This window comes from Maylandia zebra, linkage group LG11, assembly GCF_041146795.1.
Source record: "Maylandia zebra isolate NMK-2024a linkage group LG11, Mzebra_GT3a, whole genome shotgun sequence".
Classification (NCBI taxonomy): Eukaryota; Metazoa; Chordata; class Actinopteri; order Cichliformes; family Cichlidae; genus Maylandia; species Maylandia zebra.
The window spans coordinates 18,662,456-18,806,634 of record NC_135177.1 but is presented as its reverse complement, the minus strand read 5'-3'; the positions used below and the strand labels follow the sequence as shown (position 1 = coordinate 18,806,634).

At 41.9% G+C, this 144,179-nt stretch overlaps 4 protein-coding genes across 10 annotated transcripts in view; 3 read left to right on the top strand and 1 right to left on the bottom strand.

Annotated features, from left to right (window-relative positions):
- The first annotated feature begins 41,672 nt into the window (after window positions 1–41,672).
- kirrel3l (kirre like nephrin family adhesion molecule 3, like) lies at window positions 41,673–74,103 on the top strand. 3 transcript variants are annotated; one of them, XM_076889918.1, is made up of 15 exons: window positions 41,673–42,306; window positions 63,196–63,348; window positions 63,977–64,126; window positions 66,063–66,220; window positions 67,664–67,814; window positions 67,955–68,060; window positions 68,305–68,453; window positions 68,582–68,709; window positions 69,913–70,039; window positions 70,486–70,586; window positions 71,289–71,487; window positions 72,312–72,431; window positions 72,624–72,733; window positions 72,887–72,976; window positions 73,093–74,103. In XM_076889918.1, the coding sequence occupies exons 1-15, from the start codon at window positions 42,267–42,269 to the stop codon at window positions 73,582–73,584; spliced, it is 2,274 nt and encodes a 757-aa protein (XP_076746033.1). In that variant the 5' UTR covers window positions 41,673–42,266; the 3' UTR covers window positions 73,585–74,103. The 3 variants fall into 3 exon arrangements, with proteins under 3 accessions (XP_076746033.1, XP_004541609.1, XP_004541608.1); XM_004541552.2 differs by having other exon boundaries at window positions 63,193–63,348; window positions 72,312–72,419; XM_004541551.2 differs by having other exon boundaries at window positions 63,193–63,348.
- Window positions 74,104–75,887: 1,784 nt separating this feature from the next.
- On the bottom strand, window positions 75,888–96,745 carry st14 (ST14 transmembrane serine protease matriptase). 3 transcript variants are annotated; one of them, XM_012916030.5, is made up of 19 exons: window positions 96,468–96,745; window positions 89,236–89,380; window positions 88,447–88,607; window positions 86,738–86,808; window positions 86,180–86,349; window positions 85,457–85,492; window positions 84,784–85,012; window positions 83,140–83,279; window positions 82,926–83,026; window positions 82,467–82,576; window positions 81,488–81,618; window positions 80,945–81,049; window positions 80,695–80,802; window positions 80,202–80,315; window positions 79,592–79,711; window positions 78,957–79,137; window positions 78,029–78,297; window positions 77,497–77,636; window positions 75,888–77,382 (listed from the first exon to the last, which is right to left on the bottom strand). In XM_012916030.5, the coding sequence occupies exons 1-19, from the start codon at window positions 96,492–96,494 to the stop codon at window positions 77,221–77,223; spliced, it is 2,520 nt and encodes an 839-aa protein (XP_012771484.1). In that variant the 5' UTR covers window positions 96,495–96,745; the 3' UTR covers window positions 75,888–77,220. The 3 variants fall into 3 exon arrangements, with proteins under 3 accessions (XP_012771484.1, XP_076746032.1, XP_076746031.1); XM_076889917.1 differs by lacking the exon at window positions 96,468–96,745 and adding an exon at window positions 93,954–94,088 and having other exon boundaries at window positions 77,497–77,633; XM_076889916.1 differs by lacking the exon at window positions 96,468–96,745 and adding an exon at window positions 93,954–94,086.
- A 2,171-nt stretch (window positions 96,746–98,916) lies between these two features.
- Window positions 98,917–133,958, top strand: aplp1 (amyloid beta (A4) precursor-like protein 1). Of its 3 annotated transcripts, none has more exons than XM_004541556.6 (17): window positions 98,917–99,189; window positions 120,246–120,425; window positions 121,572–121,701; window positions 123,223–123,335; window positions 123,716–123,909; window positions 124,001–124,311; window positions 125,665–125,792; window positions 126,533–126,607; window positions 126,696–126,854; window positions 127,023–127,151; window positions 127,710–127,809; window positions 127,930–128,097; window positions 128,195–128,218; window positions 128,334–128,386; window positions 128,503–128,565; window positions 128,667–128,810; window positions 131,043–133,958. In XM_004541556.6, exons 1-17 carry the CDS (start codon window positions 99,124–99,126, stop codon window positions 131,142–131,144), a joined length of 2,139 nt encoding a protein of 712 aa, XP_004541613.1. In that variant the 5' UTR covers window positions 98,917–99,123; the 3' UTR covers window positions 131,145–133,958. The 3 variants fall into 3 exon arrangements, with proteins under 3 accessions (XP_004541613.1, XP_012780811.1, XP_004541611.1); XM_012925357.5 differs by having other exon boundaries at window positions 128,334–128,392; window positions 131,046–133,958; XM_004541554.6 differs by having other exon boundaries at window positions 128,334–128,392.
- A 7,643-nt stretch (window positions 133,959–141,601) lies between these two features.
- zbtb32 (zinc finger and BTB domain containing 32) overlaps window positions 141,602–144,179 on the top strand; it is a 10,228-nt gene continuing 7,650 nt past the window's right edge. Inside the window, exon 1 of the mRNA XM_004541557.4 lies at window positions 141,602–141,688. The gene's annotated coding sequence lies outside the window, so the exon portion shown is untranslated. The remainder of the gene's footprint in view (window positions 141,689–144,179) is intronic.

Below are 144,179 nucleotides of genomic sequence, written 5' to 3'. Positions count from 1 at the left end.
TAAGTAAACCCTTTATCATCTTTTCATTGTCCATTCATCCCCAACTTCCATCCTTGGCTGCATTTTCCATCTCATTTCGATTTTGCCAGGAAGTCAGTAAGCCAACACGTTCCCATCCAAACCATATTTGCCATTGAATTCATGCAAGCCATCAATGCACGGACATGATAACAAGCAAGACTTCAGATCAGAAAAATACACACACAAACACATACGTATATTTGTCTGTCTCTTGATGGCCAAACCATCAAGAGACAGACTAGTGACAATGCCAACGAGCTTAGCAGTGAAAACTGAAAAACATGGCCAGAGATTGTGCACAGCTTTTGTTTTCCATTTCAGCACCAAGAAAAAAATTGCCCAGCAACATATCTTTTGAGCAGATTCTTTTAAATCGCTTATCTTAAAGTATGCACAAGTCCTTGTGCATCCATGTTACTGCACGCATGTGCGGTTTTAAGGGTTGCTCTGGACCTTGGATTCACCAATCAGTCAGCGTAGGAGATCTCCACCCTGATAAACCCTGTGAAAATTGAAAACCGTCAGAAAGTCAAAACCACTTTTCTGTTTTTGTTCAAAAGCTGTTCAAACACAATCTGATTCTGTATGAGGGGTGTCAACAGGCAGGCCTATCAGCAAATAAAAGAAAGGAAATAGAAGTAAGAAAGCAATGAATGGTGTTATGTGGGCGGAAAAAAGATAAGCATGAAAGCAACGTACTGTCAGATGTATTGTAAAGATGCAGTATTTTTTCCCCTATGGATTATTTAGCATATACAGCTCACAAAAGAGAAAGAAAGAAGAGACTTTAGATCACAATATGCCAATGTAAGTCATGCAACTTGATGATGTAAATGTCAGCATTGTATGAAATACGTATATGTTCCACTGCATAAAACTTCAAGAACACTATGCTAATGTGCACTGAAATACAAAAGGCTCCCAGTGTTCGCTAGTGAATGAGCTTTGTATTCCCTACGACCAGCGCTCTGATGGAAATATTCACTTTTAGCCTCAGTCTGATTCATTGGAATCTAATTAAAGGCAACTTCTGTGGGAATACCCTTTGTTACCATTACCCACATAAACATGGAGGCATACAGACACAGTTCTCATAACCTTGTCTCGTCCCATATTTGCACAGATCATGCCAGTGTAGTGTCCTCAGAGCTAGTTGTGGGTTTAGAGTACTGAAAGCATGAAGGAAATTTGAAAAACTCAACAGCAGCTTTTCCTTTGAGAAAAAAAAAAGCCACGTTTTTAGAGATGTCATTGTGAACAGTTTGAAAACTACTTTCTGCCAACTGTTTATCTCACTACAGATGGCAGAAATGTCAAAAACATCATCTGTGGGATATTTTTAAAAAAGAGGAACTGTGTCACTATATTCAAAAAGACACACGCCGAGAGTTCATTAAAAATTAAATACATAAAATACCCATAAAATCCTATTTTGTAGGTGGAAGTCCCACTTACAGTGGGGCAAAAAAGTATTTAGTCAGCCACCGATTGTGCAAGTTCCCCCACCTAAAATGATGACAGAGGTCAGTAATTTGCACCAGAGGTACACTTCAACTGTGAGAGACAGAATGTGAAAAAAAATCCATGAATCCACATGGTAGGATTTGTAAAGAATTTATTGGTAAATCAGGGTGGAAAATAAGTATTTGGTCAATAACAAAAATACAACTCAATACTTTGTAACATAACCTTTGTTGGCAATAACAGAGGTCAAACGTTTACTATAGGTCTTTACCAGGTTTGCACACACAGTAGCTGGTATTTTGGCCCATTCCTCCATGCAGATCTTCTCGAGAGCAGTGATGTTTTGGGGCTGTCGCCGAGCAACACGGACTTTCAACTCCCGCCACAGATTTTCTATGGGGTTGAGGTCTGGAGACTGGCTAGGCCACTCCAGGACTTTCAAATGCTTCTTACGGAGCCACTCCTTTGTTGCCCGGGTGGTGTGTTTTGGATCATTGTCATGTTGGAAGACCCAGCCTCGTTTCATCTTCAAAGTTCTCACTGATGGAATGAGGTTTTGGCTCAAAATCTCACGATACATGGCCCCATTCATTCTGTCCTTAACACGGATCAGTCGTCCTGTCCCCTTGGCAGAAAAACAGCCCCATAGCATGATGTTTCCACCCCCATGCTTCACAGTAGGTATGGTGTTCTTGGGATGCAACTCAGTATTCTTCTTCCTCCAAACACGACGAGTTGAGTTTATACCAAAAGGTTCTACTTTGGTTTCATCTGACCACATGACATTCTCCCAATCCTCTGCTGTATCATCCATGTGCTCTCTGGCAAACTTCAGACGGGCCTGGACATGCACTGGCTTCAGCAGCGGAACACGTCTGGCACTGCGGGATTTGATTCCCTGCCGTTGTAGTGTGTTACTGATGGTGACCTTTGTTACTTTGGTCCCAGCTCTCTGCAGGTCATTCACCAGGTCCCCCCGTGTGGTTCTGGGATCTTTGCTCACCGTTCTCATGATCATTTTGACCCCACGGGATGAGATCTTGCGTGGAGCCCCAGATCGAGGGAGATTATCAGTGGTCTTGTATGTCTTCCATTTTCTGATGATTGCTCCCACAGTTGATTTTTTCACACCAAGCTGCTTGCCTATTGTAGATTCACTCTTCCCAGTCTGGTGCAGGTCTACAATACTTTTCCTGGTGTCCTTCGAAAGCTCTTTGGTCTTGGCCATGGCGGAGTTTGGAGTCTGACTGTTTGAGGCTGTGGACAGGTGTCTTTTATACAGATGATGAGTTCAAACAGGTGCCATTCATACAGGTAACGAGTGGGGGACAGAAAAGCGTCTTACAGAAGACGTTACAGGTCTGTGAGAGCCAGAGATTTTCCTTGTTTGAGGTGACCAAATACTTATTTTCCACCCTGATTTACGAATAAATTCTTTACAAATCCTACCATGTGAATTCATGGATTTTTTTTTCACATTCTGTCTCTCACAGTTGAAGTGTACCTCTGGTGCAAATTACTGACCTCTGTCATCATTTTAAGTGGGGGAACTTGCACAATCGGTGGCTGACTAAATACTTTTTTGCCCCACTGTATGTATCTGGATCTGTTATTCAAAGCTGTTTTGGTGATTTTTTGACCCCTAGAAAATGAAAGAAGGTTTAAAAACACACTCAGAAGTGACTCCCAATTAATTAAATTCAGACCTTACGCACACTGTCTATTTAATGCAGTACAGCGATGATTATTAGTTTTTGCATGTGGCAAGAAAAATACTTAATCTGCCTGAGTTTAGATTATACAGATGTGATGATCAGTGAACAAGACAGAGATATCATACATATATATATATAATGATTAATGCTACTTAAAGCAGTAAACATGGTCATTTTCTAAGGCACAAAGAGAACAAATGGTTAACTTCAATAAAAGCCAAAGCGAGGCTATCTTGCATGAAGAGTTCTATGCTAGTCAGAGCAGTGTACTTACCATTATACATAATACAAACAGATTTTTCTGTGAACTCATGTTTTACAGAACAATGAGCCTCTATTGGGTGAAGCATATATAGATTATCATTGCACATACTATCCCAACTTAATAGCATTCCTTCCTTTCTTACTGCAATGAGCTTCTCCAGGTGCAAACAAACTTTGAGGCAGAGGCGTCTAATAAACTCCAAAACAAGCCAGGTCTCCTCACTATCCAAAATAGCACTGACTGTGGTTTTTAATAAAAAATATTTCAAGGTTTTCCTCTCAGACATCAAACAGCTTAGTATTCCCTTGTGGTGGTCGTGTATTCTTCTTCAGCCATTCAAAGAAATGAAAACAACGCCCCCTCTGGTCAGTCAAAATCCATTAGCATCCTCACTGAGGTCCATGAAAGTGAAAATGACATTTTTTAATAAGAGACTTAACTAGTACGGAAATATTTGCAGTCACTGTCATCCCCCATTGAAATGGAAATTGGCAGCGTTGTTTAAATGAAACAAGATGAGGGTTCGCTTGTGTACCTGGGCTTGCTGATGATGCTGCAAGTGGATTTTAGTGTATGAGTCATTTGCTAGCAGAAGCAGACAGGAGCTAATGGTGAGTACCAGCAACAAAATGTCCAAACAGGAAACAAAAGCAGTGTCATGACAAACTAATCTGGATAATCTATACTTGAAAGGAAAGGGAACTTCACCAAACATCACGTATCTTGATTTAATGTCTGCTTGCTGCTGCTGACCCTCTGCCTTCCCTTTGCTAATTTGTGTAATTAATTTCTTGCTGTCTTGCTAATTGTATGGAGATTACCACTTCGTGTTAGGTGCTGTTAGGTGTTGCAGCTGCTATGCATACCACCAATCAGCAGGGGCAGAGCAGTTTGTGCGCCAGAGCCTCAAGTGCTTCAAATCATTTGGTCACTCACCTATTGACACTAGTGTATAAGTGAGCCTGTGCAGGTGATGTTTGCTAACATTAACCCTTTCAATCTTATTTTGTTTTAAATTGAGCCGCAAGCTGAAGTAACAATCTTTAGCTGGCATCTATATACACTGTGAATAATTGAGAGGTGAACTGTGTAACTTTTATGATCGCATTTAAAGCCAGTGATCTGCTGGGAAACCCTGAGTCCAGGCATTTATGGGGATGTTATTTTGCTATGTAGCGCCCAGATAAACACTGCTGCACAACATGCACTCCCGGTTGAATATTGAAAATGGTTTCTACGGATAGATTTTGAAAACGTAGATAACGTAATGTTATCATTATTGCTGGGCAGAAAAATCTTCTTGGGGAGAATGACAATTGAAAATCAGAATCAGATGAACTTGAATTTGAGTAATCATGGGAGTCAGTGCAGTCTTTTACTTAACCTCAAAGACACAAATCGCAAATCTCTGATTAATATTAATAACATTGGAATAAGTTGCTATATATGTTGCATATTTGTTTTTAACTACACTTCATCACATAAAAAAGATTGCTGTTACTGTCAGGTCCTCATGTACAATCACAAAAAGAAGCATGCGTTCAGCTTCGATATGAAGTATTTCTAGGGCTCCTAGTTTGATGCTGCTTTGTTTTTCTCTTGATTCTCTGTTACCTGCTGACATAGTCAAAGCTTCATTTGTGTACTCAATGTGTGATCAGTGCATGTGGTCACTCCTACAGAGATATGGGGATAAAGACAGACCAAATGATGCTTTGTAATGGAGTTATCCCCTTTTTGCATATAATCTTATCACTTGCTGAAGGCACTTTGTTGCAAACCCAGAAGGGTTCTTGAACTTGTTCCTCTCTGCCACGTGTCCTATCTACTCCTCAGTCTCAGGGGGTCAGTCATTCTGCGGAGGCTGAACTCAGGGGGATAGAAGCAGCAGGAGTGAGATGAGCCTGGAGGGGATCTTCTCACCCTGAGACGAGTGATTACTTCACTGGGACTAAGTTATGCTAATGCATTCATCTCCAAAAGCAGCGTGATTATTTAGAGTTCCTCACCAACTGTTTTAGATTTCGCCTGCTTGCTATTTTATGCAAAGATGCTTTTTTTCTCTCCCAGTGCTCCATTGGCACAGTGCTTGCCAAGCTGAGTGAGATAAGAGGGGAGAAAAAAGTAGAAGATTGTTGAATTCTTTGCCCTTATTTTAATGTGCCCTTGATGTCTGAATGAATGCAAATCAAAATATGTCTGCTTTTCTCTCCAGAATGTATTGCATGTTGCAGTTCCACAAAATGACAGTGGAGTGGAATAGAGCAGATGATGATATTGCATACAGTATATCATTTTGGTTATTTCCCTGGCCCTCTAAATTGCCCTATGTTTTATTTAAAAGCTTCTAACACGTTCACTTTAATCCATAGGAACTTAGTGCATTTTTCCCCTTCCTCTGCCTCAGAACTAAAGCCCTTGTAGTCCTATTTAGCCAGTTTTGATGCCATATTCCACCTGGTGCTCTGCATGCTGTTCGGAATGAAGCTGTGTCCTGGCCTGGCTGTGGTGTTCCTGTGAAGTAGCGTCAAGGGATATTACCATAATACCAGACTGAATATGTCAGAGCACATTCCCTCTAATCCTGAGCACACTGTAATCAGAGGAGACTGGGCTTCCTACCACTGTGGCCGCGAAAACACGTGCCACTGGTCTGCTGAACTCTGCAAAGATGGTGAGGGTTGGGGGTGAGAGGGTGAGGGCTGAAGAATTGAAAGACCTCACCGGAGGTGAGGAGGTGGGTTAAATATATCCCCCCCAAAGAAAAGCAAAAACAAGAGGAGGAGATAAAGTGATGTGTCAAATGGAGAAGAAATAATGGTTTGGGACAAGCCACATGGTGCAGGAGTGATGCGGTGATGGTCCAGAAGGGAGGGGAAGTAGAGGAATGGCAGGGAGATTTTATAGGATTCTGAAGGACTGTAGGGATTTGGAGAGAATTGGAGATTTCTGAAAATGAGAGTGCTGCCCAGATGCAATGCAGAGAGCAGCATCTGCAGTATTAATTACAATAGCCCCCCCCCCCAATCCCGTCCCTCGCCCCTGCTGTACTCTGCCACCTGTTTCCTTTCAATGGCCCCACAATACGTGAGTGAAATCCAGGAATCCACATTCAGCACTGTGGCTGATGCAATCCCTTACAAGCTGCATCCCCGTGCCCACCCATCAGCCCCCACTCACACAGACACTTTGAAAAAATTCCCTGCGGGTATCTTGATGTCCTATCTATTAGGAAGTGAAAGTGAGAAACAGAGCAAATAAAAGCTCTCTGTCACCCAAGATGTCTTGTCCATGTGCTTCGTTTCTTCCTTGCTGCTGAATTGATTTGGTGAGCAAACCGCTTCGCTGATGGTGAGATTGTCGGACCCAGGAGGACCGAAGCGCACCGTGAAACGTTGCCGTGTCAGGGCTGTGGTTGTGCTCGTGTTGCAGTTACTGCGTACCGCTCCTATCCGAATCCCAAGATTACATCTGCTCGCTCTGGATTGTTTTTGCGCTGCCCTCGTGGACGGATGGTGAAATTGTATCATAGATTTAAGCCCGACACATTTCACAACATTTTGTCAGTGATGGGCTGAGTTATGGGCTGATCTTAACCTCCTAAAGGGTGAAAGCAGGGCAGTATCCGTAAAGTAACACAGATTAAAAGAAAGATCTGCATAGAGGATTTGTACGGGCAAAAAATAGCAAGAGATCAACTCTCTGCGCGCATTCCACTCATAAAACCAAGTGGTAAGGGCGTGGGCTTATCTGAATAAGGTGAAGGGTTGTTTGGGGGGAATGCAAACGGATTGCAAGCCTCTTATAATTGAAGATCTCTTCCAGAGAGAGAGCATGCTCACGTGACAGGCCACACCCCCCTGCTTAACCCACGGGGTTATCGGCTCCACTGCTTCTGAGCACCATTGGCCCAAATAGAATTGGACTTTTCTAGCAGATCATTAAAAAACTTTGCTTGCTAGATCCTTTGTGAGCTCTTTTTGCATTTGAACCCAGACGTCTCACTCTTCCGAACACACCCATGCTTCATATATGCATCCACGTACACAGGTGCATGCAGAGCTGAAGGGCTCAAGTGAGAGAAAGACATACAGAGTGAGGCAAACAACAGTGAAGAGAGTAAGCTCCAGTGAAAATAATATCAGCTGTTACAATACTAATGAACACCAACACAGAGTTAGGACAGAGACAAAAAAGTACATTTCCCTTTTTTTCTTTTTCTTTTTTTTAATGCTTGACCTCCTGCTGAGATTCAGGGGCTTTAATTCTCCTGGTGATGTTGGGATCCAAACAGCTACAGTGAATAAACAAGATTACTCATTTGGACATGCCAGTAAATCTTATCATATTGGAGCAGGGAGAGGGGCCGGGAAACAGCACCAAAGCAATAAGGTTGACAGAGGCCAAGACGCAGGCAGCCACGGTTCCTGAGCGCATTTCTACCCTCAAACAAATCTTCCCATTTTCTTTCTGTGATTTACTGTAGATTTTCCTTTTGTTTGTGGAGTTACTGGGATGTTTACGTTCTCGGGCCAAAAACCGTCACTCTTCATAGGCACGAAACGTGTACTGTATCAAATATTATTCCCTGTCAAATATTTAGTATTAGTGGATTTTTAGGAAGGCTTCATTATACAACCCGTCATTTTTCTGTCTTCCTCGCTGAAACTCAAAACATAATATCCCGGGAAAATAAAACTCTGCAAAGGTTGCTGCTAGAAAAAGAAAAAAAAAACGTTTCTTCCGAGAGCTGCTCTCATCAGGTTGAATCTGATGTGGTGAAGATAAAAGGGGGTAGTTTTATTGGGTCGCTGTATGCTCAGATCGTAGCCTAATTTCCTTTCTTAACATAAAGCCATACCGAGCAGAAGCCTCTTGTTACTAAGCGGCCTTGTGCCAGATTTGATTCTTAGCATGAGGCAAGCAGAAGCTGTGCAGCGTGCTGTAGGGTTGCGTATGATGAAGGTCGGGGGAAGTCAGACATGGCAGCATGCACCAGGCTCCACCAGACACAAAGGCAGCCAGAGGAGCTGTTCCAAAAACAGGTTAGTCAGGGAGTTTTTCCTGATTGCATCATGAACATCATGCCTCATCATAGTGAATTCTTGTGACTGAGATCATGAGAGGCGGTTTTTATGGGACCATAACCTGTAAATAAGATGATTACAACAGCAAACATAATGTGGGCGGGGGGTGGGGAGGTGGGCAAGAAACATCACTGCGCTAAGCATACATGACAACAACAGTGATAAAGGATTTAGGGCTTATGGGAGAAGAAAGATGTGGGACTTGTTACCACAATAAATTTGACATGAACATGCAAAAAAGATTATGAAAAGAAGTCTGCTGCTTCACACACACACACCCTCATCCCCTAAACACACGCATACCGAACTGAACTGCACTTGATATAAGGATGACAAAAAGAGGAAAAGAGAGATTTTTTTCTTCTTCTGAGCAGACGCTGATCTTCTCAAATCCCTGTTTATCTCATGTTAAATCCGTGTAATGTGGATTAAGACCTGTTGAAACATATATACACTTATATCACTGGAACAGATTGAGGTGGACTTCGTTGCCAAATCCTTAACTTGGTTGCCCTGGGAAAAAAAAGGCTTTACTGATACGGGTGATATCAGTTTGACATACTCTTATCTATTCCTTTTGACATCTGTGGATGTTTAGGGCACTATGGCTGGTGAAAGATAAGACGCTTTCATAGTACTAAAAATGTATACAAAGTAACTTTGACTGGTGACACTGATAGCCAACACATACCTTCTTTATTGATATTATTATCAATTAACAAACATTCCAAAACATTTTTGCAAGATTTTCACAGTTATACTAACCACAAATGGCACATTTAAACATTTACAGAGATAAACACTTACATATACAAAGATACATATATAATTTTTACATATAAAAAGTATAATGTATTAATTAAGTATAAAGTATTAATGATTCAAAACACTGGATTAACTTAGTAAAAGAGAGGCGAACACAGTGATTTAAAGGAGTGAGTGCAGTCTGACTGCTAGCTTTATTAGCATAAAATGGTTAGGAATAAACACAAAAGGTAGTACCTGTGCCATATTTTATGATGATATGATGATATATTTTGGAATGAAGCAGACTCAAAGTGAACCAGCAAGCACCTACCTCTTTCAGTATGATTTATTAAAATAGAAATGTTTTCACTGGTAATCCCAGCATAAGAACTGTTAAGGACTAAAGCATAGAGACCTCATATCCTGAGCACTACATTTCATAATTCACGTGATATATGAATATAGTATTTTCTTTTTTTGTTTAAGAGTGAAAGCTTCACATTTAGTTGCTGCTATTTTCAGATTGTGAAGCATCAAAGCTGTCTCTGGGTGCACTTAAATAAATATTAATTAAATATTAATAATATATCATTAGGTCTATAATGGACTGGAAACCTGTCCGGAGGGGGTACCGTACATTTCACCCTTTTGAGCGTTGGACAGTCCCAACGCCAGTCCGGTTATGTTTACTCCGAAATCTTTGAGCTTTAAACATAAAAGTTGGCAGAAACATCTAAATGCAACCAAGTTGGCCTACAGTGAAAATTGCTGTTTGCAAAGTTTACTTTTAGGCAATTCGTTGTAACAAAGCCACACTGACAGCTTCTTAGGATGTGGTGTTAATTAGTTTGGAGCTGAGTCAGAGTTAACGCAGTGCACATGTAAATGTTAGCAAGTTAGATTTAGCACTCTCCACGGGGTTGTGCAACATCAAAGCTGTAACGATATACTCCCCTTTTAAGCAGGTACGCTGTCCCCTCAGTGACAAAACTAATGGATTCATCCTGAAAAACTATTTATGACTTGCACTTTTCTCCTAATGAAACAAACACTGCAGATTGTTCAGCCAATGAGAATTTGCTCGACCAGCCTAATTACGGAAAAAATGTTTACTTATTAAAGTGTGACAAATCAAAACTTCTGTGTCTACAAAGGAGCAATACCCAAACTAATGCTTTGTTTCAGTATAAGAAAAAGTTTATATTACAATATAGCATTCATGCCTTTGTTTTGCATCTTTTCCCATGCATGCATGTCTTCTTTTGCCATATTTCAGGAGTACACAGGTCAGCAAAGCCATTAGGACAAATATTGGTGCAATGCCATCAAATGATAGTGCTTTACCAGGAGGTGCCTCTTTGTTTAGTTAATCTGCAATCTTTTACATTTCAAAAGTGACCTTCCCAACACAGCATGAAGGTATGCAAAATGTGTCTGCGCACACACACACACACACACACACACACACACACACACACACACACACACACAGACGCACACAAACATCTACAATGATACTTAATCTCTGCTCTGTGCAGCCTGCATCACCCACTGTCCTACTTTAATGGACAGCATTAGGACTTCACCCCACTCCCCCCTCCTCCTTTAGGTCACCACACTTACACCAAAAAAAGATGCATCTAATCCATTACTCCTTAATAACTCTTATCAAGGGACGCCGCTCACGCTCCCTAAAATAAAGTCTTGCAACACGTGATTTTTGAAACCTGTGTTCTTGCTGCTATTATCATATTAGCACTTCTACCACTGTTATGGCTACCTGCTGTAAAAATAGCAATAATAAAGAAAATCTACCTTGAATGACAAGTAGAGAAAAAAAATCCAGACAGCAACATACTCCTGCTGCAACACACAAGAAAACACAGCAGCAAAGACATGTAAATGTTTTCCTAGCTAGAGAAATTAATAAATAACTAGCTAGTCCTTCCTTACCAAGTGTGCTGAACACCTGCTAGATGCTGCAGTGTCCCAATCTGTGATGTTTTCATCCCACAAATAAATAGCAGCCAGGTTGAAAATAGTGATTTCTCCCAACTCCATCAGGAGACTTCAACATACCAAAAGAGCTCGCAGCTGCCGGTTACAAGTGAGCATAAGGGTGGAGAGCCAGGGATGTAATGAATATAACACATCAGAGTGACTTGTACTTTCTTAGAGTTTCTTGGGATATTTGTATGTATATCACAACCCACATATATACACACACAAACACACACGTTCATACACACACTCCTCACTGTGCCTGATACCTTTTGATCGCAGTAGTGGAAAAATGAGTGAAACTGACAGGGTGAGACAGACAAGTAGATGGAAAAAAGATAGAAAGACTGTGTATGAGAGAGATGGAGAAAAAATTGAGAGTATTTATGTGCAGCTAGGCACTGTGAATATCTCTATTTGATCGGGCACATGGTCCCATTTGCTTTCTGATCCATGTCACGCACAATCTTCACTACACGTTGGTGTAATGCACGTACATTAAGCGTAAGATATGTACGTGTGTGGGGTGGTGGTGAATGAACTGAGCTATTTTGATACAACTGCTGATCCAGTCTTGGCAGGGAGAATGACCGTGCTTATTGAATGGCTGCCTGAGTACTCTAATGAGGTAATATTACCACACCAAATGATGAAAAATTCATGTTACAAGTTGGTGTTGGTGCAGATGGCTCTCAGGAATTTCATTTGTTGTTTGATATTCTGACTTGCCAGCTCAGCAGGCACTATTGTATGATTGGAGCAGGGAAAAAAATACACACTTAAAGCTGAAAGCCCAAGCTATTACCGTGAATAGCCTGTAGACACTGCAACACAAGTGGAAAAGTGTGTTTGTGTACGCAGCTCTGTGCTTTGTGTGTGTGTGTGTGTGTGTGTGTGTGTGTGTGTGTGTGTGTGTGTGTGTGTGTGTGTGACTTGACTGTACTGTAAGCGTATGCTTGCATTTGTTTGTGCCTTTGTGTGTCTCTGGGCAAGAGTGTGTGAAACACAGGGGCAGTGAGGGTGAAGGCATGCATACTGAATGCTAAGTGATTATGCTGCCCATCTCATTGGCATTGGAGAGCTTGTACAGCTCTGATAAGTGCATTTATGGAAAAGTCAGCACAGCTTTATCTCGTCATTGCAGGTTAGATCACACAGATAAAAAAGGATTGGACTGCAAAAAGTAAATAAAAAAAATTCAAACCTGAGATAAGACTCCGGCTTCTAAGCTATAGCAGCCAGTTTCAGACTCACGCTGCTTTGTGACTGCTCATCAGTATAGTGCCTATCACTAACCTAGGGCTGTGTATGGGGCCTCACTAAGACCTCCGGGGATAGCTCAGATAACGTTCCCCTGAAGAAACTACTGATGTTAGATTGTGCTGCTTAAAGTTGTCTTGGGCTGATTTCTGGCGTCTCGTGCTGATGAGTTTTCCACCCAAGGCTACAGCAGAGCAATCATTCCGGGTAACTTTTGATGTATGTAAATTTAGACAGCTTTACCTTCAAAGCATTTAATCACAGCTGATTTTTATTCTTACTGTTTCCGTTCTCTCGGGTCTCTATTTACCATCCTCGCCAAGCTCTATATCTGCCTTCTTTATCTTTTTAATACTCTGCTTCTCATTCACCTAACACATCCCCCTGAAAACCTCATTTTTTCCCTAATATCACCATCCCTTTGTATGTCCTCAAACCTCTCCGTACCTTCTCTTCTCTATGTGTCGAAATAAGGCTCCAACAGTGAACCCTTAGGGTGATGGTGATGGAATGCATTTGGGGGGGCCAGCAGCTTTCTCTCTCCAACCTGCATGCAAAATCATCCCAATGGGGAATCACTGGCTCCTGTTTACAACACAGAGAGGGGTGCGAGTACCATGGTAACACCATTGCTCTCCCCAGAACCCTTGGCAGATAGGTCTGCACAATCACTCCCAGTTAAAATGTTTCACTGTTGGATAAAGAAAAAGAAAAAAAAAGCTGAGGAGAAGAAAATTGGCTGAAAGTATGCTGGCTCACATCCAGTCACAGTGGAAGTCTGTTTTTTTAATTCCTTTTTCATGTTTCTTGACTTAGAAATTAAATTTATGAGCATGACAGAATGAAAGATGCCTTTATAGTCGCGTAAACACGTACTGTATACATAAATCCTACTCAGAACAAGTCATGCACTGTAAACACAGGCAGCCCAAAAAGTCCAATCAGTACTGCAAAATGCACACCAACTTGCTCACAACAACAACAACAACAACAACAAAAATCAAGAATACACACATTCAACCATGCATAAAAAGAAAAGTCTCTCACACACACTCAGTGCTGGCAGAAATTGCTATTTTTTTCACTCTGGCAGAGTGCTCAAGAGATTAAGCTCAGGGTAATTTATAGTATTTTTGGTGAAAATAAATGCTTTAGCCAGGTTTCCATTTAAAAAACCAATTTATTGATTTCCACTGTGGATTTTTGCTAAGTGACCCTGGCAGTTAAATATTCATAAGCCATTAAAAATAAAAGATGCACATTTTGTACATTTGACCTGCTGTTATGTACAGCACAGCCTATAATCTGTTCAATCCGGTATACTGTCCCACTCAGAGGTGAAGCGAGCACTGTTTTGCAAACAGAAAAACACCATTAGTTTCCCACATGTTCAGCGTTGATTAGAACTGGATGAAAGAGACTGCAATCTCCTCATTTGGTAGACAGAGAGGCCCACAAATATCTCCATAACATTATTCTGTTGCTGTTGTTGTTCCAAAAAATGCTGCTTTTCTTTTTCTTAAGATTTTGAAAATTGCCCGCCGTTGCAGCATTTAGACTGAAAAACTGAAGGGAAACAATGAAAAGAAACTTGGAAAACCCATAAAACCTTTAATATGTTTGAGAAGAGAGTGCATTCATGTGAATCCCTTTTTGTAAAATGAGGGTGATGGTGAGGGGAGAAGGATGTACAACAAATAAGGGATAGAAAAGCCCCAGCTCTTTATCCAATAATACACAATAACTTAAAAACGTGTTCCATCTGAGTGTAAGAGGAAAAAGGTCAAATTTTTTTTCTTCTTCTTCTCATCTGCTCAATATTGTCTTATTTAGCTCTTCAATAAGCTTCTCACATGTCTGCCATTGCAGGATTGGGATTCACTTGCTCAGTGTGAGTCCCCCCATCTTGAGAAATTATGCATTGGCTGCGATGCTCCCTGCTGAATCCCTGCTGGGGCTGAGCGGTGTTCTGGGATGCAACCCAAGTCTAATCATCCGCTACAAGTTTAAAAGTAGCCATGGGTAGTTTTTCAGTGGCGGGGAGGAGGGACCACCGTGAGGGGACCCTGCAGAGATGCTCTGCAGAGGCCGCGGCTCTATCCAACTGTCCTCAGATGAAGCAGGCCAGGTAATGAAAAGCAGAGAGAGAGACAGACGAGGGAACTGAGTGAGGTATTTGTTTCCGCAGTTAATAAAAGCTCTCATTCCACATCACATTCATCGCATTTTCTCAGAATGTCCCTATCCTGTGTCCATTTAGAAACACTTTGTCCATGTCAAGTGTCTCCCACGCAGGATGTGACCACTTGTGCATCCTGTGTGACCATGCAAATGTGTACACGTTTGCATATCCAGGAAACTGCTTTGGATCTTCTTTGAATCAAGCCTCTCTCCACCATTTACAATGTCATTTGAAGTAGGGTTTGCATACTTATTCCCTTAAACATCCATTCGTCCATTTTCTTAACCACTTAGGTCTAATTCAGGGTTGCTGGGTTGGGGTAGGGGGTTTTGTGGGAGTGGTTGTTTTCCCAACTGTCACTGAGGGAGGAGGTGGGGTACAAGTCTTTCTTCTTGTTATTGTAGCTGTTTGCCATGTTTTGTACTATGTTGTTTTCCTAATGTTGCTTTGATGGCAGATTAATGAGCTTGAAATGTGTTGCTAAACCCTGAGAAAGGTTTGACACCAGGGTCAACTCTGATTGCTTTAAATGTTCGGAGCTCACCCAACTGCTACACTTCATACTGGTGATTCTGCCCCTATCCTCGGTCCAGTGTTTATACTAGCGGTTTCATGCATTCCTGTGCGCGAAGCTCAGGGTTTCACTCAGAGAAAATAAGTATTCTAAAATCTACGCCCTCAAGATCTTTCAAGGCTCTTTGCCATCAAAACATCCAACTAGCCCCTGCACTGCCTGCAGTAAAGCAAGACAAGAAGACAACACCCTTCCCCATTACTCCCCAATCTCCTATCCCTTTATCCTCTTGTCATTTACGCTTGATCCCTGATTTCTTCTGTAAGCCGACTTCAGCTGGATAACCCCGTAAATGCTTTGAAATTCAATGAGGTTATCACTTCAGAATATGCTTAATTACAGGAACAGTTGTGGCTAACATGTAGGTGTTTACATGAAATTGGCAGATGAAAAAACAGAAAGAAATAGAGGAAGAAGGAAGTTACAGAGCACGACTTGATGAGAGATCCCTCACACGTTTTTAGCGGATCTAATAAATGGAGAGAACTTTGCACAAAACCCTTTCTTGACCACGAATGCAAATGATTCTATACAACAGTGAAGTAATAACCTGATGGGAGGTTGTGTTTGTTGGGAAATACAGCCTGTGTTTTGGGGTTGCTGTGATTAGAAACTGGAGATGACTGCTTATTCCCTCCGAGCTGGAAATTCAGTTGTAATAAAGCAACACGCAGCACTGCTTCCTTCTGCTGTCCACTCACCTCTAAGCTGCAAACACAAGCTTTTAAGGCTGAAGAATGTTTTAGCATTGAGGTGTTGGGGTACCTACATCCTGTTGTGTGCACTTCCTCAGAAATGCAATTATAGCACACATCAGGGCGAGAGGAATATGTTTGTGGGGCCGAAAGACTTGTGACTGACCTTCGTGAACACTTTTCCTCTACAGGTTTGCAGTGCTGCTGGTATTAGTTGATAGGTTGGACAACACAAAGCAGGTGAAGGAAGGGTAAGTAATTTTCTCCTTTGCTGCAACGCTAGACAGATGCCTATTTTCTTATTTAGCTAAGCTATTTCGAGCTCTAACCTTCTTTGTGCTGCATTTGTCATTCTCCATCGAGTGAGTGAGTGACAGTAAACACGATTAGTTCAGGTGCATAAGAAGCAGGGAGATAATGCACAATATATCAACAATGTCGTGGTGGCACATTCGTAACTCTATGCCTCTGAATGCATACGTATTGCTTGGATATTTACACTGTGGCTATTACAACAGCACTGCATAACTTAGCCTTTAGTTTGTTCATGCTGGGGAGGCAGCTGCTCAGTAGAAGTGGGCATGTTAACCCCACAAGTTATTTTGCTGTTTTAGTGACTTTGGTTTCTTTTTCACAGCAGCAGCCCTGACATATGGAGCTTTACTAGGGAGAACTAACAGAAAGTTAATCTGCCCCTGATTCCCATGGCTTGGCCAAACTACCCCCCCCCCCCCTTTTTTTTTTCTTTTTTTTTATAAACTAGGTCACAACTAAGCACAGCCAATCTAGGAGAAGAAAAAGCCCTACCAACTAAAAATAAACAGCATGGTACAATGAGGAAAGGAAAAAAACAACAACAACATTAAGAAATCAAAATTGGATCTCTTTGTTCTGAATTTGGCTCATTCACATTTTTTTTTTCTTTTTTCCACTATGCTACAGAGAGGCGGAAGCTGCTCGCAAGCCAGCACAATTGTCTTTGGACTAGACAATAAAAAAAGAAGAAAGCCCAGCACAGCCTACAAGCACAAGCCAACCCAGAGCCTTACACGTGAACACCGAGCTGGTGTAATCCACTATAGACATAAGCTGCAGAATGTAATTGAAACAGTGCTGACAGCAGTGCAAAAGATGAAAAACAGGCACAACGGAGGGAGGGTGAAAATGGCAGACGGCACTTTTCCTGTGGCTTGTGATGCAGTGAGAAGCTTGTGTTTAGTTTAGGTAATCCTCTGAGCTGGAAATACAGCCTAACTAGTTCCCCTCTCATCTCTGATAACGCAATAGTTAGGCTAGAGCCTCTCAGACTGCTGACCACCTCTCTTCTCCACGTCTATCCTTTCCCTCTCCTCTCCCGGGTCCTTTCTGCACTTTGTCGTGGCAACCCTGCAGGCATGTTGTCTCCCCTCCTGAGCTCAAAGATTCTGCAGCACCTAGGATGTGCCTCTCGTGGGAGAGCAGACTAAAAGAGGCCCTAAGAGCAAGAGGAAAAACTGAGTGCAGGAGATGCAGAAGATGGGATAGATAAGGGGAGAATGAGTTATGTTTTCATGTTCACAGCCTGTCCTTTTGATGTGCGCACCAAAACAACCTGAGGCCCACAGCAACCAGTCCCAGTGGCTAACATGACAGTCAGCTTGGCAGCCAGTCCGCACGCTGGAGACTTTACTCCGCCTTTATTCCCGCCCTGTCCTGCCGAGCACACTGCCATCCGCTCCCCATCTTCATGGCGTCCCCCACTTCCCACTTCCCAACCCTCCATCTCACATGCCAACGCACATTTGGCACCCCATAACCAAGCCTCCCATTTCTGCCAACCAGTCTCGCTGTTATGCCAATGATTTTGGAAGCGACCGTGCACCATGAAAATAGCACACCATATGCAACAGGAAATGCTGCCCACTAACACTAAACTTTCTAAATAAAAACGATAGGCGGGCAGAAGCCTGTGTGTGTGTCTGTGTGTGTATGTGTGAGATATCACGATTGGACGGATCCCAAAATGAGAAAAGAGAGAATGAGGAACCACGCTGGTGCAGACCCACATTCAGTGTGCAGTGTTGCTTTAGCACCTCTGCACACAACACACACATATAACACACTTTAAGCATTATTCATTTTCATTACAATGATAAGGCCAGTGCCACATAAAAATAATTACAACAAAGGAAGGAATACTAATGAAGATATGGATAATCATTATATGCATACATGGCCAGCAGTGCTGTGATCATGACTGTTGTTGTTTTTTATTGTCTTTCATCTCGCTTAAGAGGCGATGAAAATCAATGGCAGGCTCTCCCTGCGGCTTGGCAACCATCTACAACCCACTGTAGAGGATGGAGATGACTCTCTGTTATAGCTCCCTTCTTTAACCCACACTCACAAAATGTGCGCACACACACACACATACACACAGAGTCAGGCGCATCCGCATGTGTACACATTATTGTACACACATACACATAGACACGCACAAACTCCCCTCACCATAGGCTGCAGAAGGAGATTGCTATCGGGGTGAGGCAGGGTTTTAATTGATCTTGGTCACAGTTTAATGTGAGGCAAGGATTAGCTGTTATCGGTGGAAGGGAAGAGGGAGAGGGAAGGGCTTGGGGAGGAGATATCACAGTCCCTGACGTTAAAACCCGCCGCCCTTGATGACAGGAATTCTGTGATGTGACCCACAAAGATGCGAGTGTGCTGCTGGGAAAGTGCTTGTGGAAAGCTGGGCAGAGGAGAGACAGGCGACATCAAGCTGAACTTAATCCAAATTTCCCTGTGACGTTTTGGGCCAGATCTCGGCTATTTCTAGCCCCGTGCGGAACGAGGGATAGAGACGGTGCCAGAGTTGGGCCTGTGCTATTTAGATCCACAACTTGTTCTTAAGCCTTATTGAAGCATACAAGACATGAAAGTGAGCCACGTTTGATTATTGGCAGATGAATCATCAGAGAGCTAAAGGGCATAAGAGAACGGGCCGGCAAGAGGTATGGGACTCCCTTTGCATCATACTCGCACAGTATTGGCATCCAGAGTCAGAGTTTCTGCAGTCCTTGCGATTCCCTATGGTTCAATAAAACAGGAGATAAATAAGGCAAAGGGCAGAAAGGGTCAACATTAATCACCAAATTACACAGGTTCAAAACATAGCGGTGTGTCTTGTGGCCACCACATATCAGCAGGGATGGATATAACTTTTTTTTTTAAGCCACAGATTTCAAAGTGTGCTTTCACTGCAGCTTAAATGCCAGGGCAACATGAAAAAAAGCAGTACAGTGTGCCAGTTGGTGAAGCTTCAAACTGAATGAGGGAGAAAAACATCACAGCTCAATGGCTGCTTCGTTGTTTCTCTGTACAGTTTTTTTTCCTACCAAAGAGAACATTGTAAAATTCCTAATCAGAAAGAAAAACCAGACAACTTAGGAACAGAGCACAAAAAACAGAGAGCATAAAAGCTGCATAAAGCAGCTTCAGCACTCCAATCTCATGACTCTGTGCATGGCAAGGAGCTATGATTGGTTTTGTTCAATTGTATTTCATTGATAGTGGAGGCTTGTGGCTTCGGGCGGTATAGACAAGCAAAACAAATCATCCTAGCCATGAATCTGTTGCTTCTTGTGCTTCTCTTTTCTTCTCTTTTGGACAGTTTTCTCATTCAGCGCTCTTCACTGACAGTATAGTTCAAGAGCCTCTTAACAGTCTCCCTCACCCCACTCCACCCCCAGCCGCCTGCTTTTCTCCGAGTTCCCAAGACAACACTTAACCCAAAGGATGGATGAAAAATCAGAGGCAGCAGAATGTCCAATTTCTCCACAGAGGATCCAGTAAATGAGACGAGGTTTGATTTGAGAGTGTTGTCTCGCATCAGAGCCATTTGTAACTTTGTTGTATAAATGGTAAATGCAGTGTATAGTATTGCCATCCTATGGAAAACAAACTGAGGAATGATATATCATCAGCAATCAACGCCTTTTCTTACACTGAGCTCCTGATTTATGGTGTATAGCATGCTGAACATGATTGACATAATGCTTATTTTTACGTTGTATAAACTAATTAAATTAGCAGTGTTTTATAACCTCAGGTTTAAAGCTTCATACTGTAAGGTCTAACAAACACACATACACCTTTATGAGCCCCAAACATCTCTGTGCCCCCACTCATTCAGGACCATAAAAACATATTTATGAGAGCATCAGGCCATTGAGCCACAGCAATGTTTGCCATTTTCTCTGCGCTCTATGATTCCATCCAAGCGTCAAGATTGATTCTTAGAGCTCCTACTGTGTCACCCTCCATAAGGAATATGTATAATTCAACAGCCTGTTTTTTTCCCCTTCTGTTTTTTTTTTCTTTTTTTATAAACATACACTCATACTATTACCAATCCTCAGCGACGAAGCCATCCAAGGAAAAAAGAGGATTGTCTGCTTGGGGGACAGAGCGGAGGGGTGGCGGAGGAGTTGCTGGTGGATTGGTGCTGCTTTTTATTCCCCTCAATGCCCAGAGATGCTGCTAACACAAGTCCCATGTTGTTCTTCGTGCAGAGACACTAACAGACTGTCACATGGTAGGACACTGCCAGCTGAACACTCACCAACACCAATCCTGCCTGGCAATTGTCAGCCTGTCTTTCTAATGGCCACAGTGGGCCAGGTGCTCGCAGACGAGGCAAGGCAGTCAAACACACGCAGCAGCCCGAGCTTTGTACCTGAGCCTAGAAGGGAAGTTACTGTTGTGTCTATGTGGCTCAGTGTGGAGGCACTGGTGTGTACTCTACTCTTTAGGGGAAACAACTAAGTGTGTACAGTACAAGTCGTGTTTCTTTGTCTCTTTTGTGTGTGCATGTGTGCATGCATGGATGTGCAAGGGCTCTGTGTGTGTGTTTGTGTGTGTGTTTGCATGACTTTGTGGACTCCAGTATGTGTGCATTTCTGTCAAGCATTTTTTCGCGGCGACGGAGGGCTCGCTGGGCTAGGCAGGACTACAGTCATTACATCCACACTCTCGCACAAGCAGATGGCAAAACAGATGATCCTCGCTCATCTCACTCATGACCATCCATATTTATTTCATGGTTGCTGGCCCACAGACTCCCCATGCCTATCACTTCTCCATGAGTGCCTTGGCAGGGAGAGGGTTGCCGACGCACACAAGTGTTTGGATAACAAAATAGGCATGAAAAAGTAAGCGAGTGAGAGCGAACGCAAGAAAAAGCTGTGAAAACCAGGAAGGAAAACAATGGTACTTGCCAGGGGTTGCCCATCAAAGCCGTTAAATAACTTCACATTGATCAAAGATAGCAGCAAATCCATGTGTTGTTGTGAGCTACTGTTCATGACTAAGACTCTGGTCGATGCTCGTTGACGTGATTTATACCGCTTCTTGGAGTGCCAATAAATGAAAGGTCTGATTGGCTCAGTGTAGAACTGGACAGAATAGCTCTTCACTCACAGCCTTTGATCTTCTGCTACTTACTGGGGAAATGGGGAACCTTGCCTAAGATGAACTCTCAGAAAGCTACATACATTACCATCCTATCCCCTGGAGCTAGGCCAGAGCTAAAAAGCCCAAATTGGTCCGCACCAACGTTGTTTAATGGAACCTAGTCTGATGAGAGGCCATTTTTAAATCCACTTGACCAGCTCAATACGGGCTCTGTGACATCAATGCAGTATAGCTTTTGCTGAGACAGTAAAGTTGGGCCTTTTACCAGGTATCCTAATTATCTCCATTCTCTCCTCTCTGTTTTATCTATAGACGCGAGTATTAATGGGTGGATTTATTCCTGCGTAATCGTCACATCTTACCTTAGCCTCCTCCTCACCCCTTTTCTTTCCCTCTCCTTGCTCATTTATTGTTGATGTCTCAGCGCATACTTCATGGCCTTACCAGATCTGGCAGCAGTCCTGGACGATAGTTGAAATGTAGGTTAATCATAGGAAGTGACACAGAGGTGTCCCCCAGGGCCAGTGGCTGAGTGAGCAACTCAATTAAGAGTAAACAGCCTCAGACAGGGCCACCCATGTAGGCTGGATCTCTGTGAGCTTAAGGGGAAAGGGAAGGGAGATCTCAGCGAAAGTCTTTTGCCTTCTCTTTGCTCTCCCTGGGCAGGCCATGGATTCTGCGCTGGCACTGGGAAGGCAGAGCCAAGGGGCACTGTGGCCGTGTGCTCCAGTTGCTCCGTCGCAGATTATTCACCATAACTGCGGGGGGGCTTCGAGCGGGACATGTGACACACACAGATGAGTGGAGAGCAGCTTTGTTCCATTATCAGTCAGGCATGGGATTCTGAGAATGACGGCTGTAAAGAAGGAAAGGGCAGCAAGAGTGGGAATCATAAACATCATCCAAACCACCGTTTTCCATTTTCCCTCCCCTCCCTTATCCTTGAGCCAGACTCAGAGATGGGGCCATGGTGGGGATAGTGATAAGGACAGATTGTGGCCATACTGTTAGCAGGGGTATAGAAAGAGCCAAGAGGCTCAGAATAGATACCTAGGTCTATCAAGGCTAAGGAAGGGCCCTTGAGTCTAAGTGCTGTCATTTCCAATAGCAACAAGCAGATAAAACAGCTGGTGCCCATGGAAAAGTTCTGCTGCTGATTTGTTTAACCTCAGGACAGGAGACAGGTGAAATACCAAAAAGTTGTGTTGCCAGAGTAACCAGAAATGTGTAAAATTTTCATCACTAAAGATGGATTTTTTTTATGCTTTGGTGTAATAATGTAGCAAATTTGAGCTTGTGTTAGAAAAAAAAATCACGTGTCTCATGAAGCTTTATAAAATCCTGCTCGTGGTTGTATTATTTAAAGTATAAGAATCAAGGAGTTGATTGAGCAGGTAAAGTCCAAGTTACAGGTAAAGTTAGCGACAGTCGTAATTAGTTTAGTTGGAGATGCTGGGCATGAGTTTTCTCATCATGACACATAGTATGCAGTGTTTCCAGCGGAGAGAATGAAGTCTGACTGCATTGCACAGGAGGCACGTGAACAAAGAGTGCAGGGTGCCCGGGATGAAGGAGCAGCAGGGGGTTTCTCCAGTAGAGGAGGTGCTGTGTTCGCCTGGGCTGATTGTGAAAGCCAGACCTGGAAAGTGCTTTGGCATGTATATTATAGTTTTTGCAGCCTCTTCATTGCATCCTTTTTCATCATCTGTGTGAGAATAATATTATATTCTCCAATGCAACACCCTCTGGAGCACAATCAGGCCTCTCACACCTATTACAGTAATAAACACACACAGAAGATCTCCAAATGAGCAAGAACTGTGAAGTAAGCTGGGTCCTGTTAGTCTTGGTTTGGGTCCTTTTATGTGCCTCTTGTAAGATATTTGTTTGGGTTCTTTCCTACATACCAAGAGCTTCGGTTATATGAGCTTAGGTTATTGCCCATGCTCCGCCCAGCCGCTAAGTTTCTGAAAGCTTTTGCTTAATCTTGCTGACAAGCAGATGAAACCAGCAAACAAACAGACAAATCATCACGTACATCCAGCTCACCTCGGAGGATGAAAAATAGTGTGACTCTCTGAAGCAATTTCTAATGGTATTTCAGGCATTCTTTGGACTGTCATCCACGTTAAAAATATGAGGAGCAAAAATCCTGGCTTTTGTTTTCCTTCGCATTAATTTCACTGTTGTTACAAAGGATTTTGAAGTCAATAACAATAACAAATCTGTGATACAATGAAAAGGAAATAAGTAAACAAACAATGATAGCAGGTTCCACTGTGGGCTCTTTCAAATAAAATGACTAAATATTGCCTGAGCCGGGCCTTTTATCAGCTCAGTTGTACCTGTCTCAGGCTGAGGCCCACCCAGCCACCTTAAACTTTGGAGTATTACTGAGTGTTTATAATTACAGACACACACAAATAAATTAAATTAATGTCAAATTGCAGTGGAATAAGTTTCCTGTGCTAGTCCTTGTAACCGGGACATTGAACCAAATCAGGACCAAGGGCAAAATCTTTAAAAACAGTAAGAGCGAAGGTGCGGATGACTTCATTACCACCATCAATCACCCACGCTCACAGTGACTGTCAGATGTCACCTATTCTCATCTCATTCTTGTCATCTCCTCCCTGCTTGTCGGCTGACTAGCAAATAAGATAACTGGGAGGAAAAAAAAGTAATGTGCCATCTAACGTCACCTTTGAGTTCTGTGGGACGTGTTTTTGTGGCAGTTGTAGAGGGCAGGTTGTGGCGCCCTGACCCATAGTCTCTCCAAAAGGATAATGAGCCCCATGGCTGCCCAAATGAATGGCGTGGGTGGCCAAGGTTCAGCCTGTTTCCCTATAATGAGCTTCCGTCCTTTCAACAATAAGCCACAAGCCTTTTTTTTCCTGCGCTTTTTAATTCCTTCCATAAGAAACATAGACAAAAAGCAGAGTTCAAATATGTAAATAGCCTTGAGCATGATCATGCACACCATTGCGTGGAAAAGTGAGAGTAAACAATAAGAAATGCAACACCAGCTGACATTTTGAGGTCAGCGTCATTCCTCTCTTCATCTCTGGCTCCTCGGCATTCCTGATTAGTTGTAGTGGCTTTGAGGGGGTACAGTCTCACTGCTTGTCCGTGGAGCTAATTAAGAGCGACGCACAAAGCAACAAACAAAACAACATATCAGCTACATTAAATCTCTTCTGAAGGCGCTGAGCAGTACAAACATGCCACTCGCTCAACCTCCCACCCCCCACTCTCAGGTCGTGGTGTGCTTGGCGCTGAGGAGACAGAGAAAGTAGACAGTGCAATGATTTTGGCCATCAAACACATGTCATCTTCCCCGAGTGGGCAGGGAACAGAGGTGGCCGAGGGAGACAGTTTGTCAGCACACTATTGTGTGATGGGTGAATAAACGTAGTGTGTTTGCGTGCACGTGTGCGCTTGTGTGTGTGGCGGGGGCTGAGGGGACCAGATAAGCAGTAGACAGGAGGGAGAGGACAGTCACTCACAGTGCAGGGACTTTTCAAGTGCAAGTCTGTCAAGCATGGATTCCTGTGACAGCCACACTGAACTCCTGGTGAGCTACTATTTCCCCTTCCATGGTCAAGATTACAATGATTGTCCTGACTGCAAAGGCCACCCATAAAGTCACCGAACACAGATGTTTGGCAGTCTGGCTCAAATATCTCTGTCTCTGATGGTATAACATAAATGTGACCTGAGATCAACACATAGAGCTGCGTGAAGCTCACCTGGCTGTCCTGTGGTAAATTATGCAAGCATGCATTTGTGAAGTAAGAAAGTAACAAATGCTGAATTGGTTAATAGTACAAAGACAGAGAGATATTTCACCTGGTGTATTCTATGTCAGTAAAAGCTACTTCTGTTACTCTACAAGTTTGCACTTCGAGATGCAGCCGCAAAGGGATTTGGGTCCTGCTTTAAATGAACAGCTGACCTTTCAACTTGCCAAGCAAATGTGCAAATCGCTACACTATAGAGCCTCACGCATTTTCCCCACGTGTCTTCCGTAAACGAACAACTAACAGATTTATTGGAAACGTAGACTTCACTTGAAAACGTTCACTTGTCTTATGTGAGAGAAAATCATTATCAACCACAGAGGAGAGGACATAAAAGTGCTGAAGGCAGTTCCATTTTTGGGACATGAAGACGCATGTAGAACAGTGATTTTCATACCCTCGTGAATTTAAAACACCTCCCGGTTTCACTTTATTGTTCATTAATTAGCAGCAGAAGCAGGTGTGAACTTTGTCCAGCGGAATGAATAGCGAGTGGCGTTTGCTGCTGATGCAGAGGCATCGGTTTCCACCAAGCACTGCGGGGTCGAGGGAAGGTTTGGAACTTGGCCCTGCAGAGTCTCAAACAGCCCTATAATGACAGCTCTCAGCAAGAGTCTAATTTCATTGAGTCTTTGATGCGACCGCTAATGGCTGCTGACAGAAGCCCCTTTCAGACCTGTACTCGTTTCTGTTAATCCGATGGCATCTCAGTGTGTTGGCTCTCTGAGCACCACGGTGACTTTTTTTCTGCAAAAGTTGCGATGGTGCTCTTAGTAGGTCGGCCTCGGTAACTTTTGCATAAAACTTTCAACACGATGGAAGTCTAAACTGACTGCACGAGACTGGCATGGCACACGTCATCTGTTTAACTGTTAACACTTTACAATACAGCCCGCAACTAAGGGCATAATACAGATACTTAAAGGTACTAGAATAAGGGGGTAAAAAGTTGGGTTTTTATAGGAAACAAAGAAATAATTATACTGTAAGTAAATTTAAGAAATACCTAAGTACTTCTGTTTGGTTTGATTGGTTTGATTTGATTTATTGATTAGCATTCAAATATCTCAGTGAAGACAGAACAAAGATCTACCACAAAGCAAGAAAGCATGAGACAAGGCTAATCAAAAGGTATTGGCTGAAGCATTTGCTTATTACGCCAACCCTTTTAACAAAAGATCTTTTTGCATGCAGCTCCTGTACACAGGGCTCGAAGCAAATAATAAAACAAAGCAAAAACAAAACAAACAAACAAACAAGAGAAAAAAAAAACTTTCCACCTTAGATAAGTAACTACATCAAAGCAAAAGAATCAAGAGGGTTTTTTTTTTTTTGCTCTTTTCATTCTTGATTTATATATTTTTCTAATACTTTTTAAACATATTTTTAAACAAGGAAAATGAACTACACCTTTTTAAATCACTGTCATAACTATTCCACAGGTTAACTCCTCTAACAGAAACACATCTCTGCTTTATATTTGTCCTCATCTTGTTTTTTTTTTAAAGAAATCTGTTCCCCTTAAGTCATATTGACTCTCTCTGACTTTGAACAGCTTCTGAATACTGGGGCAAAGCAAGTTATTTTGTGCTTTATACATTATCTGTGCCATTTTATATTCAACTAAATCATAAAATTTCAGGGTATTCAGATTAATAAACAAAATGTTAGTTGGTTCTATATAGTTTGATTGATTTATAATTCTTATAGCTCTTTTTTGTAACTTGAAAATAGGAAGAGTGTTCGTTTTATATGCATTACCCCATATCTCCAGACAGTAAGTCATATATGGAAGCAACAGAGTACAATAGAGTGTGTATAATGATTTTTTGTTCAGGACATGCTTTGTTTTATAGAGAATAGCAATGGTTTTTGACATTTTTGTTTTCACATGGTTTATATGAGACTTCCAACTCAGCTTATCATCAATTATCACTCCAAGAAATTGATTTTCGTACACTCTTTCAATTTCAATTCCATTAACCCTTATTTTAGATACATTTTCTGTAAGTAAGTTGTGCATAATTTCTCGGGAATTTAACAGAAAAACAAAAAATATTTCCCAATCTTAGATTTTAAGTACATTGTACTTTTCAGGGCACAAGCAGGCTGGAGTTGCCTATCCATCTCCAAGGAGAAATGCACGATACTGTAAGTAATTTTAAGTATAGTGTAAGTAAACAACTGCAGTTGAATAACAGAAAATCAATCATGCACATTAACAGAGTGTACTACCTTGAAATATTTGTAGGAAAAATATAATCAAATTGCAATTTGAAATGACGTAATTGTATTTTTCCACATTGAAATAGAAGTTATATTTAATTCCAGGGGAATTAAGTCTTTAGTTGCAGGCCATATTATAAAGTGTTACTTTGACCATTTCCGTCTGATGTATTTTGTTAATACTGTATTTTTGCTGTTACTAATCTAGGAGACAGAGCTCTCCGTTTGAGCTGCTACAGAGTGCTACAAACAGAGTGACATATACAAACACCCACAGACACTGCCCTTAGTGGCAATGGCACAGCAAACTAAATTTTCAAAATTGTTGCAATGCATTGGAGCTGGTGCAGACATAAATGCAGCATTAAAGGGAAGCCTGGACTAACATTAATATAATTGACCTGTGTCTGAATCAGAGGAAAAGAAAAGCTCACACCTGGCTTATGTCTTAATCTTTTTACAAACACAGGATATGTGGCTTCTAGGGGTGCAACGATACTCGTATCGATATTGAACCGTTTGATACAGTGCTTTCGGTTCGGTACGCATATGTATGAACAATACAAAATACATTTTTAATTTATTTTATCAACTTTCCTTCTGACGATGCTGTCTGTGTTGAGCGCTCAGTGGATCTGCGCTCGACAGTGCAGCCTAGGCGGAGTAGTCAAACGCAGATTCACTGAGCGCAGGGTAAGCTAGCGAGACAGAAGTTAAGCTCTCCTTGCAAACTTGGCAAATTGAAACTCCCCCACCCTCATTCAGATCTGGCGTTTGGAATTATTTTGGTTTTCATGTGACGTATGACCCTGAAGGTAAGCGTGTCATGGACTAAAGTAAAACAGTATGTTGGATGTGCCACGCAATGCTCAATTACATGGGTGGGAGCTAGTGTGTTAGCACAGTTAGCTGTTAACATGTTGGCCGTCCAGCCCCATGCACGGGTGATCTGCGGTAGCTCGTTAACGGAGATTTGCGTGTTGTGGCGTTAACTCATTTCAACGAGATTTACGCTGACAGCACTAGTGGGAACACAACAAATATGACTGCACATTTACACCGACATCATCCTAGTGCAAAGACAAGTGGAAGCAGACAAAAACAACAAACATGCATGCTACAAACTTTACCCGAGTCATTTAGTTAGACAGCCGTTAGCACATGATTCTCCTTATGGGGACCTGATATGTTTAATATGCTGCTGAGAATATAGCCCAGAAGAAGCGTATAGTATAGCTTTTATTTTGGAAAGAGACATTTCTCTGTAATAAACTCTCTTTTCCAAAGATGAGTGATTCCTCAATCAGATACAGGGCTCGCAAAATCGCCTGTCCAACATCCCGGGGCTAGCGATTTTTCCAGTCGGGCTACCAAAATCTATCTCTGCCCTGCCCGTTGGGCTATCATAGGAAGGAAAAATATATGTCAATGCTTTTGCATTCTTTCGGAAATGTAGCTGGGTAATTATGTCATTGGCATGGTGAGCCACTGTCAATATGTGACATATTGAAATCGCATTTGAATTTGCGCTTGTTTTTTGCTTTCACTTTGCAATGTGCAACTGTGTATAGAGAGCGACAGCACTGATTGGTGAGTCATGATAATTTGCGCACCAATTCCTCTGACATCGTCTTATCAATCGTTAGCTTACTATGCAAATATGACAAGTGAAGTCTCCCGCAGCAAGCTTAAACATGTGAGAGGTTGATCACGCAGAGAATCACTGAGCGTTATGTGAGTGCGTGTGTAAAAGCAGCAGGTTATATATTGTAGAGGGTCAGGGCTGTTCGGGGTTCTGTTTGTACAGTTATGTTTTGTTTATGTTGCCATAGTGACGCCCTCTCGCTGCGACGGTGTGTCCTTCCGGGGTCAGAGGGCGCCCTGTGTGTTGTTGTTGTTGCTGTGCTGTTGCCACGCTTAGCAGTTAGCTAGCGGCAGTGTTCTTCTGCAGATGTCAATAAACGGCTGTGCTCCCTGGCTAGCTCACGGGACGCAAGACCAAACGACACCTCCGTCTCCTCCTTGTCTGAGCTCGCCACAATATTTTAGTTCTGCTGAGCCAAATAAGACAGGTCAGGGTGAAGAAGTGACAGCCAAAGAAAAGCTTACCACAAAACGGAAAAGTTATGACAAATCAGACTATAAGGCAAAAAGAAAGTGCAGCTTTATGGTTTCATGGACAAAAGAATTTCTGTGGCTGCAATATGACAAGCGAAATAACCAGGGCTGCTCATAAGTGGTCCGCAGGTGCGCATTCGCTGTCAAAATAAAAAACGCGCACAAGATAAGAAGTTGCAAGGCGTGTTTGCATACATAAGATTTTCAGGAGGAGGACAGACATTTGTTTAGAACTCTTAAAGATGTCGAAGAAGCAAGCTCCTTTAAGCAATTACTGTGATGTTCCTCCACCTCCAAAGAAATGTCAGAAGGAGTCCAAACCACAAAAGAAGCACGTATTCTCGGAAAAGTAGTTGCAGGAGGTGAGCTGGCTTCAAACAAATGATGAACGCACAGAGATGTGGTGCGGAATGTGCCGTGAAAATTTAATAAATGACAAATTAAAAAGGCATGAACAATTTTTTTGTATCGAAAAAATATCAAACCGTGACACCAAAGTATCGAACCGAACCGTGAATTTTGTGTATTGTTGCACCCCTAGTGGCTTCATAAGTCTGTTTAAATAATGCTGTTATTTTATTCATTCATTTCATAGGTTAGTTGTTATTTAATGTTCCTCTCATCTTCATTGAGTTGGTTTGGAAAAAGCAACGTTTGCGTTATGAGATTGACCCTGTCGAGCGCACAAATTATAATGCAGGCAAACTTGAGTGCGTTCCAGGAAAAATTCTTGTTGCTGTTTAGGGCGTTCTCCAAAACAAGCTGACTTTGGTGAGTTGCAACTGAATACTTACGCAGTCTTGAAAGTGATAAGCAACTATCACTACTTCATAAGATGACCAGATTTCTCATCTGGACTTAAATCCAGTCAGATGTAGTCATAATCACAGGCAGGAGTATTTCCTCATACTCGGCTCTTTCTTTATTAAGAATAAATGTAATCTGACTTCTGATAATTTACTGAGTTCCCGTTAACGTGAATGAAGAAACGGAGCTTATTTGTCAGTGATCCAACAAAGATGACTCAAGCTAACAAAAGTTTTTATGTCACCATGTACTGTCATTGTTTCTTTGCCTTCAAGGTATCCAAAAGATACAGGGCTGTCTGACTTTGTGCTAGACATCTATGTTGTTTAAAAGTTGTGGCATCTGACACATCATGCTGCACGTCAGCCACAGAAAGCACAATCCATCACGGCATGCCTGGATCCATAAAAATGCAAACAGCCACGTGTTTGCATATTCAGACAAATATGGTAGTGGAGTGTTGCACACACCCTAATTCTCAGAGCAGGATGTTTGCTTATATCTTGCCTAGCCTACTTGAGCTGTGACCTGGTCAGCCAAACATAATATTTGCCATGTGGCAGTCAAAACAGGTTTGACTCTTCATTCGGGCTGTTCCATGCACATTGAGTTAACAGGTTTCAGGTGTAGTGAGGGCATGTCAACTGAAGAATGCAGTAATCAGTCATATTTCACTCCAGGCACTCTTGGGCTAAACCACAACCTACCGTCATCTTCCCTCTCCTCTACATTTCCTCTTTGCTTTGTCTGTGTCTCTTGAGCACATAGTGCGGGAAACGCTTAATGAATCAGACAAGCTGTTCACATGGACAATAATGAGCAGGTTTTGGTTGAGGGGAACCACAATTTCTGCTTTCCACTAAAGTGCTTGAGTTAGTGTTACAACAATAATGAATGGTACCATGGGGATCTCTGTTTAATATACTCTTATTAATAAGGCAGTACTGCACCAGACTTGCATACTGTACATTGGCAAATACAATCGCTATCTTGCTAAGATTTCCAGGAATACAAAGCTAAATCACTGTTTAGGAATTCCTCCTGACAGCCTAAATTAGATTATTCAGTGTAAACAATGAAAAAGAATATATGTAGCAATAAGCCACTTTAGAAGGCTTTGATGTATTCATGGATAATTTGCCATATCCCCCACCCCCCTGCAGTGGCCCTCAGGACAACGTTTAACTGATATAAATCAGCTTTACTGCAACTGGTCAAATTTTCCTTATTCACATCACAGAGCTTTCAAGTGATCATCTATCAGCAAAACTAATCTATTTTCCTCTCAAAAGGGGCCCTTTTTCATTTCAATTCATGGATCCACTTAATTTGAGCACGACCTTTTTTTAATACAACACATATTATGTGGAACAGTTGTACCCTTGAGCAATGTACTTTACCTGCATTTCACTGGTTCAAAGCTGCGCTTTGCAAATGGGTTCCAGAATTTGTGAGTCACTTGGGATGAAAGCCTCTGCCAAGCCATGAAATAATAACACTAATATTTACATAAGGTCTCAATTGCTGCTAATTCTTTTATTCCCCATCACGTGTGACAATATGTGATTGACAATTCCTCACACTATTCTTTAGCTTTTGACAGACAGTAGAGTACAACCTTCGCCTGTAACCCCCTGCCACCCACCCACCATTGTAAAGTATAGTGTAATTAAGTCGCATTGGTAATTGGGGTGTGTCTTGACTAAGGCCTGGGTGGCAAGGGCATGATAAACTTCCTCTAAGGCCCTTATTTTCTAAAAACAGCTCTAATCATGGTGAGGATGTGGCCTTACGCACAGACTAACAGTGAAAGTACAGAGCACACAAGAGCTGAGGATGTGTTTAAGACAAGGATGAAAAATGCAATCAGGAAATACTGGAAGGAAGGCAACTGCAGAGAGCAAGTGGCCAGCTAATAATAGAGCTGATAACAGAGCAGTGTAACCCAAACAGTATGCAGACTAACTCCTCTAAATCTGGTCTTGCAGGAAAATGAGTTAATGATTTGCACGACTCTGGCAATTCCCATGAGCTGAAAATGCAGACGCAATGAAATATAACCAATATTTCATACATCTTAGGGGCCGACACCACCACTGCCACCACCCCCACCCCTGCTTTTAAATATGTAGCTTACAACAAGATTAGACGATTCGAATAACAGCTAATTCAGTTTTATATTGTAAAATGATCAAACACATTAAAGTTGTGTGATTTCAATGTGCGCAAATACATTTAGCATTTTGCTGTTTTCTAACCCCAGCAGTCTTCCAATGCAGCCTCCACTGAAAATCATCATTTGTTATTTCCTGCGCTAGGCGAGATCAGGGGACTAACAGGAAGGCTTTGTGGTAAATCAAACCTCCTTTTTTTTGTATCAAAACAACCTTTTCTTCATTCTCAAAAACAATCTGCTAGGCTGCTCTATCTCCCAAGCTGTCCCCAGTAACAGATGCTTATTCTTAGCCTATCGAGAAGAAACGAGGGGATCAGGTGAAAGAAACCAGTTCTCCCAGATGTGTCAAATCAAAACAAGGGCCGTGTTTGTAATGGCAGGGGTCTGGTTCTCTTCTTATGTAGTCTTTTCTGAGCGATCCAGTCTCTTATTCAATCAGGAAACAAGCAAATTTGATGTGCAGCTATATAGTTAACGTTGCAGTAGACAATCTCACGGAGATGTAGCTGAAATGTGTTTATTTACATGCCATATTTCATCAAGTTGATTTGCAAGTACTGACCTGTCTGTTGAAAACAGTGGGGGTGGTAGGCTCCTTTAGTCGGATGGAAAAGATCTATCGACCCTCAAGGCAGCTGAGGTGCACTGGTAGATCTTTAGCTCCCTTTCTTGGCCAGTCTTTAGGCCTGAACACAAGGGACCTTTGTGTTTCTCTCTCCTTTCGCTGGCAGCTGTGGGCTAAGCACTCATCCATAGATCTACACATTTGCAATTTTGAAGAAGTAGAAGCAACACCCATCATTTTCCCTCTCTTCTTCCTTTTTTTCTTACCCTTAATTCTAGAAATGTTGGAACGGTGAGCATAAATGGGGGGGAAGTTAATTACTTTACTGTGTTTTTACTTCTGACACACTGCTTCTCCTTTCCAAGAACAAGGAAAAAGACAGAAGAATAGAAACAGTCAAGCAATGATGGACAGTGAGAGTTAATCAAATAATATGCTGAAATCCAATGGATTCACTTTACATTATATCTCCAACGGATGTGAGTGGTTTTTACAATCCAGGGAAACTAAGATACATATTTTTGCTTACAGTGAGCAGAATTTGGTATTGATTTAGAGCATGTGGGCATTAACTTAAAGGCTTTTTAGGCTTAAGTGGAGGATGTATGGATGCCGTGGTATACTTTGTTTATATCTTCCCCCATATTTATACCGGACCGTGAAAGTACTTTGAACAAGTATGCCAAACCATTCCAGATGTTGTATTTGAAATCCTGTCATCTCTACTTAGTGTAAAAGTTCAGGGACTCCATTTAGAGTAAAAGCCCCCTTAAACAAGGCGGTTTTGCAGAGCATTTGGTGGGATCAGCAGTCTTTGATCCGCTCTTCCTCCTCCCTAGCTGTTGGCTCCCCTGACCTTTTTGCAAACCTGATGTGACGTTCATCTTTTTGGAGCGAAGACAATTTGACAAATAAGTGATGACCATCCACATTTTTAATTTAGGAGTATGATGAAAAATTAACCGTGGCCAACTCAAGACCTTGATTTTTAAACAGGTCCACCTGTCTTTCCTGCATTACCTTTTCCTCCCTCTTCACGAGACCTTCACCAGTCAGACATTTTGGGCCTGATCTGTATTGGACTTATGGAGAATTCCTCTGAGTAGACCGAGGATGAATCAGCCCTAACTGCAACGCACTTGATCTAAACAGAGTGACAAGCTGCAGTGTCATCTGTTATTAATTAATTCAATCAATGAAATCAAATAGAATGCTGTTTTAAATGGAAGATACACACTAAGGTGCATATCACATGGCTTCAGGAAGTATTGTTACTTAAAGCCCAGGCATGCTGCAATAAAATGAGTCACTACCTGGCTTAAGACATTTTGGATCCAGTCTGACTCAAGCACTGCATTGAGTTTCTCAGTGGCAACAGGACCTCTAGTGAGCTCTATTCTCTGCCATCAATCTATTTCGCCTTGTCTCAGCTCTTCCTTTGCACCCCGCTTTTGCTCATCTTTTCCTCCAGTATCATTACCCCCACCCCGTCCCCTCCCCCTGCCCCATAACTAATCCTTAAAATGCCTCTCACATAAAATGTGGGTCTGGCATAAGGCTGCTAGGAACGGGGTGAGAGAGAGGAGATTGGAGGAAGATTCTCAAGTTGTAACAACCTCAGTGGCAAAAAGGATGCTCCGCAGACCCTGTTTCCTTTCCTCATTTGGGACTTATTCCATTATATTCCTTTGTCATCCCCTACTCAGCATAATAACTCCTGAAAGGTAGATAACTATTAATAGAGTTCGCACGGCACTGCAGTCATATGGATTGCCCCGCAGCGCTGTGACTAAGTAGAACTGATGTCTCCTGTGACAAGCGCTCATGTTGCTGTCATCCAGGACGTGCAGGCACTCTGCATACATTACTGACTGCTGGCTTCCCCCTCTCTGTCCCCCCTTTTTGGATGGCACCACAGCTGTCCCAAAGTGAATCCCAAATGAGAGGATCTGTCAGGGTTTGTTTGCTGCAGGCCTTGATTTGATGCTATTACTCTGCAGATGGAGAGGCTGGCTCGGTCTGCGGGAGCCGAGAGCTGCTGGTGGACACCGCTTGCCTCGGGCTTGGCCTGGTGGCACCGAAGCACATTTTGAACAAACAGAGCTGAAACTGATATGGAGAGTAAAACAGTTTTTAAGTCCCCCTAAAATAACAACCTCCTCTGATTCTACAACACACCCTCGTGTTTGTGTTCCATAGGCCAAATGACTAAATCTTTCTCTTATCTTTCTCTCATATTCCCCCTTCAGCCAGATGTTCCTCATTCATTTTTCTCAGACGCAGCTGCATGTGTAAATAATCCATGATTTCTCCTGTTGGACGAGTGGACTGGGGCGTATTGTGTGTCTGGTTAAGTAAGCAGTCTCTTCTTTTTGTACCCAGTGTGTGTGCTTGTTTTTTGACTTTAAAGCAACATTCTTAGCTTTTCATGGGTTCTGAGAGCAACAGACAGTCTGTGTCAAGACGATGAGGTCAATCTCAAGCCCTGACAGACCTTAAGCTGAAAGTGCTTTGCTACCTGTTCAAGGCAGATTTCCCACTGCCAGACCAGCGGAGGCTTGCCATATCACCCGTTTTTGTATAAGGCCCCCGGAGAATGTTTTTCTTCTCTGTGGCTACCATCAACTGCAACAACTGAGAGAAAGACTGACAGCCGACCCGCCGAGGAGGTGTGCAGGCAAGTCGACCAGAACAATAACAAAACTGGAGTCAGAGGCAGAAAGGGGGAGAGGACAGACCCTAATAATGGCCAGGCCGTGGCTTGACATGCTATGAAAAGTGACAGTGGACGAGTCATCCATTATTTATAGCAGTGCAGAGCTTGGTTATTTTTTTTTTTTCAGCAGCATGAGCAGCAAGGGATCATGGCACAAAACAAGCAGCCAGTCGTGGCCTATTGATGTGATTGTCAGCAGACAGCGAGGCAAGTCCAGTGATGAGGGAACTGTGACTGCAGCCGTGGCCTCGTATGGACGGTGCGTCCAGGACGGGATTCACCTTGACTAATGCCGACTCTGTTTCCATCCCTCACGTTGTCATAGATACGTGGAGTCAGTGTCAACAGTAGGCTGCTCAAAACAATCCGGCTGCTTATGTTAAACTTGACATTTTAATTGCATAACGCAATGTTAAGTGCAGCATTAGAACATAAATGTATATGTTAGATTTTTATTGAGCTAAGTGCATTAATGCTTTGACAGCTTACGATGTATTCACTCCTCCGACCTACTGCGCAGCAACTCATTGTGGAATGGTCTCCAAATCATCGTGGGCTGTTGATAGGGCCAACAATCAACTGACACATTTATCAGTGAATGGCAGAATTGCTGATGTCAGTGTGAGACCGGAGTGACTAAATCTATGTGTATGGATTAGCAGACGTGTTCAATAGTTCTGTCCGGGCGACTGAATCACTATCGTTGTCTCAGCTATTTATCGGAGCTGAGCGGAGAGGAGTGTGCCTGGACTTGGCTTACGGCAGTAGAAATGAGGAGAGATGCCACGGACACCATCAGGGCTTTTCTGGCACACAAGAACGCGCCATGACATCAGGAACAGATGTTGCACATGGTGAGGCCCATCAAGGGACAACAACTCTGCATCAGTCTATGAATATTTTAGACAGCTTACTGCTGTACTTATCAGCGAAAACACACTCATGCCGGGCAGGGACCCAGCCGGTCTGATCTTAAATTCGGGCGATGCTGCAACGACTTTAGTGAAGAAGTGGGGGAAAAATGCACGATAGGTTGACGAAGTGCTGGCTTGCGAAAAGAGGACGAAGAAATTGTTCAAGCACGCATGAGATGGAAACAAAGCCCTCTTCATCCCGGGTCAAACAATGGCGATTCTGTCAAAGCTTTGCTGCTTATTTATCTAGTGTAATATCAGACCGTAGATCTTTTCAATATATGTGTAGATACTGAGGTCAACATCCACATTCCTGTAATCCACACCCTTTTCTAAGCACAGCATGGGCCAGAAGCCTCAACCTCTCCTTGACCCCTGAGGAAAAGAATCCCTCAACCTTATCCCCGGAGAGACTTTCATTACAGACAAAAACAGAATCCATGGGTGGCCAGAGTCATATTCTGATATTAGGGCAGAGGACATGGATTTGATATGAGCCTGGAAATAGTCCTGTAGACTTCAGAGTGAGCCCCGGGTTACATGTTGAGCTTTAATGGACCTCCTCCTGCTCATCAATCACGCGGAAGGAAAATGCTTAATTGCAGATTTCAGACCGATGCAGTAGCCTGACATCATCCTAGCGGAATGGGAGAGAGGAGACAGGTTTTGAATTGCTTGTGAGCCGTGCAGATGGATACCACTTCCTAGTAAAGGTAAATGTCCTCATGAATTATGAGCTTGTAGCGGCATTTAGAGTTATGGTTGACACAGATCAGCTCAACATTCAATATCACAATTACAGTAAGAGCTGGTGTAATGTTTCTCATATGGATAGTAGCATAAACCTTAGACCAGGAACTGAATCACTGCAATATGGACATACACCACAGTATATAGAGCAAGATGTTAATCGCTCTGTATTTCATGACTCAGGTAGGGGAAAATGATTAGTTTGTGTTTGAACTTTTCATATTTTTATAGAAAACGTTTTTATAGCACCAGCGCAATATGTGTTTTCATTGAAAACCACGCAGAGTTTTTCCAGAAGAACAGAAGATTTTGAAGCAAAACACAACTCGCATTCCTCGGCTTTCAGCTCGAGCCGCTCAGAGTTCAGTTTTGATAGAGAAATGTCTTCTTTTCCTCTGGTAGCAATGATGAGGATGATTTTTATTCTCCTTAATATTCATTCGAGATAAACAAATGTTTTGTGTCAGTATGAATGCATTTTCCCCCCACTTGAGCGTTAGCCACTCTCCAGCCAGACAAAAGAGAACGCAAGGGATTGTAATTTTAAAGTGCAACTCCATTCGCCATGACTGACATCTCTCTCTCTCTTTTTTTTAATTGACCCCAGGTCAAATAGGGACTGGGATAATATTTTGTTAAATTATTCTCATTTCCCTGTGAATCACATTTCCATATATCTCCACTTCATGCCTTATTTATTACCTCCCTACAATTACCATGCAAACAATGTCTTAACTGTCACCCCTTTCTCCCTCTGAACAGTTTAGTAAATATCAAACCATATTTATTATTAATAAACCCACAGCTGAAAACCCCCTTTTTATTTATAAATTATTCACAGGCTCAAAAGCTCGGGGAGCAAGGGCGCCCTCCATTTGATGCCACGGAGGCCAATATAATTAAGACTATTGGCTCGAACTGATGCTGATGCAAGTATCATCTGTTTTGCCCTCATCTATCTGTCCATCTGTGCGAGCCATAGGAAATCATACATTTCAATCACAGCAGCATGCCTGGTGACAGACTTTGCACAATGGATGTCGATTTTATTATCACAGCACAACTGGTGGAGACACCCTGCTGTTTTACAGCTCACCCTAACCCTGCCTTCAGTCACTCCATGACGGTTTAACACATGCTCACTATGGCCCAGCAAACACACACTATGTGTTGTGTGTGTGTGTTATTGATGAATGATTTCCTTTGATTATCCTTCCTATACTCAACCTGATTTGCACACTGACACAAGTACAATAAGCAAGTGTGTGTGTGTGTGTGTGTGTGTGTGTGTGTGTGTGTGTGTGTGTGTGTGCTCATTTACCCATGTGCTCAGTCACTCTAACCTGGGTTGGCTTCCCAGCTGTGCAAGCTGTTTTTTCCATCAACATGTGTTTACTGGCAGGGGACCCTTATGTTTGCATTACAGGGAGGCAATAAACAGGAAGGCCAGCCCCAGGGTTTTAAAACTACTGTTTGGGGAGGGGGGCACCCTCATGAGGCGTGAGCCCTAATCACCGCGTGGTTCACTGTTTAATTAAATGCAATGCTAAATGTCAAAAAGAGAGATTCTTATTTTTGCTGTTGATGCTTTTTTATTTCATTATTTATTTTATTTGTTTATTTATTTAGGAACACATCAACACATGCTGAAGTCCTCTGTGTCCAAGTCTGCACACTTTGATGAATTTTTCACAGTGTTATGGTGCTTCAACCACCTGGATGTGCTAACAGGGCACATGTATTTATGTGTCTGTGTGTGTGCACACTCACACATGTGTGTGTCTCTAAAGGGTGGATGTGTTAACATTAAATTCATTCTTTGCATGTGTGAAAGACTGATTAACCAGATGACTCCGAGGCCTATTATTTTGGTTAATCAATAGATCCTTGAATAACTAATGAACAACATCAAAGAACAAGCCTACAAACAGCCACAGGCAAGTGATAGACTGCAGTGTTTTCATCTCTTTATAGAAGCCTTAGCGTTTGTTGAAATATGATAATGATTCTGTTCTCTTCTGTTCTCTTTGGTGCCCACTACATGACGCTGAACAATAACTAACTGAAAAAACTTCCATGAACTTATGCTACCTGACTAACTAAAAATCCAGTTATCATTGTAACTGAAATAATAGTGACACATGGCTGGGGTAAAAGTCATCAGTTGTGTGGGAGAAAGTGAGTACATAAAAGACAAAAGGCTCATCAACTAAACTAGTTTACTCTTCTGAAACAGCAGCTGATGGTTTCCGCTATTATTTCATCTGTGTTGGGGGTTTATGTGTCAAGTGATCATTATACAGATTGTCCAAACATCTTTAACTGATTCTTCATACCCATTCTCATTAACTTCTAAATATGTTTCATAATGGAAGGCAGGGATTGATTTGGGTGCTAAATTTGGCCCTTGTCTGACCAAAATAGGAGAGTTGCTGTGTAACTTCACTGAGAGGAAGGAAGATTTTGTGCATATTTAAAATGAAGCCAGTCTTTGGATTTTCCTTCTCACATTGAAATGTTGTCTGTGGCATATAAAGCATTACCATAGCTAATGAATAAATGACGAAGATACAGTTATTGTTTGAAGAAAAATTACATAAATTTGAGTTTAAATTCATTTACTGTAATTAACCACATTTTTTGGAAAGTTGAGTTCACTTTCACCAGCCAGGGTCGATTACTGCTAGACCTGCTGAATTAAGAAAACCCATGAATAGATCCTGTCTGGCAAGGTGAAGTGGCCAAAAGATGTCAGAAAGCAACACATGATGGCCAGTGAATGATGGTGAGAGTCGTTATCCATAAATGGAGAAAACCTGGAATGGTGGTGAACCTTCCCAGGAGTGACCAACCTACACAAATTACTCAAAGAAGGCCACAACAGAATCTAGAACAACATTTACAGAACTGCAGGCCTCATCTGCCTCAGAGTTCATGATTCACCAATAAGAAAGAGACTGAGCAAAAATGGCATCCATGGGAGAGTCCAAGGAGAAAATCACTGCTGACCAAAAAGAGCATAAAGACTCATCTCGCATTTGCAAAACAACATCTTGATCATCCACAAGGCCTTTGGGGAAATATTGTGTGGACTGACGAGACAAAAACTGAACTTTTTGAAAGGTTTGAGTCCCGTTACATCTGGCATAAAATTAAGACAGCATTTCATAAATTTCATACCAACAGTCAAACATGGTGGTGGTAGTGTGATGGTCAGAGACTGCTGAACAACTTGTTATAATTGATGAAACCATGAATTCTGCTCTAAACCAGAAAACCCTGAAGCAGAATGTTTGGCCAGTTTGTACCCTAAGGCTTGAGTTATGGAGCAGGACAATGATCCAAAACACACCAGCAAGCTCACCTTTGAACGGCTCAACAAAACAAATGAAGGTTTTGGAGTGGCCTAGTCAAAGTCCAGACTTGCATCCAATGGAAATGATTTGGCATGACCTTAAACAGGCTGTTCATGCTTGAAAATCCTCCAACGGGCTGAATTAAAACAATTCTGCAAAGAAGAGTGGGCCAAAATTCCTCCACAGTGGTGTGAAAGACTCATTGCCAGCTTACACGAACACTTGATTGAGGTTCTTGTTGCCAAGTGTGGCAGCACCAGTTATTAGGCTTAGGGGGCAATTACATTTTCACACAGAGCCAGGTGGGTTTTAATATTTCTTTTGCTTATGTCATGTAAGCATCATGTTAAAACTGCATTTTGAATTTGCTAAGATTTGCTTTGTCTAATATCAAAATTTCTTTAACGATCTGAAACATTCAAACGTGACAAATAAACAACAACAAAAAAACACACACACAAACTTTGAAATGAGGAAGGGGCAAGTGCTTTTGTGCTGTGTATGATTTGGAAAAAGAAACTAATGGCAACAGCAAGAATCTGCATTTTCCCCTACAGGACAGGGAGCACATTGCTTTTCCAGCATCCTATTCTGTGGATTCATATTATTCAAGCGTTTTTTCACCCAAAGCTGTTAGAGCAGTCATTTAACTGTGAATAAGTTTTTTAAATGCCCTCCTCGTGATGCCTGCTCAGCCAATCACAGTCCCTTAGGGGCGGGGGTCCCCCCCCCCGGCAAGTATCTGAGGAAGAAGGGGCTCCTCAGGCTCAGCTTCTGCCAGATTTGGCTACCCAGTACCACCACCAGATGACTGTCAGTGCGCATTTCCAATTGGCAGGAGGGAGAGTAAACCGAGGAGACCGATCGGGGAAGAGTGTGTATGAGAGAGAGAGAGAAGCGGGAGTGAGTGTGTTATAGAGGGAACAGAGTGAGAGACTCCAGCGGAGGGGCGAGAGGTAACTTCACCGAGGTTATCACTGCGCACTGTCGAGGAGGAGTGATCGCTTTTTTTCGCGCAGCATGCTGAAGCAGGTTACAAAGTGGACTCTGGATGAACCTTCTGATTGAAACGCCCGATTCTCTAATGGACTGCTGGAGAGCACAGTGAGGCGAGAGCTGTGCCACAGTGGCAAGGAACGGAGACTGGGAAAGAAGCTGATGCAGAGGGGAAAGTTACCAACTGTGGAGATGTATTGCTAACTGCGAGTTTACTGACTGCTCGGACCATTCTGAGTCGTTTCTTTAAACTGGATGCTATTGTAGACGAATCTCCGGTGATCCCGAGACCGGTGCCGCGGTGGACCATAACCAGCTCAGTCGCATAGACGGAGCGAGACTCTTTCCATAGAATACAATCAGCGGCAAGAGCAACTAAAATGTCTTCGTTATACCTCATCTTTTGCGTGATGGTCACAGGTAAGATACTCTTTTGTTTGCTATCATTTAACCACCCGGGTCCTTATTAACGGGGAAGGATGGACCGCGCTCCGTGCTGGCGCGCTGCGTCAAGCCATTCAGTGCGCTGCTGTAGTAGTGTGGGCATCTGATCTGCTGCAATGCTACATTTCACTGCTGTTAATTGCCGGTAAATGTTTAATTAGTTCTGAAAGAGTGATTACATCAGGAGGTTTCTCTGTCTGCGAGCAGTCCTTGATGAGAAATGGCACTGCGTAAGTGAGATTTGCAGTGATTTTTGCCCCCCTGATCTTATTCAAACATCGGAAGCCTGAGCGAAGTGAGCTTTCTTGTTTTGAATGGAAAGGCTCCGAATCATTGTACGAGGGTGCACAGACGGAAAGTTTCACTTATTTGATTTCTTAAATCTGGGGACCGGTTGCGCCTGACCGCAGTGTTTCTCCACACGCGAGTGTCTTTTAAATAAGATGCTTTTTTGTTGTTGTTTTTTTTTTAACGAGGCTCGTCAAGAATGCGCATTTAAGCAGGTGATAACAGAACAATTAAAGCTGGGTATGAGACAGCTCATTGCAGCTCCCTGCATCTTTTTTTTTTTGCCCTGAAGTTGGCCGGTGTTGCACACGCTGCATTCCCTTAAACAAAAAGAAAAAGAATGGGGGAAAAACACAAAAGCCAGAGGGGGTTTCTGCTGAGCTGACAGGATTGCGTCTAAAGTTTCTTTTCCTTTCATGTGGTGCGTAAACGGGCAAAAACGGACACGGTGTATCTTCCAACGGGGACTGCACGGTCTCCCGAGGACACGCATTTGAGATGGTAAGAGTGAGAGCGGGGAAGAGGGGGAGGCAGCGAGAAAGCAAAGGGGCAGAGAATGAGGGAGACACAAACTAGAGAGGGAGAGCATTTGTTTTTCTTGAGACGGGCAGACATAATGCACCTGTTTCCCCCCCACCCTCTCTCTCCTACACAAACACCACCACCACCCCCTGTTGCTTTTTTATTGGCAGAACAGAGTTTATGAGTGATTATAACAAAGTCTGCTCATTGTGCCCCAGACCTTCCAGTATCGAGATTTCAAAATGCTTTAATTTTGAAGGAATTGTGAGGAGAAAGAATGTTTTTGATGCACGTCTTGTTTTGAAAATGCGACTTGTCAGCTTTTGTTTTCCCTCCACACTTCAACGTTGTAACTTATTATTAGTTATCCTGTAATAGAATTAACAGAACGATGCCGAAAACAGATGTGTTTTTAGGCTTAAATGCAATTATTACGAAACAAAAACAAACAAAAAAAAAGCAAGCAGGCTTTCTGAACAGCTGCTACAATTTATTTGACTCGTTTTGTGCTGCTCTTGTTGTAGAAAAGACGCTTTCGGCAATTAACACTGAGCAACTGTTGACTTATCAGCATTTTTCAGCGTCGATAAACTAGAGCGCGGTATTAACACTTTGGGATGAGGAAAAATAATAATTAAATTTGAATGCAAGAGAATAGACAACAACCTCGCACTAAACACAGATGTTTTCCAGGGTGAGTGGAGGAAGAGGATCGTGGGGAGGCAGAAAAGATAGCATAATGAAATTGAAATCCTTTAGGCTTTATTGTATTTTCACCTCAGACAGACTTTCACCAAAAGCCCAAGCATGCCCAATGGCCATGTGTTGTGCGTACATCTTTACCTTCAGCGTGGTTTTGTCATCATTCAAGGCTCCGGGGAGGAATGTGAAACGAGTAAACCTCCACTCCCTGATAGACTAGCAACAGCTGGATGAAAAGGAGCAGTAGCCAGACAGTGGCATATTTTCCGGACCCCAACACGCACACACTCACTCTCCCCCCTTTCACACTCAAGCACACAAATAATGAAAATGGTAACAGCTGCCCTAATTAGAACCTAAGAGACCCTAGACCTCATTTATTGTGTCAGTCTTATAAAGAGTCACAGATGCTCAAAATTCTTTGCACTCATAAATGTATTTTGTGGTATCCAAATTTGGCTCCAACACATGGCCTCACTTTGAAATTTATGTATGGCATATTGCATACATTTTGTAAGTATGTAGTCTGTACTACAACACAGATAATTTACTTTCCCGGATAGTCCCCTGGGCTCCCACAGGAATTGGATTCCACACTGAATCAGTATTCCGAGTAATCTTCAGTGAGCTCTTCTTTGGAACCTTTTGCTTTGGGTCGCTTGCGTCTCATCGGGCCAAGTTCAAAGGCTGTGAGCTAAGATTACAAGTTTCTCTCCATTCCTCTTAAGTCGTGTCGCCACTCATGTTTCACTATAGTGTGGCAGTGTGAAAATTTTCCACCTTGCTTCTTCTCACAGCATTTTTTTTTTATTTTTTACTTTTTGCCCGGTCGCAGAATGTGTGACTGTGGAACACGGGGACAGGAGAGCGTATCTGCTTAATGGGCCGCAGGCAGATGGGAGACTTTCACCGACGGTTGAAAGCCTGTTCGCATTCATACCTCATACAGACACAAACATAGAAATAAACTCAAGCAGAGAAAGTGATAAATGCAGCCCCAGCTCCCTCCTCCCCGCATTACCAGCCTGGGTTTTCCCATTACCAGATTTGTCTTTAAAATATAGAGTACAACGATGCTTGAGGATGCAGTGACAACATGGCCTGGGAGGTTTTGTTTTAGGGAGCTGCGCATATTTTATGAACTGCTGTTTTGCTGCTCTTTGAATTCTTTCGGAGGGGAGTCAGACTGAAGACAAAGTTGGGGGTGGAAGATGGAAGGAGAGTCTTAAAGGAGGGGTAAGACTTGGATGTGTCACCAGTGTCTTGATGATTAAGCGGACAAGCAGCGGGTAAACACAGAAGAAGACCGCTGAGCATTGTTAACCTTTCCCTGTCTTGTTAGTCTTGTCTCTGTCGCACAAACACACACAGAAACAAACCAATGCGCTCTCTTTCTGCCTCCGTTTTACCTCCTCTCCTTGTATCATGCGCCTTTCTTTTCTTTTCCTCTGTGATAAAAAAGATCGGAGATAAAGTAAGAGAGACTAAGTGCCAGAAAGTTTGGGGGTAAGAACTGTAGCCAGCCAGGGAGGAGTGTAAGATATGAGGTTCACCAAGTGCAGACACAGCAGAATCTGAATGCAGCTGACTCTTGAACAGAAGTGCCTTGCAAAATTTGTGAGACAAAGTCAGGGCAAAGATAGATAACATGTGGTCAACTCGACGTTCAGTCCGTGTTGCTCGTTTTTAACGCTGTATCTGAAATTTCTAGAAACTAAACACAAAACGAAAGATTCACATATGCTTTTTTTATATTTTAAACTTTATCCCAACATGTGCATTTTAAGAGTTTTGTCAAGATTACTGTAGGTGACTGGACTGGATGAATAGTTTTAGAGCAAGGCATCCAGTTTTTCTTTTTTACAAATGATGTGGTCATGCAAACACACACACGCACAGGCACACCCGAGCCGGCAGTAATGAATGTCCAAAATCTGCAAGAAAGACCTGTTATTTCCTTTCATCCTGAAGACCCGTCATGCACACGAGGCATTGTCTTTCTGCTCTTCTTCACATCCTCTGAGCCCCCCTTCCTGCACACTCACTTGCAGCATTTTTACGGAAGGAGAAACTGGAATGAGAAAGGAAACAATGGGGCTTCATAATGTTGCTCATCTCTAATCAGCTTTGCCATGTGGGTAAACACAGATAAAGAACTTGGCAGTGTGTCCCGAGGCTTTGTTATCAGCTGTTAGCAACTTAAGTGGATGTGCGCACTGGTATGGCTCAACACAGGAAGCCCAAGTAGCCAGGTAGCAAACTGTTGATGACATTTGGCTTCTTTGTTATTATTTTTACCTCGTCCCACCCATCCTCCTTTTGTCTTCACTCTCTCCTTGTGTCTGTCTCTGCACATCCTCAGCGTGTCTTCCTCTGAGGTGGTTTGAGGAGCCGGAAAGGATATGACAGGGAACAGGACAATGGGAGCTTCCTGCCATTTTCCTAGAGTCTTCTTCCCCAGTTGTGACTCTTCGGGGCTGTGTTGTGAGCATACACACGGGCGGGGGACGGCACAAATTTGTTGACTCTTTCATTCTTCTGTACAAACACAGTAATGGAAAGAATAGAGAGAGGAAGAAAGTGGGATTAATTCTGTGCATGTCATTAGAACAGGCCCCCAAGGGAAAGAGTTGAATTTATACAGTAGCAGCTATTTTAAGAAAGACTTGTATTGCATTCATCTCCTCCCTAAAAATGCAAGTGTCACTTCCTTTTGCAGAGATATATCGCCATTTCAAAAGACCTTAAGCCCAGAAACCAACATACAACAGATGCACTAGACCACACATTCATTTTTATTTTCCAATCAATTCTTGCCCTGCAAGACAAGAATTTCATATCTCCTGCCGAGATGCAGAAACCAACAGCAAATTGAAATTTATCTTCTGCGTTGCAGCAATATCTGTTCCTGTGTTATCTTCACCAGCCGCTTTCCTTAACCTTGTATTAAAGATAGCTTTATTGGAGTAGAATTCTGGCAGCTGGGAAGAGTTTCAGGAAAAAAAAAAAGTTCAGTTGGGAATCCCATCAGACAACATTTATTTAGCACTAGATGCAGATTTATTTTACTTCTATTTTTACTCTCTTTGCATAAACTATGATTGGCAGTGGCACTTGATTAGAAGGAGATGTGAAATATTCAGCAGAGTGCACTAGGGCTTCTATGGCGTGTGCACATCATCCAGAAATGAATCACAAGGATCTCACGGAAGCAACACCCTGAACACACTCGCGCACCCACAGAGGTCAAGGGCGCACGCTGGGGCTGTGGATGATGAGCCGAGATGAGTGTTTGGCATCTTCAGGGCTGTGTGCTCTTTCTGGAGCGATTAGTCAAAGTCCAACTGTCTAATTAATGATGCTCCAGCTCTCAGGACATGTCACCTCCTTAACCAGCTACGGGTGAAAAACACATTCAAGGAAACAAGAAACTGTCTGCCTGCTGCTCATTTTATTAGATATGGAAAGAGTGTGTACCCTTGTGGGAATAAATATTCCAACTACTTGTTCCTTGAAGAAGTCCATGCTCACTCCTTATTCTCATTTTCATCTCTTCACCCTGTCAGTTGAAACTGCCTGGAACGCCGTGGCTAATATTGTGTTGGTGACTCAACCATTAACCAAAATAGTGGGTTGGTTGTGGCTTGCCCTCGTCTTCCTCTGCACAATGATTGTCCTGTGCTGCTGCTGCTGCTGTTGTTCTTCCTATTGTTGGAAGAGACTGTGTGAAGGATTGGAGAAAGTGTAGCCATGTCTTTTATTTACATTTCTTCTGCAGAGAATTTCAGACAGGGCTGAGAAACTCTCGCTGGGAGGTCTGCGAGAGAAGGCAACCAATTTGCTATCAACTGAGGGATGTCAGTCAAAGCGTATTGATCAAGCCTTTAACTGCAGCTCCCTCAATGGCAAAACATGTTAATGTTATCGAGCTGTGTTGAGACGTGAGTAGTAGCGAAGTGTGTGTGTGGGTGGGTGGGAGGGAGGGTGTTTGGTAGAGGTGGGTGGCAGTTAACTGGTTGAGGGGTGTGTCTCTCCCTTTCTCTCTCCTGAAGTCTGCTTTTGGCGTAAGAAAGCTGATGCAAAAACAACAATGGGCTCAGCATGAGAATAGGGGGAGGAAGAGAAAGGGAGAGGAGGGAGGCAGAGGGGGTCAAAGGGATTTACTGCCAGGAGCCTAGAATTTCAGGTAATGGATATGCTTGTTTCAGTGGAAACCAAACCTGCTGTTTTTCTTTGAGCATGGCAGAGGTGAAAAAACAAAAAAAGAAAAGTTGTAACTGACTGCAAGTCCGAGGGGGATTAATAGCACCTCAGGCTAAACATTAGATCTCAAGTGTACACTTGAATGCAAAGAAAGTGATTGTGTGCATACCTGTGTTTGGGTGTGTGTGTGTGTGAGAGAGAGAGAGCTGGAGGTGGGCTGGGTGGGGGGAAGCAGGTGTGCGAGAGAGAAGTAAGGGAGGCGTATGCTGGAAAGAAGCTTTTCTGCCACATTCCTGCGAAGCAGCATCAGCGAGGAGGGCAAGAACACATGGCTAAGTGCTTCCCAAGCTGGCTGAGGTAAACCTAATACCCCTCCTGGAGGAAGCAGCCCAACCATTGTTCCAGCACATTGCACCCGTCTGACTGAGGCATCCTAGTGCTGTGCAGATCCCAGGGGGCTGGAAAGAGAACGAAGCAGAGGAGGAGGAGGAGAGGGACTGATTGTTCCCTGCTCAGACTATCCACAGATGGGGCTATGGCACAGGATGCTTGCTGTTTGCTTTAGAGTCCCAAGCGTTTGCTTTGCAGTCATGGTGTACAGAATGCTCTTGGGGATAGAGGAGAAGAGAGTTCTTGCGGAGACAACAGCAGGGGAAGGGAAAGAGACAAGGCAAGAGGGAGAGAAAGAAAGGTATAGGGGAAAAAAGGGAGCCTGCTTAATATGATGTCAGTGTGAATATAGTGTCATTGCCAAGAAGGGAAGACGGATGATACAGCCATACAGTGATCGGGTAGTTGGGCGAAAGAGTGCTCAAGTCCTCCCCTGTATCCAAACAGAGACATATAGAGCCGAAGATAATGGAGAAGGGAGGGAGAGTAAAGGGAGTGATTGAGGAAGAGGAAAAAAGGAAGGGATGAGATGCAGGGAACCCAGGCTGCATCCATCATGTGGTTTGGTGCAGAAGCCATTTGTACCTATTGTTCTCTATAATTTGTTTTCTCAGAGCCTGCAATGGGAGGGGTGAAGGGGAGACACAAAGCTATGGCAGCCATTTATTTTTGCACTAATTGCATAAGTGAGACAGCATAATTAGACATATAGCTAAACAGACAATAGGCCGAGATATTCGCAGACGGAGATAGACAGGGAGGTGTAGATAGATCCGAATAGATGAGAGGCCTGGCGCTCTCCATTTCAAATTCAAGAGTACGAGAGAACATGTTAAACGCAGTAAAGGGGATGGAGAGGGATAAAGGGAAAGGAAAAGGGAGAGTAAAGGAGGTGGGCATATAGAAGGGATGAAAGATAAGAGGGGGGGAGGGAGAGAAAAGCCCTCTTCACAGACTGCACTTTGAGGTGCGGCCCAGTGCTGCCGGAATAGTCACCTCATTTAATACACCTGCTCAGCGGGGAGGGGAGGGAAAAGTATAAGGAGGTGTTGTAAAGGAAAAGAGAGAAAGGGCACAAGAGAAGAGAGGGAAGAGGAAACAGATCTCATCTCAGATTCTTCAGATCAAAGGCAGAGAGTGGCTACAGAAGGCTGTTTGTTGTGGCTTGTTTGGGAGGGTCTCTGTCTCTGTGGGGTCATGGGTTCACCTGGTCTGCTATTTTGTTCAGGCAGCATTACGCTGCAGCACAGCCACACACCGAACGCCTTGCAGGCTACTTCATCACCTGAACGATTGTTTTTAAGAGACTTTTTTCTGTTCTTTTTTTCACGAAGCGATCAAGCAGGAGGAACACTGATTAGCAGATGGAGGCTGCTGGCTTCAGAGGACAGAGAAGTTAAAAATTTGTTAAAACTATCACAGTTTAGGAAGAAAAATAAAAGTAGCAATGTTTTCAGCTGACTGGACTGTGATTCCAGCAGATTTCGCTATGTTAGATTCTCTTTGTGTGCTAATGGAGTCGTGCATCTGCCAGGTCCTTGTGTAGGCGGTGCATGGGTGTGCTGAACATGTCATGTAGCCTTTTAGGACTGTAGTACAGGGAAAGATAAATAGGCCCTTAATGAAGCCGCACAATCACAGGCAAGTTAAAAAAACTAAGCGAAGATTGAGGGGCAGTCAGGCCTGATTGGAGGGCTATTGAAGCCGGTCAAGAGAAGCTCTTGCGTCGTCACACTATAGATTAGCCACTCACTCCACTATAGACCTCAGCCTAACTACCCTTCTTTCTCTAAAGCAGTCCTCTGACACTCTATAGTGGCTCAAGTCAACTCCATGATTGTTCTGGGGGAGTTCTTTAAAGGCCAATTTAAACTCAGTTCTTTGTTTAACTCCCCAGGAACTCAAGCTGGGACATATTGTATTGGCCGTGTGTGTTTGTGTGCGACTGAGTGTGTCTGTGCCCCTTTGTGGCTTAGATTTGGTGGTGTTTTTCTGTTTTTTGTGTGTCTGTGTGTGTGTGTGTGTGTGTGTGTGTGTGTGTGTGTGTGTGTGTGTGTGTGTGTGTGTGTGTGAGCCGTCTTTGAGCATGTGATGTTTAGTTAAAAAAGAAATGGGTGTATCTCGGAACTGGCAGAGACTAGTTTTGTGGGTGAAAGAGGGTGCATGAGAGAAATCAATGGCCCAATTCAGCCTATTACAGCCATGACTGTTGCTGTAATGGTGTGGAAATGGACAGTAGTCATGTGGATCCCTTTTATATCTCCGGGCTTAGATCACAAGTGAAGCTGTGATTCATTTCCTCCCAGCTTTGATTTAAAAAAAAAAAAGTACTCTGAGTATTTCAAAGAGTCCCTCACATGATGGTGAGAAAGAAAAAGAAATATCCCTTCGTTTTTGTGAAATGGTGGAAACCTCTTTTTCTGCCAGGTTTGCCGAAGGACAAACACAACACTGGGCTGCAATTTTTTTCCTCAACAAATAATGGCTCTTCCAAACTTCTCTCCTTCCAGCTGTTGCCTCTTTGATCCCAGGTAGCATGTTAACAAGCAATGCCTTCATGGAGTACCCTGAACATCAGTATGTGTATTCACATTAAGGTGTGAGAGTGTGTGCATGCGTTTGCACATGTATGGCTTCAAAGTTTGTGCGGATTTTCACACCAATTAACAAATTGCTTTATATGTTCGCTGAGGTGACGATAGCCTGTCTCCTGTGGGGTGCTGGATTATTTTTTTTTGCCCACTTCAGTGTTAACTCAAGGTGGGCTGAACCTTCTTTCACACTAACTCATTAATGATACCGGTCTAATTAGTGCCTGTGGCTCCAGACAGGGGCCCCTGGAGGACACATCACCATTGTGAGCTGGCCTAATCAGGAGACCACTCAAAAGACCGAGGACCCACTGCACCAGTGAGAAAGTTCACACATATAGAGAGACCTGCCTGGACTCGCACTCAAATTAACGTGCTGGTTCACTGGGGTAGGAGAGTATAAAAAAAAAAGTGGTTATATTTTCAGACTTCTGACCATTGAGGATAGGCTATTTGCTCATTCCCATTTAGCGCCCTCTCTCCCTCTGGTAGTGCTCCTCCTGAGGGCGATGCAGAAATATGATTTAGCTCTCCTTCATCTCTTCATCCCTCTTTTTCACTCCAGATAATTCAATCTGTTTAATATCAAATAATCTCTCACAATTTTTCACCTTTTTTTCACGTTTTAACCTTATCGCTCAAACAGCTACCTCAGGGAGCTGGGCCTCGTTCCACTGTGTTAAAAAAAAAGGGGGGGGGGGGGGGGGGGGTGAGGATGGGGAGCAGAGAGGAAGAGGTAGCCCAGGAAAAGAAGGATGGCAAATAGCTCTCCAAGGAGTGCTTTTAAATGCCTCTGTTTGCCATTCTCATGGGCCATATGTGAAAGAGTGGGCAAATAGATTCAAAGATAGGAGAATACTAAAAAGGAGACAGCGATACCGGGAACGATAAAGGGAAAGACAGAAACAATCTACAAGAATTTAGTGGAGAGTAGGTGATGTGAGTTGTGGAACTTGAGGTTTGGGTCCCTAACTTGTGTCCCACAGCACTTAACATGCCCCTGGCCATCTCTCCTGGCAGTTAATTAGAATCCAATAAGGTTGCCGCCTGTTGGTCATTGTTCCTCCACTGTGTTTACCCTTTCCAGAGGCTCCATTCGCTGCTTAATCTGCCGAGAAGCTGAATGTCAATAGGTGAGGCCAAGACTCCAGAGCCCTGCGAGAAAGGGAGAGATGAAGCTAAAAGGAGGGGAAGGAATGAGAATCAGGGGGAGTGAGGGGAAGAGGTCATTATTCTCGTTCCCCTCAATATTGTTCTCTGACGTTCCATTTCTGTTGAAACCCCATCCAGCCTCCCCCCCATCTCTCTCTCTTGCATCTCCTCTCTTCTTCTATTCTTCTCACTTCTAATCCGTCCTCTTGATTGTTCTAAGCTGCTTTCAGCCCCTGGGAGGGTGGGGGGCTTTGGAGTCTGTTTTAATTAAGATTTAAAAGACGACTCCCTCAAGAAGGGAGATTTAAGAGCAGGATAGACTAAGCATAGTAAATAAGCAAAGGTAGGACAGATTGTAGAGATGTCTCAGCAAATATCAGAAATCAGTAAAAGGAGAATGTGAAAAAGCTATTATTTAACACGCGGGACACGCCCATACATTAATGCAAAAACAGGCAGACACTGAGGCATTTGGATGGATAAGCCAAATTGGATTTTTTTTTTTTTTGTAATCACACGGCACAATCTATATAGATTGATCTAAACTTCCTGTGATTCATACCATATCCTGTGAGGGTGATATGGGATCAGTGGTAACCAGCAGGCAAGCCGAGGGAGTTATCTCCACACTCTGTCCAATGATCGATCATCTCACACGATGGGCTTAAGAGCCTGTAACGCCTCACTTGTTTATCAGAACCTAGAACTAGAATGTTTTCCATAGATACAATGCATGAAAGGGAGGAGAGAGCTCAGGGGGGCATGTTTTAAAGCTAAAAAATTTTATTTGTAGCATAATCAGATATGGTTAGAAGCTAAACTGATTTTTCTTTGCATTACATTTGGGTATTAGTGTTGCACCTTGCAAACATAAGAGATACTCCAGATTAGCTTACTAGGTGCAGCCTGCAGGAGGCAGGAGACGAGACACCCGCTTGCCTGCTGTGTGTTCTTCTGACTGTTAACCGCACTATACTCACATCAGCTCAACTGGCCATCAAACAGACTTTACACCATCGATCTGGCGGGACCGTATAATGCTTCAACTTCACGGGACAGTTGCGTCCCTCGGATGCAGCGTCATCATCAGTGTCTAGAAAAGTTCTGAGGTGCAGTTGGATGCGTGAAAAGGCCGGGCACTTAACAGTCACATCACACCGTGACAAAAGGAGATTTCTCTCCAGAAGCCTGGCCACCAGAGATACCAGCTTTGCTTTACTTTTACCATGCAAACAGCGTGTTACAAAGTGTTATGCTGAGGAGCGGTGCGTGTCACTGCAGCCCAAGAGCAGGCATGCGTTACATGTTTGGTAAAACAGTCACATAACAGCGCATCTGCCTCAACTGCAAACTGCGCATTCTTAAGGGTGAGTAAAAGCAGCTAAGAAAACACACCCCAAGACAAAACACACAATGAAGTGTTTAACTTCATCAAACCACAGACTTCGGTGCAGCCGGTAAGGTGTTAAAGGCCAGGCTAGGGTCGAGAGCCTGACCCATGGCATTCTCTGCTGTGATACATCCCAACACACAGCCACCATATGTCCGGGTTTCACAGTCAATGAGCCAACCCACCCACTGTGACAAAGGCCCATTCACACCCAGTTGACTCTAAGGAAATCTGCAATGCTATGGTATGATTAGGACAGAATGCAGCACTGGCGCAGACCTCGGCCGTTAGAGAAAAACAATAGACTAGAACAAACGCAGAAATAAAAGGACTGTTAGGGAAGAAGGGGTACCTAGACAAAGAACTTTAAAAAGTACTTTGAGCGGATAAACGTAAGTATGATCTTGCCCTCAGCCTACTACAGCTCCATCGCTTGCCTCCATCAAAGCCCCCTGAGACTCTCCCCGGCACACTCTGCCTCCATCACTCACAACTCTCTTAATAAGGCCAGCAGTAAACGGCAAGAAAAATATGCAGGGATGAAAGATCCTTCTCTCATGTTCTCGCTTTGAGGATGTGTTTCCGGGTGTCAGGGGAAGGTGGAGAAATGCAGCTTTAGAGTAATGCTGCATTTTAATAGAAACAATAAACTGCTTATAAAATATTATTTTGTGTCCCATATCCTGTTGTGTGCAGCAACAGCTCTGGGAACTTTTTTTTGGGGAGGGGGGCAGACATGAAAAAGCCACCTAGGAGAAAACCTCATGCCAAAGAATAAAGAGTGCAGAGCTCCTGGGGGAGAGATATATCTCACATATATTCTTTCACCGCAGCGATTAATATCTAGGAAAAAAAGGTCAAACCAGACTTGAAACGGTCCAGTATATCACAGTTACATTTGGAGGCGGCATTTCATACATCAATCCCTGCTGTGATGTCTCATCAGCCTGGTCACACTGGGGAGACCCACACCGCAGATTATCAAAGATTGATGGGGTGTCCTAGTTAAAGATAGGGGAGGAGAGATGACTGGTTAGTGGCAGGAACTATACCGTGATCTTTTTCAGAGGTGATGATTGGAGGGCTCGCATGGCAATGCCCAGTGCAAACATCATCACCACATCTGACTTGTGTAGGGCTTTACCGCCGTAACCCAGAGACCTGACCACGGGGGAAACTTGCAGAGGTAGAAGTTTGGAGGAAGGAGGGGAGGGGGTCGCTGCTCCTATGCGAGGCATTGCTGTCTGACTCGGGAAGCTCAAATGAAGCTCTAAACTTTGCATTTCCTCCCTTCCACTTCCATCCTCATTATCATCCCCCTCTTTATCAGAAGACCCAACAAACTGACAGAACAAACAGGCAGATTATCCCAAATCCTTTTTCTCTCTCTCTCTCTAACACACAGCCTCAAAATCTCTTATCCACTGTTCACTGTCATACTACCCATTTCTTGTTCCGAGTGCTTGCTTAATAATTAATTGATTAATTAGTTCGCTCATTAATCATTTATTCATTAATCATGGCCTGATTTTTCTAGAGGAAGTGGTGCAATCTGAAAAAAAAAAACCCTGACTTCACATTTCACTCTAATTATGCTCCTTTTACTAATCAACGCTTAAGAAATGGAGTTTCAGGAAATTAGTTTTCCCCTTCCCTTCTTTTCCTCAGCACAAAGCAGAATGTATTGAGGTCGGCAGGTAACATCCCCCCCCACCCTCTCACTTTCTCATGTTCTGGAAGCTCTTAGTCATCAGGAATTTTAAAGGAATGTTTCAAGTAACGGGCAATCTGATGAACAGAATATAAAATTGATGTTAAATTAAAACTCGCACTTTCATCTCCTCTGGATGAGGAAGGAAAAAAAAAAGAGTAGGAATTCTGGTGGCGGACTATCCAGAGACAGTGATTAATACGCGGCAATTTGAAGGCTGTTTGTAAGAACAGAGAGGTGGCAGCATTGTGAATCACACACTTATTCTCTTCACCGGATCCACGGGTCTCCCGGGAGAGGAGGTAATTTGTTTAATCGCTAAGAGTTATGTTCTCCGGACAGAGAGATGGGAAGATAGGATCGTTCAGAAATATGCTCCGCAACGTGGCGTGAGCGCGAGAGGGGGAGCGCAGAGAAATATTGTGAACAGGTTTAATTAGGAGTGTTTGTGTGCCTTTGTGTTCCTGTTGGATGCAGAGTTCACTACAGAGCTCAGCTGCTTTCTCTGAAGAGGCTCTTGTCAGCTGCTGACAAAAAAGAATTATGCATCAAATTAAAGAGAGCTCCACTGAAATGGAGGCAAGTCGGGCATTAACCTCTAAGCTTTAAAAAGCACACATATTAAGCAACACTAATGAGACTCTCACTGAGCTGCCTGTGTTTTATATTCAAACACACACAAAAGTGCGGCTTTGACTTGCAGTGTGCCATTGCAGCTTCTCAATGAGGTTGTCTTTTTTATTTATCTCACCAGCAGCAAACACTGCGTAAGTGAACAATAGCGTAGATGGCCCCTTTACCGTAATAAGATGCACACATTTACAACATTACCACCCTCATTAAAAAATAATAATAATAAAGGGGAAAAAAAGTATTAATTATGAAACGCACTACTTCCTATCGCGAAGAGCCGAGGGGGTTTCCACTGGGCTCAATTAGGAAGAGCAGGCCGCAAATCCCTTGACTAAATTAATTGATACCCCAGAGCATTAGAGCCAGAGTCCCAGTACCGAATCTGTGCAGAGAATCCCTTTGTTTTCATTTCCACTGCATGTTTTTAAAGCAAGATATCGTGGCAATTTTCACATTATCTCTTCATTGTTTTATGGATTTTAATGTGTCATTTATTGATAGATTTGTTTTGTTTGCTTGTTTTATGGCGGCAGCTGAGATTGAAAAGATTTGCAATTTTTTTCCTACCCCCCCCCCCCGACTCCTGTCTCATCTTTGAGCTGCCTCACTGCCACATGTTGTGAACCGCTGCTATTTTATCCACCATGTCAGCTGTTATGCACACACTAAACCGCGGCTTTTGCATGCAGCGCAAGAAGTTAATGATGTAAAAGCACAGTGAATTATATTGAAAGCCCTTCCATCCAAACACTGGCGAAAATTGTGGGGCGGGGCGGGGCGGGGGGGGGGGGGGGGGGGGGGGGGTAGACAGAGAGAGAAATTGGGATATGACAGAAAGAAAGAGAGAGAGAGAGAGCAAAGACCAAAGAGGGGGTTGGTGACGTGCGGGGGGGGGGCAGAGGAGGGCTGGAACTGTGACACAGATCCCGCCAGCAGCTGTCTTGTGGGGTAAGCAGGAGCGCAATGACAAGACTAGCTCAATCAACATCTTGTCAACATTGCTGGCTGATGTGTACAGACAATTTCATACCACTGCCACTGACTCCCTCCCCTTTTTCTCTCCTTTTTATATGGCTTTTTTATTTCCTGTCCTCCTGCCAGCCAGCCAGTCACTTACTATCTGTCTGTATGGAGTCAGCTCTCAGCTCCCCTAGCTCTCGGCTTCAGTGTAGGGGAGCTGTTTAAAAAAGCTGTGTTGGAATTATACTCAGAGAGATGCTTTTGCCCACTAGAAACCCTAAAGATATGGGCCTCTGACACTGAGTGCGCATCAATGTGCTCATGTGAGTGGCAAGTGTGAGAAGACAGTATAAGAATGAGTGTATTTATGGCACATTGTCGGGCACTGCAGCACACTGACTGTGCGAACCATTCACGTGCATTCACACGCTGACTATGTCACATCAGCACTCTTGGGTTCTTACCCAGCCTCCCCTTTTCTTCCCTCACTCCTTCCTCTCCCCGTATGCATACCACTCTATTACACTATCCACTGCATCTGTTAGCAGCTACCCAGGGAGAACCTCGGCTGCTGCTCACCCATGCGATCAGCCTCACTGCTGCCCTGATGTGTGCAGCGCCCTATTCCAGCAGGGGAAAAAACCTCATGGTGACAGCCTCGGAGACAGACTGATTACAGCATTCCATCAATCCCCTCTCAGGCTCCCTCCTTTGCAATTGGAAGCTGACAGGAGCCCACTTTTTCCATTTTTACCTTACCTCAGTTTTTTCTGATCTTTCTAAAATATAGTACCTCTTTTTTTTGCTCTTGTTCCCCCCCTACTCTGCTTTCTTGAGTGTTGTGTTGACAAGCTGACACAAACCCCTGTGATTTTCACACCAGGGATGCAGAGAGAGAGAGAAAAGGGACAGGGGAAGGGGATACAGGATAGAGTAGAGGAAGGGATGGGGAGGGAAAGTGCAAGGGAGAGTCTGGTAAGAGATGACAGCTGACACAGAGTCTGGAAAAGCAGAGTGGTGGCAGGAAGAGCGACGGAGAAAGCAAATCAACAATTAGTAGCACCTTATAGAACTCGCGAGGTTGGGGGGTTGGTAAGTATTGATTTCAGGTATCACGGTTCACTGAGTGTGGTCGTAAAGGTGATGAGCAGAGGAATGAGGGGATTGGGCTGGATTGTGAATGGATGCAGGGATGGGAGAGAATGCCCGCGGTTGGGGTTTCGGCAGAACACCAGGAGGGGGTTGGGTGGATGAGCGGGTCCACTCTCTAAAAAGGGGCCTAGGTCTGAGCCAAGATTTTCACAATGGAATAAAGGCTGAAAGGGGAGGCTAGGAGGATTAAACTCCAGCAAAACAGCTCTTAAAAAGCTGTTAGGCTGCAATTTGGGCACAAAAAAAGCAAAATGGGAGAGAAGATAGTGAGAGTGGGCGGTTGGGAGTGCAGATGAAATGCAATGTGGGAAAGAAAAGATGGAAGAGATGCTCGGTTACATTAAGGTAGGCTAGATGCAGACATCTGCAGAGGCACAGGGTGAAGCTGTTTGCAACAGTTAAAGAAAAATACAGAGGTGCTCACCCATATAGTGTGTGTGATGGGGCGGGTGGCCATACTGCCATGGGCTGGTGGGTGGTATCTGTTGTTAGCGTGTTTTAAGCCCCTTAGAAGTTCTGTGAGAGTCACGGAAATGAGCTTAGTAGCCAGATCAAACATAAGATGGGTGCCGTGTCCCCTTTGGGACATACTGTTTGGTTCAGCTACTACTCAGCATTACTCTCTGTTTATATGCACACACAAGCACACACACACACAGGAAAAGGAAGACAAAAGAGGCTGACTCAAAACAAAGGGATAATAATTCCATACAGAGAGAAATGGAGCTCCCATTTTCCAGCCCGATTTAGAAGCCTTATCTAGACAAGGCACAATGGATGGCATTTGGAGAAAGTGGTTGTTTATTCCAAGCTTGACACTTTTTTGCCAATTGCCTTGTTTTGTAATGTTTTTTGTCTGCTTTGCTTCCTCATTTTCTCATCTCTGGCTCTTATTGTGGGAAAACTCACACCAGCTGGGCTCGGGAGTCTTTGCCGTTAGCATAGGGCTGAAATGCAAGTAGATATCGGGTGCTATTTCTTTTTTTTCTTTTTTTTTAGCATTTTGAATTATTACTGCACAGAGCAAATTGTCCAGTCAAGTTGAGAGCACTTACATTTATAGACCCCACAGGACTGGATGTTGTACTCTTCGTACTGGATGGGAATGAGGACATGGCATAAAATCGGAACTAAAATAAGAACTCTTTGCAAACACTGCCATCAGCAGCTGAGTGTCATCGTAAAACATAGGAAAATGAACAGAGTGGAGTAGCTGATGTTATTTTAGTTTTCATTTGAAGGTTCCAACTTATGCACTTAAATTGACTTTTGTGCCCTCAGATGCTCAGATCATTTATTTATTATTAAAGTTTTTTTTATTTTTAAAAAAATCTTGCTTCTGTAGCCCAGAGGGACTCCCTCATTGATAATGCATTTCTTATCCCCTAGCCTTCACCTTATCCATCACAATAAATGAATGCCTAATCCTAATGGCAGCGTTATACTTTCCACTTTACCAAGTACGAGAGTTATCTTGGGTCCTACTGGTGCAAATTCTGTCATGAGGGCTGAATGCAAGACTCCACAGGGGGTGTCCGAGCGTCCTTGAGTTTGTTGTGACCGCAGCGTGTCTACACAGAAACTACAGTACAGCAGCAACAACAACGCTTTCGGACCATGACACTCGTCTGGGTGTTCGCAGTTATCCACGTAACCTTAACTGATGCTATCCCTGAACCTAAAACCAAGTATTAAGCCTCAAAAAGCAGTCCATACCTCTGGGGACCTTGATTTTTGTTCCCACAGGTTTGTGTGCAGTCAGGTTAAAGTCCCCACCGGGATAAATGCACACGAGACACACTCACGTACATACGCACGCGCGCTCGCACACGCAGAATGACTGCTTCAATCTATTTCTATCAAGGCAGATGTCCAGTGGAGGACGGATCATTGCCGACATCTGTCCATCCCTTCCTGATCCTTCCTGATGCGAGCGCATCCCCTATCAGTTCAGATGAAGGAGAGAGAGCAAGCAGTTCCAGGGTCAACGCAAAGCTCTTTAATAGGTTTCGCCCAAGTCGGGGAGGCTGTTTTGCACTTAACACCAACCATGTGACAGAAACAGCAAAGTCACTGTGTCAAAGTAACTGCTAAATGTGCCCTCCAGTGCCTGACAAGATGCTTACCCTATTAACGCAGCCCCAACCTCCACACTCATTCACACACTGAGATGAAACGGCAGACATAAACATACATAGCCCAAACACACACTCAGCGTCAGGCGGAAATGCACGCACACACAGACACACATAAACTTAGCCCCATGTGCATCCAGCGGTGTGAAATGATATTCCATTTTGAGAAATCCGGATTAAAATGTATCTGGCCAAATGTGTTTTTGACCTTGTTACTAGGGGACGGAAAAGCAGTCACGCGCACACATATACGCACAGCAAGGTGAGAAAGAGCGAATATTGCATTTTTGGTGTCAGTGTAACATTTAAGCACGCAACGTGTTGTATAACTAATCTACTCTGCACATATTTACCTGCGTAGCAATCGAGACAACGCGATAAATAAACTCACATCCTCTGCAGAAATGTTGGAATTTCAAGGGGATTCAAGTCTTTCTTTACGAATGCGATTCAACTGCAGCCAATAGACGAGCTCCCCATTTTTAGTCTGCTGAAAATCACCGAAAACTATTTGTGTGTTTTCGTTTGTGTACACGCATGTGTGTATGTGACACTGCAGCACACCAAGAACAAGCCTCCTCACACCCACAGCTCCCTACTTCTTCTGACTGCTTCTCCTCCACTACTTCTTTGTCTGGTTGCGTTCCTCCCTCTCTCCCCGTCAGAAATGTATTCATGTAATTAAGTTGCTAATACACCGTCAAAGAATTGTCTAATTCAGCAAGGAGGAATTAAAGGAATCTGGCATGAGTCATTAGCCAGTCGAGATGTTCTGTTGAGCATTTTCAATAAGGGATCTGGAGAGCAATGAATCACTCATATGGCGTGAAGACATTCTCTACAGCACATGCTCCGTACTCTATATTTGTACGGCTGCATATGCGTGAGTGTGTGTGCGTATGGTGTTAATTGCCATTTGTGAGCATGAGAAATTGTACGTGGGCGAGGTAAAGAGAAGCAATTCAATGCATGTAATCCATCTAAACAATCAACCAATGCAGTGAACTATTACCCATTGTAAACATTTAGATACTCTGGGCAAGATACTTAATTACAATCAATGTTTGTACTGTTGCAAGTACAAAGAGGAAAATCCCCCAACTCGCTTTGCAATGGGAGGAAAATGAAAACGCTCAATAGCTCATAACGGCAGAATGTAAGGGACAGGCGGGCAGACTGTTAAAACAGCATTTTTTTGAAGGTATGACTGGAAAATGCCAGCCTTCGGTAAATGCCTAATGGCCTTCACTCGAAGACGTTTCACTTCTTATTGACGCTCTCAAATTGGCCTCTTTTGATCCCCAGTGCGTGCCACACATACAGAAGTCTACCTGTTTGCACCCACAGCTCAATCGGCTTTTAAAGCTCTTTCATAAAAATGATGTACAGGGAGACGATACTGGAGAGCCGACATGCATTGTTCTCTGATCTTTCTTTTTTCTTCTTTTTTTACATCTCGACTCGATCTATTAACACCTCGTTTGGCCCAGATGGAGAGTAACAGACAATGGGAGCATGTGAAAATGGGTTTCGAGGCAGTTGTCGAGAGCCACAACGGTCTAAAGTGTTGAGCGCTCATGTTCCTGATGAGCTCACTGTTTGGCGGCTTTAATCGTTCTGTTGGATGACAGAGGCAGGAGGGTGCAAAGGGGTGAGGGAGGCGAAGGGTAGGGTGCAGTCCTGAGATGAAGTGGTTAATTGAGTGCAGGATAAACAGTGCCAACAACCACGGAAGCCCCTCAACACACCACCCCTTCAGAAAAGAAAAACTAGAAAGAATGGAGGGTAAAAGAAGGGGAGGATGGGGGGGGGGGGGGGGGGGGGGGTAGAGAAAATCCCAGCTACCCTCTGGGGGGAAAAGCTGCTATTGAAAAGCTATTAAACTTGCATTTAGCAGGATTGATTAGAAATGAAGAGGCCTATTAAAAGAGAGGGACAAGAGGACAATAGCGTGTCTCTGGCCGCCGTATGTTGCCCTCCTTTCAGTGGCTTTCTTCATGTTGGGAGGGAGGGGGGATCCTGTCTGTTTAAGCGTTCCCACCAAGAGAAGCAGTTCGGGGTGGGGGGAGTGGGGGCTTAGCACTGCCTGAATAGAACCCTCTTTATCTTCCACTGTCCCCCTTCCCTTCCATTCTCCACCGAGCAACAAAGAGAGGAGAATGAGGGAGGGTTTTTTAAGTCCTCTTCCCAGCTCACACAGACATCCTACTTAGATAACCAACCAACTGCCTTTCTCCCTCTCACCTCCTGCCTTCCCTTACGAATTAGTTCCCTCTGGAGTGCTGCCGTCTTCCCCCCCCTGCCAGTGGGGTTTGTAATACACAATCTTAAGCATAGTGGCACAAACTGTAGGAGCTGCGAATCCGTATTCACGCTGTGTTTCTGCATGCGTGTGAAGGCAAGCCAGCCAATCCGGGGAGACTTTGACTTAAACACAGCAGCGAAACGGCGACAGCGGTGGCGGCAGTTGTCTCCGCTGACTTTCAGCAAGCTCGAATGAACGGGTCCCCAGGGAACTTTAATGGAGTTTTGATTGTTTAACATCCATTTTTACAAAAAGCACATTGAAGGAGTGGCTGCGTTTTCTCTCCACAAGCGTGTTTGCTTCATGTCAGTGAGCATGTAACCATATGGTCTTGGGAAAGAGTTAAATAAGTTACGAGTAACAGCTGACTCTTCCTCTTAGAAGACGCATTTGTAGTGGGGGAACAAATAATATTTTCACGCATGTCCATTTCTCCCACCAAGTGCTGTGGTAACAGGAGAGTAAGCTGAGCAGTTCGTGTCAGTCTGCTTTTTTTTAAATAGTTGCATTATTTCGTCAAAGCCCTTACAGAGAAAGTTTCACTTTCCTCGTCATGCGTCTCTGCTGGCACTGCAGAAATCTACTGTGATCACATTTTCTGAATTTAATACATCGAGATTTTATAGCCATATTGTGACGCCGTATGAATTTGCAGTTTGCCATCAAGGAAAAGGTCAATTTAAAGATTTTAGTTGTTCACGTTGTCTCCTTTTTATTTTTTCTTCCAGCAGCCACCCAAGCAGCCTACTTCTCCCAGCAGCCCCAGGACCAGGTGGTTGTATCCGGTCAGTCGGTGACCTTGCCTTGTGTCATCGTGGGTTACCGTGGAATGGTACAGTGGACCAAAGATGGCCTGGCACTGGGAGGAGAGAGAGATCTACCAGGTATTATCACTGGCTTCTTCTCTCCAGCCCCCTCCTTTTTCTTCTCCTGCCCTCTCTGTGTTTAGTGCTCTCTCTGTCTCTGTCTGTCCTGCTGCAATTAATGCCAGGCCTCATTAGAAATCAAGTCTCTCTCTGTCAACCTTTGGGGTTTTACACAAATGAATGGTGAGTGAACAATGTACTGCAGACAGGTCAGCTACTGCTGCACGCACCGAACTTTAATTTGTTGTTTAGCATTTTAACTCTTGTAAGAAGGTGGATAATCAATTGGCTTTTGCCACACATTGACATTTAAATGTGTGGCTGACTAGCATAAAGGCGAAGAAGCTTCCTCTTGACCTTAGCCACCCCATCTTCAGTGTGCCTGTATTTAAAGGACAGTCTTCCCATGCAGCAGCCTTCTCACGTGTTGCATCTCTAGGCTCACGCTGCTCTGCTAACACAACGGCTCAATGCCTGGCCCTGTGAGGTGCTGCTTGCTTTCATTTGTGTCTTAAAGAGCCTTGCCACGTTTCTTTTGGCTTTGTTCGGGACACAAGTCTGTTCATTTTATAGTCCTTTCATTATGTGTTTGTTGTTGGTTTGTTTGTTTGTCTCTGACTCTATTCTCTGTGCTGGCTTCACGCAGGCTGGACACGCTATTCCTTAATGGGCGACCCGCTATCAGGCGAGCACAGCTTGCAGATCGATTCAGCAGAGTTGGCGGATGACGCGGTGTATGAGTGTCAGGCTACACAGGCAGCGCTTCGCTCCCACCGTGCCAAGCTCACTGTACTAGGTAAGATACACAGCTCACGCATGATCCTCACAGTCGGCCCTTGTGCCAAGGCCTGCAGGCTGGCAGTGCATGGGAAAAATCAGGGGAGTGTCTTCATCGCAGAGCATAAAAGCTTGCAGACAACTACCCTAATAATACATGTTCATCCCCTGAAATGAATCACCTTCAAAACACAACATTAAATGTCTTAAACTTCATAGTTTGTTTGGGTTTGTTTTTTTTCAATCAGCGCTTATAGATAACGTTATCTGTACAGTTTCCAAGTGGAAAACATGCCTTGAAAGCATAATTCAAACCAAATAAGACTCAACCATGAGAAGAAGAGGAAAAAAAAAAGAAACGCCAGCATTCTTAGTCGCGATAATCAAGACTCTCGACGTCTAGGGTAATGTGATTGCTGCAGTCACAAATGACTTGCGTAGTCGCTTGAAAGTCTGCATAGTTAGCACATTTTATAGTGAGCCACAACATTTGTCAACCGCACGGCGGTTTTTACATTAACGTGATGTGAGTGATCTACTTCTTCACACAGACCTTCAGAGGTGGGGTGAGGTGGAGCGGAGTGGGGTAGGGATGGGGGAGTACGGGGAGGAGGAGGAGGGGGGCCGGATCTTTTGGGAATTGGAGTTGACATAGTACTGCTGGCATCTGGTGGCATGAAAAGGAATATCACTCTATAAATTAGCCCTGTCAATTGCCCATAAATGGACCTGCAAGGCAAGCATTTTTCATCAAGAAAGGAAAACTCAAAGGGAACAATTATAGAGATCTGTTGCTGCAGCTTATGTGAACATTTCTCCACAAAGACCCTGCTGTCACTGAATCCATCCGTTGCGTGGAGGTGTCTGTTCAAAGTCACTGAGGCAGAGTGACAAGTGGTGCAGATAGCGCAACAATGGGAGGGCAAATTGAGTGGTAGGTAGAAACATTTCAGTTAAATGAACAGAATCTGAGGACTCACCCGAGCTCATCTGCCCACCTTTATCTGTCTCGTGTCACCGCCAAAAGCTGCGCAGCGTAGCACGAAGCAGTGCGGTCGCCACATGCCCACACACATCCAGAGAGTGTGTGTGGAGGCAGTCATGAAAACTTGATAAAACTGCCTCTTCAACATTAAATGCACTCTCGAAAGACCAAGGCCGACACCGTGGCTGGTGCTTCATGAACATTATGTGCATTTCATAAACACATAAATGAAATCAGATGCATTGCTCATGTTTTTGTGTGGACATGAGGAGGGAGCGTGCGCCTAACTTGTGAGTGTATGTGTGTGTCTGTGTGTGCGTAAATCAATGTGGCCAGATGAGACCAAAGCAATCCTGCACAGTCAAAGGAGTCAACGGTGGGAGTGCAGTCAGGGGAATCGGCATGGAAATTAAAATCACCTAGCACTCGGATTCCATTAGTGTCCGTGCCGCGACAGCGGAAGGACCTCTGACAATTCAGATACACACAGTGAAATTGGTTCGGTAGAGGGTGCAAGAAAGGCCAGCACAAACCCCATGTTTACGCCTTCCCTTATTGGTTGGGGAGATAGACGCCTTCATCAGGGGTGGCACGCTTGGCTTGACAGTGGTGCGTGCGAAACCATGCAAATAAATGAACAAATAAGCAATTCAGTTGAAACATCACTCTGCAACAGTAAGAGCAAATAGAGAAATAATGCTAGCCCCAAGAAAGGAAATAAATAAGTTTGAGTGTGTGTGTGCTTTTTTTTTCTTTCACCAAATGACAACAGCTCTCGGCCTTTTCTCCTGTCTGAAACTACACCTTGTTAAATAGACACTTGGCAATAAGAAGGTATTGTTATATATTGACGATGGGCTAAGAGCAACAGCAAGCTCAATATCAGTAATGCGTCTTTGCGGTTCTGCGCTCGCCCGGAGCTGCAATGAGTCTTTTTGTCTTGAGCTGTATGTTTGTTTCTGCATTACAGTTCCTCCCTCTGACCCTGTGGTGGAAGGCGGCCCCGTTGTACGTCTCAAGGCCCACACACCGCACAACCTCACCTGCAGAGCCTCGGGAGCCAAACCTGCTGCTGAAATCACCTGGTACAGAGATGGAGAAGTCATGGAAACTGCAATTTATTCCAAGGTACAGTGAGAACAGATCCGTGTTTTGCATTATCATTCAATCACCACACACCTACACAATATTACAAACTGTAACAGCGGGCAGAAATAAATGCAAAGCTATTCAAAAAACAGAAATATTTTCTCTCGGGGTATAATACTATCTTTTTCCTCATTTCTGTTTGGATGCTTTTTTCTCCATCTATCTTTCACGGTATCTCACACTTTCTTTTTCCATCGCCACCCTTTCCTCACAAGATTTGTTCTCTTACCCTCTGCAGTCCCCCTTCCGCATCCACTCATTCCTGACCCCCACCCCTTCCACCCTAGCTTCTCTCCCCTCCCTACACCACCTCACCCCACACCACCTCAGCCCTCTTCACTCTCTACTCCCTCCCCTTTTTTTGCTCACTAATGCAGCCACACTACAGCATAACTGGAGCATGCCAAAGCTCAGACAGGCATGAGTGTTTCATACAGTAGAGTTTCTGCAAAGAAGAAATCACCCACAACAATTGTAAAAACACAATGGGGATGCGCCAGAGCGTAAACCAGCCGCGGCTGGGAAAGTGTCACATTTTTCATGCTCTCTGACCACGCTAAACGATGCTAAACGCCACATTTAAGGAGGCGAGAGCCCACAGTGAGGAGGGAAGGAAGCGGGCTACAGGGGGAGAGAGAGGAGATGAGATGAGATGTGAGGAATGTGGAGGAGAGGAATAGAAAGGGGTGGAGGGGAGTGAAGACAGAGCAAAGTGTTGTTAATAGCTTTGTGAAAATAAAAAAAAAAGAAAGAACAAGAGAATTTCCAACGTTTAGGAGTGAAACTGGGGGTAGGCTGTGCTCTGTCCAAGTGAGGGCTGGCGACAGGGAGGGATGTGATTTGATCTAGCATAAAAATGCTTTTGGTGTGTCTGGCTTAGAAAATGGAAGACCTGTTCCATTGATCTGGCTGTCCAGGGAAAAGGTTCGGCTCGCCCCTGCTCTTTTCCAATGATGTGTGACACCCCTCCCTCGCTGTCACCAACCAAAAAAAAAAGGACACGCAGGCAGCTCAGCTTTCACTTTCTTTTTTTTGTTGTTTTTTTTTCTTATGTATGAGGAAGAGAGGAAGAAAGTGAGAGAGCAGTGAGCCATATCCTCAGAATCTGCACCTTTCCTCACTTAGGCGTATTGATTTCTGTGAGCAGTAAATAGATTTAAAAGATGATGACAAACAAGGAGCGCTGACTGGGAACACTCTCAGAAATGTGGGAACAGCACAATATCCCCTGCTGCATCATAAAATATATGATTTAAGTGCCATGCCAAGGAACAGGATGGCAATTTTTAATGCTTCACGCATGGAAAAAAATAAAATAAGACTGGCAGTGTGTAAATGGTGAAGTCGCTAATGACATGCAACTTTGTTGTGTGACGCTGAGCTGATTTTTACTCACCTCTTCGTTTTTGTCCTTCTTCATAGTCCCTAATGGAGGATAGGAAGAGGGAAACAGCTGTCAGTATGCTTCCAATCATTCCAGAGGACAGTGACTCCGGACGCACCTACACCTGCAGGGTTGTTAACCCAGCTGCCCCTGCTGGACGACAGACATCAGTCACTATCAATGTCCAGCGTGAGTCCAGCATCCACCTGCCTACAAACACTCTGAAATTATCAACGTGCAGCATGCAGTCACCAGTGTTCTGTGGAGACCAATGAATGCTTTTGCAAAGTCATGCATGTCAGTGACATGAATGTTTCTGCTTCTCACAGACCCCCCTTCAGTGACTCTGTCAGTCCAGCCTCAGACTGTAACAGAGGGAGCCAAGGTTCTCTTCATCTGCTCTGCCTCAGCCAATCCTGAAATCACTGGATACAGGTATCTGTCTTTTCTGTGTCCACTCTAAACCTCTGCGTTGCACTGAGACATAAAAGCCTAATAAAATGAATTTTATAAGCTGCAAAAATGTTATAAACTGAGACAAAAAGATGCCAAGTAGACTCCGTGGATTAAATGGGCTGTTTGATTGGCACAAGCCACAAATCGGCTAACAGCCACTTTGATACGCATCGCACCGTTCCTTACCAGAACTAATGGAGCTGTGATCATTCATTTGTTCCAGGTGGTCGAAAGGAGGAGTCCCCATCTCCGAAGCAAATGGGGATAGCCTTGAGGTGACAGTGGACTACTCCTACTTCACAGACCCCGTCTCCTGTGAGGTGTCCAACTCTGTGGGCAGCACCAATGTCAGCACTCTGGTTGATGTCCAGTGTAAGTTTAACTGAAGGCAAACACTGTACGCGGTGTGGTCTGTGTTTTCAGATATTGAAGGTAGAGCAGCTTTTTAAAAAAAGTCTCTTACTGATTCTAACTGGCCGCCTGCATTGCTTCCCTTCTAGTTGGCCCCAGACTGCTGTCGGAGCCGAAGCCCATGACAGTGGATACAGGCATGGATGCAGCCTTCACTTGTGCGTGGACTGGAAACCCTCCTCTGACCCTGGCTTGGACCAAGCAAGGCTCCAGTGTGGTAAGGCAACAACAACAAAAAAAAAAGCCAGTCACCAGCATATTTTCTTGATGCTAAAGCTTCAGCACCACACCTCAGCACCATTCCTCCGGAGAGAAACATTCACACATGGCCTTGAGGCATGAATCCCTCACACTTTTTCCCACACTTCCTTTTTTCAGGCAGAAACTTCAACACCTCCTCTAACCACTCTCCCTGAGGGCTAAAGCCTCTGGCAGAAAACTGCCTGTCCTATGACAGATTCATAGAGCACCATCAGAGCACACGACACGTTGTCACAATCCCGACTTAATCAATCGGTCAATCAATCACTCATTCAAGGGGAGAATCACTACTTGTACTTGTAACTTTTAGAGCAGCATCTCCCGCCTCTCGACAGCACAAAGGCCCAGCTAGGCTTGCGTATCTATCTCCTTAAAGTCAATTTTGCAGGTGGAACAAATGGGACACTTCCACCTTCACGTTACATCATGCTGGTAAAAGTGTTCTAGCGTGCACACCATTAGTGGGGGCATCCCATAGGAGATCTCTCTTGGCAACTAATGTAATTTCTGAAGCTATGCTGGAAAAAGCACCCCCGGTCAAGAATGCTGTGGGATGGCATAAGCAATGCTGTCATCTTAAAGAGAGAATGCTTTCAGCCACACTCAGGGAATGGTGCAGACATTTTTTCTAATCCACCCACTGCCACTGTCCCTCACACAGCCATGAGTAATAGATTAATTGGGTTACTCCATAAGCGTGGTGAAATTAAAAAAAATGTAGAGTGAGAGGGAGATGTGAAGATGGAGGGAGGGAGGAGGATGGCGCGGGGGTAAATGGATTAATCACAGCTTGATGGAATGACAGGATCAATGAGCTAAGGAGTGAGTGAGTGTAGCAGCTCCAAAGGCTAGGGCCCACTCACACATGCTTCGTTCTGTCCCCACTGTTTAATTGCAACAATCTCCACAGCAGCACGGTCACTCAGCGGTGGCTGGAGTGCTTAATGCTGTGATTAAAGCTCTTCACAATGAAATTAAACTCAAACCACCAGCATTTGTTACAATGGTCAGCCCACCTCTGTGCTGCCTGCACAGTGAGTGGGCCACTGATAAAGGTCCCACTTTGCTTTCGCCTGCCTCTTCTACTCACAACCTTGTTCTTTCTGTCTCTTTCTGTCTCTAACATACTTCTCACTTGTCTCCCTGGATTTCTCACTAGGTGCTCAGTAATGGTAACACCTTGCAGCTGAAGGCTGTTACTCAGGAGGATGCTGGCACATACACCTGCAAGGCCATTGTACCCCGTATTGGAGTTGCAGAAAGAGATGTCACTCTAACTGTAAATGGTGAGAAGTTTCTTAAAGAACAAAAGAAAAAAATAAATCACTTAAGTATGTTTTTTTTTATGTTAAATTTACTCCTCATTACTTTAAAAACCTATATATATATTTTTCTTTTTACTCATTCAGTTGACAACTGCTGTGTCTAGTTACTTGTTTAGTTAAAACATTTTTTTTTAGTATTTTCAATAGTTTCAAACACCAAAGCAGAGTTTTCTCATGAAACATTTCAGAAAAAGAGCAAAGATTACAGAAAAGTCATGAGATTAATACATACCAGATTTATCTTTTGTGCCAATGGATGGGCCTGATATAGGAAATGGTTACTTAGTTATTCATCTATATTTCTATTTCTAACACCACTTTACTGTCTAGTTTTTTTGTATGCTTGCACTTGTACGTCTTTTTTAAAACTCTCTTTATTTCCTTCACTTTCTTTCATCTGCCCACAGGTCCACCTATCATCACAGCAGAGGCCACACAGCACGCTGTCAAACACTCCAAGGGCAAGCTGGAGTGCCGGGTGGGAAGCAGCCCCCCACCTGATAAGATTGTAAGTGATCCTCTTATTTGTGTTGTGTGTTGTCATTCACTAATGCTTATTAGCTCACACACTCAGTTTGTACATACTCCCCCTTCCTTACCCCGCCCACATAAGCAGCATCACTAACATGAGCTTTACCCCTAACCTCACCTCTACACCTTTGCACCAGCACATCTCCACCGCGCTTGCTAAAACAAAACATATACACAGACACTGACCGGAATGATTGTGGAGTTATCGGAGCTGCTGAAAGAATGGCTTCCTGCAGGTTTCAGCCAGACCACATTCAATTAGCGGCCCAAGAGGCATCAGTCGTCTGACCCTGTTGAACTGCTGAATGTACGCTGGGCTGAGAGAGGATAATTAGGGTGCGAGGAGAAGTGAGAGACAGGTGCCCTGCTGGCTCTGTGCTAGACACGGCAAAAAGTAGCCTTGTTTCCCAGTGTAGCTACCTAACCCTCCTTAGGCTTCACCTGCAGGGCAAACGTGGGAGGCAGCTTAAACATGAGTCCGTGAGTTGTGTCAGACACCGAGCACCTCAGAGGTCAGCAGGGAAAAAGCACAAGAGAGAGAGAGCCGGCGTTCACACAGCAGCAGGCAGGGATCTAAGGATAAACAGCCGTGCTGGCTTCTGCTTTGCTCACAGGTGAAGGATTCTTTATAGAACAATTCCTTACCCCCTGTTGTCTATTCTCTCACTCTTCTCCACAGGTGTGGACCTTTGGGGACATGAGCCTGTCCTCCGGCTCCTCCGGTCGTTACTCAGTGCAGACAGTAACCAGTGACCACGGAGTCGTGTCGTCTCTGGTGCTATCTGAGACTCTTTCACAAGATTTCCAGCTGCGCTACAACTGCACTGCTTGGAACCGCTTCGGCACAGGCACTGCCCTGGTCACGCTGAAGGAGCAAGGTACACACGGGCCAGAGTAATACTCCTGCACAGGAGTTATAGCGATAGTCTCGGTTCTTGCTGTGAAGATTGGGTAAAAGTAGTGCCCCCGTCTCGTGCTTATCTTAATTATGCTCTTCTAATCGATATGATTTAATCAGCAGATGGCTTCTTTAATGAATATGTTTGCCCCATAACATAGATATTGATTAGGGACAAAATTCAATTAGAGGAAGCCACATGTGTTTGCAGCTGGGATCATAGTCTCTATCAATGTCTTATAGCCAAGCTCAGCATCTCAGGCTGCAGGCCCCTTAAGTGGTTTTAAAATTAAACAGCGGTGGTACGACTCCACTGATGCTAGGGGAAACCTTTGTTGCAGTAGACACCAAAAATGAGGTCCTCGCCAGTAATTTACATCAACGTAGCAGAGCAGGGTCTCCAGAGAAATGGGCAGCGCTATCTCCTGGAATCTCTAATTAGATTACTGTCTATTGCTTCATTGCATGTCAGGCCTTGTTACCCTTCTTTCAGAGAGATTAGAGACAATAGCCAGGCTGTGAGATGCTGGATTGCCCACATGAGCATATGTTACAGTCACTGTGAGAAGATCAGGGCTTACTGCAGATCAATTTATGGGCACTAGAGCATTTTTCAGATTAGCTAGGCAAGAAAAAAAAAAAAGAGAATAGAATCTCTTCTGTTCCTTTCATTTGCTCCAATATGCACTTTCCTAGACACTTATGTTCTGCTATCTCTGATTTCATCCCTTCCCCATCTCTTGACAAACCATCGACCCTCACCCTCTTTGCCACGCATTTCTTCTGTTACCATTGTTCTTGCAGAAGCACTGCCGATGTTGATAATTGTAGGTGGGGCAGTAGGTGGCGGCTGTGTCCTGCTCATCTGTGTCATCACTCTGGTCTCCCTCTGCTGCAGGCACACAGGCAAAGGTGAGCTCAACGGTTAGTATGGGCAGGAGGGTCAACAGCCAATTCTTCAAATCGAACATAATAAAGTGCCTGCGAGCTGAAAATTGAAAAGATTATGTTCAATTTTGTGCCGTTTCACCTTGAGTTTGAATAGAAAGCTTCGTGTAAATTGGATTTACAAATCTTCCTCGCAATGTTGAGTGAATCTGTTCTCATTTCCCATAGGCAAAAGATGCACTCGTCTTTCCAAGAGTGACATCAGAGTTCAGATTGTTCACAGCGATCACAATGCTACACGCGGCAACGACGACGAGGAAGATGTCAAAGAACCCATGGTAGGTCTATTTTGTTCAGCTTCTCTGTATGTCAAACATCTCCATGGACTGTGAGAGAGAAATCAGTACTATTATAACGTAATGTTCAGACTTTCTTTTGTTCTTATTCTAGTAAGGTCTTGTTCATCCTAATAATTCTTGGTCTTCCCTCAGGCTCCAAACAGCAGCGAGTCTCCCGGGACATCGCGCACAGAACACAGCGACCTCCTGGAAGAGGAGGAGGACGAAAGATCGGACATCAAGGTAAAACTGAAAAACACTTCCTTGCAGAAACTCTCAAAATAGCAAGCATGCTTTTTTTCCACATGATACTGAACTGAAGTCAAATTGATGTTTTTTTCCCTCTGTTTTTTTCAAAGGATCCTACCAATGGTTACTACAATGTTCGTGGCCACGACGACCGTCATATTCGCGGCAGCGGATTTTCTGAATACGTGCCCAATTCTCGGCCGGTCTACACTCCATCGCAGCTGCCCTCCCCCAGCCCCGTGTACGGTCAGCACGGCACCCAACCCCGTGCCTATGACTTCTCCCACCGATACGCAACCACCACAGTGAGCAGAACCTCATACGAACAGCAGCAAGCTGCCCAGCAGCAGCCTGCCCAGCAGGGGGGAGTTTATCCCACTGACCCCCTCTACAGTGGCACTGCTTACCTACCTGCTACTTATGGCCACGCCTTCACCAGTTATGTTAAGCCTGCTTCCTATGAGAAGGTGGATGCGTACGACCAATCAGATCAGGCCAGCAAGGTCTCGAGCTCATCTCGCTTCTCTTACGCCTCGTCACAAGTGTCCTCCCAGCAGTCCGACTATGGCCGGCCCTCGCAACGTATGCAGACTCATGTCTGATAGGGCCAAAAAAAAAAAAAAAAGAGTAAAGAAGCAGTGAGTAGATAACTATTTGTCACCACATGTGTGGGCGGACTAACATGAACTTTCTTTACTCGGACAGTCCTGCAAGGATTTGTTAGGACAGTATAAGAAGGGAGGCATGATTTTGGTTATGAATAACCAACCTGCGATGGACGGCAGCATCTACAGTAATGTGAACTTGTAGAGCTAGAAAATTAAGCAGATTGTGATGTTCAAGTCAAGCATATGATGAACATTACAGTGCGATACCTCACTAGGTTGTCTCTACATGATGACCACCCAAACTTGTGGAGATGTTCTGCGAGTTCGTGGGCCAACCAGAAAATAAATCAAATGCATCCCTTAAATTTGGGTGGCCAAAACGACTGGGGTAGCTGTTTACCTGCATTCCAGAGTTTACTTTGTGTCAACACTAATTGTAAACATAACCTCGTAAATACTTTGAAAGAAGACAGTACGAGCTAACACGTACAGTATTTGAGGGGGGGGGGGGGGGGGGGGGGGGTAAAAAGGTGTGAAGAACCTTTGTTGTCTGTCATTTTGATGTTTTCGTTGGCATGCGAAAGGAATTGTAAGCACATTTGTGTCTCTATCATCTACAAATGACTGAGCTATCCACAGAGACAGACATGAACTATTCTGCACAACAGGCTAGCTGCACTAACCAACAAGTGCTACAGGCACTCTATTGTAAGTGGAATACATCTGGACTGACCTGTGTTTCTGGAGCCTCTCGTGATAACCTTAACACGTTGGACACAAAGTGTTGTCTGCCAGTGGGGAGAGAAGAATGTGCATATTGCCTTTGTTTTAATGGAGGACTCTATGTTGTACTGACACGGATGAGTTAAGGCAGTGAAAACCCAAAGATGGTAACAAATTGTATAGGTAATAAAAATAGGGGCTGATGTTGAAAACTGTTGATCTACCCCTGCATCGTTTCCTGCTGTACTTTCTGATTGTAAAATCAAGGAGTAGGAACCAGAACAATCAAAAGTGGTCTTTTTTTTTTTTTTTTTTTTGGAAAATGGTGGCAATCTTGAACTTGAAATAAACTTGAACGCAGAATCAACTTTGGCAGGCTTAGGTGGGGTAAGATGTGGAAGGCGGTCCTGACGGGGGACCACCCGCTCTCAAGTTTTACAACTCAACTCAATCAAATCGTCTCGCTATGTTTACAAGAAACAGTACTACCCTGAAACTGAGTATCTGTACAAATGGCTAAGTCCATACTTTCTCTCTGTTGCATGCAAATGATGTGTCTAGTGAAACTCTTCAGCGTTTATATTCATGTCCATTTCATGTTCGAGACATCGGTTACTGCACCTGACCCGGCCGCATTCCACTTCCTGGGCGTTTTTTGGTGTGGACGCTTGTACTGCCATTTGTCTAAAAATATAAAGAAAGAAATGAAACGTTCCCAGGCAGCCTAATGAGAGAACAAATGTCACTTAAAGTGAGGAGGCAAACATCATCGCTTGTCTTTATTTTTCTATTTTGTATACGCCTTAAAGTACAGCGTGTAAGCTGCTCTACTGTAAAGTATCTTTATATACATATGTATCTATCTCAGTTTATTTTATTTGGTATTCACACATTTTCTTGTCTGAGTTGTTCATCATTCCTCTGAATGCAGTTACCATGCTTTGGAACACAACTAATTGCCATTTTGTTTGTTCATTCTTTTAATATTGTATTAAGAATTTTATTTGCTAAAAAAAAAAAAAAAAGAGCTATTGTTGCTTGTACCTTTGTACACATATTTATATTTAAATAAAACCATTTCCGATAAAGAACACGGCTCGTGTGAATCCTCTGAGTTAATCAGTCTGGTGAGCTGCTTCATTGGGCATGGGGAACAGTGAAAAACAAAGCCTCCCATGTAGCAAAAATGATGAATACATAAATTAGCAGCACTGTCTATGTTGATTTTCCTATTCCCCCAGTGGTGTGCTGCTTTTAATGAAGACAGATGAGATAGTGGAACCCCCACTGTATGTGTATCCACCTCCTGAAGCCAACGCGCCTATCTCGAAGGGTAACAGGATAGAGCTGCGACAAAGGTAGGTATTATTTGACAATATGAGTTCGCCCTGTCACCTTTGTTCCCCAGGTAGGCCCGCTGCTCACGACAGGGAGGAGAAGAACACGCTCATTACAAGTCTACTGTGAGAAGGGACAAAGTCTCACAAGGCCTGCATTCATTATGCACAACATAATACAAAACAAGGCCCCATCAAAGACAAATGATACAGGTAATGTAATTAGGTGCAGAGGAATCAGATAAAAGATGTTTATTATCATGACTCATATAAAAATAGATACACACAGAATAAAAGGTCCATTATCCAAGTCACAGTTTGTATACAATGCTTATGAAAATATCTTTTAAAATTTGTAGCCTCTCCCAACTTTCTACATACATATTTTGAAAAAAAAAAAAAAATACACATTAACATATGTATATAACCCTGCCAATTGTTTATTCTAATATTTCCTCCCCTTCAATAAATAATCCTTGGAAAATTCTAGTTCTTATCCTGAGTGTAACAGTTGCGTTAGAATAAACCATCGGGTCAGATATGTTGCTTAAGGTGAAGTTGGGTCGTGATCAAACAGAGGAAGCTCTCACGGTGAAGAATGGATTGCATTGCTCTTGCAACTAGTGAAAACCGCACTGATTTACACTCAGGCTGTGTGATTGAAGACCCCAGTCGCCCTGAGCTTAATTGCAGACATGTGCAAAAGCCAGCAAGACCTAAACACCACCCTCTGCCCTTCTCGAGTATGAGATTTTGCCTAATCATTCACCGGCAGGGCCCTCTATAAATAACAAAAACTGATCTGGGTTGCTACAACTTTTTATGAATCACTCCAGTCTAACTCTTCAATGCTCATGCTAGTGTTTTTCCTATTTTCAGACTGCTGACTACAAACCGGTGTACTTTATTGCTGGCCATTTTCCAAAGCAAACTGTGGGCTTTTAGATTGATTACTGCATTTTCTACCTTCAAGGCAGTTTTTGGTTTTCATTCATTTTAGTAGGATATGAAAATTCCCCTACCTGGATTTTTGTTCTTGTGTTATTTGTTTTTATTGTAGCTATTGTTTTTTTGTTTTTAAAGAAACTTCTGCCATTACATAAAACCATAAATTTATAGCCACTTACCGCATGAGCTTACTGGCAATATTTACTGCAGCAAGAGGATGAAAGCATCTCACAAAAGAGAAAAAAAAAAAAAAAATCACATTAAAAACTTTAAAATACAACCACTTTCCAGAGTATGATAATGTACTCAGAAACACTCTGAAACAGTCACACTGGACAAAAAGAGTGAAAAAAATAATTCACAAACTATATATTTCATATTTCTCTCTGTATTTACCGCTTAAAGAGGTCATGAATTGATGGGGGTAACTATGCTCATTGTGCTAAAGATCGTCTTTAAAAATTACATAAAATACCATGCCTGAAGTCAAGTAGCTGATGCGAGTAGCTTTGTTCTGATCAGAATAACATGTTTAGTCTGATGGGGGTTTTTTTAAAGCACTGATGACCTTGAGCAACAGGATGGGTTAACTCTGCAACCCAGCCTGTTCCCCACACAAACATCAAATATTTGTCTCCTGTTTAATCCATTCTCTGAGCTTGGTGACGCGCGTGTAGACACCAGGCTTGTTCCGACGAGCGCAGCCCTCTCCCCAGCTCACAATGCCCGCCTGGAACCACTTCCCGCTCTCTTCGAAGCACACCAGGGGGCCTCCAGAGTCACCCTGGTGATCACGGTTGGAGGAGAATGGTTGTTAGACTGCATTTGGATGCGATCTGCCCACATCAACAAATTGGGTTTTTTTCCATGCCTTTAGGAAATGTGCACACAATCTCACCTGGCATGCGTCAACTCCTCCAGACAAGTATCCACTGCAGAGCATCCTGGAGGTGACTTGGCCTTCTGTGACCACGTCACACACGGAGTCATTGATGATTTTCACTAATGCTTTCTGTAAAATCTGTGCAGCTTGACCTGCTAGAGTACGACAAAGGGATCAGTACTGTGTCACATGACCTTGCCTTCCAGTGCTGTCATAAAAAAGGTATAAACCAATGACTGTTTTCTACAGTAACTGGTTAACGGGGTAGATTAATGTTAGCTAATGAAGGTTTAAGAGGTGACACAGGAGAGCCGGTGTCTGTGTTAATACATGTATAGGGAATAAAGTAGATTAGAGAAAGGGATACAGGAAGAAGTGCAAGAGGAGTATGTCGTGATTGGAGAGATTAGGAAACGGTATGGACAGTGAATGGAATGTAAAGAACAGAGTGGGTCACCAAAAAATAAATACATAAATGATTTTTTTTTTTAAATTAAATTTAAAATGACTACAGTTGTTCAGAGAATCACCATTACACTTATAATACCTCCTTCTCGGAGAGCGCCCCAGCCTGTGACCCAGCAGGACATGCCTGCTGGGAAAACATGGGAGGAATCGGGTAGGCAGATGGGTTGTATGGTATTGGCAAATTGCAGAGGTTCACTGAGCTCCAGCAGAGCAATGTCATAGTCAGATGTCATTTGATTGTAAAGCGGGTGGGGGATGATTCTCTTCAATTTGCGGGACTGCACGTTGTCATGGCTGTATTGGTTCTGCATGCCACTGTAGGACAGCCAGCTGGATGGATTGTTGCTCCTGCGGTAGTACAGTATCATGGAGGAAAGTTTGACATTTTTATATATTTAGGTATAAAATAGGGAAGAAATATGAGTAAGCATGGCATAATCTAATGTAATCCATTACAACAGCCCTGCAACAACATTTAAGACTTTAATCACTGCTGTTGGTTCTGTCAGCTCGACCAAAATAAATAAATTTAAAAAAAAAAAAGTCTTGAACTGAAAGCAAAAAACATCTCACATTTTTTGGTGTCACACAAAAATGACCAGACCTGTCTTACACGCTAAACAAAAACTTTTTATTTAAAACTTCACAAATGCAGCTCCTGCTACACTCATGCTTAGTTTTGCATTTAACTTTTAGATTGGATTAAGAAATTATTCAAAAAATAAAATGTGTAGAACTGTTAGGAATACTAAATGCTTTGTATGGCAAATATGTGAAAATAAACCCATCTCAAGCTCAGTCATAATTCAATTGTCTCAGTCTGAACAGTATGCTTAGTGCACCACCTATAGGGCACTCTGATTAAAACATTCCCAGGATACCACCACCACCACCACCAAGATTCCTTCTGCAATTTTTTGCCGAACTCTGGGTTTTTTTCTGCACACTTTGTATGTTACACAGAGAGAACTACAGTTGTGTATGAGTGCTACGGATCTGTGACTTACTCTGAGTTGCTGGTGACAAAACAGTGAGCGGCCGAAAGAAGCCACGTGTTAGAGATGATTGAGGCACCACAAGTCGGTCCGTGGGTTGAGAAGTGAAGGCTAACCTGCCAAGGCCACTCCCCTAGCTCAGCATTCTGCCCTCCTACGATGCGATTCAGCTTGTAAGGCCTGGTGCCACAATCTGTAATTTGACAGAAAATATAACAGAGGCAGAGAGGAAGCAAGAGAGAAAAATCAGAAACTGAGATTAAGTTAAAGCCATCATGATGCCAAACCTGGCTTCAAATGTAATAATGACTCTTTGGAATCTTAATAAAAGGCATACATGCGTAATAGCCGATCCAAAAAACAAAACAAAAAAGAAAAGAAATTAAATTAATAAATACAGACAAAGCCTGAGGCTGAAATGTAGGTAAAAAAAACCCCAAAAAAATTCAGAGATAACAAGAGCTGCTTTCAAAGAATGAAATAAAAGCAGTCGAGGCCTGGGGCTCTTTTCTAACAGACAGCCAACATGCAGCTCAGCCCAGCCTCTCCAATCTAACCTGAATGGCAGTGAAGAGATTAGGACCACTCACAGCAATTTTTAAAAACCCAAATCTCGCAAGGGGTGAAGCAATTAAAGCACGTCTTACCACAAATGGTCTCATCCGAGTTATCAGAGCAGTCCTGGACGCGGTCACATTCGGCATTCACCTTGTTGACGCAAACTCCGCTCTTACACTTGAAGCTATAGTCAGTGCATATACTCGTATCTGTAGTGGGGTGGAGACACGTCCCAAAATCAAAACACGCTTTAACCAGTAAAACAGTATGCAATCAGAGAGGCTTCAAAGTGACGCTTGAATACACAATGCAGAGTGATTGAGGAGCTGATTGCATTGATTGGACATATTGATTGGGGTTCAGGTCTAATATCCCTCTTTATTCACAGAAGTGAGAATCAAAAGGAAACGCAAGGGTGCCCCCTGTGTGTGTCTGAGTGAGCGAAAGGGAAGCTGATAAAGAGCGAAGTACAGAGTAGGAGGGAATGAAACAAAAAGAAACACAAAGCTAACATAAAATGTTTCGGGTTAAGAATCAGGTCTTCAGAGAAACGTCTTTGTTAAACTGCTATAACTGCTGAGCTGTGGATCAAGGTTCATTATTTAATGGTTTGTGTAAGATGCTTAAAAACAAACAACCCAAATAAATCATTAATGTTGGCGGGATTTTTAAGGGAAGAGAATAACAGAAGACACTCACCAGTTTTACAACCAACCTCATCGCTCCCATCTTTGCAGTCTTGCTTATCATCACACTGAACACTCTGTGGCAGACAAACCCCGTTCCCACACTGGAACTCATTTTGGGCACAACCTTGAGGCAATAGAACACAAGGTGAAGAAATTGCAATAAAATTTTAAAATAAATAAATAAATAAAAACTTGAACAAAAGACAATCCAATGAGTTCTAGAAGGACATTAGTGGTGCAGCCACAGGAGCCATTAAAATCTGCCTCCAGAGTTCTCGCATGTATTGTATATGATTAAGCATCTGACAGGACGCTGAGCAGACTGGGCAAGGCTTCAAACAAACTCCATTCTAGATAGAATAATGAGCGTACACAGCCAAGTCGTCACTGGCCGTAGTAGTAGGGGTGATGGACTTTTAATGTTAACACAATTAGCACAGCAAATAGGCTAAATAGGGTTTTTGCATTTCCTGAAGAGTCCTCTAAGAGGTGGGAATACTTACCGCATATTTTCTCATCACTTCCATCCCCACAGTCGTTGACATGATCACACACCCAGAGTTTCGGTTTACACATGCCATTACTGCAAGCGAACTGGTCCTTATCGCAATCTGAAACAACAGAAATTTCAACAATTCATCTTAAGAAGATGTATACATGAATGATTGGGAAATTCACAAATAAGGATGCCAAAAGAAGTAGTTCTGAGGAATAAAGGTAGGAAAAGCGGGGCAGGGATAAAGGCGAACTTACTGCACTGCCTCTCATCGCTCATGTCACCACAGTCGTTCCAGCCATCACACTTCAATTTCTGGTCGATGCACAGGCCATTGGTGCAGGCAAACCGGTCAGGGCAAGCTTATCCCATAACACATAGAAAACATGGGTGGGTGGGGGGGTATAGTGACAAATTGAGCAAAACAGAGTTATGCATTTTCACAAGACGAGTCATGCTGCCAATGCTTGCCCCTGTTGATCAGAGCAATTATAAATTCATTTTAGTCAAACTTGGAGACAACAAAGAGTGGAGAGTATTGAAAGTGACGTGCTCCTGACTGACAGTGACAAATAAAAGGGAGTCAGTAAATAAGCTCTTCAGTGATTAGACTCGCTCTTGAGTTTCCCTGCCACAGATGAGAAAGCATCAACAATGAACAGCTCCGTTTGACTACCAGTCAGTTACCATCTAACAACATGGTTACTGTGCAGTCTCACAGCCGTCACCATCACTTTGTGACAGACATTTCACTCATAACACAACATGTTGTGTAAATTTAGTTGAGAGACAAGACTTACGGTTTGAAGGATCATAGGAACTGTACTCTGCACTGAAGCCTTTGTCAGTGTGAGACCTATCAGAGTGGAAATTAACCACTAGAACGTTGGTGTCAGAGGTCAAAGACAGCGATGCAACTTCTCCACAATACCTGGAACACAAAAGCAAAATTCAGTTTAAGTTTTGGATAGGGTTATGGCAGCTTTGGTGAAAAAGTAATTGCTCAGATTCTGAAGAGGCAGCACAAGACAGAAAAGTTGTAAACAAACCAGTTTACTGTAAATAAACAAGGAAAATACACAAGGCAGTCAAAGCAGACCAGGAAGTAAGGAAACAGCTTTGTTAACAGATATATACATATGCATAGATATAGTATATATATCAGCCAACATTAGTATTAACCTGACTGGTATTGGCCTATTAGCAAATAAAATTACTTCTCCACGACCATCACTGTTAATCACTGATCACAAAATCTCATAGGTTTGAAATTATAGGAACAAAACAGCACATGGACAAATTGACCTTCTATATGCCATGAAGGAATCCCAGAAAGGCTTTTTTTTTGAAAAACATATTTAGCTGATATTTTTAGATGAAAATACTGCCAATAATTACAACTCCTGCAACTAAAAATGAAAAATACCACATTTCATATGGGACGTAAAACCAACTGTTGTGGATGAAAGTCGCATGTTGGATCCCATCCTCCAATACAACCTCATCTTTATTAGGTTCTTATCTCTCCTCACGTGATAAAGCTATAAAAACCACATGATTCTAACTGGTCAGAGGTAATTATGCTATTGGTGCATCATGATGTCATAGGTTGATAGGATACACACCAAATGTGAACCTGTTAATACCACATTTTAGTTTTCACATTCTAATAATATTTCGCTGTGGCCTTGGCACAATGAGGAAAAGACAGAAACAAAAAGGTATCAGAATCAACTTTGTGTTATTTTGGACATCAATATGAGGAACTGAATATCTTACTTGTTTCCCATAATTTCCACATAGTCTTTGTGACATAAACGCGTGTCCACTCCAGGCTCTTTCATGCGAAACATGGTGAACCTCAGCCGTACTTTGCTCCCAGGAGCGACCTGTAATACAAAAGAATAGCTGATTGTCTTTTTTTTTTTTCCTCCCTTCACACACAGAACTAAGATACACACCAAGCCACAGCTATCATGGAACTGAGCGCGCGCACACGCACACACTACATGCACACCAACAAACTCAACCGAACACACAAAACACTGCAGCCCAGCTAGAACTGCAGTAGAAACAGCAGTCTGACAGATGAAGATAGAAGAGGTACTGAGCAGTAGTGCTGCCTCAGCATCTCTCTCATGGCAGGCTAAGCATGGTGAAGGAGGAGGAGCAGGGGGTGTGTGGGGGGGTAAAGGTTCAAGCAGAGGAGGGGCTGGGGAAAGGCAGAGTGGTACATACCGTGATGGTCCACTTGCAGTCTTTAGCAGGAGGATAAAAGCTTGGGTAAAGTGGGGAAGTGAAGTTTCCCTGTTTTTGAGAAAGGCTGCCACCACACGTAACTGAAATGAACATGTCATACATTTAGATTCTTACAGAACATACTGGAGTTTGTCATGGATTTACGTGTAAAGGTAACATCTTGGCACATCTAGATGCATGTCTGCTTTTTTACCATCAGCCTTGGGGATCACACTGTACGCAGCTTGGAAGCCAGGCTTCTGAGCATCAGTCTCAGCTATAAAGTTAATCAGCATGATGTTGTTAGATGACACAACCTCCAGAGGGTTAGAAGGAGGCCTCTGACCACACTTCCTGTGAACCAAGGAGAAGCGGTAAAGCAGCAAGGTAAACAAAATTGATTATGATTATGGAAACCAAAAAACAGTCTGAAAACAGGAAAGACAACCATGAAGCCAAGTCATGTGTCTGATGCATTTACTGACTGGAGATTACGTGCTCCAACTAAGAGAGGGCAAACGTAACTGTATGCATTTTTAGCCAGAAGCACTAAAACACCGATACAGCAAACAGATTTAAAATGCTTCATAGAAAAAAATAATAATAATTTGAGAAGAAATCAATAGATAAGCAGAGGGAAGTGGAGAAAGAGAAAATGAAGCAGAGAGATGGACAGAAATTGCTTAGGCCGACTTTCAAAGTCAAACAATGGGAACATTAGCAAAAAAGTTTTAGCATGGCTCTGCTGGCAGCAGAGCCACGGAGGTGTGAATGACGCTGCAAGAGCAGCAATACATCTACCCTCAGTAGAATAATCTCATTACAGAGTATTATATTATGGCTCTCATAAACCTCATGTCACCTTGGATAAAGCTGATCACTCAATAGTATTATAAAAATTGTATGCATCACTTGGTAACACGCATGTGTTTGGCAGTGGTTTCTGGGTTTGAAATTGCCTGCAGCTACAACTGATGTTGCATTCAGGAGCTTGTAGTTTCAGAATCATATCCATCCCACTGATCACAAAGTGCAATTACAGACAGTGCTGTAGCAGGATTCAGGGTGGCACCTTTCACACGTTTGAAAGGAGAGGTCCCTTTTGAGCCAACTCAATCTCACCAAGGTCTCAGAAGTTGACAATAAACGGGACATATAGCACTAAAGGCTTTCAGAGCCCCCAAAAAATGTAATCAAAAATCCAGTGAAAGGATTGGAGTGGAACATGTTCCACCTACATCAAGAAAATATTTGTTCAGATATCCTTTTGCAACCTTTAAGTCAAACATAAAGTAACCAGTTCTCTTCTGTGAATCTCTTTGATCATCGGGACTAAAAAGACAAATGTTGGTAGAAATCCTCTTACCAAGGTTTGCAGCAATACTACAGTTTACCTGATGTACTGTAGAAACAAAAGCTCAATTAACTGGTTTACTTTTTGTCACCTTATCTCTATTAGTCATGACATAATGTGGTCCTGAAGATACACAGCATAGTGGGAACTACTACAAACGCAGTTTTTGGTAGTTTAGCAGGCAAATACACAGGTGTGTCTGTGGAAAAATGCACAGCAGACCTCTATGAAAAGTGCACAATTGACCACCTTTTATACTAATGGGCTGAAAAGCCAACATGTTGATAGGTGTTATGGCTTATTTGATATCATACTCGATATTTGATCACATTTTTTGTATTTTTTTAAATAATGGAATTTCTTTCACAGGGAATACGGCAGTAACAACAAAAAGACATTTAGCTAGTAAATGGCATAGTGGTATTATCCTTTAATTTCCTTTAATAAAGAATCATTATTCATACTCCTACCACAAGCCTTCTGGATATTTACACCACTACTTACTTTGTAATGGCCTGAGAATCGTCTGGACTCAAAGAGTCATAGATGTAGACAAAGTCGTCTGAGCAGTCATCCTCAATGTAGAAATAAAGGAAATTGACAACTATAACGTTTTCCTCCGAGGCTCGGATTTGCCACTGACACCGTGACTTGGGGGGGTAGCCCGTGGGGTACCCTGGAGATGAAAAATTCTGGGGATTTGTGTCAGCTTCCAGACGGTAGAAACAATCATCTGTGAATGAGAACACTGGTTAAATCAGAGTGTGCAGGGACATGTGGCACTAGGAAACAGCCAAAAGAAAACATAATCATCATCATGGCCTGTAGTGACTTTGTAAAACACATTTACACAAATATTGTAAATAAATGAATAGACTTTTGCCTGAAGAAATAAGTCATCAGTAGTTAGTTCTATACCGTCACTTGATGTTAACGTGAGGACGGCAATTACGGTAATGCAAAATAATACATCTGAACGTTAGAACCCATCAGACGGAGTCAAAGAAAAGTGTCTCACTCTTGCCTGATACTCAGTTCTCAATCTCTGACTATAGCAGCAGCACATGTACAGTACAGGATAGACCAGTCATTCGTTACAGACTGGCAGGAGCGTGAGCATCAAGCCAGCTGGAAAATTACAACTGCGAGTGATTGAAATGGGACATGCAGTACTCACTGGCTCTTGGGTCCCTGGCCATACGAGAATCCGTGACTAGAGACAGAGAGAGGGGGTGGGTGACAGAGAAACAGAAGGAAAGGTAAGAATGGGTCACTAAAGTTGGGAGGCTGATAGAATTTGATGCATGAGCCTAAAATATTTGGGTTGCACATTTTCTGTTCCATTTCCCTGCGGTTAAGGGAACCGGTGATGGTGTGTAGCTCTTTCTGCTCCATCTCACCTTGCCCTACAGCAGCAACTCATACATCTCTGTCTAACTATCTGGGACAGCAACATCAAATCATACCCACAGAAATCATTTTAAAAGGAGGACCGAAACCACTGAGTCACAGGGCCAACACTTGGCTGGTGGCCAGGATGTGGACAAATGCAACGTGAATGCTGAGAAGACAGAAGGAAGAAAAATGGCTGTCTCGAGTGAGGCCAGGCCCCAGCTAATATCATTAGAGGATCCAAACAGCATAAAATGTGCAATCTCAGATGCAGCACAAGCTGAGAGGTCTGGCTTATCAGTTATCATCTTATCAGCACAACTCAAAGCAAGCCCCTGTAATATAAATACAAAGCACACAGAATACCAATTTGGAAAGCATACAACAATAACGCTATTCTGATCTGTATTCAAAGCTTTATCTTTCTTGATTTTTAAAAATCAAATACTAAAACCAACTAGGGCAATACGTCTTGTGACCCCCCCCACCAGACCCTGGTGTTACATACGTGAGGCAGTGACTTGACTGATCTTGACATCAGGGGCACTTGCCGAGCGGCTTTGCCTAATGCCACTCTCCAGTGCATCCAAGATCCGCTCCTCTGAAACGTCCGGTATCATCTCCAGGTCGCTGTGTGGAATGTTGAACTGAGACCAGTAGTAGGCTTTCACGCCCTCGCTGGTGTAAGCAGACAAATGGAAATGGAATCAAAGAAACAGACTTGAGCATTCAAGAGGTCACAAAAACCTAAACAGCTAAATACCAAAAGCTAAAATAGCTAATATTATTAGTTACTGCTACTAGCCACTGATTCATATATTACTACTGTGGAATACTACAAGCATAGCTCCAGGCGGTATTAACCAATTAGACCACATTGAATCCTGTAATGCTAGCAAAAACAAAAACCTCTGTGCAAAACAATCATTTTCTTCCTTCAAGATTTAGTGCATCTTTTTTTCTTTTTTGGACATCAAACCTAAACAAGCACTGTAGCGGACTGTTCACTACTAAAAAAAAAAAAAAAAAAAAAAAAAAATAGAAGAACTCAGGATCACAACAGTACCTGAATGCAGTGACTACAGATTTGGTGTAGTATTTTTCAAGGATTGGATCTCTCTTTAAATAGTTCCCCAGCTGTGGAGAGACAATGTATTCCACTTAATATTCATAAGATCTCTGCATGTGTTCATACTCAACATATAAATAGCATAGTAGTTAGTATAATAGTTAGTGATAAGAGCTGAAACAAAAGCTTAATTTGCCTTCTTTTTATAAATTATATGTGACTGAAAGCAGCACAAAGACAGACCAGAAATATTTTGGTCTTTCTGAAAACTACAGTCATTTTTTTTAAAAACGAATCAGAAGGTTTTTGGTTCAATCCCTGGCTGCGCCCAGTCTGTGTGCCAAATAACCTAGGGTGAGATACTTTTCCCAAGTTTCTCTCCGATCCACCCATCGGCGTATGAATGTATGCGATGTTAGACAGAAAGCACTTACTCAGGAAAAAGCATAGAAAAAAGTGCTTGTATGAATTGGTGTGAATGGCTGAATGAGGCAAGTTGTATAAAGCGCTTTGAGTGCTCAGGTAGAGTAGAAAAGTGCTATATAAGTATAGGTCCATTTACCGTTTTGAATCAGATACTGAAAAAAAACATGCTAGAAAGTTAGGCTGAAAAAATGTCTAGTGGAGGATTTCACATCTATTAGAGCTTAATCATTATTTATTTATCTATTTTAACAGCAGACTGGAGTTTTTTAGAAGCAAGAATGGGGAGAAAAATTAGTTCAACAAAACCAAAAACCAGACTTGATTAAGTAGCGAAAATGACTTGGGTCAGAAAAACGCTGCATTCTCCAAGTCAGAGCTCATTTAAGATGGACTGAAGGGAAGTGGAATTGCACAGACAAATCAAAATTGGGGAATTTTTCTTGAAGTACCTGTACACAACATCATGTAATATTTTTCAGTAGACTGAAACTAAAACAAAGGGAGGCTCTGAACAGCTGGAATCCAATATCAAGCAAGAATTAGCAAACACTTGCTTTCTAAACTACAGCATCCTCAGGACACTCGGTGTGCTGGTAAAAAGAGAGATGATGCAATACAGTGGTAAATGTGATTGGGTATCTTTAAAAAACAAAAACAAAACATGTTGCTTGCATCAAATTCAAAATGTGTGTAGATTTTCTTAAATATTCTTACTTACAGCATGCAATGCTGTCTTTGTTCTTGTTTTTAGATTAAATATAAGGGTTCAGTGATATGGAAATGAGTGCATTATATATTGTCTAGATTTTACTCGGCATCCTTTCCAACTTTTTTTGGAAGCAGGGGTGCGCATCGCAAAGCTTTCATCCAATTGTCTAGTCATCTAATATTCTTGTCCAGCACTTCCACTCTAATTCTCATCTAACACCCTCACTTATGTAGCTTTCAGTGAGCAAGTGTGCGCTTGATGGGTTTGAGGGAGGGCTTTTTGTTATCAACATTCTCCTAAGTGGTGCTACAAACATCTCCACTGCCTCCAATAATAGGAGATGCTGTTGAGGGAATTACTCAGGGAATGCACGGAGTTTTATTCCACCCACACAAATGTGCCCTTTAGCGCTTTCTGTGCACTGGGATGGACATATTTAAAAAAGCATTTCCTCAATGGCAAACAACATTCAGTGCTAATCCTTAAGAAGAGCACTCAAAACTCTGCTCTAAATAGTTAACAATAACAATGCACATGACAGAAAGGGAACAAAACAGGGTGTCAGACTTACAACTGTCTCCAATTTTTCTGCCAGAGCCTGGAATTCTGGGCTGTTGGTGTCCTCCAGGTTTTGGTCATAAGGTTGATTAACCAGCGTCATACGCCCGCTAAAAACCGGTACTGATTGACGGAGCTGCTTACTGAGGGCGGCATCTGAATCAGCATCTTTAACTTGGAAGAGAAGCAGATGAGAGTTAAGTGTTTGATCAACAAAATGGGATGAGATGGTTGCTTCTGATGAAAGGGGAAAGTTTTCAACAGGCCTTCAAGCACAAGCTGAGACTGTACAGTGCAATCTTATGCTGTGACGACAGTTTGCTTCTCAGGCCAATTAAAACAGTCAGTTAAATCAAGACGGTGTTTATCAAGACTTCAGAAGCCTTTTTATCAGGCTCCGTATGTGTAAATGACAAGAAAGCTGCGCCATGGTCTCTGTGACATTTTTCTCCTTTGCGTTATTAAAAAGAACGTCAGAGCTGTCAAACAGGCTAACACTAATGGGAAATTACAAAACCCAAACAAGCCACTCTTGCACTCACATTCAAAGAGCTGTGCTTTCACAGCAAGTGTAAATGATCTACTTCTCTGTTTATCATGCTCTAAAAGGTTTGGCAGTAAGCAATGTTAACAACGCAACTATCCATTTACATTCTGTCAAAGACAACTCTGATTTTCGGACAGATCGTCTGCACACAATGTCCAGCAATTGTCTTCATCTTGAATTTATCAAGCATTTCAAAGCACGCACGCCAAGCACCCACCCTGGACAGCATATTCAAAGAAAGCTTTTAATACTCACAGACAAAAAACCAAATGAGGAAAGCTGCGACGGCTGAAAGGATGAGAAGTGCCACAACAACACCAATCACGATGCCAGTCTTGCTCTTTGGTGGTGCCTTCTCTTTTTGGGTTAAAAAGTCGATCCGCTCATGTTTGCTGTGACCCTGATGCAGAAAGAGAACAAAAAACACAGTGAGCAAACAGAAAGGAAGCCACATTGTCAGTGCAGACAACATTTACACCGCGAGCTACAGAGAAATATTTAGTTTTTCCTAAACCTTCCTAAATAGTGACCAAAATTCACCGGTAAGAAGTGGGTCTTTAAAACAGACTGTAGAGAAGATGGGCATAGCCTCTGGGTCTGAAAAATGAAGCCAATGTATCCTAATGGCCAGCTAGTTCTCTCTGGTCAGCAGTATAGAAATCTATTAGAGAATTAGTGTACTGCTCATTTGATTGATACTTTAATAAAGGTTTTCCTAATTAGCTTATGGTCTTTATTGTTAGTTAGTTTCATAAAAACTACTTGTTGACATTATAAATAATGGTGCCATTTAGAGGATGATGTCATTTAGGGTGTGGCACTGTGTGTAGTGCCTATAGTGTTTAATGGTAGATTTTTGTCTGCACAAGTCAAATCTCTGTATGTAATGTACAGACTACCATGATCAATACATGTTTTTGACTTTTGCGTGGAGTGGTATTGTGGTGGGGCATGGCCTGCAGTGCCGTGCAGGGAAGGCGGACGCACCTGCACGGAACTGGGTCCTGCAGTATTGTTGTTGTCGTCCGTGTGTGCGGCTGGCAGCGAGAGAGAGCTGCAGCCAACTGTGTGTATACAGCAAATAAACGATGCTGCAAAGCATGAAGGTGCACCCAGGTCTGCTGTGGGTTTGTTATGGGTACAAATTATTTTTGCCTCTCGCTATTATCTTCTCCATCTATGGTTCAAACCTACCATTTCTATGAAATTTTGAAATGTAGATTCAAAGTGATTTTTATACTTTTAATTACAGAAACAACTTTGCAAACTCATTATTCCCACAACAGAAGTGAAAAGCACATCTGTGAGTTCTTCAAGCTTTACTTTTTAAACTTCACATGTTTCATTGGCTGTCATGAAGAAATGAGCTCCCTGTATACAAGGTAGAAAAAACTGTTTTATTCCAAGTAATATGTTGCTGCAATGCAGCAGTTACGTGTGTTGTGAAACACTTTGGACTACTTTCCAGGAGTGACAAATTCAGACAGGTGACTTGTTTTTACACAACACTGACAAAACCAGTTTAGTAACTGTGCCTTTTTTATTCACGCAGCAGCACACACGCTTACATTCAGAAATTCAGCATGATAACCAAGATAAAGAAATCATAATATGGACATGTGCTTCAGGGTGTGTGTGTGCGCCGATACTGTATGAAAGTCTGTTACCAATCTCGCTCAAGTGGGTGGACAGAGAGAAAGGTTTTAGGCCTGTTAGTAATCAACACACAATGAATTCAGTGCCAGTAGCCCCTGAGTGAAGAAGCCAGAGTGCCATTAGGGATGGAGAATCACTTTGGTATTAAATCAATTTGTCAGATGTGCTGCCCCTTAAGATGGGGGCTCAATTACATGAGTCTAGATGATAACTCATGGCAATTAAGACCTATTCTTGCCCAGCTAGGGCTTCCACACATGCTTTCTAATTGGAATCTGGAACAGCAATCATGGGCTAAAATGAGGGGAATCATTAGATATGGGGTCAGCAAGTGCTCCAGGGTCTCTCCTTATTAGTCACCCTGATCATAGCCCAATAAAACTATTACATACTTTTCACCATATTCTATTCTTCGCTAGAAGAAGGAAATACTCTCTCATTCTGAATATGCAGCATTTTTTTTTAAATACCAACTCAGTGAGCTATGCCACCCTAAATGACTGTAGGCCATCAGTCAACACTGAACTATGAAGATGTTGGCAGAAACTAATGTAGCCTAGTTGATGTGCAGGTTTACAGCGTATACCTGCTAAGAAAGCTCTGGCATTTAAATATGCCTGCTTAAAAATGCACAAGCATACTTAACAACACAGCCTTGCAATAGAACTTCAACCTTCAAAGACACAAGCACTGAAGCTTCTGTGTGAGCATACCACACAAGAGTGAGAGCGCAACCGTTACAGGGCTCGTTATTGTTGGCATCTGGTGGTAACCAACTACGGCAACACCTCAAGGCTGTGGATATAAACAGAAAAGAAAAAAACAAAAACAAAATAGGACAGACACAAGTGTAGAAGTATTGAAGGAAGTTACCTGTTTCCACAGCAACAGGAGATGACTCATAGTAACGAAATGGATCTTTAGCTAGCTAGCTTAGCTCAATGGTTCTCAAATGTTGCCATCTGGAACATGTAGCAGGGCTTTAGAGACCCGTACTTCCAGTTTTACAAACGGTTTTTAATCCAGCAGCCATAACTAAAGTCAATTCTCAGTTTTCCAGCATCATTCCAGCTGCTCCAAGGCACAGTAAGAGCCCCTCTACAAAGTTTTATTTTTCATTTTTAAGGCATTTAAGTGGGTTTTTGTGGCATGTATGGTTTTAAAGTACTTTAAACTCTTGCACGATTTTAACCTCTCAAGCACATTGAAATCTTTATACATTGGCTTTTTTATATCATTACATAGAAGTTTTTATTTATTGGACAAACTCCATTACACTACTGGCTTCAAACTTAAAAAGCTGTTAATGGTTAACAAGAAAACAATTTTCTTTTATTAAAAAGAGACAACAAATGTCATTGTATGTGCTATATGCAATGGCAATAAAGGTAGAGAAGGAAGAGAAGAGAGAGATTTAGGGAGAGATTTGAGTGGTATGTACCAATTGCCCCATCTTTACAACCAAAGAAGGAGGAGCACAAAACACACACACACACACAAAAACAACACTACAGTATGAATAAGAAGAAGAGGAGGGGTTATCAGACAGATGCATCATCTTGTCGCAGTTCAAAAGAAGCACTTGCCAAACAATTGAAGAAGCAAACACCTTTTAGCAAAGCGCAGTCTTTTTTTTTTCCTTTAGCCCCAAATTAACTTTAAAGCAGTGCAGTCATCTAATGAAGATCTAAACCATTGCCCCCAGTGTTTCAAGTTTCATGACTTTGGAGCTGCATATGGTGTGTTGCTCAAGGACAGGTTGTCTACACCTACACCAAACTCCATTACACCACTGGCTTCAAACTTAAAAAGTTGTTAATGGTTAACAAGAAATCAATCTGGTTCACCACATGGGTGCAGTAGTCACTGAGCGCGTCTTTGTCGTCTAACCAGTCTTACAAGCAGGAAAGTTCAACCATGAGGTGTGGCCTCAAAGCTTACTTGTGAGCTTTTACTGTGTTTTTTTTAGTATATTCAAAAGCAGTTTGAGATACTACCATTTCACTTGATTGTTTTTTTAAAGGACTCTATACATCTTCATTTTTGACATAATCGTTTATCTAATGACTATAATAATAAATTGCTAAGAAAGACAAAGACAAATGTTACGCAATTTGCGGTAGTCAACCACCACTACTGAAGAAGGAACACAGAACTGACACAGTTGACATTTAAGCCACAGCCAAAGGGAACTGCTAAGTGGTTACAGATGGTGTCGTTTAGATGATGACATGCAAAGCCATATATATATATATATATATATATATATATATATATATATATATATATATATATACATATACATATACATATAAATAAAAATAAAACTTGTGGTACCATAACAAATCTAAACGTCTGACATTAAAAACATTTTTTAAAGTACTACGCGTTTCCAGATACACACTTATACACACCCACTGATCCTTTAAGACTCTTAGACGGGTGTGAACAAAATTTGAGCAACATGCAAGCTGCCATGTTTCTACACCAGTGTTTGCTCACATAGGTGCCACCTGGTATTCTGTGCAATCCTATCAGATATTTAAAAGAAAAAAAACAAGGACAGCGACGCCTTTGTTCTGTTCTTTTAACTCAAGTGTAGCCCTGTGCATTTCTTAGACGTGGACTTTCTGAAGTTTTTTGGGGGCTGCAGAGTCACAGCTCCACAATGATACAAAGCTCACAAGAGGCCAAGTATTGTACTGCCATACCATTGTTAGACTACTGAGGGACAATTTATATATCAAAATCAATAGACTAAAATCCAGAAATTTTTCTTCTTTATTTTTCCCTTGCGCAGCCCTAGAGGCTACATTACACACACAATGCAGATCCATTGCGTTATGATAGCAGCAGCTAATACAGCCTCTAGCTAATCGCCTCGGGCAGAGACGAGGACAGGCTGGCCACTTGTTTTTAACTCCAGACACCCAGACTTTTCTCTGTAAAACTAGTGTGCAGTCTCACTAGATGGTGACCTAAGTGACATCAATTAATGCAGATTTTTTACCGAGCTCCCTCTGGAGCCACAGCAGGCTTTATGCAGCTTGTTAAACATATGCAGTAGTTAACCTTAAAATCCATAAACACGCTTCTGTCTAAAAATGATGGCTTTACCTTATATGCCTTTGGTACGGCAACCACTAGAGCCAATCAGCACAATACAGACTGCAGCGATGTCATTAAGTTTTAGTGAGCAGACGCCTACACACATTTCTCACCTGACAATAGCTCCAAGCATACAGTGGGAAAAATGTTGAACCAGGCAGAAGGTTGGGAACAGATAATTCAACAAATCATCCCTTACTGCATCTTACCCAGTGCTGAAGGAAGAACAATACATCAGGTCGTGCCCACTGGCACATTCTGTACCCAAAGATGCAGACGCTGGCTAAAGCTGAATTATGCAATAAAGTCTGTCAGGCTGAACATTACTGACCGCATTTAAGACAGTGTAAGATTTAAGCCGTCTCCAGTTTTGTCAGCGTTAACAGGGATGTACCACTCGGTGAAGTCAACATAAGATTTGACATCATCACCGCGTTCCCGTCACGTTTGTTGCTAAGTTTTAACATGGCGGATTTGAAATGTAGGCCGAAACAGAGAGGAAAAGGCAGCACGGCCTTGCTTGAAGAATTATTTACCAACTCTGCTGAGTCACCACACAAACAGCAGGCAGAGTGCATTAATCACAGTATTCCCATTTGATCCAGTATCTAAGATCGACTTCATTGTGAGTAATCAAATCTTTAAAAAAAAAGAAAAAAGAACTTGGGGAAACTATGCAACAAGTTTCGTTCAAGCAACAGTCTGTCATAGCTTTAAGATTAAAAAGGTAAGGTGTGGCAGTCAGCTCTGTGGCTCTGCATTTAAAAGATTTCTTCTTGGGTTTAATGTACCCATCCATCTATCTATCCCCAACTCTGTCCTTGAGCATGTATACATGTCAGAGAGGTTCTGAGTTACTTGAGTATGTTTTTACACCACATCGGAAAAGGAAATAGGTCAGGCAGTGAGGTGGTGGTAAATATAGTAACGATAAGAGGCCACATGTGACAACGTAGTAATTCTGCAGTTGCAAATGAACTACAAGCACACATTTACAATAACTGATTTTGATTTATCACATTTCAATATGCACACTTTTAAATTTAGAAACATTAAAAGCTTTTGTAGATTTCAAATTTTGCCACAACTTTAAGAAACCCTAAAGGACTGGATGCATTTTTTACCATCTTTATGATCAAGGCTGGACAACTACTGAACGTGTTCATACAGATGTGCGCAGGTTTACTATCTACAACAACTTCTTGTGCTATATAGCATTTGATTTTGAGTCTTGTAGATATGCGTAACATTTCAGAATTCATATAAAAGGTAGTATTTTTCTGTGTCTTAGTAGAAGTCAGAGATTGAGTCACAAAACACTCTTCCACTTACTTGGGTCAAATGCTATGTATTGAGAGCATCCTCAACCTACACGATGGTACTGGAGATATTTCAACACATTATTAGTTAGCTCTTTCTTAATGTCTTTCAATATATAGTTCCTGTTATTTATTCACACTACACCACACAGTGAACTTGCTTGGAAGTTTGAACGTTTCTCACTAAGCTGAGAAGTTGAAGTGCTAGTAGTTTTAAGCAGCACTGACCAAAGCCTTGAAACCATTAATGAATCCCTTTGCTAAGAGAAATTCACCTTTGGCTGTCTGTCACTTTTCTTTCCACCCACATGATGCACTGCTAATGCACAGAGTCTTAAACAAGACTGAATTACCGTATGAAATAAGTAGAATGGTATGGACATTTAAATAATGTATGCATGTTCCTGGAAAATTTGACCTGTAGGTTGGGCAAAGAACGCTCTCGGCAGTTTTCTCATCCTATTAGCACTGAACATGCAAGCCTGAGTAAATATTGTTCAGTAAAAAGCTTTTAATGCCAACAATAATAACTTTATTGTCAAAACTGAAGTCCTGCTCATCCACCAGCCTCCATTCTCCAAAAGCCACACCACACCTTTTTGCTGGGAAATCACTGGAAATGTGACGCTGCTCTGGATATTAGAATAGTTTCTTAGAAATGTGTGTGCTTCTAAGAGAAAATCTCAGGGCCTCTCTGCCAGCACAGGCTACCCAGGTTTCTGGATTGGGGGCAATCTACAGTTTAGATTTTTTTAATTCAAAGATGTAAATGACATTCAGTCAAACTTCTAGTAACAGACTGTCTGAGACCATCTCAGTTTCACTTCCTCTTACTGCAGGAACAGAAAACAACTCTTCTCAGGTGGTAACCGGAAATAGCTCACAGGCTTAATAATTAATCATTAATAGTTGATCTGATATTACACTAAACCTGCCTAAAAGATGCAACTTTGATTTGTAAAAAGCTGAAAAGCTGTTTGTTTGCCTTAATAACATGTCAAACACTTCAAACTTTTGGACACTTTGTCCAAAATAAAAAACGGAGAAGGACCCATTTTTCTACTCAAGAAGTCTCAGTTTATCCATTCATTATGATGAGGGCACATCACGTCGCAAGGTGGGCGAAGCCTAGAAACAAGAGTCATTTAAGACTAGATTTAGCAGAATCGCTGTCAGGTGCTAAATATACGAGGATCAAGGGTTACATTTTGCAGAGATGTATTATTGCCTCTTCTTGTCGTGGACACGGCCCACAAAGAGCCTGTCAGCAGCAGATCTAACTTCAGAAGATCTGTGCGACTGTGAGCGTGTCCAAACAGGAAACGCCGAGGTAATGCTGATACCCAAGACTTAATAAATAAATAAATAAATAAAGACTCGCATATCAAGTTGTACAAAACTTACATCTTTGTCATATCTGGCGGAATGCATCTTCAAAGAAGGATCCAAGAGAAGTCCCACGGGATCGAGACAACCCTTTTTGTTTTCTGTAGCTTGTTAGTTTGTTCTCCTTCACAAAAATTCAGCAGAGGTTCGGACCTTGAAGCTGTAGTGTTCAGTAAAAAGTAAATAAGTAAATCTTGTAGCTTCTTGACGACGAATCAAAGCTTCAGCACTCACTTCCTGAGTCGTCGAGGGCTGGGAATGCTGAAACACCTGAAACCGACTTTTTTTCCTCACACGCCTATAACACAAGCCACGCCCCCAAACACCTGTAGGTCCTGTCCCCACCCAAAAAAGAAAGCCCACCTGAGGTAGAGCAATTTAACTTATAACTGCCCCTATATGCTGTCCGGGAGTACAAACTAACATTTTGTTAAACCAGCTGCTTTTCTGTTTGGGGACTTACTGTAAGAGGAAGCTTTTATTTCTTTATTTTCAAGACATGTGTTCCCCCTGCTGACCATTTAGGGAGGTTGCTGCCAAGTATTAAAAAAATCTAAAGATTTTTCATAAAAAGCTTGTACCATTATGCATTCATGTGGACTGTTTACAGAGTATAAACTTTGTTGCATTATTTCAAAATATAGTATGTTAGTTTTTGTACTACACTCAGCATACAGGCTTTCATTTAGAATGAATGAACTGAGGTTTTTATTTTTGTGATGTTTTATCATTTTGACAGCAATACTTTGATGTTTAATAACTCTATTTGTTTACTGATTAAATTATTTTAGTACTTAGCCACTCCTGTTGCAACAAAAACAGCAGCAGCAGCAGCAACAACAACAACAACAACAACAACAACAACAACAACAACAACAACAACAACAATAATAATAATAATAATAATAATAGCAAGTACAAAAATTCAAGACCTTTACTACGACCTTTGCAGTAACAACATGGACATGAATGGCACTGACTGAATAGGTCTGGCAATCCTCCAAAGATCCTTTAGTGTTGTCAGGAATGCTTTGCTTACATAAATGATCAGTGAGGTTCAGGTCAGGTAAATGATTAGGAAAGACCACGGGAGCCAGCACTGCTTACTCTTCTTTGGTCTTAAGGTAGCTTGAGCTCACTATCCTGCACGAGGCATTTCTCTGAATGGAGGAGAGCGTGTAAACCCCTACCAGATTTTATAATAATAAAATCCCACCACCACCTTTTGGTGTGCCACATCATTATTTGGCAAATAAATTTGGCATTATTTGACAAATTAATTTGTCTCAGACAATTTATTGTAATCCAGCCATCTTAAAAAACCCCAAAACAACTTTTTTTCTCACTGGCCTGCTAATAATATTGTGTTGTTAATTGCTGGTACATACACGTGGTTTTTAGATTTGTACTTCCTTCCTGAGGAAGAAAATACAAATACGTATTAGGTGATGATCTTTTGATAAGACCTTTGCTGCTTTAACTCTTGAGCGTGAGGTTGCTTCTTTGTTTCTCAGTGGACTGATCTTCTGATGGTGCTCTCACTCTTGGTCAACCTTTGGATACTACTGTTTGCTTTTCACAAACCAGGGTGTTTAGACCTTTAAGGGTATTGCAGCAAGAAAGTCCTGGGTTTGAATCCACCAGCTGGGGCCTTTCTGTGTGGGCTTTGTATGTGCCTGCCTGGATTTTCTTAAGGTACTCCAGTTTTCTCTTAAGACATACACATTAGATTAAGTGGTGATTGTAATGTGCCCCTAGATGTGAATGTGAGTGTCAGTGGTTGCCTGGATGGATGGTGGGAGGGATGGATGCTTCCTGTCATGGTGTGATGGCGAGAAAGACCTTCTTTACTCAGGCTAACAATATGACTTCTGAAACTGACATTTCCCACTGTCACAGTGCTGCTTAGCAACAATGTGTTGCTGAGGCAGACTTATAGCAGTGGAACAATAGCTGCAAATGTATTATTAAGAGTGCTCATATCCACTTAAATGTCCTCCAAAAGTATGTTTCCATTGAAGGAATGTGATTTAAAGAAAAGTGACAGTTAGCTCAAGATCAGTGAATGTATATTTGCTTGTAAATTACTGGTAACATATGAATGCAATAACTAATAAATACATTTTTAAAAATCATTGTAAATAAATTTGCATGCAGTTGAATCAGTTAACCAGGCGCCTTAAGAGTTATTCAGTGAATCACCTGCAAGGTTACTCTCTACATGACAAGTCAGCTTGCTTTGTCTTCAACTGAAACAGCAGTAGGACCACAGGTTAAGACATGAACTACGTGAATTCCCCCCTCCCCCCCCCAACACTCTCACTCACACTCACACATACTTTAAATGTGACACAGAAAGTGAGCGGTTGCATTTTCAGCTCATCCCCACCAGATGTCTCTCTGCACTAAGCCACAGCGAGGACGCCAGGACTAGCCTGTGTGATAAATACCCGCAGAAACAGGGCTTGGTTCTGTCAGACTTCATCCACATAAAAGCCCAGGCTGCCATTGGAGAACCCGACGGCAAGACGAGCGAACAGGAGGAAGACGCAGGAGATATATAGGAAAGGCAGTGTCCATCACTTCAGCCGATGTAACCAGACAGCTTATGCTGGACTCAGTTATTATATAGCAGCAACTTCGTCATAAAAAAGAGGCAGAGGAAGGCGAGAAAATGGGACATACTGCAATACCTATATTGATGGCTGTATTGTCATTATGCGTGCGGAAAAACGTCGAGGTAAGAGCAAAACAGTCGGAGTCTTTTATCTCTGCCAGCTGAATTTTTGTTTGTTTGTTTTGTTCACTGAATGGCGAAGAGGACAAAATGTATTTTTAATATTATTATCATTCGCTCTCTCATTCAGCTGCTGTTCTCTCCGGGATTGCTCATAATCATCTGGGGCAGGTTTCATTTGTAAATGCACCGTCCTGTGTCAACAAGAGTAATGACACGCATCGCCCACGAAAATGCAGTGATAGTGAAAACGTTTGACATGCAGATACTGATATATGATGTAAATGAAAGCCCACACTGAGGAGAGTGTCCGTGAACATGGTTTACAGTATATTTGGCTCGCTGCGTCAAGCCTGGGCCTGCACTGATATGATGAATGTTACAGGCCCTTTTTTTCTTCTTCTTCTTCTTCTTCTTCCTTTTTTTTTTTTTTTTTTTTTTTTTTTTGCTTCTGTGGAAGGATGGAGATTAAATCCCATCTCATTTCACCCCATCTGGCGCTGTCAGAGAAGCAAATCAGCTCGCATCCGTCCTTTAGAGAAGTGGTGCAGCTCTTGAGCAGGATGGAGCCATCATGCATATTCAATTGGTGTTCTGTTGTACATTTGGTCTTCATGGAAGAATACTGAATTGATTAAAAACTCCCTGCTGAAGAGTCAGGAATTAGATTTGCTGTCAGATTTGCACTGAGGCGTCTTTGGGAGTGTGATACTGAGAAATCCATCTTAATGACATATATGGGGTCATTCTATTGGCATATGTACCTGCCCATAGTTAGGGGGTGAACACTGAAAGTCTCTTGTACAGAATGAAAGATCAATGGGCCACCAGGTACTCCAACCCCCTCTCCGGCTGATCGTGACTTACAGCCGACCCTCAGCTTAATGGACTTGACCTTTATTTCTCAATAACTCCTCAGCCACCCATCACGAGGCATGAATTCAAGTTGGAGGATGTGCTCTAGGTTATTGTTGGAGGTGTGTGAGTATGGGAGGGATATGAGGAGGAAGAGGGGGGAGGAGAAAGGGGGATGGATGAGTCATGACATCCCAGCTCGAGCTGTGGTTTAGGTGAAACACTCCTCTTCTAATAAAGAGTGATTGCATTCACCTCTAACATCTGAGGTGATACATGGAGGACCCTGAATGCAGGTTGAGACAGATCTTGAGGTAGTTTGTGAAATGTTTATTCATTAATCATCATCCTCAGTGAATCAGTAGCAGTCATAAAGCCTCTCCTTTCATTCTGAAATGATTTCACTTCTGTAAGAGCCTTAGTGGGATTACTGCTATACCGAGGAACAGGCTTTAGCTTCATACAAGGAGACCTGCTCGTGAAGGTTTACAGGGAAGATTACACATTGAGAGGGTTGACTGGCTGGATTACACTGTGGTATTAGTCCTAATAAAACTGTCAGCCTCCCTTAATTCACTTAACATGAATACAGTTCAAACATGAATAGTGCAAAATTGTTTTGATCTCTCTGTTATTGCATGCCATTTAAACAGAGCATGTTAACTTGAAAATGGAAATTTCAGACTCTACTGTGTATTCATATGGCCTTTAACTGGAACTCAAACACATATTCAGCATTATCCTGTGTTCTTGCTGTGAGTGCACAGACATTTTTATGCCAGACAGTCATATGTATCGTATGTCCAATGAGAGCTTCCCTGCTCTCTCAGCTTTAATAGCACTCACCTGTAGAAGCACTGAAAACATTAGCAAATTGACATACAAAGCAGTTTTCCCCATGACGCAAAAGGTCAGAGAAACAACCCCTTTGTTGCACCCTGTGAACTTGTGCAATGCTGTCTGACCTTAATGAAATGCAGAAGATTTTTTGGTTTGTTACGAGCATTTCCCATTTTAATAAGACTGGGAAATATAGATAACTTACATTACTTTTGCTCAAATGTCATTAGAACTGTAGTGATTTCTGCTTGGCACCTATATTGAATTTGAGTGAGATTTTGCACAAATATGTAGATCTTTTATTAATTTCTCACATCATTTTCCAGTTATTTTATTATACTTTTTCTAACATTCCTTTTATTTTCCATTATTTTAAATGGATGTTTTCTTAATGGACTATTTATTTGGCCTTCAAAATATATCAGGAAGAAAGACGCGGGTTGTGATTTCATGTTCAGACTGCTTATCCTGTCCAAACCAGCACTTCAACACCTGAAGGTATTCTACATGAATACAAGTGTGAGAGAACCAAAAAACATACCTATATGAAAAGCTGGAACTGATACATCTTCGGATTACACAATATTTTTTCTTTGGATTTGACGATAACTAGGATAGGGGTGGGATACGCTCCAGCCCACCTACGGCCCTTAATTGGATAGGTGGAAGAGGATGGATGGGTGATTTTTATTCCTGAGAATAGAAACATTTCATGGCTAAAATTTCCCATTGAGAATAATTCTTGGTTACTGCATTAATTTCCATAATCTAATCCTGTCAATTAAAAAACAAGAAGATTTTGTTTGATGATTTGCAGCATTACCCATAATGCTTTAAGAGGACCAGAGATGTTAATGAAACAACTGCCCTGTAGAAATGGCTGCACAAAACCTGCACAGTGGACAAATTTCTATCCATTTGCAGTTTGTTGTTACACAAAGCGCTCATACAGTGATTGTGCTCTTCTGTAGCCATATTTCTTTTCTAAAGACCACTGTAGGATCTACAGGTATGCTCAGTTTTAGATAAATAACTGCAGTGCAAACCTCTGCCTGAGCTCTCCAGCACAGAGAGTCTCGAGGACAGACCCAGAAACAAATGTGCTGTTTGGAAAGATTGTGTAGGAAAGATTTAAGCATAAAGAGGGAAAACAAGGAGAGAGTAGGGAAATATCATGATGCAGCTGCGTGCAGGCAGGAAAGGGACCCAGAAGCAGACCTCACAGAGGCGAAAATTCAAAGTCAAAAAACAGCTTTATTGCTGGAAGGGAAAACGTTACAAAGAACTACACTTGAAATCATAACTAAACATACAGAGAGGCACACGGGGAAATGCAGCCATGAATGAGGGAGATCGCCACAACAAGCACAGGAAGAAACAGACGCTAAATACAAAAGGGATAACAAGGGAAATGAGGACACATGAGAAACACAGCTGGCACGAATAACCATAACGAGACAGGGCAAGCAAGACTGAACAGAATGAACATGAAAACACTGGACTTTCACAATAAAACAGGAAACATGATGCAGGAGTGGAGGAGAGGCTGACGAGAGGGAGCGAGGGAACACGAGAGAGAGCAGAAGTGATGGGCTGGGGAAACTTGGATAAACATGGAATAAACCACAAGAAGGGGAAAGAAGACACAAGAACACACATAAACACAAACACAGAGGGAGACACAGAGGGCAAAGACACGAGGGGAGATTCAACAAACAAAACTAACAAAACTAAACAGAACAACCCAGGCCCTTACAGAATAATGCTTAGAAATAACAAGGAAGACTTAACATTACACAAAATGACAAAAAACAGAGAGACTAAAACCGCTCGGTCACCGACCCCGGACCGTGACAGGAAATTATGTGGAGAAGATAAAAGGCAGGAAGATTTAAAAAATACATTTTAGTGAGCCTGAATGTCAAATTAATTCAGTCAAAGTAATTCAAAAAGTTGCTGTGCAACCTGCCCACTCCACGCTGCCACCACCACCACATCAGGAATAGCAGTTTCAGGCCATACAGATGCAACGACCTCCCACTCCCATCTGCCTTTCAGTGTAGTAACACAAGAGGATTTGTTTAAAACAACAAACAAAAAAAACAGAAAAAGAAAGATAAGGACAACCAGATCTCTCTCTCTCTTTCTCTCTCTCATCCACACACACACACACACACACACACACACACACACACACACACACACACACACACACACACACACACAGCCCTACACTCACTTAATTAATTTTAGAGCCAAGAGATAATCGTATTTCACTAATGGATTCCTGTGTGCTTGCTTTTCTCTGCTATATCCGTGTGCCAGTGGGCATTAAAACGTACCATTTTGTTGTATCACATGTTTTTTCCCTGTTCTCCGTATCTCGCTTCCTTTCCAAGTTTTTGAGGTGCACCACACACACTTGCGCGCACACACACACAGACACGCGCGCACACACACAAACACACACAGTTCCAGGATTAGATCTTGCAGAGTCATTGCGAAACAAAAGCTGTACTGTACCGGGGGAAAGGGACCGCTGTAAAAGTGCCTCAGCAGTAGAGTCCTTACCAGAGTTGATAAACGAATGCATGACATTAATGCACCCTTTGGGCAATTGTTGCAACCCATCTCAGCGGAACAGTGCCGTATGTTTAATACTGTTGGGAGGTTTTATTCTCGTTCTTGCTGCCAGTTGTTTTGAGTGCCTGGGTAGAAATTAAAAAAGTGTACATTTGTGTATGCCCGGGGCGTAGAGTTCATCCAGATTTCGTGCAGAAAATAAATTCACATTAATTGCACATTTGCAAAACACCCTCCCCAATAGGTTTGGGGAACCTCTGCCAAATCCCACTCATCTTGTTTTCTGGCTTCTCTGAAAACGTTCAAATTATAGGTCTCGGTTAGAAAATGGAGTCATTCCCAAATTAAAGTTTATTAATAATTTGCTCAGGAGGCTTGTCATTTAGTGCCATCCCTTATAGCCTGTCATGATGTGCTGCATTTGATGAGTTAATTTCTCTGGATTCTCAGACTGTGCAGCCCCTTTTTTAGGCTATGTGTAATCAAAGGATAAGATTTAAAAAGAATGTAGATTAAAGCTGCTCCCAGTTTCCTCAAGATTACTTTACTTTTCATCATCCACCTACTGACTGCCACATAAAACACACACACACACATATACATGTATATATATATAGAGAGAGAGGGGGAGAGAGCATGTGAGAGAGAGATTCATGGGGCAATTTCAAGCTTGAAGCACTTCACTTATGACTTTCTGCACCTGTGTCTGTACCAGCTGAAGCCCAGATGGGACTGTGCATTTTTGATGTGTGCAGTGGAAGATTTGTGTTTGCACATCATAAGTTTGTCCAGTGTCACCTACAGGGATTGAGAGACTAGATGATGACATCCAGCTCTGCCTCCTCTCTGGAGTCTTGCAGGAGAGAGATATCGCTGCTGCCCGAGGTTTTCACATCCTTCATAACTGCCTCAGTAAGCCTAATGGGGTTGTATTTCTGTGGAAAAGTTTAACGCCGGGGCAAAGCGTGCCGTTTAGCCTTGCCGCAGCCAGTGGGAGGCTTCGGCGGAGCCCCCCTGAAAAACATCTGCAGTGTAGAGATAACACTTGTCCTCCATGTTCGGGAGGAAAAACAGAGAGAGAGAGAGAGAGAGAGAGGGCACAGTGAAAGAGACTGAGGGCTGGTGAAGTGAGAGAGAGTGAGAGAGAGACAGGGGATTGCCCTGGCATGGCGAGAGTGGAAGTGATGTGGAGCATGTAGAGTGTTGTGTGGGTTGCAGGGTGGAGTGCATGCTGTGCTGTGGAGGAAACAATCCTTGTTCCTGCTCAGCCTCAGCAGCTGGTAGAAAAAAACTATGTCAGGAGTGAAGCTATAAGTTGTATGAAAACATGACTGCAAAGTCTAATTTAATAACGAGGCTGGATGCGCGGTGTGAGAGTGTGCAGAGTTGTTGGGTCCACTATGACCCATCGAAACAGTAATAATAGTTACAAAAAAAAGAGGAACAGAAACAGTTCTGGAGGACATTCGATGAACTTTTGTTGCTCTGTCATCTCTCTTAGACGGACAAAAAGCTAATTTCAGACACTTTCCTCCAAGTTGAACAAAGATGGGTAGAAATCACTTGCTAACAAATAGGTCACACAGTTGTACTGACGGGAGGCTGAGAGGCACAAACGTGGACGTACACACTAAAGATGGCACACTGCACAAGCTGCATCAATTATTGAAGGCCATGAAAAGGTCTGGGCTCTCGCTTGTCGACACGGCTATGGCAGTTGTCACGCCGCGTCTTAGCAGTCAGAAGGCAGACCCCACCCCCTCTCGCTTCATGCTACCTGGTTTTTGTGTACCCTGCTACTTCCCCTCCATCCAGCTCCCCATCCACCTCTACATAATACAAAGGAAAATCCCCACGCCTGTCTCCTCCTTGGCTCTGCCCCCCTCGTCCTTCCTTTCTCTCTCTGTCCCTGCCTCCTCTGTTCTCCGCCGCCACATCCCAAGGGCACTCCTTACCCCTCCCCTACTCAGACACTGCCTCTCCATCTGCCTCGGCAGCTCTTAGTAGCCAGTGACATCTTTTCACTTTTCATGTGTGTACTTTGATTGTTCCTGAATAATTCATGCTGCTCCTCACCCCTAGCTTTATTTTCCCTTTCCCCTGCACCTCCATGATTTTGGAGAATTTTTTCCAAGATCTGATGCCGCATTCCTTTTCCCACTGAACGCCTCATCTGTCGACACTGAGAACTAAATTAAAAACTACTGAGGCAATGTGACTTCCATTCCCGGTGGACACATATAACTTATAATGTCAGAATTCATCCCCTTTAAAAGTGAGGTCAAATTTCAACCGTTGTCAATAGATGGCGAATAGCCAATCAAAAATGATTAATTGTGTCCCATGTGGCGTGATGTCAGCAGCTCTCCACTGAATACAGATGCACAGTATAGTAATTGGTCTGCCCAGCAGAAGTCTCTTGTATCTGATATCTCCAAACAAATGTGTAAGGGTAGAAAGTACATGGAGAGATTTGCTGCTTTCACTGCCGTCTGTGGTACATTAACAGACCAACTGCAAATGGTAGTTGCAATACTCAAAATCGCTTCAATTTAAATCAGTTTAATTTATAACAACAAAACACAACAGCTGCCCCAACATGCTTTATATTATAAGGTAAAGACCCTAAAAAAATCCCATCAGATAACCCCCTATGAGCAAGAACTTTGTGAGAGTGGGAAGGAAAAACTCCCTTTTAACAGGAAGAAACCTCCAGCACAGGTGGAGCCATCTGCCACGACCGGCTGGGGGTGAGGGGATCTACACAATGATGTGTTTTTCATGCTTTGAAATTGATACCATCAAAGTCTGATTCTTCTAACGCCTTCAGTGTCAAATGTTTTGGAGCTTTAGAATTGCAGCAAGACACAAAGGGTTATTTGTCTTCTTCATGAATTTGCATTGACATCTTTTACCCCCTTTACTTCACTTTTTACATCAGATTTTAATGCATTTTGCACAGGCTAAATGATCAAAGAGAGTGGCATGCAGAGCTGAAAGATTAAAACAGCTCAGTTATGTTTTAATAATGTTTCCATGACACTAAAAGAGGAATAAATTACAACACAAACAGCCTGTCAGCCAAACTGTTATTTTAAACATTGATATATGCCCAATATTTCACACTGGGTTCATCTCTGATATCATATAAACAAGTCTGGAGGCTAAGAGAGTATTTTGAGTCTCTCTTTTCATCATGAGTGTCTATTGTACTTACACTTAGTAGTAAGATACCTGGAAAATTTCAAGGGCTAGTTTGTGCGAAAATGTTACACTGATGATGAAAAGAGAGACTCAAAATAGATACTTAGCCCCCAAAATGAGGATCAGCAGGCCTTTGTTTACCTTAAATTCATGTTGTGATTCATAGGATGTAAATGTGAGGATACAATTTCAGGAAACAGGAAGCACCTACAATCTGTGTGAGCATGATCCCCAAGTAGCATCCATAGGTGCGGTTAGTTTTCCGGCTGTTTTTGCAGTCAGTTCATGTCCACATCAAAGTAAGTATTAGCGCGAATACCAGTAATCAGTTTGCTTGTTTGATTTAAATAATTACCCCCCCCCCCCCCCCCCCCCCCCCATTCTTATGCCTAAGCAAGAAAGTCCCAGAAATACATATTGTGTGCAGTGAGTCACAAAAACCTCCTCTTGTCTCTGTGCTCTCTTTGTAGATACTTCTTTTGTCTTTTTCACCAAGTAAATCTAGCTCATAATGTTCCCACTGCATTTCCCTGTGCCTGTTTTACACCGTGTACACAGATGGGTTGTGCTGGTTTTTCAGACAACTAAAGAGGATAAAGAAAATCAGGCGCTTCTTTGGCTGCAGTTAATTGTAAGATTCAGCCACATTATGTCATTCTTTTCTGAGCTCAGGGTCATTCAGTTGCCATGGCCAAGCTGTGCCAGTTAACAGCCAATACTTTTACAAGTTTAGGCTGTCAAATTGGATACTTCACATGCTTCTGATTCTGGCTTGGGGGAAAAAAAACCATAATGTGAGGGATCTATTTGTACAAATTGTCTCAATGATTAAATCATTTTCTCTTCAATTGGGGAGGTTGTGGAGACTTTATATCCAGAGGAAATGAGATAACACTAATATTTAATCTACTGCAGACTACACAGCCAGCACACATTATCTTACCAGAGTGGGCCAGTTTAAAAACACCAGAGTCAAAGCAAGACAGGACATGCCAGCCTGACAAGATCTCACTTATCATTAGTATGTTGTCATTTGATTTATGAAACTGTGCTTTATAGTTCCTGAACTAATTAAACCAGCCTACAGGTGACGGTATGACAATCGGATGAGTCAGATTCATAACTCATCATTTCCTTTGAAATACTCTGGGTGAGTACAACTGAAGGAAGTCATGTAAAGACAGACAGCTGCTGATCTTGATTAAAGTAAAATGGAAAGCTCATCAGGCGTGACCCAGAAGAAGAGAAAATTACATATTCAGCTACTGATTCACCAACAGTGAAGGATCATAAAAAAGGTGAAAACAGCAAAAGAATACTAGTCCACACAGTTAACAGTTAACATGTTTTATTGTTTATTCTATTATTGTGTTGTCTGTATTTATAATAATCGATAGTCATTAACAAGTAATTATTATATACTCTTTTTACATGTTTCATTTGGGTGCCAAAAAAAGTACAATACAAGGGAGACCTTCAGTTTATTGCTGCAGTATGTAGTGGAATCAATCAACAGGCAGTGACGAGAGAAAGCTAACTAACGATTAAGCCAACAATCATCGACCTGAGGAAGACAGAAAGTTGAAGCTAACATATGCTGACTCTTTTATGTGAGAAGGAACGTGAGATAGAGGCAGATTCTTAATGAAGAGAAGAGAGGAGAGAGAGAGAGCGTGCTAGAGATGCTTGAAATTCAGTAGGGAACCAGTTGCTACGGTAACAGGGAAGGTAACTGGCTCCTGTAGGTGGTGTTACCATGACAACCACCCTCAGTGGCCAAGTGATGCTGAGAGAGAGAATGTGGAGAAGAAGCCTAAAAAAAGTGTTTACGTGTTTGATGAGACAGATGAAGGGGACGTCAAGTGAGCGGAAGCTGATGTAAAATGTGGGAGAGCGACACCTTCCACGCTGCTGCAGGCTTTCATCCACTTCCCTGGGTTTGCTTTCTTTGTGTAAGCGGCCTGACGAGTCAGCACGAGCTGACCCAGCCTTAGCTGCTTGTCCTGCTGTTCATTAACAGAGCACCTGAACACTTTGAACAGCAGGCCAACCGTGCTGTATGAGAGACCTGGGAAGAGGAGGCTATTCCCTCAATATGCTTTTGCAGCTGCGGGGGTCACGCTAGCCGTGCTGGGCTCTTTTATCGGCACTCGTGAGCATTCTGACCTCTTACTGGGAGTTAAAAGACCAGTTTGTCCTCACTGTGGTGATACCACATGTCTCTGAATGAAAGCACAGAATCAACATGGTGTGAAGTAGGCTGTTTTATACATACTGTTACAATTATTGTGGCATACAGTATATTATCTTTTGTGTTGGGGTGTCCACTTTTAAAAAAATATACACTTTTGCTTTCCGTCATTGGTCACATCTCTAACTTAATATACATATATACTATATATACATATATAGTAATAATAATGATATTGATATATACATGCAGCACATACTACTCTTCCACACTTTGGGCTCGCGTAACCTATAGCACATAACCTCAAAGCCTCATTTGCATGAGGTGCATCTGCTAGACAGGCTCTCAGGGGAGCTGGCACAGTGATGAGAATTGTGCATGTGCATAAATAAAGAGACACAGGCAAAAAAGATGTATGAATGTTTTAACCTCTCATTTTCTAACCCTGCGCCTCTTTCTCCTTCTCCTTTATGCCGCCTATCTCTCAGTGCAGGATATTATTATTGCTTTACCATTATACAGCTACACTCAGCACACTACATATAGGCGAACTGCTTCAATTCACAATTTCCTAATGGCTTCTAAAAACATTCATCTTGAAACACGAATTGTGTTTTCTGCCACTGTTTAATGCTTTTCATGCAGTTTTATTCATTTTTTGCCATGCAAGCATCAGAAAATCTGTTTGCCCAAATTTTTTGCAATAAGTAAAAAACAGTTATGTGCAGCACTCACAACAAGGACAGATGACATGCAGATCCAATGGAGAATGCAGAGGAAGAAAGAATCCAGATCTGCTGCAAAGACAACAGAGTGAAAAACACAGAGGAATAAGCAAAAAGTGCAAGTAAAAGATAAGAAGCAGGCAAGAGGAAGACTCAGATCTTACTGATCCCAGCCGCCTGCTGCTTTGGATGGCACTATGGAAAGACAGCCTGTCCTTAAGTGGATCAATTATTGCAGTCTTTTAACCTAAACATGCCCTCATTTAGGCTTCGAGATTGCCCTAATCTACTTAAAAGATGCTCAAGGGCACGATGATGTTGCTTTAAGACTTCCAGCCTTGTCTCGCCTGCACAAATACAGGCGAGACTCGGCTGTAAAACTCAGCTATCGTCTACATGTATGTCATGTGTCTTAAACTGAAAACCGTCCTACCCCATAATATCCATGCTCAATTGACAATTTGGTTTCAGGGTGGATTGCCAGTTTTAGAAAGACAGTTTAAAGCATGCCCATCGCTGTGTTTTGATCCCAGCTTATCAGTCTTGCTTATGTGCTATTAGAACTAAAATGCAGTATTTAACTACAATGGAAAAAGATGTAACAATAGCTTGTTGTAATAGAAAACAGTTGTCTTAATAAGTCTGGTGTACAATACATTTTAGCAGTGCCAATAAACAATATTCTTTAAGGCACGAAAGTGTTTACTAATAGGAATTTGAATCACTGAGTCCCAGACATTACTCAAGCCTTTTGAATGTGTTTACAGCATAAATACAGATTTGGAAAGCTGCGTTGCATTGTGTCAATCTCAATCTGCCTAAGGAAAATCCACTATTCAGTGTCAATTGTGTTGACATTAGGATGATTCAGACAGACCTGCAGCGCTCAAATCTCTACTAAGCTGCTGATTCCTTCAATCCCCCGAGGTACTTCTTCAGCTTGAAATTGCATCTGCAGGCGCACAGTGTTTGGCATTAAAATCCTGGCATTCCCCTGTTGTTTTTGCTTGACTGTGAAGGAGGTTCAGCTGTGTTACATAACATCAGAAATTCATCACCGCTAAGACAAAACCATTTCAGCTTGGCTGTGCTAGAGGAACAGAATCTTGCAGGCACATAATGTTTCCGGACTCTCTCTTGTTTTTGGCTGGATTTGTGAAACGTTATTACGCAGTTGTTTCCCTCCCACATATCTGCAGGAGGTGGTTGCATAGAAAGGCTTGTGAAAATGACCAGCGATGCTTTGTGTTTTTTGTGTTTTTTTTTGTCTTTTCTGAAGAAAAAAAAAAACATGCACAGTGTGGCGTCATTATGGTGCGTGACTCAGATAAGGCATTTGTTGAAACGTGGGTGGAACTGAGAGGCACATTTGTATAGCTGCTCTATGCAACGCAAGTATCGCAATCACTCGTCTCAGTCTGAATATAGCTAAATACTGCCTTTCCATTGAAGTGGGGACACCACCCCAAATTTATTTTACCTCTGCGGGAGTTTCGTTTTGTGTTATATAGTCGACATTTCTTTTCACCAAGTTGTACAGCCGATAAGAAGGCTATGTAGGAAAACAAGCAAAACGCTTGCTGAAAATATAGCTGCGAGATTATGCATAAATGCATAATGGAAGGACAATAAAGGTGCCGCTTTAAGGAGGTTAAGGATATTGTAGGACATTTAGATGGGATATTCATCTTGAAAAAGTAAAGTGAGTCCTTGTTTTTCTGGCTTGGTCTCGTGCTGCTATTGTATATGTGGGAGGTCTGTATCCAGTTAAATACGTGGAGGATGACAATGTGGCTTTTTACAGAAGACAAAATTCAAAATCTTTCCTATGGCCCAGTTGCAGAAGTCTGAAGCATGTGGGGTTTTCCCAGGGCTTTTCAGAGGGCTTAGGTGATGTCTGGGTCAGGGGTTGGTGGTTGGAATTTTATGGAGGAAAATTTTAACTTACCAACACTTTTTTTTGTGTTGTTTCTGACTTTGATTTGTGCCATGTTTTTGAGCTAAAGCTTGCAATATGTATTGTACTTACAAACAATATTCAATTTATTTCACTGACTAACATGCTTGAGATTTAATATTAAAAAGATGTTGAAATCCACGCCAGTTGAGCAATTAAAGCAATATTAATCTGAGAAGTAAAATTGGATGGATGCTAAGAATTTCTAGCTGGTGTAGCCTGTTATGTAACATAAACTCTTGGTATATGAAAAAAGGATGCTCTTATGCATTTGCATGGCTTATGTATATAGGCTTAGATAATATTTACAGGGCATCAGTTCAGTTTTTATGTATGTGCATAATCCTATGGACTGCCTCTGCTGGTAACCTAATTCATTTTGTGTAAGGCACTCCGTGAAACACATACGCTTTGGAAACTAACAATGGCAGGGAAGATCCTTGAGTGCTGGTTGGATATAGGCTATCGTCTTTTATTAAACATCTTTGCTTCTAAATAACCTCAGTCATAAAATGACATGCGCTGCCAGCCTCGAGCTCTGTGGAGTGTCTTGCAGTGATGCCAGCTGACGTGTCCTGTATTTTTAAGCTATACTTGAAATTAAATCAAATATTGGGAGCTGACTTTGGCTGCTGTTCCAGACCTAGATGAACCCTGGTGATTATAGGGCCATCTGCTCCCAGTGTGCCCAGCTGGAGGCTGGACCACTGTAATCTGAACTGATGTAGCCTGTGATGTTTGCACATCTCTAAAACCAAAAGCCTCTCTCATAATTTTTTTTCTTATATCGAAATAAAGCATTCAGTTTATTATCCCATAAGTAACATTGCAGCAATGTGTGGTTTACAGTAGGAAGCTAAAGGAAAAAAACACAATGCAATATGTTCCGCTCTGCCCATCAGTCTCCTCTGAATTGAAAATTAATGGCTTCAATTAGCCATTAGCTAGAGATGTATAATAATGAGTCAATATGCAGAGCTAACCTGCTTTATCCCCCGTTGTCCCTTTTGCATCATGAGAGTCTGGCTTACCCTCTTATAACTACATGCAACACCAGGAAGAGGCCTGATGGAGCCTATGAATAATTAAGCAACATGATTACAATGATGAATGCCCCTAAATCTATCTGGCCATTTAGCACTAGTCTAGGGAGGGAGGCCAAACAGCGGAGTGTCACGCATTGTGTGAAAGCTGTTAGGGAGGGAGAGGGGAGACAAAAGGGACATCAGGAAGAGGGAGGTGGATCAGCCTGTAGAGGAGGCAGAGGAAGAGAGGGGGAAAAAAAGGAAAATGGAGAAAGAGTGAGTGAAGGAGGGGCTCAGAAGCAGGAAGACACCCACTATTAAGCCATCTGTGCTGCAGAAAAGCACAAAGACGAGGGCCTGTGCGTGTGTGTGTGTGTATTTCATAAATGTATGGGTTACTCATGTAAGGCTTATTCACACGGGGTGTGGGCGAGTCCTCCACACGAGTTATTGGTTGTTGGATGGTGTTACACTAATCAAGAGCGATCCTAGCTAATCAGGCTTTTCACATAGTTTGCCTAAAGTTTGGTACCTTTTATGTATCCTGACATAATCAAATCTTCAATGACTTAAAGTTGTATTGACAGCAAATATGTATTGTGCAAGTTTTGCTGCCTGGAACTTTTACAAAAGCTAAGATGATGCCAGAACTGCTAATATAGGTCCATAATCATTTACTAACTACCTGTTAAATCATTTTTATGGCACATATTTAGCGCTTACATTTCTTTATTAAGTGATACATGTTTCTTTTTATTATTTACATTTTGTCATTTGTGACGTTTAAATAGATTGACCAATATCCCACTGATGTCATTATCAAGGTGTCGTCACAAGATACTATAATAGAGATTGCAGCATAGTAGAAGAGAATTAGTAAGGACGAGCTCCTCAGGGCTCTGATGTCTGTAGTTAATTATCAGTAGTTAACTAAACTCTCAGTATATCCCAGAGAGAGTTGATTTACACATACACAACAACGCATGATAACCACACATGTACATGCACATTGTGTACCTCTAATAACTGAGAGGAGTTATTGAATAAATAAACTACAGTCACACAAAACATGGTGACATGAAAGCAGTAATAAATGTAAAAGTGAGTTTTGATATCAAAGCAAAGTTCTTCCCAGCTCTTCAGCATTCGAATTACTACGACCAGTTGGGTTGGTTCTTCAAACTACAGTCTAACAGCGGCTTGTAGAAAGTGATAAATGATGGGTGGGCTTCTCCCCTCTGTCTCTTCTGCTCTGGCTTGCCTGCAAAGGCCAGGGAATTGCATCATTACAGAGGATGAAGTCATCCTGCAACATAAGGGTGGAACAGGTGCTGAAAATTTAATTAGAGAAGGATGGGAGATGCTGGTGGAACATGTAAATACACTGCCCAAACTCGCCCCCGACAGACAACTCAGTTTATGTTTATGTTCAGCATACACCAGATCATATCTGTTATTTTGTGCTCATAACATAATTTCCTCTACTGGAAAGGCATCTGCTAAAGTGTAATCACACATTATTATATCCGAGCAAAATTTTCCACTGCGTCTGGTCCAAGTGGATGTGCACTCGTCTCTCTGGGAGCTTTTAGTTTTTCTTGTGATGCTTTTTTTTGCTGTGGAGGTACACCCGTGATTACAAAGTGGCACAGTCAGTATGCAGTGCATATGGAGAAGGAGAGCAGAGGAATAATAATAAAATACCAAGAGAGCTAACATAGGCAAAGAATACGGGGAAAAGGCAGAAAGCCAATCGACGTTTCCTGGCTTTATATCACCAGGTTGTTATTAATAATGCAGCATCCCCTGCAGTGGGGAGCTGTCAGGTTTCTGGGCTGTCGGCCTGTTCAGCCTCATCAGCACAAGGACATGATATGTGGAGCTCAGGATGTTTGAACAGCACTTCCTCGACAACTTGTGAACCCCTCACTCTCCCCCGCATGCTTGCAGACTGTACTGTACGGAGATGCTTCAGTACACCACGGCATTTTCTCCCCGAGACATGGCGGGCGGCTCTGCAACCTGTCTGTTACTGGAGAAGTGTCACTGTTGACAGATTGTGATGCATTATTGGGAAGCCAGCTGGATCGCTGCGTTCAGAGTGTTCATGGTCACAATACAACAGGGGTAGCACTCTGAAGTCTAATTGGCTTTAAAAGGGGAATAACATACCAGGAACGCACTAAAAAATCTTGTACTGCATGTTGGGAATTATAGCTATAATTTGTAGGCATAAAACATTGATGGAAATGCTTAATCAAAGCACAAGAGTGTGATTAATTAATTGTAGCAAAAGCTATTTTTAACTGAATGAAAGCCTGATCCTTCACATTGTCTATTTAAGTGATATAGCCAGTGAGTACAGCATTTTGATGAAAACACTTAGTGTTTGAATATTTGAAAACATTACTTACCTACTTCAGTTAAATTACAGTTAAAAACTCTTTAAAGCTCATTTGAATTTTTAAAAATAATGCCTTTTAATACTAAGACATGGCTGAAGTCTACCAGCTCTGTAAGCTTCTACAGAAACACAGCAGTGCTTAGTGGTGAACTCTACTCACAACTTTGACAATGGGTATGTGTGAGTTCTGGACATGTTTAACGTTTAGCCCGAACATGTCAGCAGAAGAAGAGTCACGTGATCATCAAAGCCTCTTTAATCTAGAGAACAGTGCTCTCAGCAGAAGCTCTGTTGCGTGTGCGTTGGTATGCCCATGACCCTGGATTACGTGGCTAACAAAATGGATGAATGTTAGCATGCATCTTTTCCCGGAACCTGTCAAGAAAGTGTTGTGCAACTGAAATTCACAAGGCAGATTTTGCACTTGCTTAAGTTACCAATTTCATTTTTTGGTAAGGTCAAATCAATTCAAAGTGCTTCAAGTGCTGCTGAATTTCACTCAATTTTTCCACCAGATGACCCTATAGTAAGAATACTACATATTAAACACTAGAAACATAGTTCTGTTCTTAAATATTAAGTATAATTAGGCCAAGTATAAATATGTGGTTGATGGATGGATGTTGATGGCATAAAAATAATTTCCTTTAAAACTTTACAGCTTACTGAATTTGGCCCACAATGAAGTTCCAAACAAATTGAAAACCTTTCACTATCAAATGGCCAGCCACTGCAGCTGTTCTCACACTCAAATATAAACTTTCTTCCATATCTCACATGCTTGGTGTCATGGTTCCTGGGCCTTTGACCCAGTGTTTTCAATTTCTTCTTGTTTTGTTTATTTTCCACATGTCAATGTTTCCTGTGTCACCACGCCAGCTTTCTGTCTGTGCGCATCATGTCTAGTTCTACCTCCTATGTCTTATTAGTCAGATTATGTTCAGCTGTGTACTGACCGGTCATTAGCCTGTGTATTTAAATCCTTAGTTTCCTCCAGTTCATTGTCTTGTCATCGTCGATCCCGCATGTGTGTTCCAGTTCAGTAATTCAACCAGTCTTTCCGGTCAATCAGCTATACTTCTCATGTTGTGTTCATCCGTTCATCACAATAAACACCAGCCTTAACCAACCTGTGGGTGTTGCGTTTGGGTCCTCTCTTCCTCACATCCACACAGCGACGCCTGACACTCGGCAGGTGAAACTACAGGCTGCTGCAAGCTTCAACAGGTTCAAGCAAGCCACATCAGCTTTCAGCAGTCAGTTTCTCTATGAACTGCCCATTCTAGTCTCGAGTCAGAATGCTATTTGCGTGAACAAGTGAACAACATGTGCGCTCAAGTATGGCTGCATGGTAGTATATATGTCAGGATTCGTTTCTGCCATAGCAATAAAGTTGCATTATGAGCACATAAATAAAGCAAATGAACGTCCCATGTTTTCCAAATATGGACACTCAGCAGCAATATTCACTGCAGTTAAAGACTGTGTTGAACTGGGGTATGACACATAAGAGCTGCCACGATCAGATTCATAGACAGCCTCGGCAAATGTATTTCTGAGATTGTTAAGTATTGAATTAAGTGATTTTCCATTTCCATTTCTTTAAAAAAAAAAAGTGGAATACCATAAAATATATTTATGCCCCCCAACTAATGCTTCTTAAAAGCATTTTTACCATTTTGGAAAGAATAAATAGATGTGATGCATGTTGATGACAGTTCCTGTTATTGCTGTAATAATACAATGGCACAAAAACAGTGAAACAAAGACATTACGTGGTATTCACGCAGCAGGGTAAAATGGGCCTCGTAGCTTATGTGATTTCAGCCGCTGATTGATGTTTATGTGATGTTGTTGATGATTATAGTGGTGAAAAGAATGTGGAGAAGAAGAATGCTTCTACTTGTCGCTTTCAACAATTAAGGCTTCTGCTTCTTTGTGGAGCAGCAGACCAGAAGTGTACACACTGTAGATTGTACAGTTGTATTGGTTATAAGGGAATGTCTAATCTAGTCCTGCATCTGACTAGAGATTGGAAGTGCAGACTTGTGAGGCTCGAGGTCAGGGCCTCAGGCTCCTGATGGACTGCTATTGATTGGGGGAACGTGGCGATACAGTTGCAGTCGCTGAGCATTGATTTTCTGCAAGTGCAGTAGTGGAGAGCAGACAGAATGAGAGAGCTGGACCAGAGGGAGCTGCCAGGTTATCTTCTCAAATATCCGGAAGTTTTTTTTTTTCTTTCTTTCTTTTTCGTTGTGGCACTGACCTTCCCTGACTCAAAGAGATATATCTATTTAGACATTAGCTCAGCAGCTCCTCTAGACAGATTGTTTCAGCAACTTCAGCAGTCTTCCCCTCTGCTTATCTTACAGTACACTTAACCAATTAAACGATCCAATTCAGCTCTGTCAGTAACAAGCAACAGTTGGTTTTTAAGCAGGTATAATATTTAATAATGTTGAGCTGCAATAAAAGAGTTTTAACCTAAACATGTTATACTACTGAATATAATTCTGTTCACATAACCAACTATCCAGCTAGAATTGCAGGGGGTTGGAGCCTATCCAAGCTGCTATCAGGGGAGAGCTTTGATAGACTCCAGAGAGGCTGTCAGTCCATCGCAGGGCTCATACATTGGTGGGACAGACCATTCCCATCCACAATTACAGCAAATTTAGAATAATCAGTTACCCTAACAAGAAAGTCTTTGACATGTGGGAGTAAATCACCCAGAGACAAACCACTCATGACTTTCATGCTTAGTCCTAGCTGACCATCAGATGTAAACACAGAGCCCTGTTGCTGTTAGTTGATGGTTTAAACCCATATTTGGATGCAGATAGTACCAGTTCTCATGTGTTTAAACTGTGTGGAATCGTGTTGCCTTTCTTTTTAAATTTTGCACATATTTTAAATTCCAAAAAGCTCCTGTGTTCAATCATCTCTTCTTTTAAGAGGAGTTATATCTTTTCTCTTGTGTGACATTGAATTTAATATGCTAAACAATTCAAGGCCTTCTTTAGTTTATTATTTGTTTCATAGCTTTTGGTTTATAGCAGCTCTGGACTTCCGGCAGGCCAACTAGTTTAGTGTTGTTGTGTTGCCATCAAGCAACATGCACTATATGGTCATCAAACTCATCAATACTCTGCTGGCTCAATAACTGCAGAGTTAAACAAACCACCTCTTGCATTAATATCAGCACAAAAACTGTGCTCTGGAGTTTTTTGTTTTGACACAATCCTTTGCGTTACGCAGTGACTTTCACCAGAAAATCATCTCTGTTTCCAGTGCAGTTTAAGACAGTCGTTAAATGACAGTTTTCCACAGCATCACATCTCTTTTGGGGTTGTGTAAATCAAGACGTTTCGAAATTTGGAACCCCTGCCTTTTAAGCAGCCATTGTTTCCATTTGTTTATCTTCGCTACCGTTATTAACTGGTTGTGACTTGCAGGTACCCGAAACTTGTTTGATGGGTAAATTATCCCAATGAATATGTCAGCAAGTGCTGACAGCTAAAAACGCTAGAACGTCATTCTTTCAGAGAGTCAGTTTTGCAGCATTGAAAAAAAAAAAAGCTAATCAGGGAGAAAGTACTTTTATGAAATGACTATAGAAAATTACAGACTTTAAATCACAACTGCCACTTATGAGCATTATGTTAACAGCCTATGACCCTGGAAGTAGTTTAGATTTTAGAAAGAGATACTTGTGCTGATTGTGTCATCTCAGGCATATCTCTCTAAGAGATATTCATATAATGTAAATGAATAAACATAAATCAATTTCTAAAGAGGTCTATAAAGTCATTCACAAATCTTAAAAAAAAAACTGCTCTGGGAAATGGGGAGCGGTAATGAAAAGTAGATGCGTAATTTGTTAGAAATCTGCTAAGACATGCAGAAACACAAACCCTGCCCAGCATAATTATAATGCACAGACTGCTCAGGGCTTATTATATTTATTGTACATTTACTCAGAGAGGTTTATATATTTATTTTACCCAGTATGAATTTTAATTAGGACTTCAAACACTTTAGCTCCATTTGGCCAAAGCAGGGCTTTCCTTTGATCAGGCGTCACTCTCCCATATTTTTTCTCCTCTATTTCTTCCCTTTGGGCAACTTCCTTCTAATTGGCTCAGCGTCGCTCATCTTGTCTGTCGTCAGTGGGCCTGTCTCTCTCTCTGTCAGCACAGATGAAAGCATATGAGCTGTATATAGACTCTGGGGTGTGGGATCCCTTTTTTGTGGAGTTTCGTGGTTAGACAATAAATAACATTGCATGTTGTCTCTGTGAATGTTCAATTGTTACTAAGAAACCTGCATCCTTTTACTTTACATGGCCTGCAGGAGTCTTTGAATATGTTCTGTAAATGTGTCGTTTTCTCCAGCAGACATGATTCAGGGATCCAGCTGAACATGAAGCATACACTGTATTTCTTCACTTTTACTTTAAGGCTCCCTTCACTTATGTTTTCTTAAAAAGAAGTCTGTGTTTGTTCATTTTTAGACCCTTTTCCTCTCTCCCTAAACCCTCCTCTTCTTTATTCCTCCCTGGACTCTCTCTGTGTCTGTCCTGTGTGTTAATGTAGTGAAGTGGTGCATCGGTCAATGAGCTTGTATTAACACCTGACTCCCAGCCCTAGCTGCTGTTTGTTCCTCTACTGGGGTCCCATGGGCCCTCCCCACAGGCAGAGGCAACATATCCCACAATCAATAGCAACATCCTAGAAGGCCACAGATGAGGGGAAGGAGAAGAGAGAGGGGAAGCAGTCTTTTACGTGCTCTTGTATGGGGGTTTTTTTTGGGGGGGTTTTTTTGTAACAGACCCCCCACCTTCTTCTACCAGCCCTTCCTTGTTTCCTCAGATGTCAGTGGTGTCAGCAGACAGGGAGCACTGGCCCACCATCTCACAGTTGGGCATTTAATTTGTTCCTTCATTTATTTTGGGGCATTTCAAGAGTGACGGTTCTATGGTTCTATCTTTTCTGAATTTTAGGTTTTCTCGTAAAGCGAGCGGTGTGCAGACTTCTACATTAGTCTCTTCTCACTTCCTCCACATTTTCCCCTTTCTCTTTCGATCTCTCGCTCACTCTGTCTTGCACTCAGGCTTACACTCTTGGTCTATAATGTCGGAGAGTGCTAGAGTGCATTTAGGAATTATCTGTGGTCTCTCCACCATGGATCAGCTTCAGACAGAATATTCTCAGCTTCTGTGTTTATATTAACTCCTCATCTGTCTTGCCCCCGCCCCTCCCCTTTTGCTTTCTAGGCTTTGGCCATGGCTGAGGTGAACAGGCCAGTCCCCCAGGTGGCCGAGCCGCAGATTGCCATGTTCTGTGGCCGTCAGCTCCTGCACATGAACACACAGACTGGCCAGTGGGAACCGGATCCTCAGGGCCGCCAGAGCTGCTTCAAAGAGCCCAGCAAAATCCAGTCCTACTGTCAGGAGGTAGGAAGCAAAACTTTGCAGGGGGATTGAAATTCAGCGAATGGAAACTAAACAGCTCTGATGAAGACCAGACTAGAACAGCAGCATTATGAAATTGCTGGTTTAGGAATACTATTTCATGATCTCAGCAAAAATGAATAAATAAATAAAAAACAAACTGTATAAAACAAAGGGAGTCAAGTAAAATTTCACATTCTTTTTCTCTAATTTGATTTGTCTAACACATGTCCTATCAAACCTATATATTCACAAATATATAGTGGAGTGATGGCGGTCTGTTGGAATATTACAATATTTCACCTGGCCAACCATCTACCTTTCTGTCCTCTTGTTACCTGCTACTGTATGCGTACTCTTTAGCATCTGCTGTAAAGTTATTAGTGGTACACATGCTCTCCACACACTCCTTAGGCTGACATTATGATAGAAAAGGCAGCCAGGCACCATCTGGAGGCCAAAGCAGATGCAGCAGCTACAGACAGCAGCAGCCATGAGCTTGAATGGACAGTAATCCGATTAGCTGACATATTATGCATTTGAAATGGCTTTTACACAAAGCCCTCGTTTTCCTTGATATTTGTGAGGAAAGCATTTTAGTGTGTATTCAGACTGCAGGCTACAGCCATATTTCTTTCGCTTATTAAATCTCATTATGTGCTTGTGCTTCAAATCATTGGCCTAAATTGAAAATGGAAATAGTCCAGTGTCAAATTAGAAATATTAAAAGACAAGAATGGCCATTGAAATTATTATATCTAATGTGGCTTTAGACTAATGCCCCTACACGGCTCCATGAAGTTAATAAATATATATATATATATATATATATATATATATATATATATATATATATATATATATATATATATATATATATATATATATATATATATATATATATATATATATATATATATATATATATATATATATATAGAGATAGAGCATGGCTCTCCCTTGTTAGTCTTCTCCCCACTGATACTGCTCTCCCTCCTCTTCTTCCCTGATCCTGCTGCTTCTGCTCTGCCCCAAATTTACCAATTTTACCCCTATCTGCTCTTCCTTTTGTCTTAATTCCCTCTGTTTTGCCCATCTACCTATTTGTTTCTGTGTCTCCGTTATCTCTGCATGTACCTATACACTCAGATGTACCCAGGGCTCTCAATATCCCATATAGAGGAGTCCAAAAGACCAGTCACCATCCCTGCCTGGTGTAAGAAAGGTTGGGGGCACTGCCAGACACACCCGTTCATAGTCCTGCCCTACCGCTGCCTGGGTAAGAACAACACAAATCACTCTAACACAATAACAAAAATAACCAATTGATGTATTTTTTAAACAATAGAGTATATTTCACATATTCCTATGATGATTGTGCTTCATGTTTGGTTGTGTTGGGTTTTTTTTCTAATTAGCTTTTAATGTGCAATTTAAAAGCTAATTGTCTAAATTAAACTGTGAAGGCTGTGATCCTGATTAGTTTTGTTTTGTTTTATTCTGGGTAAAAAAAAATAATAATAAGTGAATGTGTCCACACATATGTAACTAATACACAAGACAACAAGATAAACACAGCATGTTTAATTTATAGTTCAAATACCAGCATTTTCATGTCTCCCATCACTTCACGTTTGTAAATGCATTACTATTAGAAGTGTAGTTAGGCAGCACTTAAAAACTGGACTGAGGGGCAGAAAAGACTTGCAGATAAACAGGTTAAGCATGCTATTGGCCACTAGGTGGCCAAATAGGCTAACGATGGATGAGTGACTAAATGAAATGTAATGAACAGTAAGTCAGTCTGGATTAATTAAAAACTTACATGTTCATGCATCTTACTGTGAAACCTGCTATAGCTTGTTTGATATCTACAGCAGTGCCTTTCATATGGGTTTTTCCTCATGCATGAGCTTAAATGAAGAGTAATGATAACAGTAAGAGATTAAAAGGAAACAGGGGTGTAGACTGTGTAAACTGTTCATTTCTGCTCGGTTTATTAAGAAAGGCTGTTAATATTCTGCATTTATGATCTCTGAAATAAATATTTTACATTCATTTTAAGCAAAGTACATTTTTTCTGTGTTCTTGATTTGCTACTGTAACTGCATTTTATCTGTCTAACGTGGTCGCTCATTATACATTTATGCTCTTTCGGTTGTTACTGGTGCACCGGTCTTCATTTAAGACTTCCAATTCACTGTCCTTCCTCTGATCTGTGTAATCTATGCAACGCACATCTGGTGTTCACGCACACAAGGCATCATGATAAGGTTCATCGGACTTGATACAAAAGAAAAGAAAATACCTGATTTAAATATAGCTGATCACAGCCTTGTGGTCATCTACTCTTGCACCTCTGGACCACCACACGCAACTCCTTGTTCTGTAGATTTGTACACCCCACCATGAAAAAAAATGGTGTGAGATGATGGTCCTGATTGGGCTTTTGAGCTTTTGACATAATGCACCACCTTTGGGCTTAGAAACTTAGAGACTTTTCAACTGAAAACTGTTGTTTCGTCTCTTGATCGTAGACCAAAACCATGCTCTCATCAATAGTGATGGCGTACATAAGTATGAGTAACTGCTCATACTTACATACATTATGTTTTGGGGGTTTTTAAAAAAACATTTTTTTTATTAGGTGGAGTCCCTAAACTTTGTGTACACGCTTGCATTTAGTGTCTGCTATAGCCTGTCCGTGTTTGATATGTATTGATAAATCTATTCAAATAAGAATCTCAACTGTTATCATAGTCCTACTGCTTGACATACCTTTTTTTCTCTCCTGCTGCAGAGGGCGAGTACGTAAGCGAGGCCATGCTCGTGCCCGACCGATGCCGTTTTCTCCACAAGGAGCAGATGGATGTCTGCGAGAGTTTCGTGTACTGGCACAACATTGCTAAGGAGGTGTGGAACAGACTACTGTAGACCAATTTAAAAATTGCACAATGAAGACATGAGAGGTCAATCATTTTAAAGAAGATGAGAAATCTTTATGTGACTGACACATTCTGTAATCATTCAGCCGGCACACAATTAAAAACACTAATACAGCCAGCTAGCTCTGACTGTATTACAGTCAGAGCTAGCTGGCTATTAGTGGTCTTTGTGGTGTATTGTTCTTGATGTCATACTTCGTCAGAACTCCCACTAGAGACGATTTTCTGGCAGAGAGAGGTGCCACACTCCTTCATTTCTGTCATGAACGACGTATTTTTGACACTGTGTTGAAACACTGTGACACTATGTATTTGCTTCTGAATACACTCGAAATTTGACTGTGTTAGGAGTGCACTTCAGACAATCTGGAGCTCCACAGCTACGGGTTGCTGTTGCCATGCGGGGACCATTACCGGGGTGTTGAATACGTGTGCTGCCCGGGGCGCGGAAGTTCTGGTGATAAAGGAGAGGCAGAAGAAAGAGACGTCCCTGCTGGTCCTAAGACACTTGCATTCCAGACGAGTGGAAAACTCAGCTCTGTGTAAGATGATTCAGCTTGACCATGCAGACATGTTGTAGGTTGAGGCTGTGGTTTGTGTGAAATATTTATAGTCACCCATTTTTCCACACAGAACCAAAGTGACAGCACCCACTCCGAACCCCTTTCCTGAAATAGATCTTGATGATGATTTGGAATTTGAAGATAATGAAGTGGTAGAAGACGAAGACGAGGACGAGGAGCAGGAGGAAGAGGAGGAGGAAGAAGTTGATGAGGATGAGGCAGAAGGAGAGGAGGAAGAAGAGGAAATGGCCACGAAGGATACAGAGTATGAATACCCTATCGACTCGGGTCCCTACCAAACATCGGACTACTTGGACACCTTCTACTATGAGAAAAGCCAAAAACCCACCACCTCTTCTCCTCTGATGAAGGGAGACAGCTGTAAGTCTGCCTCACTGTTTCTGTTCATCTTTCTATTGCTGAGAGAGAGAGAAAAAAATCATGCCCCGCTCATGGTTTAGTAACTGTTGTTACCAAAAATGTCAACTAGGTTCTCTGCCATTTCCAGACACATACGGACTCACCAGTGCGCCTCATGCTTGGATGTAGGAAATCTACACCACAGACATGCACACATGTCGGTTTCATGCTCTACTTTTCTGTAGCTCAGCTCAGTTCATGAAATGAGTGTATGTCTGTGTGTGTGTGTGTGTGTGTGTGTGTGTGTGTGTGTGTGTGTGTGTGTGTGTGTGTGTGTGTGTGTGTCACATCAGTCTGGTGCATAGCACAGCAAGACCTCAGCAGGGTTCACTATGGGGCGTGCAATAAATGGAGCAATTGACCACTTCACTCTAAATTTCAGAGCAGTAAATATTGATAGTACTCATTATGTGTGGGAAACACAGTAAACAATGAAAAACCAAAACTGGTTGATCATTTTTAGTCATATTTGTGTTGGGTGATGTTATGGTGTTGTCAGTGGTTTATTTTTACTCAAAATATTTTTAACCTTCACCCCATCAGTATGTTTATCTTATACTGGACTATGAGTACTACAAACTGTGGTCTCTGGGAGTAAACAACTGCAGGAAACGTTAAAATGTAAACTGCAAAGGCAGGTTTTATACAAGATTTAAAAAATTAAAAGAAATAAATTACAGCACATAAAGAAAATATATAATTTTAAAAAATGTAAATGAATTGTAATTATTATTTTATTGTATTTAAATCAAATTAATTAAATTTGACAAATAGGTTTTAAATAAGAAAAAAACTTGTCAGGTACAACAAACTAGCATAATTATGTGGTTAGGGATTAAACTGTTTAAACTCTGTGACTGTATATTTACACTTTTTTTTTTTTTTTACAGTTTTTTCTTTTACTTTCTGCTCATTTCAAGTAAAGGAAGCTATAAAAAAACATGAGAAAAAAATGAAGTTAAATCCAGTGGCTTAGTATTACTTGTTACCACTAGAAGTATTAATCCTAACCTTGTGTTAGATATACTGAATATATATTAATTTCATTAAAAGACGTGGTGTAACTTCCAGTCCAACCAAGCTGAGGTCAAATACTCAATCTGGGCCTCCAAGCTTAAAAAAAAATGTTAGCACTAACAAATTATGAAATAGCTTGAACTCAAACATATCTACTCCAAGTTTTTTAAACATTGCTTCTTTCTTGATGGTGTTGCTCTGTGACCTGTACTGTCCTTTTTAATTGCAAGATAATTTCGCTTTGGCTCTTGCAGCCTACGTGACAGTAACAACCTGTTTCCTGTCTTTCCCATCTAGTGACTACAGCTAGGCCCACAGATGGTGTCGATGTTTATTTTGAGAAGCCAGTAGACGACACTGAGCATGCCAACTTCCTTCGTGCCAAAACAGACCTGGAGGAACGCAGAATGAAGCGCATCAATGAGGTAAATTTCACAGGGCTAAGAGCAGGCTAATGGCATCTTGGCTGGCAGGTCACACTTTTGACAGGTGATTCATTAATCTGGAATGAGATTTGCTCATCCGTTGCTCTTGTCTTCTAATCTTATTCTGAAAATGACAGTACAGTAGGCCTGTCCATGTTCAACCTCCATACAGGGGAGCTGATACTGAAAGACATTACTTAAATAGCTTCCAAAAAAATGTCCATTAGGGCTGGGTTTAAGATTTTATCGTGCGATGTGGAAATGACAAAATGTGTGAATGACAAAATTAGAAGATGTTACTCTGACGATCCTGTGACAACAAGATTTTCAAGTTGTTTTCTTACATTTCTTCACAAAACAAAGATTAAAGAAGAAAATAACTGAAGTTATTTTCTTCTTTAATCGGATATTCTTCGGATATTTGACCGGCATCTTTGGTCATGATGACAAGAAAGCTGTCACACAACTTCAAGATTGTTTTTTTTTTTATTTGGGTTTTCTTTGTGGTATTGCATAGCACCACTGCAGTGTTTTCTTTGTTATAAATGCAGTCAGACCATGTTGTTGAACTGATGCCTAAACCCCAAAAAGAAAACCTAGTTAGCAAATACGATAGCTGTATCTACAAGTCCTATCAGTTTTGAAGTGACAAAAGATGGTGTCTTTTGTTCTCCGAGTTTCATGAGAAGACTGTCTCCATCACACACTCTGGACACATTCTGTGTGTTTGAATCCCTCAGATCATGAAGGAATGGGCAGAGGCAGACAACCAGTCAAAAAATCTGCCAAGGTCAGAGAGACAGGACCTGAATGAGGTAAGCAGGCATTTATCAAACCCGCTTTACTGACTTACAGTTGCAGTATCCCAGATAAAATGAATAATTATGGTCTTTTCTCTACCAGCATTTCCAGTCTGTGCTGCAGACGCTGGAGGAGCAAGTTGCTGGAGAGAGACAGAGACTTGTGGAGACTCATCTTGCCCGGGTTGAGGCCATTCTCAACAACAACCGCCGCCTGGCCCTGGAGAACTATTTGACAGCTGTACAGTCTGATCCCCCTCAGGTAAAACTACCCTGGAGTACAGAGGAGGAGAGAAGACAGAGATAAACAATTGCAGATATCTTGTCGATCTGTCTATATTTATACCCGGCAGCAAATTAGAAGAGCCTTTGTCTCATTTTCTGGTATTTTACTTCTCACTCTTATCTGCTGCTGAACTGTGTCTTCCAGCCAGAGCGTGTGCTGCAGGCGCTGAAGCGCTACATGGCTGCAGAGCAGAAGGACCGCAGACACACATTGAGACATTACCAGCATATTGTGGCGGTTGACCCCCAGAAGGCTGAGCAGATGAAATTCCAGGTGTGTGTGTGAGAGCGTGTGAGGTATTTGGATGAGGTGAGCACACACCTGTGCTCTGCACACGTGAGTCTCTTGTCTGCTGACCCTGAAACACACAGAAAACAGAGAACTCAACGATGTGAGGCAGCTACAAATCCTCTTTTCATTCAACTAAAAGCAAAGCCAGTCTTATGTGACACCAAAATATTTACAATCTGGCAGCACTTTTCATTTTAATTCAGTAATAACATTTAAAAATGAACAGGTAATAATTATGTTATTGCACACTGTTAACAGTGGGTGTATTTGGTTAAAGCTAAGACTCATATTTTTGCTGTAGGGTGCTAGGGGATCAGAAACATATCCTAATAAAGAGAAAATACACTAAAGCATACCAGTAGCATATTAATATTTTGGAGGCTATACAGTAACCTGCTAAAATACACAAAAACAGGGACGATATCAGTAATAATTTGGATTACAAATGTAATATTTTAGGCTAATATCGCCCCTTTGTAACTCACATTTTAAGCTCTTTTGGTCAGAAGCATGAGCAGAATCAATTTGTATTTCCTGCAGGTGTACACACACCTTCATGTGATTGAGGAGAGAATGAACCAGAGTCTTGCCCTGCTTTACAAGGATCCTACACTGGCTGAGGAACTGCACAGTGACATTCGTAAGTTATACTGCCCTGACAGAGATTTTCGCATCTATGGCTTCTGTTCTGTGTTGTTGTTGTTGTTGTTGTTTTAATGCTTTTAAAATCTGTGTTGATGACTTTGCGTCTCATTCACAGAGGAGCTGGTCAGAGCAGAGCGAGGTGACATCAGTGAGCTGATGACCACCTCCTTCTCTGAGACCCGCACGACTGAGGAGCTTCTGCCTGCTGACAGCGAGGAGGAGAAGGATGATGAAGAAGAAGAGGAGAGAGCCTTCCAGAACAGGCCCTATCCCCCTCGCATTGGTACACAGTCCCTGTTAATCATATGCACTTAAGCAAAATTTGACATCCAGGTTGCTCTCGTTAATGATGCTTTTTTCCCCCCTGATTTTCTCCATAGAGCTGCAGCCTAACAGCAAGAACGGTAAGATAGGGTTTCCTATTGTTTTAATACTGAATTTTCCTCTTTTGTATGAATTGTAGTATGTTTTGAGTTACACTTCTCATAGCTAAACATGTTGCTGCACTTTTGTCTGCAGATGATGAATATGATTACACTACATCTGAGAGAGGGCCTACTTATGAATATGAGGTAAAGGTAAGATTGTAGCCAGTCTAAAAGGCTTTTCATATCTTTGATAGACTTATGTGTGTGTAAAGGTTCTGTTTTCTGTGACCCAAAATTTTGCTTACCCTTGCTGCTCTTAGATCAACACCTCTGCAGAGCTCAAGCAGGCGATCAGACCTAATGAGATCGCTAGAGATGAACTGGTAAGAGTATATGCATTATAATTTCCTTTAAGCCAGAAAACCAATTTCTTGCCTTGATGTGTGTCTTGTGTTTATTGGCACATATTTCTGTCTTTCTACAGCAGCCTGATGCTTTGGAGACATTCAACCGTGGTGCCATGGTGGGCCTGCTGGTCGTAGCTGTGGCTATCGCCATGGTGATGGTAATAAGCCTGCTGCTCGTGCGCAGGAAGCCATACGGCACTATCAGCCATGGCATTGTTGAGGTACGACCCCAGCTAGACCATTCATTTAAGTGAAGTTCCTATGAACATGCAATTCATACTTGACCTTAAAACACTTTACTTCTACATATTAAAGGTGTTTAAACTCTTTTTAAAGACTCTTTTTAAATTTTACATTCTGATATTTAGCTGTGAAGATCATAGCAACTCACTGGAAGCATGGATGTCAATCCAAACATTTCAGGGAAGCATTATTCTTGCCAAAATGTAAAGTATGGTAACTTCCTGTGTGCTAAAATATGCAAGCGGTTGCTATTATTATTCATATTAAAAGGTTCTTGTTAACATAAAATGTATATTCAGCACATTGAACAATGTAACAACACTGCATAGATTAAGCACACTGAGAATTAGAGATTCTAACTCATAGGTGTCAAACTCTGGCCTGCGGACCAAACGCGAAGCCATACCAAATTATTATTAGAGCTGGCTTACTGGTATTATACAGCTAATATACCGTGGCTCAGGGGGTTGGGAAGCGCATCTGTAACCGGAAGGTCGCCGTTTCGATCCCCGGGCTCTCTGTCCTGGTCGTTGTGTCCTTGGGCAAGACACTTCATCTACTGCCTACTGGTGTTGGCCAGAGGGGCCGATGGCGCGATATGGCAGCCTCGCTTCTGTCAGTCTGCCCAAGGGCAGCTGTGGCTACAACTGTAGCTTGCCTCCACCAGTGTGTGAATGTGAGAGTGGATGAATAGTGGCATTGTAAAGCGCTTTGGGTGCCATGAAAAGCGCTATATAAATCCAATCCATTATTGTTAATATATATATTGTTTAGTATTAAGCTTTGCTTGTTCCATATTCAGTTTTTCAGCAAAACGTGTTTGAGTCCATAAGAAGAGATTCATTCTTAAATCTGGAGGAAGATTTTTTTTCCAATAAATATTAATGTTAGCCCGCGACCTTGTTCCAGTTTTGAATTTTGGCCCACTGTGTATTTGAGTTTGACACCCCTCTTCTAACTGGTGATGGGCAGCTAGCTCCAGCTACACGTACAACAAGTCTTTCTATTGAGCTCGCACTAAGATCAATAACAGTACTGTTACTTTAAGATCCATATAATGATTATTATCAAGTTTTGAAATGTTTTTCAAAGTTCAGAATCTGGGCTAGACCTCAAACAGTATCCTTCCTGTCATACAGTGCGTCACTAAATGTCTTCCTGTCCTTCTTGCCTGTGTATTCAATGTTTCTAAAGCATGTAACCTCAGCATTGCTGATTCATTTGCAAATTTAAGCTGCAAACAATGTGAAAAGTTTCCAAACTTTTTTTTTTTACTGACTGTAACTGCAATCTAAGATGCCATCTATCATGTTATCATAAAATCATGCTGTTCAAAGCATCCCAGGTTTACCAACTTTTCTTAAAGACCGTGCTGTATCATCAGTATTATCCAAATAGCTCTTGTGAGTTTCCAAGTATAAAAACTGTGTTGAATCCATCATAAAAACATTAAATTATAGTGGACCTCATCCTCTCATTCTGTCACATCTAGCCCACAGTTTAGTTATATCTCAGGTCATGGTGTGATCATTGCTTCTGACTTTGTCTTTAGTGTGTTATTGTCACAGGCTGGGTCTCTGACCCAGCGCTCTGAGTTCATGTTTGTATTTGTCTCATTTTGTTATGTGATTTAGTTTGTGTTATTTCCTATCTGCCTTTAGTTTAGGCAGTTATTGTTCCTGGGTTTTCTATGTTTTGGGGTTTTGTATTTATTCATCACATATTAGGTCTGTTAAGTTGTGTTGTCATGTTTTAGTATTTCCTGTTTTATTCTGACAATGTCATGTGTTCTTTGTTTATTGTATTTAGCTTTCCTCTCCTGGTCCTGTCATTAGGTTTATGTTTGTCAGCTGTTTTCCCCCATGTGTCGCCACTTCCCCTGATCACCTCATGTCTGTATTTAAGCCTTTTGTTTTCTTCATGCCATTGTCAGGTCGTCTGCTCATCCATGTCTCATCTCCAGGTACCCATGTCAGTTCACTATGGTTAAGGTTTTTCATGTTTTGTTATTAGTTCACCCAGTTTAGGTTATTGTTTAGTTTTCACCGATGCCCTATTATTTTGTACCCTCGTTGCTAACCTCAATAAACGGCTTGTTTTGTTAATCCACACCACGTTTTGGTCTGCGTTTGAGTCCTCCTCTGCAACACATACGGTCTGCCCCAGCCAGACCGTGACAGTTATGACTCAGGGTCTTGTGTGTCTCTCAGCAGGTTGACCCGATGCTCACGCCAGAAGAACGACAGCTCAACAAAATGCAAAACCATGGCTACGAAAACCCCACCTACAAATTCTTTGAACAGATGAACTGAAGCATCGGGGCAGCCAGCAAGTCATGCCTGACCACACGTTGTGTCCCTCGACTCTTCCCAACAGTGATGTCCCAGCTACACTCCCTATGTTGGATTTATGATATGTCGCAAATGTAAAGTAACTGAATAAGTACGGGGTTACATCCCAAACCCATTGTAAATGACCCGACAACAACCAATCATCCGATTCATCACCTATAATACTCCTTCGGCTTAGAGTCTGAGGATGTTTCTTTGCATTAGCAGTGTCACAACATTTCATAATCCTAAAACCATTCACCTCCTCCCAGTGGCATGACTTGACCTACTGCTCCTCGTGAGAAGCTGAATTTGAACGGTGCATAATGCTTTATAGTATTTATTTTCAGTAGTAGTGTCTCTGTTCAGATTGTACCACAGTTAGATGTGATGTATCTGTGTAGATGAGTGTGAGTGACAGCTGAGTTTAAACATGGCATAAATCCCGATTTAAGTAAGAGTTAGTGATAAAAACAAAAAAATATCCAGCGTATTCTCAAACTTACCTCCATGAGCTACTGTTTCATCGCACAGTGCAAAGTACGACTACATTAGGCAAGAATGGCGAGGTGTTAACTTTGAATGTGTGAGACATCAGGCTTTGATTTGAAACACAGAAATAGGCCACACTAATCGATACAGAGCTATGTGCTGGTGGTACAAAAGAAAATTTTTTTTTTTTAAAAAACAACAAAAAAAACACCAAATATTTAATTTAGCTTATTTAGTCAGTGAATGAGTTTGTTTTATTTGTTCTGCTATCTAAAGAACTGTAAAACAGAATAATCAGAAGTCCGTTATTTTGATGAAAGCATGACAACTTGGTGTATGATGCTGCAGTATTTATTTGTGTTGTTCCTGTCATTGCTTTTGAAAAGTCGGAAATGTCACAGTTCAAAATGGACACTGTAAATAACGTAAGAAGTACATACTGCTAGATGTAGACATTTCTATGATTAATTTGCATTGATGTAATGGAATAATACATAAAAATAGTACATTGTGCTGTTATGAGAAGGAGAAACACTTTCCTAACATGGCTGATTGAAAACGGACTGTTGTAAAAACCAGCACAAGACAACGACACAGCAACTACTTTCTGAATGTATTTAAGGTAGATGTTGAGGCTCCATCTTCTTTTCGGTACTGCATCATTCCCTTAGAAAACCTTAGTAGGAGTAGTTAACTTCAGCACCTCCAACAGACTACATGCCTGATGCCCTTTCTCATCACCTTGTGTAGCAGCCTGTTCATCGTCACATCTTTTGGCAGGTTTGAATTAGAGCGGAGCGGCTTAACAGTTAGACGTATCGTACCGCACAGAGCAGTGAGTGGAAAGAGGGCACAGCTATAGTAATGTGAAGTGTCAGCGTGTGCAGTAACTCCCAAAAAACTGACCACACTCTGGCATGATAGTCGTACTGTTTAACACCTTTGAACACTACAACATTTGAGCATTAGTAATCTAGTATAGACGCTGTACTAAAGTTCCTATCATCATCAAGAAGCTTTTTCACTAAATGATTCATGGTAGTTTGTCATATTTATGAACAACATAGTACACCATATAGGTACTACGAAAAGGGACTGCCCCCCCCCCCCCCCCCCCCCCCCCTTTTTTTCTGATTAATTGTTAAGTGCTTAGTGTATCGATTTGATTTCATTTAGCAACATCGTGTCAGATCGTCTAGGTTAAAAAGGTCACGTTGTGGGATGTTGCTTTTGATTCATCAGTCTTTAACTATGTGCGACATAGTACAGATAATCAGTACCAAAATCAGGTTAGAGTTTATTTGTTTATTTCTGGGTGACATTTACTGTAAAAACAAAAAACAAAGACAGCAAGAAAGAAAAGCGGCTTTTGTTCACTGTAACGAACGTTAGATTTGTTTTTGTGTGAAGCTTGTTTTGAAATAAGCGAGAGATTTTGACTATTGGACTATCCAGTCTTCTGTTCCTTCTTGTTAGGTGCGTTCATTGCAGGTTGCGGTCGTGTTATGACAGGTAAAGAGAAGTCATAGCTCCTGTATAATTTGTACAGCTACGTTAGTGAATGAAAACATTGTACGTTCGCAGTTTAAGTCAGTTGATCTTGTAATGATACTACTGAAACCATAGATGAGAATAAGCTTGCCTGTGTTTCCCAAACCACTGAAGGTTTCCTACCAGCATTTAGCAGACTTAGAACGGTGTATACTGTAGTTACTCAAATCACATTTGTACTTCTGTCCTCTGTCGAATTCTAGACTTCTTTGTTGGTCTGTCCCCCTTACTTCCCAATGAACTATAAACAATGTTATTGAAATTTTAATTGCTGCATTATTGCCTTTTACAATGCTGTGTTTTGGATGTAATGATTCTGTATTTTTTATTTGTATGTAATAATCATTTGGATCAAGGGTCATGCTTTTCACGTGTAATTTTAGAAGCTTGGACAAGAAACACTGACAAGTAAATGTGAACTACAGACAGACACATTGCCTCTGCCTAATTGACAAGGGGTGGCACTAAGCACAAGATGAGCCAAATTGATCCAATTGTGTACAGATTGCTAAATGTTAGACGCCGATCCCGTCTGTCTGGTTTCAATTACACTGCAGGATTTTAGGGGTGTTGATAGTAATGTTGGTCTTCATTTTCATTAAGAGTTTTAACCAAAGACATGATCCATAAATAATGAGACAGATCATCAAATTTGGCAAAATGTTTTCCTGTGTAACTGTACTGCAAGCAATCTGACAAACTGAAACTGGTGAAGCTAATTAACAGTCTAATAAAAATGAGTGACCCATAAAATATTGTCTCTGCTTTTTAAAAGTGTTTATCGTGGGGCGATCGTGGCTCAAGAGTTGGGAGTTCGCCTTGTAATCGGAAGGTTGCCGGTTCGAGCCCCGGCTCGGACAGTCTCAGTCGTTGTGTCCTTGGGCACGACACTTCACCCATTGCCTACTGGTGATGGTCAGAGGGCCCGGTGGCGCCAGTGTCCGGCAGCCCCGCCTCTGTCAGTGCGCCCCAGGGTGGCTGTGGCTAGAATGTAGCTTGCCATCACTAGTGTGTGAATGTATGGGTGGATGACTGGATATGTAAAGCGCTTTGGGGTCCTTAGGGACTAGTAAAGCGCTATATAAATACAGGCCATTTACCATTTACATGCGTGTTTCTCTGTCTATACAATGTACCAGGGTCAAACAGATGGCCTACAGGGTTGATGGCTCTGAAAAAAATGGTGGATTTTTCATTTTGTTTTGAACCAGGAAGCATTGTAAAGCATGACTTTAATGACAAAGCACACCATGAGAGCTGTCCAAAGACATTACTTATTGCATAGCCTACCACACTGAGCTAAGATCAGTGATGATGCATTTCTTTGGTTAACTACATTAACATTTCTTTGTAATCTGGGTCTTCATCATCTTTTATCTGAAAAGATGTTACTCACACTAAAAGAGAGAGTACATATATATATATATATATATATATATATATATATATATATAAGTTTTATATGCAGTGCTTGTGCTGGTCCAGCGCAAAAGCACAACAGTAGCGAGTTAGACATAGACAGCACTCCTCTTTACCACAATCGCATGAAAGGAAATTCACTGTCATGCTCCTCACGAAGGCAAAATGAATATTGAATTTTGATCACCTTGTAACTTGTGCAATACAACCTATGATGTAAAAGCCACAGTCAAAGGGGGGAAATCTGGCTTACTCACACTGGAAAATTAGCTTCTTTTCTTTTTTTCTACTACAGGCTCGTTTTTCTTGGGAAAGAGAAACCTAACGTAAAATCGGTTTACACTGTTTCTTTTGCTAATTAACAGTATGTTAGTTTCATTAGTGAATTGCCTGTTTTTCTTAACTTAAAGGTGCAAGTTTTCAACGTCCTGCTCACTTGTGTGCCACGCATTGATGTAATATTTGGTAGTAAGACTTTCTGCATGATAAAAATCTTAACCAAGGTTAAGATAAGGTTTTCTCTCAGCTTTCAGTATGGAGTTTCAGTGACTCCTAAAGCCACACTGTCACTTCTGTGAAGCCAAAATTGCAGTTCACTTCCTTTGTCAGGAAAAGCTACGATGATACCATCATTTCTTTAACCTCTAAAAACAAAACTGTTTCAACAAATACACTTGAGCTCAGCTTTAGATGACTTTTGTATGGAGTGTCAGAGTGGAAAACTTTTACCTTGCATTGCAGTTCTAGACATATACAGTACATACAGTTCTAATTACCCATTCATTCTAATGGGTATTTAGTACGTTAGTAGCTTACTGGTATTTTCCTTTGAAATGAATGTCATGCAATGAGTAATGCTATACTGTAAATGCGCTGTGTGTGTTTTTCTTTTTTTTTTATGCCTGCTTTTTTTTAAAAAAAAATTTAATTTTAAAGTTGCCTTGACACAGTTCTCAAGTAGCTATTCACCTGAGAGTCACCAGCGTGGGCAGGTCTCACATTTCCTTCACCCACAAATTACAAAGAAGTGTCAAGCCCCAGCCCCTGTCTTTACACAGGTTCACTTCTTCCAAACCACAACACTGACGGGTAGTCCTGCTTACCCAGATTACTGTGAAAACTCTGTGTGGCTGTACAGTGACAGTTTGCCATTGATGCTTCCAACACACATAACTCATCTTGGTAGTGGTTCCTCTGAAGTCAACTGCTCACATACCGCTACTGTGGTAATGTACGACAACTCATATTAAACCAGACTTTAATCAAGTTGCATTCTGAGTGTGCTTTTTGTTTAGTTCAGTAACGCTTTGATTCATTCAACAAAACAACAACATGAAACTCCTTAAAATGCAGAGATTAAAAGCCTCCGTAGGTGGATCAAAGATGTTACTGCATGAAATGCGCATTTGACCAAATAAAAGATAAATCTCATTTTTATCATATGACACGTGGGCGGTGGACGCACTAATGTGGAATGTGCAGATGAGCGCAAGTACCCCACACGGTTAGACACCTCGGTGAGTCAGCACTGATGATGGGTAAAGTGTCTGATGGTGATTGTCAACTGACGGCGGGTGGGACAGCAGGTGTTGAGGAGTGGGGTGTTAGGGGGGCCTGAGAGTCTTGAGATTACTGGTAGGTGCAGCCCTTTGCATCAGTTCTGGCTTTTTCTTCCTATATAGTGTAAGGTGACATTTAAGCATTGGTATATTGCTAATTTCACTGAGAGGAATCGATGAGATCAGACTGTCCAGTGGTTTGAGCAACATTTGACAATAACTGCACAAACAAGGGTGTGAAGAATAGCCCCCAAATGTCACCGACTTTCTTGTAAGCATGCACACAGCACGATACCTATACGTGATTAAGCTACCACGAATGGTCAGATATCGTATATTACATCGCGGAATTGTAACGTATGGCAGTAATGCACTAATAACTGCGAGAAAACCTCTTAAATAAAAAAAGTAAGCTGAAAAAAAAACAAACCCACACAAAATGACAGTTTCTAGTTTTTTCCCTTCTTAATGCAACAACCTGTCAAACCTGTGATCACAGCCATTACAGGAAACCACCTTGTGGTTCACACTTTATGCATGTCCCTTTATCATATAGGTGAGAAGCATTTATGACGAATACTACTTAATCTTAAGTGCTTTATATTTGGAATTAAGTTCTATGTAAATGATGAACTCTTGAAAATTATTGGGAAAAGCAGTTTGCGCACTGTATTCACCACATAGGAAATGTTCACATATCCAAAACATGCTGCCAAAGTCAAAATGGAAAAAAAAGCAAAAAAAAACCCCCAAAGTTAACTTAAAATTCTCTAAGATCATGCATGATCGTGCATGTGGAGAAACAAAATCACTTTTTATGTGTCGCCTTTTTAATTCTGCAACTCTGAACAGAGTCAAGTTGGGGGGTTTTTTAATACGCTATTCATTTCTTTTTTGTCTTAATATGCAAACAGAAACCTTGCAGAGAAAAAATTCTTGAGCAAGATCTTATCTCTGCTTAAAACAAACTACTCACCACAAACCAAAATATAGCATTCGATACAACACATTAGGTGGTGTTTATTGTAATATATAAGAAGTAGTAATCGTGTCAATTTATATCCCTCATGACAACTGGACATTGCAAGAACAATAAGGGCAGGAACAGTGTTCTTTATAGAAACTTAAAAGCCATGCACAACAATGTATTAATACAACAGAAATAGCAAATGATAGCAATCGCACTATGATTCCTCTACGAGACTTGAGTTAAAAAATCAATATCAAAACAGCTTGATTTATACAGCTCATATGAGACAATTGGGATTCTTTGGCAGGTTTTAACAATACAGTGCACAATGGGAAAAATCTGATCCATGTGTTTCTAAATAAATGTAATTGACAAGGTCAGTAATCCAGTCAGCATTTAAATCAAAGATTAGTTCTGAAGGTGTTGAGGTAAATACGAAATGCATGTAGTTATAATAAGCTGATAGTCAAATAAAAGTAATGGCGTTTTTACTGTGTAATATAACGTGTTAGATTTACTTTAAACAGTAGGTCGAACAAAGTGTTGTTGTTGTTTTCTGCATTTCCAAGAGCAACTTCCTGAATGTAAAGAAAATGCAGAAAAAAAAGTTTCCTGCTGAGGTTTTTACCTCAAGTGGTGCTATGGAGCTGTTTTTCAACAAATGGGCACTTCCCTTGCCTGTTTTGGGTGTGTGTATTAGTACATAAAGGCCAGTGAGGCCTTGCAAGTCCCCGCCGATGCCTTTTCTAATATTTCACTGAAAAACAGGTGGTAGAAACATACTGACATGTGCAGAAATGTGCTAAATCTGTTTTCTAGTAAACAGAGCATTAACAATTTGATTTGAAAAAGAAAGTGCACTCTAAGTTCTATAGTTTTACATGCAAGGACATAATTAAAAAAGCCTACAACCTCAGATGAACAAGACAAGAACACATGAAATAAAGCACTGTGCCATCATTTATTTAAAAAAGAAAAAATCAGAATCAGTGAATCAAAAACTGAGAACACTTTGTGATTCACTAGCGTGCAGAACCATCTTTAGCTAGTATAACCTGAAGTAACTGTTTTTTCTATGATTTTATCTCTTGCATCATAGTGGAGAAATTCTGACCACTCTTTTTTTACAACTTTGCTTCAATTTATTGTGGTTTGGGGGAAATTGTTTGTGCACAACTACCTTAAGGTCCCACCGCAGCATTTCAGTTGGGTTGAGGCCGGGTTTTTAACTGGGCTATTGCAACACCTTGATTCTTTTCTTTTTCTGGCATCCTGTTTTAGTTTTGCTGCTGTGCTTGGGATCTTTGTCCTGTTGCATGACCCCATTTCAGCCAAGTTTTAGCTGTTGGACATACAACCTCATTTGTCTCTAGAATATATTGGTATACAGAGGAGCACAGATGGCGGTTTGCAGAGCTTAGGCTATGCTGCCATGTTCTTTTAGAGAGAAGAAGATTTTTACCAGTTCCTGTTAATAACTTTAAAATTCAACATGCTAATTGAGGCAAGTAGAGTCTCAGATGTAGCTCTTGGGTTTTTGCAGTTTCTCAGAGAAATAGACGCTCTGATTTTTGAGTGAATTTGCCGGGCGTCCACATATCATGTCTTGAATGTTTTCCACTTATGAATAATCATTCTTACTGTAGACTTCAGATTGTTTGGAAACTGTCTCATAAATCTTCCCAGACTGACAGACAACAACAGTTGCTTGTGTTAGAACATACCTGATCTTTCCTTCTTGGCATTGTGTTAATGTACATCTGAATGCTCCATAACTGCCAAAAGTCTTGTTTTTGTAGAGATGCTCTAACTCACTAATGATCAGCTAACTGGCTGCATTTGATTAGCACCAACTGGTTGCTACTTTCCCTCTTAATTTCCATGGATGTAGCACGAGTTTAGTATGAACTTTCCACATAGTTTCTGTATTGTGGCTTCTGTATTAACTATGCTGTTGTAAAAATGAGCTTCTATTTAAATTATTTTAGAATCAGGTAAGGAACAGATGATTTTATATTGCATTCTGAAATGTAAAATGAAAGTTGTACTACTTTCTTTTTTCATGACTGTATAATGCTTTAAAAATGTCTTTGCAAATGTTCTTGCACTTTGTAAACATCAGGTATATACACTACATTTTAGTAAGCATTACTCAATTAAGAACTGAAATACTTACATGAAACTGTTTAAACTTTAGTCATCCACAAATGGCTTGTTACTGGAACCGAGTCTATGTAATGCTAGCTAGCAAGTTAGCCAAAGAGAATCATTATTCTGTGTGCAATGGAGTATTAGATATGTTATTAACATTACATTTCACTGTGCTTGTAGTTTCAGTAAAAGTGAACATGGCAGTCATCAGTAAAAGCAAAGAAATAATTTCACTAAGCAAAGCTAAAATTAATATAATTCATGCAAAAAGGTGTTTTCAGGCTTTTGACCACACACAATAGTGTTTTACCATGTTCTCTTTTAACAGTTTTTGCATGTTGACTCAAACTAAAAGCTACTTTTTAGAGCTTCTACAATAAACAAGTTTAGACAACACTGGCTTACAAGTAATACTATTGACAGCCTCAGAAATATTGATACTTGCTTTCCAGTTGCAGTTTATGTGCTACCGTGCTGCTGAAATGAACACTACATAAAGTCCTAGCTCTGTCTTGTACATATGTTTTGTTTCAATTTGTAACCATGATTGTTTGGTTTTTACACTTGCAGCATGTTCAATTGTGCTAAATAGTCTACTGTGTTTCTTCTGTGCCAACCATGACAGCATAGCTCATGTTGTTTTGTCACCTTGTCACTGTCACTGTGTGTGTACCTGGTGTGTGTATGTGTGTCCACACCTGCGTGTACACAAAGAAAGGTTCCATTATAGCCGGAACTATCTTGAAGGTGGTAAAACCACTTTGTGAAGTAAATAACACTGGTCATCATATTACACTAGCATACTATATTGGTAAACCAAGGATCATTAAATTTATGTGGATATAATGGTAATACCAACCACCTAAGTAAATATTGCGGCAGACCAAGGTAACCTCCTCATGACAACTGCACTCCTGAAAAGCATCTGCCTGTCTAAACATCACACCTTCCTTCAGTTGAACAGTTTAAGGAAGTTACAAAAAGAGCCAAAGATCTTGAATCAGCCTTGAATCTCCCCAGATTTTGACCAAATGAGCATCCAGAATGCACATCATACCCGAGTGGGTCACAGCTCTTTGAACAGCAGGACTCTAACACAAATATTCGAGAACAAGCTTTAATGTCGTTTTTGATCGTTCTGCCCTCCTAACAGCTCGGCAGTTACTGTTTTCACTTTGTGAGCCTTGCCTCTGTGTGTGCGCGTATCTTTGTTTGTGTAATAATGGCAAAATGTGGTCCGCCCACATTCACAGACAGACACACGCCCACGTTCTCAATAATCTGTCAGGCATTTGTAACTGCAATTAAATTTTTGTAAATGCAAATATTTCTAATGACGAGTGTGGTTCACTCGGTGGTCTCTAATCATTTTTAGGTGGAAAATGCTCATCTGTGTTGACAAACTGCTGATTTTCTTTACACTTGTATGAAGAGCCCAAATTATACTGTATAACAAGAATTCTTTAAAAAGATGGCACATCTGCATGTTTTTCCTATCACATGATGTCTCCCCCTGAGCTGAACAAAAAAAATGTAAAGAAACAACCTTTAAGTTTTAAAAATGTAGCAGAAAAAAAGAACTAGCTTAAAAATTAAAGCTAATTTAGGAATATGGCAAAACAAACCGTTAAATGCAAGCAAAGGCACAGAGTATACTCCACCATCACGGGCTGACAAACTGACCAGCTCGCTACAGTTGGCCTATTTTTACAGGTTGTCACGCCAACATCTGACATATCGAAAGGCCAAAGCAGATATTTCTATTTTCAGAGCGCAGCTTTTAGTAAAGCTCGGCCCTACATATCAGTACCACTGGGCTTTGGTCTGTATGTTTCCTGTCACAGATGACTGTCTTTGAAGTGGTTTTTGTCTCAGCAGAGAACAGTCTATTAATGTAGTGACCAGCAAATGAAGTAGGAGGAGAGGAAATCATGTACAACATGTACAGGTGTGCAACATTACCATTCAACCACTGTCCTCATTTTTCTCTCTCATTTTCAAAAAGGTTTTCATTGTTAATTTGGTTTGGTTTGTGTTTTGTATTCGACAACAATAGCTGTATGACACTTATACAAGAAGTAGAAATTATTCCTTATCAAAACTTCCTCCGTGGTTTGAGCAAAGCAAAATTTAACAAAGTACTGGTTTAGTTAACAGAAAGTCCCCATCTTTAATCACAAAAGGCAAGCCTTTTAGCACTGTAATCAGAGCACCAATCAGAGAGAGTTAACATGAAGAGGAGGGACTGAAGAGACAAAAGAGGAAACCACCCTGCCCCACAGTATAACCTGTGCCCTGACAGACATGTCACTTTAGAAGTCGCTTCACAGTCATGATGCGAGGTAGCTCATCGTTCGCCTTGGAGAATATTCACTAAACATCTGGTAAGTGCCTCATTCATGCAGCTTGTTGCTTCTTAGATTTCCAACACTTGAAACCACAAGAAGATGCACCTCAACATTTCTCATCTTTGCTCTTTTTAACTGTCTAATCTTTGATCTACTGTAAACACAACTTAGCACTGTGCTACTGATATGTTACCCGTTGAGGGTTTTATCAATTGGGTGTCAACTCTAGTGCTTTACGTGTGAGCTCTGGAAGGGTTTACTTTAACTACTTCTCTTGTCAAATGTGTAAGGCTTTACATTGACATTGATTATACTTTTACTAAAAGGAGATCAAACACCTGCTAACTATGGCACAACTCAGGTCTACATTGATCCGAGCAGCTGCAGTGGGAACAATATATTATACCAGGCAGTTTATGACAAATAAACAGTTAGATTAAGACAAATAGATTTAAACCAGGTAAGCGTGAACTTTGGGCACAGCATAAAATAACATTTATAGGCCAGCAGCTTCCAGGAGAGCACCTCTATATGCACTACAGTGAACAATCATAAATTATACAGTACTATTGGAATTACATAAATGTCACCAGAAAGTCAGCACAGTATTTGAAAACACATTATAATCACAGTTAAAATGAAAGTGCATGAATTGGCACATAATGCACTCTGAAAGACATCAATAATCCTGAAAGGCCTTTGCAAGTAAGACAAGAGCATCAATATACAGATGAAAGATTTGTTTATGACACATTTCTTTTCACATCTCACCAAAATCTCCTTGGATTTAAAATAATGTTAATTAAAAAATTTTTTTTAATGATTATAAATACATTATGTAATGTTAGTGTGTCCTTGCTCTGTTAGTCAGAGCAAGGACTAATAGACTCAAACACAGCTGTTATCCAACTGCAATAACACATCTGAATACTACAAAAAAATGTCCATCACGCCACTCTTGTGTTAATCTATGCACGGTCTGAAGCATGTGTGTGGGAATGTATGTGAATGTTTTACTGTTATATCTTATTAGTATTTTAAGTATTCTATCTATTTTATTTATTGAATTTTATTGTTTTATTTATATTTTGATATTGCTAGGGATGATGCAATGATCGGGGACCATTCTTAATTTCGTTGTTCTCATGACAATGACAATAAAGTTTCTGATTCTGATTCTGATTCTGATCCACATGCTTAATTATATTGTCGTCACGACTGTGACAACTAATACGATAATGTTTTAATAATGACATTGGTATTTTATTATCATTATTGGCGCTGTTTTAACGTAAATGCAGGTCACTTAAAATGACTATGTGGAAAATGACGAAAATTGTACTCCAGAAATTTTAATTGTTCTGAAAAGAAAGTTACTTTATATGTAGCTTTGCAAAATCAAAGCATTATATGCGCGTATACTTAATATATCTTTATATTTGAAGCCGTAAATGCCATACTAGGAAATACGGGTCAACGCACTTTATATTCATCTATGCGGACGATACCCGTCACTAAACTGACATAAGCTTGATTTGCACACTGAATTCCCTACGTGCTTTCGACACTGTTTATGTAGAATTAAACATTTAATAATTGTCTTGACTTTAAAAAAACAAAAAACAAAACCGATAAATGCATGCTCAAATGAAAACTCAAGTACACAGAAGCACTAAGTAACTTTGTACTTTCGATAATGGCCTTGCGCCACTGTCACTTTCACTCTCACTGCTCCATGCTGTACCACTTACACCTACATATGAGACACAGCCAAATAATTGACAAATATAAAAACTAAAAATAATTTGAAATTAATTAAAGCAAGCTAAAACGCTTTTAAAAGGCTTTAAAGGATTAAATCGCTCATGTAAACTATTTTCGTGAATTTTTACGCAAGACAAAAGATTTTGATTGGTGCATCATTTATGCACATATTTTTTTTAAATTCCAGTAATGAGACAACTAAATGTCATTTTGTTTCACATTTACTTTTCATTTACAGTCACCATCGAGGTACGGGTATGGGTTTGCAATTGCGCAAAAAAAGACAACAAAAAAACCTTCTGAAATAGCTCACAGTACTTGTGACCTCTGCTTCAGAAACCGACCGCACACTGTATAATCATAAAGGTTCATTATAGACTTCAGACGGTGTGAAGATGACAAACTTTCAGGCATCCGGTAGTTTTAGCGTACAGCCACAGCCTCTTCATCCATGTATTCTCAATATTAATGTTAAATTCCAAAAAAATACTTACATATTTACATATTCCACCCCTGCAATATCTTGCATCTGATGTTTACTGTACTCAAATATGGTCTTATTGTTGTTGATGTTCAAACTTTTTACTCATGTTTACGCGTGTACAGTCATTAGTCATGGTTTCATATACTGTTAGGGCTTTGTGGCTTTAGAGTGTGTATGTGAACTCTGAATATCAAAGCTTTCACATAAGAGTACATTTCCACACAGCAGCCAGGCATTCAAGCATGATAACAGACACAGTAGTGATTGAGGAAAGTTTTC

Excerpts from the sequence above, each read along its gene's own strand:
- kirrel3l (XM_004541551.2), top strand. The coding sequence starts at position 42,267 with ATGTCTTCGTTATACCTCATCTTTTGCGTGATGGTCACAG. Across the intron at positions 68,061-68,304 it reads CCTGAAATCACTGGATACAG|GTGGTCGAAAGGAGGAGTCC; the intron begins GTATCTGTCTTT and ends CATTTGTTCCAG. Across the intron at positions 68,710-69,912 it reads CCAAGCAAGGCTCCAGTGTG|GTGCTCAGTAATGGTAACAC; the intron begins GTAAGGCAACAA and ends ATTTCTCACTAG.
- st14 (XM_076889916.1), bottom strand. The coding sequence starts at position 94,001 with ATGTGCCAGTGGGCACGACCTGATGTATTGTTCTTCCTTCAGCACTGG. Across the intron at positions 81,619-82,466 it reads GTGGAAATTATGGGAAACAA|GTATTGTGGAGAAGTTGCAT; the intron begins GTAAGATATTCA and ends TTTGTGTTCCAG. Across the intron at positions 80,316-80,694 it reads AAGTGATGAGAAAATATGCG|GTTGTGCCCAAAATGAGTTC; the intron begins GTAAGTATTCCC and ends TATTGCCTCAAG.
- aplp1 (XM_004541554.6), top strand. The coding sequence starts at position 99,124 with ATGGGACATACTGCAATACCTATATTGATGGCTGTATTGTCATTATGC. Across the intron at positions 126,608-126,695 it reads AGAGACAGGACCTGAATGAG|CATTTCCAGTCTGTGCTGCA; the intron begins GTAAGCAGGCAT and ends TTTCTCTACCAG. Across the intron at positions 128,219-128,333 it reads GCAGCCTAACAGCAAGAACG|ATGATGAATATGATTACACT; the intron begins GTAAGATAGGGT and ends TTTTGTCTGCAG.